The sequence below is a fragment of the Castor canadensis genome, chromosome 2, assembly GCF_047511655.1.
Source record: "Castor canadensis chromosome 2, mCasCan1.hap1v2, whole genome shotgun sequence".
NCBI lineage: Eukaryota > Metazoa > Chordata > Mammalia > Rodentia > Castoridae > Castor > Castor canadensis.
Window position 1 is genome coordinate 101,682,927 of NC_133387.1, and position 113,497 is coordinate 101,796,423.

Sequence of the window (113,497 nt, forward strand, 5' to 3'; positions counted from 1 at the left end):
GTTTTTTCATTTTAAAGGCAACATATTCACTGTACTAAATGCAAGCAACAGAAATATACATTAGGAAAATGAAAGTCCCTTGTTTTCTTTAATCCTCCTTCACCCGACCATGTCATTGCTCCTTGGTTGGCATGGTGTGGTCCAGGGCTTGCATGGTACTGCGCAATCTCATCAAACACAGAACTGCACTGGATATTTCAGGCCCCAGGATCAACTATACCTGTTGTCTGCGCTCTGCTTCCTTTCCAAGGAGCTGAGCTCCCCTGTCCAGTCACTAGACCAGGCGATCATCACGGACACCCACCATCCCTGGAAGTTATATTATAAACCCTCGTGCAGCTTCTTAAATCATTCTGGTGTGAGGACAGGATAGGAGACATCGCAGTCTTGCAGAAGAGGAACACTGAGGCCTGGAGACAGGGTGAGAATAAGACGTGACAATGTCCACAGAAGATGAGTCCAGCAAGGCTTTGAGGGAAGACTCTAGGCCAAGTTCATGACAGGAAATAAGAGCCCTTGAAAGACTTGCTGGGTGTCTTCACCCTAGCTTAGCAGGCCCAAGGCAATGCTTGTCCTTTTCCATACTTTGTGTACTCGACCTTAGTAGGGAAGCATTCAAGTGAGGTACTCTGGGGTCCAGAAACCCTGTTGGGTGTGAAGTCCTTACTTTAGAAGGCAGCAATGGAGGTAGGAAGCCCCAATTTTACTGTACATGAAAATAACCATTAAGTTGGGGGTGGGTAGTGGGGAGCTTCAGTGAGTGGAGATCACAATCAACAATTTGAAGAGTACAAATCTACCCAAGTACCCAAGTGATAGACATCTGGGGGGAGGTGAGAGGAAAAGGAAATCAGTGGACTTGAAGTCTATGTAGGGGTCTGGGAGTGTGGCCCAGGAGCATGCAGAAGAAAAGAGAGAGAGGGAGAAAGAAAGAAAGAAACAGAGAAAGAGAGAGAGAAAGAGTGAGATAGAGAATGAGAGAAGGAAAGAAAGGAAGAAAAAGAGAGACTGAGAGGAGGTGGGAGGGAAGGGTGGAGAGAAAAAGAAAAGAGAGTTAAAAGAGAGTGAAATGAAGAACAAGAGAGAATGGGAGAGAGAAAGAAAGAAAGGGGAGAAAAGAGGAGAGAAGAGAAAGGAAAAGAAAGGAGCATGTAGGAAATTGGTGAAGACAACCTCTTTTTGCTTTTCTAGCAGTCTCTAGATTAAAAGGCAGGTCATAAGAAGGTCTCACTAGATTTATGAAAATCTTCCAAGAGAGGAGACAACCATTTAAGATTGAGAAACAAGTCAGAGTTAGATGAGCAGGGGATTTTGTTTAAGAGCAGTGGCCACACATTGCCTTGTCTTCTGAGATCACTTGTCCTGAAGTTTAAGGGCAAAGGCCCCAGCACCAAAGCTGAAGGTCTTTGACCATCTGAACCATGAGAACTCCAAGTCCTTAATTCCTCAGCCTCTGGCATGAGAATCACATGTGCTAGCTCATGGAAAGTTCTTAGAAAATGAATGGCTCAAAGAATGCAACATCAACCAATTAACCCAATCCAACCCAACCCGACCCGACCCAACTCACTCCAATCCAATCCAACGCACACCAACCCAACCCAATGCAATTAACCCATGCTTTAAGCCCAGTCTTCCTTGTCATGATTTTCAGGTTCCTTTCCTCTGGCTTCTGCACTTGCCATGTTTGCGCAGTAGCAGGATTCTGAGGGAAAAACATCACACAGATTAGAGTGACTTGACACAAGAGGGAGCAGGGTCATGTGTGGCCCTTAATGTGGGAAGTCAGTGTAGGGTGCACAAAATGGGATTCCTCACACACTTACCTCACAGAGATAATGAAAAAAGTATAAAGTATGTATATGGATTTAGGATTGAAGGTGACAAAGATATCCCCAAACCCACAGGGTGTAGTTCAAACTTCTATGGAAAACATGCCCCCTTTCCCTGGGTGCCAGCCCAGCAACATTCAGGAGATCACATTCCCTATACTTCACACATCTCACCCTGGCCCTCCTAGAGTCTCAGCTGGCCGCTTGCAGGTTTCAAGGACAGCGAGAGACGAATTGGTGGCCCGGTCAAAGGTGGGTCAAAGGCACCAGCTTGCAGGATGCCACAAGAAGGAGAGGACCTGCAGCTGCTCTGGGTCAGCCTGCTGTCCTGCCTCTCCTGCAAAGCCAACACAGGAGCTTATTACCCATAATGGTGGCTTTTTGTTGGGACCCAGGAGAACAGACTCTCCAGAGACCTCTGTGTGTGGACAAGGGCAGCTTGGCAGAGCAATTGCAATGAGTGAAGCTAATAAAGAAATGAATCCCTGAGCACCCTGCCCCTGCCAGGTCTTCACCTCCCACCTAAGCATTCAGGAAAGCAAGACCTCAGGAATGATGGGGGAGGGAACACCCTGAGAGCCACACTTGCACAGGGACAATCAGGAGAAGGCTGCAGGCCTTGTTTCTGTTCTGCTTTTTTGTATGCTTATTTGTTTTTCTTCCTGCAGATTGAGTCCAGGGCCTGCCTGCGGGGCCAGCACTGTCCACTGAGCTACATCCTCAGTCCTGCTGAGCTTTATTTGAAGAAAAACCATCTTTCCCTTGATGTCTACACTGAACATGGCTCTGTCAAACCCATCTCCTGCTTACTTGTTACTAAAATTTAAATCTTTAGAAAGAAGTGGTTGAAAGTATAAACAAAACTTTTAAAAAGTGTTGTAAACTTAATGATATCTCTCTGGAGACCCAGTTTCAATCTTCTACTCAGAGACTTACTGTCAGGCTGCCTCAAGCTGCAGAATGCCTGCCCAGCAAGGGTAAAAACTGAGTTCAAATCCCAGGACTGCCAAAGCCAGAAGATACATGCTATCAAAAATCTAGAACCATAAGAAGAACCTACAGTAAAGCAGATTGAAGAGATCAGCTCAGCCATCTGCACAAAAGCGTGTGCTGAGTGAATAAAGTTTTCTAGGAAAATGATGCATGAAGAGGCCAAGACCAAATGAGGAAGAAACCCGCGAAAGAATAAAACTGAACTGAACCATCACTGCTTATTTCCAAATCACATTCCTGCGGAAAGTTTAACTGTTATCAAAGTTTCAATAATTTTGCCAAAAATACTGTATCATTTTATCTGTCTATTATTCCTGCATGCATTGTGAATGTTCAGAACAGGAAAGTGAGAGTGAAGAGGAAATAAAGAAGAACAAAGAAAGGAAAAGGTGAGGAGGAAAAGAAAGGTGAAACTATGATGGTTTCTGATTGTTTTCAATTATATGAACCATGGAAAATCACTCAAGTGACAGCAAGTTGAAAATAAGGTGGAGACGTCATCTTTAAAAACTTAACTCACAGCAGCATGTGGTGGGTCAACTTATAATCCAGACACTTGAATTGGAGTAGGAGGATTGCAGTCAAACAAGCCCAAACCAAGGCAAAAATGCTAGTCTGCAAGTGAAAAATAACTAAAGCAACAAAAGAGGAGGCGCGGCCAGGGCTACCAGGCATAAGGTTCTGAGTTCAAACCACAGTACCCCCTAAAACCCACTATCAATTCTTCTTTCAGTGACATGGGAAACTTCATTTGAAGAACATTGTTCCTTTTCTTAAGATAGAGTCTCACTATATTCCTAGGCTGGCCTTGAGTGCATGATCCTCCTACTCAGCCCCCAAGTGCTGGGATTACAGATGTGCACCACCAAGCCCATGCTCAGGCTGACAGAAGAACTCCATCATTTGAGTTTGAAGCCACTCTGTCTTTTGTTCCTACATTTTGAGTCCATCAGCCTTCAGGGAGGTCTCAGCTTGTCCTCCTACCCCACCTTGACCATGGTGATCATTTCTCTCCTAGAAATCAAAATTTAACTATAAAAATACAGAAGAGCACCACACATTGATCAAACTGATATGGACAAAGTAGAATCTCACAGTATTGAAATATATGACATATTTCATAGATAATAAAAAGTGACCTTATAAGAAAAACAAATTACATAAGAATGAAATTTAGGCCACCAATAAAAGAGAACAAGCTAAAGAAAGAGTTCAAATATATATAAAAATAGCCAGGTCTCTAAACAATCATTGGAAAATTAATTAAATCTCAAAAAACGACTGAACATGTGATCAACTTGCAAGGACAACCTCAGAGGCCAAGGAGCACACAGTACAATGATTGCAATCACTCAGACTGTGACTTCCTTCTGAAGACAGTCAGCAGACACACAAACAGGACATGGAGACCATGCGAGCTCCCTTGTGGCTCAGCCATGGTCTCAGAATTGTTTCTTTTTAAGTTAAACTTCTATTTATAAACACATTACTGTTCTGCTGGGGATACATTGTGACATTTACTTAAGTGTTTACACCGTATCACAGTTGGATTCACCCCTCCATCATTCTCCATTATCCCCCCCTCTCCCATTCCTGGAAGAGTTTCAACAGGTCTCATTTTTCCTCTTACACACATGAGCACATAATGTTCCCACCATATTCACTCTCCTCCACCCTTTTCTTATCCTCCACTCTCCCACTGCTGTCAGCCTCAAATGGACTGTTTTTGCCTTCCTGTCCTTCATTTCTGTAAAAAGATGTGTTTGTAGAAGATAGCTACAGAGTAGTTTCCTTGTGACAGTTCTCTGTTCATATGTATTACAGCTGGAATTCATTCATCCCCTCTATTTCTCTCCTTTCTACCTTAGTCCTCTTTGCATGGGGATTTCAACAGGTTTAAATATTCTAATTTGGGCTGAAGAAGGGTCTCCAGCAAGAAAGGTGACTGCCTAGCAAGCAGGAGGCCGTGAGCTCAAACCTCAGACCATAAAACAATAAATAAATGAATAAAATAAATATACACACAAAAGTCATTCTTGTATACAAAGTACATCAACCATACTCACCTTCTTAACTTCCTTCTCTTACACTCCCCCTTGGTTAGTGCCCTCCCCTTAGTGTTGTTAGGTCGACACTGATGGGAAGGTCAAATTGGAGCCAAATGACAAAGCAAGCAGGCTTTAAGCAGGCTTTATTGAGAGCGCGCTCTCGGGTGAGGTTCACCGTCCCCAAAGAGCAGGGCCAGTGAAGTCACACCGGAGAAATGGCAGCCCAGTTTTTATATCCTGGGTGAAGTTAAGAGCTTAAGGTATTATGGGGCATCGGAATAGGTCGAGGTTTGGTGGGGAGGAGCTCGGGATAATATGGATCTGTAGGATAGGTCAGGACCCATTGCCTGCCAGGAGGAGTTGCCATGGTAATCATGAAGGGAAGGAGGGGATGGAGTGGAAAGTGAGCAGAGAGTCCTTGATCGCCATGGGGTGCCTGCCCACCAGCCAAACATCCCAGACTCTTTGGTATAGGGGCACAGAATTGGTTCTGGCTACTTCCTGCTGAAAGGGGGTGAAGTTAGGGGCTAGGGATGTCTTGGGCCACTTGACCGGTACAGCCAGACCCCGTGGGGAGGAGCTGGTAGTCATGAATCTTGGAACATCATCTGGTTGAACATCACCCGAGTTAATTGGCATATGCGTGAAATCGATCTGCCAATCTTTACCGGGCTGGCTACTGCAGAGTTGGTGGAGGAATTGGCGGAGATGGAGTCCACTGTGGGGGTTTGCTTGACAGCAAACGGAGCAGGCCTCTTGGACCCAATGGATGGTGGATTGGAGGCCCCTGGGGTGAAACAAGGGTTCCAGGAAGGAGAGAAGGGCCTTGGCTGGGGAGACCCAGTATCCCTTAGAGGCTAGAAAGTTAAGGAGGTTGGCTGTTCCCATTTCAGAGTCCTGCTGGGAGGAGGAGCACAGAAGGAGGTCATCGACATATTGTAGAAATGTACTGGGTTTTGTATTACACATGACCAGGTCTCGAGCCAGAGCCTGACTAAAGAGGTGGGGGCTATCATGGAAGCCTTGGGGAAGAACTGTCCAAGTTAGCTGTTGGGTAAGGTGAGTATCCGGGTCTTCCCAGGTAAAAGCAAAGAGGAAGTAGGAGTCTGGATGGAGGGGGATAGTGAAAAAGGCATCCTTGAGATCGAGGACAGAAAAGTGAGTAGTATCAGGGGGGACATTGGAGAGGATTGTATATGGATTTGGAACCAATGGGTGAATGGGGATAACAGTCTCATTTATGATGCGTAGGTCTTGAACTAATTTGTAGGACCTGGAAAGCTTTTTTATTGAAAGGATAGGCGTGTTACATGGGGAATTTATAGGTATCAGGAGACCTTGATTTAGGAGTTTGGTAATTATTGTTTTTATGCATTTTTGATGAGTTTCTGAAATAGGGAATTGGGGTCTACAGGGATATTGGTTAGGGTCCTTAAGAGAAATGTGGATGGGCGGGTGGTGTGTAGCCACAACTGGGACTGAGATGTCCCAGACAATGGGGTTGACCAGAAGTGGAAAGGTGGGTGGAGCAGGTTCAGGAGGCAAAGGGGCTAGGTGGCTGGCTGAGGCCAGAAGGAGTGAGTGGGAAGTTAGAGATTCTGGTAAGTGGGGAGGGATGGTCATGGAGGCCCCAAACTTTGTTAGAATATTTCAACCTAAAAGTGGGGCAGGGCAGGATGGGATTATAAGAAAAGAGGGTACAAATAGTATACCTCCAGCAAAGCAAGGGAGTGGTAGAGTTTTGTATGGGCAGAAGGGAGAGCCATCAATTCCCATGATAGAGACCGATGAAGGAACTGTTAAACCTGAGTGGGCAGGCAGTACAGAACAGGTAGCCCCTGTTTCCAAGAGGAAGGAGATGGATTTACCCGCTACCTGGAGTGTGACCCTGGGCTTGGCGAGGGTGATTGGGATCCCGGAGTCATGGTGTCATCAATCTTCTGCCAGTCCAAGAAAGTCAGGGATCTGGATGTCTGGTGGGGCTGACCCTCCATGAGGAGCCGCAGGGGGTGAGCCCTGTCCAGGACAATCCGATCCCCAGTGACCCACGGGTTTGCATTTTGGGCAAGGTTTAGTTGGAGGTCTTGGGTTGGGGCACTGGCAAGCCCAGTGGCCTTCCTTGCCACATTTGAAGCAGGCCCCCAGAGGGGCTGATGGGAGGTTTCGGGTTCCTCCTTTGACTTGGGGCTGTGGTCCAGTCGGCCGCAGGGCTGCTACCAAGGCTTAGGTTTGGAGGGCCACCTTCTGTTGGAGGTATTTTTGGCGGGTTGACTCTGCTGCCTCTTCTCAGGCATTAAAAACTTTAAATGCCATTTTCATCAGATCCTGTATAGGGGTTTGAGGGCCATCTTCAGCCTTTTTTAGTTTAGCTCTAATATCTGGTGCGGACTGGGATATAAAATGTCTGGCCAAGACTGCCACCCCAGCAGGAGAGGTGGCGTCTAGTTGGGTATATTGGGTGAGGGCCTCCTGGAGGTGGTTAAGAAAAAGGGCCAGATTTTCATCAGCCCCTTGGGTTACCTCATGGAGTTTGTCAAAATTTACAATTTTGTTGGACACTGTGTCCATGCCCTGTAGGAGGCATCGGATCATTATGTCTCTCCTGCGATGACCTGGAGCTTCGGGTTGGTAGTCCCAGTGAGGGTTACAGTTGGGAATTGCATCTTCCCCAACTGGGACTGTGGGATCAGCCAAGTGGGTTTGGTCAGCATAATGCCGGGCAGCGGCTTTGATGCATTCCCATTCATCAGGGATAAGGGTGGAGGCCATAATGACAAATATGTCATGCCAAGTTAAGTCATAGGCCTGAGATAGATAGCAGAACTCTTTGGCATAGACAGAAGGGTTGGCGGAGAAGGACCCAGGCACTTTTCTATTTGTGATAGGTCCTGGAGGGAGAAAGGAACATGGACTTGGACTGGTCCTTTCACTCCAGCCACCTCTCAGAGAGGACAAAGGAGAGGGGGTGGAGAAGGGTGGTGTGAGCAAGTGTGAGAGGCTATTGAGGATGTAGGAAGGCAGGGAGTAAGAGGAGCAGAAGGTGTGGGAGGCAAGGCCAAAGGAGATGGCTGCTTGGGTGGGGAAAGTTCTGTGGGTGGGAGAAGGGGAGGGGAAGCCAGATGTGACGATGAGGGTGGCTGTGGTCAGTGGGTGGCTGTGGTCGGTGGGGGGAAGGGGTGAGGAATTCAGTGGACTCAGATAAAGGAGAAGGGTTGGGGTATGGGGGAGGGGACCCAGAAGGATTGGGTGTCTGAGCAAGAAGGATCTGGGAAGGGGAACATTGGAGTCAAAGAGAGGGACGAGACCGCAGCTCACAAAAGGCCTGTACATATGGGACTTCAGACCACTTGTGGGTTTGGCAACAAAAATTATCAAGATCAGTGAGGATATTTAAAAAAGTGCCCTGTGGAGGCCATTTTGAATTGTTGTTTAAAGTATATTGTGGCCATGCTGTGGTACAATAGAAAATGAGCCGTTTTGCAGCGGAGGTCTGGAGAGAGTCCCAAATTTTGGAAATTTGAGAGGAGACAGGACAAAGGAGTCCATAAGTCCAGCTTGGATTGGGAGGATCCCATTCCCGAATTGTTGGAGAGTCTCAACATTTAGAGAAGCATCCCTCACCGAAAGAAGAGACCTGGTTCAGAGGAGACAGCCTGGACAGGAGAGACGTCTCTCCAAATGCCCAGGTGTGAGGAGAAATGGAGGGGCTGATCCTGGCGCAGCCGTGATTAGGACAGGGGCCTGAGGAGGAACAAAATGGGGGAGGAGACTCATCCAAGCCAGAGCCGGAGCCGGAGCACCGATCCAGAGAGGAGGGGAAGGGCCTCAAACCAGGGCCTGGCCCAGGGCCCCAACTGCCTAGAGTTGGGTGAGGCTCACTTCCTCCCGGGTTTCGGCACCAAATGTTAGGTCAACGCGGATGGGAAGGCCAAATTGGAGCCAAATAATAAAGCAAATAGGCTTAAAGCAAGCTTTATTGAGAGCGCGCTATCAGGCGAGGTTCACGGTCCCCAAAGAGCAGGGCCGGAGAAGTTGCACCCGAGAAATGGCAGCCCAGTTTTTATATCCTGGGTGAAGTCAAGCGCTTAAGGTATTATGGGGCATCTGGATAGGTCGAGGTTTGGTGGGGAGGAGCTCAGGGTAATATGGATCTGTAGGATAGGTGAGGACCCATTGCCCACCAGCAGGAGTTGCCATGGTAACCATGAAAGGAAGGAGGGGTGGAGTGGAAAGTGAGCAGAGAGTCCCTGATCGCTATGGGGTGGCTGCCCACTGGCCAAACACTGAGTAGCTATGATCACAGATGTGAGCCACAGGTATCCAATTCTTTTCTTTATTTTTTGGGGGGCAGGATCTCCTTCCATAGTCCAGGCTGGCTTCAAATATATGATCCTTCTACCTCACTTTCCCAAGTGCTGGCATTGGAGGCATGCACCACCACGCTGTTGTTGTTTTTTTCTTTTTTCTTTTTTTAAAAATTGAAGTCTAACCCAAAGCAAATTGTATAAAACATAAAAGCTCAGTAAAGGTCAACAAAACACACACTCATGAAACCAGCACAGAGACCTAGAAATAGGACACTGCTGGTACAATAACAGGCCTTTCCCACTCCTTCCCAATTAACAACTCCTGCTCCTTGCAAGAGTAACTATTACCTTGACTTCCAACACTCAAGTTTAGTGGTGTCTGATTTCTGAGTCTGTTTATGTGGAATTAAATAGTATTCTTTTTTTTCCATTCTAACCATTTTTATTCAACAATATATTGCTTGACCGCATAGGTTTATTCATAGATAAATTAGCCATGCAGTACTTAGGAAATTACTTGGTATTTACAAAAATATTACATGGATCAATAACTGTGTTACAAAATACAAGGTTGATATCACAAAATTAACTAATTCTCTATTCTAGAAAATCATTTGGAAAGTTGAAATAACACTATCATAACATAGTAAAAATAAAATAGCTAGGGATTTTTTTAAAACATGGCACTATTCACAAAATAAATGAAAGGAGTTCCAAATATATGGAGGGATATATAATGCTTAAATTATTTTACTCATTTTGTTTCTGAGATTCATTCAGGTTGTGTGTGTAAGCTTTTTTGAGTGTGAACTGAGTTTGTTCATTATCATAGTAATCCAAGGTAAAAACATGTAATTTATTTACTTTCTATAGTTGATAGAAATTCACACATTCTCATTTGGAAATAGTGCAAATAATGCTGCTATAAGCAGTCTTACACATACCACTTGTTTGCACACATGCTCACCATTTCTGGGGGAGCAAAAATACAAAGTTATATAGTATGTACATATTTCAGCTTCTACACTGCCAACCAATTTACCAAAGCAGTATGAAAATTTTCTTGCTCTGTATTAACCAAGTATCTTAAAGAAACAATGTAAAGAAGGAAAGATTTATTTTGGCTCACAGTTTAAGAGGTTTCAGCCCAAGGCTGGTGGGTTCCATTGCTTTGGATCTGAAGAAAAGCAGAAGATCATAGCTGTGGTAGAACAAAATAGCTTACTTCATAGTGACCAGGAAGTAGAGAGAGGAGTAAAAAAGGGACTAGGGACAAAGCCACACCCGCACACAATCTAATCAAGCCCCACCTTCTAAAATTTTCACCACCTCCTCATAATGCCATCATATTATGAATTCATCAAGAAATCAATCCATTGATTAGGTCAGAGTCCTCAGGACCCAATCACTTCTCAAGAGCCCATTAGCTGGGGACCAATCCCGAACACACAAAACTACAGGGGACATTTCAGGTTCAAACCATCATACTCTACATTCTGGCAAATCCTCTACATTGTTAATCCTTTTAATTTTAGCATTCTGATAAGTGTGTAGTAGCTGTGTGCCACTATAGTTTTTTTTTTTTTTGCACTTTTTATTTATTTATTTTTTTTTTTCATTTTTCTTTTATTATTCATATGTGCATACAAGGCTTGGTTCATTTCTCCCCCCTGCCCCCACCCCCTCCCTTACCACCCAGTCCGCCCCCTCCCTCTCCACCCCTCAATACCCAGCAGAAACTATTTTGTCCTTATTTCTAATTTTTTGTTGTAGAGAGAGTATAAGCAATAATAGGAAGGAACAAGGGTTTTTGCTGGTTGAGATAAGGATAGCTATACAGGGCATTGACTCACATTGATTTCCTGTGCGTGGGTGTTACCTTCTGGGTTAATTCTTTTTGATCTAACCTTTTCTCTAGTACCTGTTCCCCTTTTCCTATTGGCCTCAGTTGCTTTAAGGTATCTGCTTTAGTTTCTCTGCGTTAATCCACTATAGTTTTGATTTGATTTTTCTAATGACTTGTGATCTTGAGCATCTTTCCTTATTTTAACTGGTCATTTGTAAATCCTTTTTGGTGAAGTCCCTGGTAAGCTGACCACTTTTCTACTGAGTTGCTTTTTTCTTCCTGATTGTAATCCTTCCCATATCTCATATATAGCCCTCTGTCACAATGTTGCAAATGTTACTCTTTGGTGAAAGCACCTTGCTTAAAGTAGTTTGATGTGGAGAAATTCCAATGTATCATTGTTCTTCCATATTTAATGTCTTTGCTTCTAGAGTTCAAGAAAAATTTTCATACTGTAAGGTCATATAAATATTTCTCAATATTATCTAAAATCTTTATTGTTTTCCCTTTAACTGATAGATTTACAATCCACTGGCAATTTAATTTGGATGTGGTATGAGACAGAAGTCATCATTCACCTTTTTATATGTGAATATATACGATGTTCCAGAACCACTTACTAAAACACTACATCTCCACTGTTCTGCATGCCACACATATCATTCATTGTCTATTTTGTATGCATATCTGATTCTACTGATCTTATTCTTATTCTATTGATCTACTAAACAAAGAATATGGTGTAGTCTTACATCAATGTAACACAATTATTATTAATCTAGACTTATTTTCTAAAATCTTGATAATCTGATTAATTGTTCAACTTGGTCGTTAAAAATTGCCTTGACTCTTCTTCACCGTTTGCACTTTCAATAAATCTTTTAATGATTGTGACAAGTCTGTAACTAAATTTTACCAGTTCACTTTTAAAATGTAGAAAACAAGCTTAGAAAAAGTTTTTCTTTCACCACTTGCCTGAGGTCATAAGACTTTAGGGCTTAGATCTGAACCCAGGAGGACCACTGTGCAAAGTGAACTTTTTTCACCACAATATCCTGCATGCTTAAACTCACACATGTGAAAATATTAAGTCTAAATACATATGAAAGTAAAATAATAGATGATACCATTTTTTTTTAATGCTGAAAATAGAAACCAAGGTCTCAGGATTATATGCAAATGCTCTACCACTGAGTGCCACACCCAGCCAATGGATAATTTTCAGATAATTAACATCACCAATTGTCTTAGTTCATTTTGTGCTGTTATGACAGAATACTTGAGACAAATTTATAAAGAACAATGATTAATTTCTTTCTTTAGTTCTGGGGGCAAAGAAGTTCAAGACTGAGGGGTCCATACCTGGCAATGATCTTGCTGCTACATCATCTTATGTCTAAGGGTATGCATGAGAATGAAAGCAAGAGAGGGCCAAGCTTGCTTCTGCAACAAGCCCTCTCACCACAAGGAATTCACTACCATGATGAAAGCAGAGCCCTCTAGATCTAATACCCTCTTAAGTCACATGGGAGCCTTTTGACATTACTTCCCAGAGCACAGTTACCTTTTAAAACAATATGCATTTGCTGGGTTGTTTTTAAACCTTTTAAAGAAAATCTGTAATAAATAACATAGAATACCCACCTTACACATCTTACAACATCAATATAGTGACAGCAGAAATCTTATGGTTTGGATTTTAATATATTCTAAGAGATACCATAGGCTCATGAAAAGGTAAGGGATAATTATGGTATACCTTGGTGTATCTGGGCAGAAAAAAATAATTTCCTTATATACAGAGAGCATAGTAACTAGATGTAGGGAAAAAAATGTCCCTACTTTATTATGTACTCATCAGACCATATCAGTAATACTGACAATGAGAACAACAGATCAGTCAGAGTACTCATTCTTACCTAAGAGTAAGATTTATAATGTGGATTTCTGGGCTTAAAAAGATTCTGATTCATTCAGTCTAAGGTGAGACCTAGGAATCTTTTTATAAAGTTTTATTTTTACATGCATCAAATGTATAAATATAAAATGTATACATGATTATGAAGAGAAACTAATATAAATTCCCATGTTTCCACCTTTGTTAAAAGACAGAGTTGGAGCTGGGAGTGTGTTTCAAGTGATAGAATGCTTGTTTAGCAAGTGTGAGGCCCTCAGCTCAATCCCTAGTACCACAAATCAAACAAGCAAAACAAATACAGATCTTTACCAGGAACTTAAAAGTCCCCAATTCCATCCCCTTCTTTCCACTGAGGCAACTAACATCCTAAATTCTGCATTAAATAATTTCTTGCTATTAGTTTTACTTCTAACACATAACAGTAGAGATCCCTAAATAATACATTGCTTTGAAAAAGTGAAATCACAAACCTAGATACTTAAGGACATTGGCTCCCTTATAAATGAAGGTAGGGTGGAGAACAGGGAAAGAACTGAATAAAGTCTGTGTGACTGTCTAGTTGTTACTTTCCAGAGAGTTAACAGAATTCTTCTCTTGAAAAGTTAGCAAAGACACAAATTCTCAAAAATATATGGCTCAACCACTGTCAGGACTTCTGGCAGAGTAGTACAGGAGGCTTGTATTGAATTTACAGAAGGACTATAGGCAGGAGAGCAAGTGGTACTATGCATTTTTTGTTTCTGAATTCACCATGACTCAACCCAAGAAAGTGCTTAGGAGAAGGTCAAAGCAGACTACATCTGAGAGATGGGACAAGTGTCCTCAGCTGAGTCAGGCAGCAGAGCATAAGAGTACAGCAGAAACTTCTACAGCACATAATCAAAATAAGCTAAGAACAGGTTAGAATATGGGTCAAGCACACCAGGGATTTCTATCCTTAGGCTAAAAAGACAGGAAAGTGACCACAAGCATCTTGGTGATTAAAGCCTTCAACATGCTGATGTCTTGGTTTATAGTCTTTCAATCTGGAGCATTTGCCCTCTACATGGGATACGAGGCTGGTGTCTTGGCATCTCTTTATCATTGTTTTGGGGATTCCTCTGGTCATCCTCCTAGATCTGATCCTCCAATTCTTGTATCCCATGTCTTCCTTCCTCTTTTGCTCTATTTGGTTTTCATACCCTCTAGATTTTAATAAAGGGGCAAAGGAAGTAAATGTATTGAGACTTTGCATGTCTGAAAATATCTTTATACTAACTGGCCATAAATTGGCTACATGCATAATTCTAAGTTAAAAATTATCTTTTAGAATTTTGAAGGCCTTGCTCAGTTTCTTTCTAACTTTCAAGTTACTGCAGAAAAATTCAAAGTCATTCTGATTCCTGATCATATTATATGGGACTTGTTTTTCTCACAGTAGAATCATCACTTTGTCTCCCTAGTGTCCTGAAATTTCCTAAGGAAGTGGCCTAATATGGGTATACTTATTAGGCTGAGCACTCAGTGAAAACATCCAGCTTGCAAACTTCAACTTTGAATTAAGGGTCATGCTCTTGAATTATTTATTATTTCTCCTTTTCATTCCTCCCTACTTTCTCTATCTGGAACTCAGTTGCACGAACCTCAGAACAGTCAGCTAAGTATTATCTCTCTCTTCTGTTTTCTGTCTTTTGCTCTACTTTCTGGTAGATTTCCTGAATTTTATCTTACAACCTTCCTAAGGTTTTCATTTTACTATCATGCTTTTAACTTCTTTTTTCCAACTAGCCTTTTATATAACATTCTGCTTTTATTTCATTCTCTTCTCTTACCTTACTCAATATATTAAAAATGGGAGTGGGAGATTGTTAGTTTTTCTCCCTGCAAAGTAGCGATTTCTTGTGTTGCTTATTTCCATTTGTTTTAGTTCCCATTTTCCACCTATAATGCTGGTTGCTTTCCTCAAATAAATAATAATCTTTGATATTTGTTTATGATTAAGAGTGGGGGACTAAAAAGTTTGTAACTCAACTTGTGGATGGGGCTTGGTTACTTGGAGTATCAAGGAATCTCCTCTCAGGTCTTTTCTCTAGAGCTACACAGAAATCCCTGAGAAAAACTACCAACATTCTGTGACCTAGAAAAATTTGGGTGTAGTGGTAGAAGATGACTCCACTCTCAGATTCAGTTTGCATTTGGTCATTTCCTCTCATTTCAGTTTGGTAACTCTATCTCTTCCCAGTTCTGAACAGATGTTAATTAATCTTTGGGATTTGGGAATAAGAAACTGAATTTTCCAAAATCACAAGCTATTCTGTATTTTCCATAAGACTTCACTTGTGTTTTAAAATAATGAGTGACAAAAATAATAAATAGTGACTTACTCCCATGATAGGGTTACACCAAAACTTTAAAAATTTCCTGTTAAAAATCAAAGATGTAATAATATGGCTTATTATTATTATTATAAACCAATCTAAGATTATATATTGAGAAAACAAGTAAAAATAATTTCTATCTCATACAGATGTGGGATAATAGAAGACATTAAAATAGAAACTTTAATACAAAATCAAAGCCAAATAAAATTATAGAAGTTGCTACTATGTTTAAGCCACATTCTTAAAATGAAAATTTAAAACACATCAAGTATAATTTCCCTTTTCCAATAGGCTTGATCTTTCATATCAAATATTCCAAATGTAGAAAAAAGTCATTTTATGCTGACACAAATAAAATTAAGAGTGCATCAAAAAACACCTTCAAGTTAATTGTTAAAGAATATTTGATGCTTCCTGTAAGTGCATTTACTTAACAATAAACTATTTTGTCTGCTTACTCTGATTTTGATTTTCCTTTGAAATCAATATTCCTTTTACTAATGCAAGTTTTAGATTTTCTCATTTCTTGTTGCAGTATTTCTCAAAAACATTTATATCTTTTTTCTCTTGCAATTCTCTATTAAAGTATTTATGAAGAGCTACAGTCTATAGTGACTAAACTCATAAACACTATCAAGGCTGAAGGCATAACTGAAGCAGTAGAGTGCTCTCAACTCTCCCCAATCAAATGTTACCAGGTAGTATTGTGTATTTATATACACATTTGGGATTTCATGCAAGAGTAGTGGTATTATACAGAATTAGATATTGTATTACCAATTTTAGGACTTACTTTACTTCAAAACTTGTTATGAGTTATTTCTTGAACACCACTAATAGAACTTAATAGGAAGCATAACTTCTCATACTTATTTGTACAATGTTAGCAGCAGAGACAGCATGAAAATATATTTGAAGGTGGCAATAGTGACAAGTCAGACTGACTGATTGGATCATAATGATTATCTCCCAGATGCTCCGGTCTCAGTTCCCACATTGTTGTCAACATGCCCTGACAACATTTCACAGGATGTCACCAGGGCTCTTGGAGTCATTTTTTTCCCTACACAGAATCTGCATTCTGATGTTCATTTATGCCCCTATTCAATTTGAGGAGTTGACAAGTAACAGAGCCATAGGTTCCCGACTGCTATGAAAATGTCCCTGTGAACCACAAACTTTTTTCATTACCTGAAATGCATGTTGACTTACAAATGGGTAATGATGCATCTTTGTCAAGTGACAAAGAGAACATCAGAGAGGCTGAAGCACAGTAAGTAAGGAGAAAGTGGTATGGGAAAAGGCTGTAGTAATAAGCAGAGAAGCCAGATCACAGGGTTGGGGAGGGAGGAATGGAGGGGTCAAGTTAAATAGTTGGCAATTATTCTAAATGTAATGGTAAGTAATAGAAACATTTTAAGTAAGAGATATATTTTATGTTTTTAATAATGGCTATTGTGTGGAAAAATAGAGGTAATAATACATCTTGGCACACCATTCTGAAGGAATGTCCAAGTGAAAAGCAATGGTATTTTGGAGTAGATGACAGGGGTAGAGATGACATGACCACGGTTGAGAATATTTAGGAGGCAGAACCAAAAAGATGCTGAAAAGTCTTAAAGATGGCCCCAAATAAATAACTCACATGTGTATTTAGATGAACTGAAATCCAGACACCAGAGAAGTTTATGCTATCCGACCTAAGTTGCTAAAAGTATAAAGAAAAAGGGAATCCTTTTTTTGGATGGGTTAGGTTTTAAAAACTATAAGTCATTTAAGTGTGAATATCTTGCAAGGTCCACTTCATCACTGCCCACTGAACATCTCCATTAAGGCTTTCCTTCAGGATAATGGCAACTGAAACGTGTATCTTTCTTACACATTTATTTGTTTCACTTGCTGATTAACGCCAACAGTTGCCAGGGATGTTATAGATGGGATTCTCACTTGTATAGAAAAGGCTAGAATATAAAACATCTGAAGTCTCATGGATCAGATTCCATGAAAGATTCATCCGTAACACCTGTTCTCCTTGCCACAAAGATAAACTTAAGGAAAGAGTTACAGAGACCCTCTGAACATTTAAGACTATGAAAATAAACACAAATGTATTAAGGAATACTTTATGCACAGAATGTTTTCCTAGTAACATTACAAGAATAAGATTTTTTAAGATCCAAAAAGTAGATTCCTGAGTTAAATGTAAGTTCTTAAGTAATTGTATTCTTTTCTGACATAAAAAAACAAAGCAATTATTTTCCAGTTCACAGGAAGCCACACAATCTTTGTCCTAATATAACACAGCACTGCCACCTGTTGGAAAACATCTCCAGCAAAATGCTTTCATTTCTAATTAAGTTTAGTTTCTGAAATGAAAAGGGGCTGTTGATTTTATCTTTTCTAAGTCATCACACTTAGATAAAACTCTAGTAAGGAAAAAAGATAGGGATACAACTTTGCTGTTTTCCACAATAAAAAGCACAAACTGATATTTACATTTGGTTTTCATTACTTGGATGAGGAAAAGGTGTGACTATGAAGAGATAATACTGGGGAGTTTTTAAGGTGAGGCAATTATATTGTATCTTGATTATAGTAGTGGTTATACAAATTTATATATGGGTTTAAATTCCTAATACCTTTCACCAGAAGGAGTTCATTTTATTGTTTAATCGTTTAAAAGACAGAGTTAAGAGGATAAAAATACTTAATGCCATGTATTTATAGGAAGGAGGAAAAACCCAAGAAAATATGAAAAATATTGTCATAAAATTCTACTTTTGCCATTTATAGCTCAAAAGGCTAAGCCCCAAATAAAATTAGAAAGATTCTAATATGATTCAGCATGTTGAAATATTTAAATACAGATGTAGCACGGTTTCCATAGATTACCAATGTACACTAAATTCAATCACTTTGGTCTAACACAGGAAGGTATGATGGAAGAAAATATTCTGTAATCAAAAGCTAGGAATCAATATTCCTCTTTTATTCTGGTAACCTCAAAAGAAGTCTTACAAAGGCCTTTTTTATTTGATTGTGTTTCGTCTCCCTAAAAAGGCTGGGGCAAGCCAGATGCCAGTGACTCATGCCTGTAACTACTTTGGAGGCTAAGATCTGGAATCCCGGTTCAAGGTCATTACAGGCAAAAAGCTAGTAAGACCCCCATCTCAACCAATAGCTTGGCAAAGTGGCACATACCTGTCATTACAAGGTATATGGGAGGCTGAGATCAGAAGGATCACAGTTCCAGACCAGTCAGGCAAAAAAGTTTGGAAGACCCCCATCTCAAGGAAAAAAGCCAAGCCTGGTGATCCCAGTGATAGCAGGAAGTATAAAATAGGATGATTGCTGTCTAGACTGGCCTGAGCAAATAAGATCCTATCTCCAAAATTAACCAAAGCAAAGAGGGCTCAGGTATGGCTTAACCAATAAAGCACTTGGCTAGCAAGCATGAAGCTGTGAGTTCAAACCCCAGTACCACCCCCCCACCAAACAAACAAAAAAAAAGGTTGGGACATAAACAGACAAAGCTGGGTACTCAGCATCTATAGTAGTCTTGCTATTCGCTGGATGTTAAGTCACATACAAATCAGTGTGATATCAAAGTTTCAACAGACACAGAGTATCCAAATCCATCTGGGGACATTTCCCAGTGCACTTGTAAATGCTGAACACCTTAAGTTGCCAAGAGCTCACCAGACTCCAATATACAGCATTTCCAGGTGAGAGTCCAGATGACAGACTCAAACTGTAAGCAGGAATCATATTAACACACTTATTCTTCCCACCTCTCCTGATAATACACTTGATGTTTATAAAGTGATATGGGTTTTAACAGTGATAGGAAATGCTAAACCAGGAGCTGATGAAAATGTGGAGGGAGAGGAGTACTAGTAGAGAAGATGAGCCCATATAAACACTCTGCTCTTCGTTCCTTAGAACTGCCCTTCAGCCATTCTATCCCCAGGATTTGTCGGGATGCTTGAGATGTTAGTTTTGTAAGTTCTGACTGAGCCATAGTGTTTCTCATTTTCTACATTTCCTCAGTGATTCCAAGAAGGCCACAGCAGTTGAGAATGATCCCAATACCTGCTACTTACAGTTCAAACAATGCGAGAAGAGTTGAAAATAGAATAACAGCAAAAAAAAATTTACTTCCATTCTTTGACTAATTAATGATACTAACATCTTCCCACTGTCTGTCAGAAGGAGCATACTAGAATAACTGCCAAAGTACCCAACTGGAGCAGCTGTATGATACCAAAGAAATTCACAGACTTTTGAAACTATACAACTTTGCAACATCACTATAAACACAGAAAGCATTATGGGGGGGGTGGGAGGGTGGAGAGAGCGCTTAGATCACAAAGATAAACATCTTTTAGGATTTGGGAAAATACGCAGGTAAATCTTTTAGTCTAATAATTTTAAATCTAATAATTTTAAAACTGATCTTTAAGACCTAAGGAAAAACATCTGGATCCCTTTAACTAGAAAATAGTTCTTTGAATTTGTTCTTGGGTAATTGTGATAATACATGTCTAAATTGCATGTCATTTAAATCTCATATTGTGCACAAATGTACAAAACACTGAAGCATATGGGTAGTTACTCAAAGAACTATAAGAGAATTTCCCTGTGATACAGTTACTCCACTTCTGGGTATACCTAAAGGAATTGAAAGCAGGAACTTAACCAAGTATTTGTATACCAGTGTTCATAGCGGCACTATTCACAAAAGCTAAAAAGTGGACACAATCCAAATGTCTATTGACTAATGAATGGATAAACAAAATGTATATACATACAATGGAACATTATTTAACCTTTAAAAGGAAGGAAATTTTGACACATGCTACAATATAGATGAACTTTGAAAACATTATACTAAATGAAATAGACCAGACACAAAAAGGACAAATATTGTATGACTGCATTTATTAGAGAAACCTAGAGTAGTCAATCTCATAGAGACAAAAAGTAGAATGATGGTTACCAAAAAATGGAAAAGGGGAGGAGGGCAGAAACTTATTTTCTAATGGGTACAGTTTCGGTTTGGAAAAATTAAAGTGTTCTGGAGATGGATGGTGATAATGGTTGCATGACAATGTGAATGTACTCAATGCCAGTCAATCATACATTTAAAATTGTTACAACAGTAAATTGTATTATGTATATTTTAAAACACACACACACACACACACACACACACACACATACACACACACACTAAAGCAGGAACATGGAATCCTAACTGGAATCAAGCCATGGGGAGGAAAAAAAATCCTTAAACATTACAGTTTTGTTCAGATTTTCAAAATGTTCAGTTTCTAAAAATACTCAAACTACTACCACCTTCCAACCAATGAAATAAAAACAAACATTACAAGAATAAAAATAGGATTTTATAAAACTACTTTCCCCAGCATGTCCCTATCAATACAAAACAGAATAATTATAATCCAGCTGGTGCGGTAGCTCACACCTGTAATTACAGCTATTTGGGAGGCGGAGATCAAGATGATCACAATTTGAGTTCAACCCAGGCACAATGTTAATCTCAATCAATAAGCCAGGCTGTGAGCCCACCTATGTGGGAAGTATAGATAGGAGGATCACAGACTAAGATCCACCCAGGCAAGAAATGCAAGAAAATCTACCTGAAAAATAACTAATACAAAAAAGGCTGGGGATGTGGTTCAAGTGGTAGAGCAAATGCAAGGTCCTGAGTTCAAACCCTTAAATTTTCCAATAAATGTTTTCTCAGTAATAATAATACTCCATATTTGATGACCAACTGTCCAATATGATTCTCACAAATCTAATGCGGTACATTAAATGTGAACAAGAGAATAGCCTGGAGCCTATCAAAAATAGAAAATCAAATGAACTAAAAAAATAAAATTAACTAATTATAGCCTTTTTTCATGGAAGAGATAAAGAAGGCACTAGTGTCTGAAACAATGAACAGTATTAGGTTAAATATAGTATCAGGGACTCATATGTCACACTAGCTAGGGAACTGATACGTCAGTTTCCACAATAATCTATAATTTAAAAAATATATCCCAAACCACTACCTAGAATTCTTTTAAAAGGGAAAGACTAACAGTGAGTGGGGTTGAGGAAGTCAGGAGGGACTGCTAAATGGGCATGGAGTTTCTTTTTTGGGGTGATGGAAAGGTTCTAAAATTTATTGTGTAGTTATATGACTTTTTGAATGCACTCAAAACAATGTACATTCGAAATGGGTGAATTCTATGGTACACAGACTGCCAGTAAAGCTTTGTTTTATTTTTAAAGAATGTAAATTGTGTTTTTTTTCCTCAACTCTTAAGTAGCTGGTAATATTAGGAATTCAATAGATTCTGTCTCAAGGTTTGTCATATACAATTAATTAAATTACTGCAGTCTGTTACAATGAAAATACAACGTATGAGAGTGTTCCATGAAAGGAGACAAAAATGAAAAATTTGCCCAAGCAAGGCCTTGAAGAGCCTTAGAGCCAAACTAAGAAATCTATATTATACCGAAGACAAGAAGGCCGGCTAAATTTTGAGCCCAATCCGATCTGTGTTAATGTGCAACGTTGTCAGCAAATTGCTACAACAATGCAAAGGTGAGCTAACGGCTCAGATGTGTAAGAATCAGCTTAGGTCAGGTCTTTTCTGTCAAAAAATGTAATCATTAACAACCGTCTTCCTAACTCGCTTCCCACACACTCACTTCACGGATTCAGCTTAATATGATAAAAGTTTCTCTTAAGAACAAGGATTGTTATCCTCAGCTGGGCTGGAACAAGAATTCCGCTAGATGCCCTAGTTCCAGAGCTGATAACCTGCATCTCTGCAGAGTTACTGCATCTCTGAACTTTTAAAACTTCTTTGTTCCCAAAGCCCCCTCCTAACCTGGCCCCTTTCTAATTAGCCAATTGCACAGACAGTGAGCCCCTTACCTGCCCAATCCAGGGACAGGAGAGGAACGGCCTGTGTCACCCCAGTGCCCTCCAGCCCATTGCGCATGGCCCCAGACTTCCTGGTGTGCATCCTTGTGCAGAAATAAATTTTGCCTTGCCTATTTGACTTCTAAGTACTGTCATTTTGTCTCGTGACACCCCAAGATCTTAAAGATATTTCTAAGGTGAGAATGGAGAGGAATTAGGGACGACAGAAGTGGAAGCAGGTTACAAAATCACAATCTCTGGCTTTTTAAAATTATATACAGAGGACTCCCTAACCCTGTCTGATTATCAATCACCGTCTCCACGGTGAAAACCAATTTTTCAATCAGCTCCCGTTGGGAAGGGCCCTATTACCTAAGTGTGATAGGGACAAAATATTATGATCAGAAAATTCGTTCCTAAAATCATCTGGGCGGCTTACTGGGCAGGGTGTTATAATTTACGACTACCCACAAAAACGCCCAGTTCCACCTCTGAGAGGTCCCAACTCCTCAGGAGTGCGCTGTCGGGGCAGCTCCGTAAAAGAGGCAGGCAGGGTACCCAACCGTGGAGGGGGCGCCGGCGGCCTCCCGAGCCCCGATCCCCGGGGCGGGGCGGGCGCCAAGCAGGAAGCGGAGCGAAACGCGGGCGGCGACCTCGGAAGGAGCTCCCCTGGCGCTGCCCACCCCACGGGCAAAGGCGACCTCCCCGCCTGCGGGAGGCGCCGAACTCCTAACCCGCGACCAGAAGCGACCCAGAGTCCCGGCAGCGTGCCGAGTCCTTCCGGTGTGCGAGGTCAGCGGAGAACGCTGCGCGCCCTAAGAGGAGCAGGCGGGACTTCCGGCGTGTGCTCTTCGAGCGAGAGCGTCCGCACGCTGAGCGGCGGGCTCGTGCTCCCCGCGGGTTCCAGGAGCCGGTGGCGTCTGGGTGGGCTGCCCCCGGTTGGGGTCGTTGTGCTTCGGGGTGGCGGCTTCTCCACTCCCGGCCCCCTTTGCGTCCAGTAATTCCCAGCACTCCCGTCCAGCTGCACTAGCCCGGGAAGATGAAGCCACGGGGTCCTGTTCCTTCCTCCTGGGGAGGATCGGGCCTCAGCTGGCCTCAAGAACGCGAAACCCCAGCCCATCTGTGCCTCACACTAGCTCAGAACCGTATTCAGCCCCGTTCCACTGAGCAGTTTGGCAACATTTTATTTTATTGCCCAATTAAATGCTTGCTGTGCACCAGGAGATATAGGGATGAGAAAAAAAAAACCTACGAAATGGTTCTTAGGGATTTAGTTTAAATAAGGAATAGCCTTTACCTCGTAGCCGTGGTATGGGGACGTAAACCCCTAGAATAGTGCCTGGTACTTTGTAGTTGTTCAGTAAACGTTAGCTATTGTTTTCATCCTGACCATTCCAGTGCCATCATCATTATCGCTTACTTTTCTTAATGCCAAGCTTGAAGTACCTTTCCTCCAGTGAGTCCGAGATTAATCAGAGTTAGTCCAAGGCAGTGGTCTTCAAACTTCATCACACATCCCTATTAGAAAAAAAATCGGTTATATACGTGGATTATTTTGGTACTGATAGATTGTGCATGTTATAAAGCTTTCATAGGACTTTTAAAAGGTGAGCTAAAAATACTAACATAAGCCAAGAGTGGTCGTGCACCACTGTAATCCCAGTGGCTGGGGAAGCAAGAGAATTCCAAGTTTGAGGCCAGCCTGGGCAAAGTTAGCTGGACCTTGTCTCAAAAAACAATAAAAACAAAAGGGCTGAGAGTATGGCTCAAGTGGTACAGTGCTTGCCTGGCAAGTTCTAGGCCCTGGGTTCAATCCCCAGTACTGCAGAAATAAGTTCTTTTCTTCCCATTCAAGAGTTAGACTGCCATACATAAATACCATTACTTTGAAATTCACTGGCTAAATGAGTACATTATCAAAGTAGCCTATCATTCTGAGTCTCCAGAATGGTGCTTTCACAAAGAATTAGTAAAAACATCAGATTTTGAGGTGCTTAAAATACATGAACTATACGAATGTTTCTTATATCAAAGGAAACAAAGTAGGTATTCAAAATAAAAATAATAAAAATAAAATAGGCTTCCATTGAACAATGTTCATTGATTCACCATTTGGCTATTAACTACTTAAATTCTTAAAGAACAATTAAGATTGCAATGCCTTACGTCAAGTTGATAATTGTTTTTTGTAGATAATATTTTATTAACTGATATCAATTGAAAGTCACAAATAAAAGACAAGAGTATTATGGCAGACACACACACATATCCAAAGACTGTTACCTCTTTACATTTTCAATAACCTTATTTATCTTTTACACATTTAGGCAGTCAGCTTTCCTTTCTTCTTAAACATGTTGGTCAATATTTCTAAATCATATTTTGATGATGTCTTACAGGATCACTGATTGAGAAAATTATATCAAATGCTATCTCATAGTTTTCTTAGTTTATTCCATGTATGGTGGAACATTTATGTTAGCATGCAAAATATGACAATTGAATATTTTCTTTAGCAAATCTAATTTTTAAAATAAGTTTAATAAATGTAAGCTTCAACTTCTGTGTCAAATGCCTAAATATCACATTTTCTACCCTTCTCTGAACTTTTCTAAATGTTTCAAATGCCTTTAGAATATGGTCACATGGTTGTATTTCAGATCTATAAATTTTGGGATTTTCAAAATCCAAATTTTCTTATTCATAATGGCAAGGTAAATACCAATTCTATATAGCACAGAAACCTTTCTATTGTATAGCTCCTTTTATAAAAATAGGCATCCACAAAAAAAGGAAAACGATATGCATCCACAAAAAAAGAAAAACGATAACAATTTTAGTCTATCTGAAAAAGCACTCTAGGTCCCTAATTCCATTTTTGAAGAAAAAGGTAGAGGAAAAATTATATTATTCAGAAAACTGAATAAATGGCTTTGGGGGGTATCTTTGAGAAGCTTCTTCTATAGGAAATGTAGGTGTTTCAGGAGAATCTTGAACTGTGAGTCCTGTAATTCTATTTCCACTGGTTATCTGGTAGCACAGGATTTGGGTCTGAGTTTTTGGTGGATGGTGGTAAACCCCTACTTCTATCTCTGGATGCTATTTCTCTAAAGGTCACTCTAGTTATATGTGTCAGTCTTGGGCTACTTTGGATTCTTTACAGAAATGTGCAAGTGTTTTGAGAGCCCCACCTACAAGGCTGCTTCTAACTCCATCCCCACCATTTCCAACACAAGGGAAATCAGTCTTTTTAGTCAACTAAATATTGAAAAAATTTGCCAGATCAGGCATGATGCCATACACCTGTAATCCTAACACTTAGCAGGCAGGAGAATCACAAGTTCAAGACCAGCCCAACTACATAGTGAGATGCAGTCTCATCAAAATCAAAACAACAACAAAAATAATTGCCAGGATGCCTTCAATTGTAGCTGTAGTTTTCATGTTTAGATCAATTTTTTTTTGACCCAGCAGGGACAGGTGACACGCAACATTGGATGACACAAATCTGTTTTGTGTTTTAGGAGTCTCCTTGGACTTTTGGTGAGGCATCCACAGTCCTTTCTGCTGCAGTTGTTGGCTGCTTTGCTAAAAGAACTGTAGCTTCATAAGAAATACTTGGTCATCTTCTGCCATTTAATTATGTCTTCAAGATTAGTTTCTTATTTTAATGTTTGAGATTTTTCATGTAGTATTCCTACTTCCTTATTATCCCACCTTATTTCCAAACAGTGGAAATCTAATAGGGAAATTCATACAGTTTTTGAATGATGTATTTACACACTGTCCATATTTTTGTTTTACTGAATTATAAAGAAGTGCTACATGATACTGTAAACAAAATTTGCAGATATGTGACTGAGTAAAATGAAAATGCTCATCTCTATAGTCATGTTCTTTCTCTAATACACTAATGGCAGCACATTTTGTGCAAAGTATTAGTACTGGAATACCCTAGCTATGTGTAGCATGCATCTGCACCCAGAAGTGAGACCACACTGTCATCTTTGACTCTCAGTGACACATATTTTTGCCCTGAGGAGAGGCAAGTCTCCTGGCTCTACATACTCTTGAAGTCTCCACTCCACTTTTGCTCCATTTATTTCATTTCTTCTGGAGGAATTTTCAAATTTTCAACATGTTCTCTAACAACATTTGCACATTTCTGTAAATAATCCAAAGTGGCCCATGAATTTGACACATATAACTAGAGTGACCTTCAGAGAAATAGCATCCAGCGAAAATTTAAGGAGGTTTCTGTGATACAATTCTCCATCTAAGATTCATACATCACATCTTATTTGATCATCCTGTCTTCATTGTGCACATTTAAGTATAAATATTCCAATCTCTTTTTTTTGTACCTATCTATTCCTTGAATTTTTCTCAGTAAGCTTATTTTTTCCAGGTCAGGCTTAAATCAGTCACAGCACATTCTTCACTGTGGAGAGTTTGGAGAATGAGCAAGTGGGGAATTTGCTGAGGATGCAAGACCAAAGGTCATGCTAATCCTTGTTTTCACAGGCTGCTGGTTGTAGCCCTACATTAACTTCTTGGTAAGGGAACTGAGGACCAATGGGCCCATAATTGCCATCTTAGTTGGGAACCACACCAAACTATGCTTTATATTTCAGAAAAATCAACCAATAAATCGCTTATGAAACTGAGTAAATAAAAAATGAATGAATATTAAATGTAGGACTGGGGCATGGCTCAAGTGGTAGAGCACCTGCCAAGCAAGCATAAGGCCCTGAGTTCAAACCCCAGACCCACCTAAATAAATATGTAGCTAGTTTATGATGTTTTATATATTACATTTCATACAATATTCATGAAAATGAACCCCAAATTAATTAGCCCCTGTTCTATACTAAAAAGATAGGCCAGTGGCTTAAAAATTCAGAATTTATATTTTTATCACTGGAGTTACATCTGCTAAAATTTTTTATTAAATTTTAAGTAAAATTAAACTAAACTTTATAGTGAATGTTATGTATATACTCAATATTCATCCCCATCTTGAGACAAAACTTTGTTCAAATAGCTTCTGTATTCTCAGCATAAGAAATTGATATTGATTAAATCTAAACAAATCACCAGACAGAATTCCCTGGGAATAATTATCAATCTAGAAATGAATAACAATTTTACCAGTCAGAGATGTATTGCTCAAGGCACTCAGGTTATAGGCTTACTGCTCTGGGCAGCTATTGAAATATTTAGCTTCCAGCAAGCAGTGGGGTGTGGCAGCAGAAAGCAGCAAGCAACAAGAAGTGGAACACTCTGGTGTTGCAGCTCTCATACAAGCTTCTGGTGCTGAGACCCTTAGCCCTACGGTGACAAGTGATGGCGCTTTTAAGTGAAGGATGACTGGATCCTCAGCCCTTAGCAGCACCATGTATTACACCCCTTGGTCTAGGGTATCTGAGATCTCGGCAACTCTCTGAAGCTCTTCCAGTGCCCAGGGCCCACAATTCCTCATCTTCAGCTCTTTATAGCCTTCATTGTTTCTGGTCCCTTTGTTCCCCATTGTTTCTGCCATGGCCACGCTGCAAGTCTTCAGCTGCTCTGTCATTGCTATTGTCACTGTTGTTGCTGCTGTTGTTGGGACAGTGGCTGCTGCCATCTCTGCCATTGCCACTGTCACTACATCACCTCTGCTGCTGCTGCCACCTTCACTACCACTACCACTATAGCTCTGCTGCCACTTCTACTATCCACTCTTCATGTTGCCAGCTCAGCCTGTTCTAGTAATGGTTTAAGATCAAATGTAGGTAAAAAACAAGCAACAACAAAACACTCGAGAAAGCCTTTTATTGGGCCTAATGTTGCCAGAGAACAGCACAAGGGGGTGTCTCTCAACTGGCTTGAAAAGTGAGCTAAATAGCCTTCTTATATAACCAGGGAAGGGTGTCTATACCAATCACTGTAGAATTTCATTCAAATGATGAACTGTGTTTGTACAAATCATAGGCCTTCTGCTGGGCAACAAGGAGAAGTGGTCCCCTGTGACCTGGGTGGAAATGGCTGCAGGGTCATCTAGAGTTCATCAAGATGTATGATGTTAAAAAGTCTGCCAAAAGGTGCGCATGAAATAGTCATGTCTAGTACAGTGCTTTAGGAACCAGAGTTTTGCTTCAGCAGCAAGCAGCTGTGATTTTCATGTAGCTTCCTCAAGGTAACCATGGAGTTGACCAAGTAATTAATGTTGGAATGAGAGCAACTGGGCTGGCTATTGGCTGATAGTCCTATGATAAAGGCAGCCAAGGCACCAGGGAAGAGTCTAACAGCTATCAATTAGGGATTACCCTCACTCCCTCCCCCCACCAACATCTTAGCTTGCTCAAAGGAAAAGTAAATGTTAAAAATGGGGTTTATAATAGAGACTTACCATTAACATTAATGGTGCTTTAGCAGTATTTAACAGTGTTCTAACATTGCTCAAATCTTCTCCTAGTTCCCAAGGGAATTATCTATGGTAACTGTGAAGTATTTCTTATTAGACCAACTCCCCATAAGTAAAAACTACAAACAATGAACCAAGCACAAAAAAATAACTACCAGAAAGCACAGTAGAATACCAAAAGAAAGCAGATATTGGAAAGATGCTGATACCTGGAAGAAAGAAATGAGTTAATGAGTTTTCAATTTTTGTATATTTTGTTTTGTTTGAATTGAGGACAGTCCCCAGTTGTTACTTTCAACGAAAAACAGAAGACAGAATTAAGACAACTAAAGAATCTAGAAAGTGAAGAAAGGAAGTCCCACAAAGGAAAGCAATCAGAGTGAAGGAATTTAGGAAAATTTCATGAACCACATAGTTTTATTATAAGAAACTGTATCTGCTCTAGTAATAAGCTGCTTTCTAATTTAATTCCATTGTTGTTAGAGAATGTATTCTGCATGATTTTGCTTTTTTGAAGTTTAATAAGACTTGTTTTGTAGCTTGTCATAATCTTTTTTTTTGTGAAAAAATCGTGCATTTGAAAAGAATATGTATTCTACAGTTGTTGAGTGTAGTACTGTATAAAATATAAAATTTCAAGCTCACATGATTGTATTGGAAAAAGAAGAAAGGTTTAAATAATGACCCATGTTTCTGCCTTAGGGCATTAGGAAAAAAAAGAGCAAGAAAAGCAAAGAAAGTAGAAGGAAGGAAATAATAAAGATAAAGGCAAAAATCAATGAGATAGAAAACATATTTATAAAGCCAAAGGTTGGATTTTTGAAGTGTTAACAAAATCCATGAAGTGCTAATTATTGATCAAGAATGATAGAAAATACAGATACGAGGGTGATGTGGCTATGACCTGGATCACTCTAGTGATCACCAGGGTTCATTTGGCTAATCTGGTTGACTAGGAAGGTATTTCTTCCTCCCTCACTGCTCCATGTCAAAGGGGACTAGTCAAAGAGGACTATTCTTTAGCCAAGGGTATATGAGTAGCTGCACTTCCCTGCTAAGAACTTCTAAATAAGCTCTCAAGAATTAGAGAATGTACAAACTAACAATGTCAGAAATGAAAAAGGCATAATCATTGCTGACCCTACAATCCAAAAGTTCTAAAGATGTCCTGAGATAAAGCAAGAGGCTGGACTTTTGTGCCTCTACATTAATCATTCATTAGATGTTGGCTACTCCAGGAAGGGGATATGGCGTGGATGGTTTCATTACCCTATTATAGATATCAATTACTATCTTTCCTAATGCCCGCAACCCAATCTCTAATGCCTGGAAACTACTAATCTGTTCTTCATCTCTATAATTTTGTGACAAGTATACTACTGTCTTTTCAGTTAAAATATAGCTTTTATCACAGACAATATTACTTTGTAAGAAACTTACTAGCATCTTTTTAAAGTATCTCATAAATCTTTTCACTTGGTAGTCAGATTGTCCAATATACTTAATACTGAGGTTATTATAAACCTTCTGTCTTTAAATTTCCATTCTTCATTTCTTTTCTCTCTGACTACAGAAAATGATTGAGTCAAACCCACTGTGACATCAGGCAGCAGTTTTATCTACTTTTAAAATCTCTGCTTAAAAAAAGTGTCTTCATATCTTCATCAATCCTTTCCTCCACCCTTAAAGTTCAGATATTCATACACAACTGCATTATTTTTTTGTGGACACTTTCTCTGCAAGCACTCCTTCCTTCTCCAAGACTGTTATCCCCTCTCTACTTTAATGAATTTTTTCATGAGTGTGTGTGCCCTTAATCCTTTTGCAAACGAACATCAACTGAGATCCTAAATCAGATTAAGTTCTCAGTCACAAAGAAGTATTAGCCTCTTGAGGGAGACACAACTAATACTAAAAATTTGAATTCTATAGTGTGGCCCTGCCAAATATCCAACTACTTCTGTACCCACTGATAAATACTCAATGCTATAAAACCCTGAGTGCTCCAGCTGGGCCAAAATGATGGGGCAGAGTACACATATCTAGTAAGAACAAAAGGATTAGTGTGGTTTGAGCCCTGTGAACTCTCAATTCTTGTGACCAAAATTATCTTAGAAGACTAAGCTCTGAAAGGAGAAACTGCTGAAGGTAGACTCCTAACTGAGCAAGTTAGGAACATGAACAGCAAAGGAAACAGAAGACATAATTCGAAAGGGCAGGGAGAACTTTTATGAAAATAACAGAAGGGGAGCTCAGAACTGTGAGGTTAGGAAAACTGTCCTTGCCCTACCCTCTCCACTAGTACAGGGCGGCTGAGGGAATAGTTCAGTGTGTGGGGGAGGTATACGACAGTGTGTGCTTCAGCATGTGCCCCGCTAAAATTTGGGGGACCAAAGGCAGGAGAATGGATATTGGAGCTGATCAGCAGTTTCCATTACTAATTCTATTCTATTTGATAGTTAACTATGGACTATTGGATGGGAATCTATTCCAAACGCTAAGGAAAAAGAGATGGACAAAGTCTAGTTCTCCAATTCAAGTGATTGGAAATTGTTGCTTCTACAGATGGCTTAAATAAAAATTAACATTTAAATTTAAAAAGACAAAGATTAAGTATAGGAATTAAATGTGTAAGTCAGGCATGGTGGCTCATGCCTATAATCCTAGCACTCAGGAGGCTGAGGAAGGAGGATCAAGAGTTTAAGGCCAGCCTGAGTTATGTAGCGAACCCCTCTCCCTCAAAGAGTTAAACGCATTAAGTCATGAAGAAGTTAATTCTTTACCACATTTTGATGTACTAGAACTGGGGGGCCCAAGTTGAAATTTGAAACTTGTAGGAGGCACTAGCCTGAACTGGGGTAGTGGGTGGGTGGGAATGATTGGCGGGTAATTCCCCTAATGACTAAGCACATTGCCAGTCAGATGGAAGAGCAGAACTAGACCATTGGACATTTGCCATTTTCTGGTAAGGCAGATTGGTTGGGTTTACAGCTGAGTATTTGAAATCAGAGGGAAAAGTAGAGTTGAAGGGATGCCAGGAGCATCTGCCCTAATGAAGTAAGTCAGCACTCTCACTAGAGCTAAAAGGGAAAGCCTGAGTAAAGGTTCAGAGATACAAGATACTGAAGGCAGGCAGCATACAGATGTCTTACAAGGCATTATCTGCAGAGCTACTGTATGAACATCTAGTGTTTTTAGTTATCCCAAATCCATTGCTCTGCGCTTTATTCTATACCAGTTTCTCTCAAGAGAACTCCTTCTTCCTGCTCAGTTCATCTGCTTTGTCTGAAGCAGTAGACCTGTTCCCTCCAAATCAAACCACTATGGACAGTGATTATCCCAGAGATAGTTACATAACTTAATTGGAACCAAGGAGGTGCACTGAGAATAAAGCAAGAACTCCTTGGCACTGGTCTTGAACTTGGGAGAATACAAAAATATTTACTCTCCCCATCACGCCAGAGATATTTTGCTCAAGGACTGAGCCAACAAGACACAGACAAGAGAAACTAGTCTCTGGGACATTACTTGCACAAGTGAGTCCAGCTCTGCCTGGAACAGTTGCTTTTAGAGTTTTGTTAATGTCACAAAATATTTTCTTTTTGTTTTACCCATGGTACATTGAGTTTTCTCTCATTTTCAAAAGAAAAAGATCTAATACTAGTAGACCCTTTAAGTACACCATATCATTTAACTTCACAACACTGTGCAACATAGGTATTATTCTTATTTTATACAAATAAGATAATTCAAGTTTGGAAACATTTAGCACCTTTTTTTCTGAATAAGCAAGTGATATGGATAGACATTTCTCAAAAGAAAACATACAAATTGTCCACAGGTTTATGGAAAAAAAGTCCATTATCACTAATTATCAAGGAAATGAAAATCAACATGACAATGAGGCATTATCTCCACCCAAAGACAAAAATAATAAATGTTGAAAAAGTTGCAGAGAAAGGGGAATTCTTATATTCTGGGAATAAGAATTATTGTACATGTACATTAGTACAGTTATTGTAAAAGATAGTATGAAAGTTTCTTAAAAAACTAAAAATAGAGTTACCATATGATCCAGCAATCCCTTTACTGGGTATACTTCCAAAGGAAATGGAATTATCATGCTAAAAAGATATCTTCATTCACATATTGATTATAGCACTGCTCATAATAGCCAAGATATGGAACTGACATGGGCGTTCATCAATGAGTGAGTGAATTAAAAATGTGGTATATGAAAAAATTAGAACATCATTTAGCTTAAAAGCACAATGAAATTCTGTCATTTATTGCAATATGACTGGGACTGGAGGACTTTATATTAATGAAATAAGCCAGGCACAGAAAGATAAATACCACATGTTCTCACTCATATATAGAGTGAGAAGCTAAAATGTTGATCTCATAGAAGTAGAAAGTAGAATAGTGGTTACCAGAGACAGGTAAATGAAGGGGGAAAGAAGATAATAGTGAAGGGCTGGTTTATGGGTTCAAAAATAAAGAGTTAGATAAGTTGCTAAGTTGTAGTGTTCTTTGGCACAGTAGGGTCACTAGAGTTTACAATAATTTACTGCATAGAATTTACTATTAGAATAGAGAAGTTTGAGTATTCCCAACAAAAAAGAAATGATAGATGTTTGAGGTGGTAGATATGTTAATTCCTCTTATCTGATAACATACATGATGTACAGTATACATATGTTGAAGGTATCATACAATGTACTGCATGAATATACACAATTATATTTCAATTGAAAAATATTTAAAGAGCTGGGCTCAGTGGCATGTGCCTGCAATTCCAGGTACTCAGTAGACTGAGGCAGGAGAATAGCAAGTTCAACACTATCTTAGGCCACATGGCAAGACTTTGTCTCAAAAAATTTTAAGGACAAAAACATTTAGTACTTTAACTCTGTAAAGACCCTATCTTTAAACACCACATTCTGAGGTACTAAAGGTTAGGTTCTCAGCATATCTTTTGGGAGGATGCAATTTAACCCATAACAGTCCACCTGTACTGATTTGCACTCAGGGCCTCATGCTTGTTAGGCTGGCACTCCACCACCCGAGGCATTTTCCCAGCCAGTGAGGCATTTCGCCAGCCAGTGAGAGTATTCTGTGACTTGTGACCTAAGGCAGCCTGTCATTGTACCTTCAACCTACCACAAAGTCCTTCAGGTTGAACAGGGTTATTACTGTGTACAATGGGATGTTTCTACTCAAAAAGGAGTCAAAACCGAACATAAAACACACTAATACATTCCTAACAGAACAGAACAGGAAAGTTCCGGTGTTGGAGGTCACACGCTTAAACTCTGCTCTCAAGGAAGTAAGGGTTCCTCTCACAGACTTCCCCAAAGTCCTTCTGAGGGTACTGGTCTGACTCAGCAAGTGATCACGTATGGATTCTGCCTAGAAAGCATCCCTTCTCCCAGCACAAGAGATCAGCATTTTATTATTTATTTATTTATTTTTTTAGCTCCCCACTTACTAGCCAAGTGACCTTATCCAGGCCAACTGAAGCTCTTTGAGCATTGATTTCCTCACCTACAAAATGGGAATAAATGATACAACTCCACCATCCTAGGCTTCTATGAGGGTTAGTTGTGTTTCTTTTTTATTTATTTATCTATTTATTTATTTTTTCCATTATTCATATGTGCATACAAGGCTCAGTTCACCTCTCCCCCCGCCCCCACCCCCTCCCCCACCACCCACTCCGCCCCCTCCCTCTCCCCCCCCCAATACCTGGCAGAAACCATTCCGCCCCCATTTCTAATCTTGTTGTAGAGAGAGTATAAGCAACAACAGGAAGGAACAAGGGTTTTTGCTGGTTGAGACAAGGATAGCTATACAGGGCACCGACTCACACTGATTTCCTGTGCGTGGGCGCTACCCTCTGGGTTAATTCCCCTTGATTCAACCTCTTCTCTAGTACCTGCTCCCCCTTTCCTATTGGCCTCAGCCGCTTCAAGGTATCTGCCCTAGTCTCTCTGCATCAAGGGCAACAAATGCCAGCTAGCTTCCTAGGTGTCCCACCTATCCTCACCCCTCCCTTGTGTGCTCTCACTTTTATCATGTGCACATAGTCCAATCCCATTGTTGTGTTTGCCCTTGATCTAATGTCCACATATGAGGGAGAACATATGATTTTTGGTTTTTTGAGCCAGGCTAACCTCACTCAGAATGATGTTCTCCAATTCCATCCATTTACCAGCGAATGATAACATTTCGTTCTTCTTCATGGCTGCATAAAATTCCATTGTGTATAGATACCACATTTTCTTAATCCATTCATCAGTGCTGGGGCATCTTGGCTGTTTCCATAACTTGGCTATTGTGAATAGTGCTGCAATAAACATGGATGTGCAGGTGCCTCTGGAGTAACAGTCTTTTGTGTATATCCCCAAGAGTGGTATTGCTGGATCAAATGGTAGATCGATGTCCAGCTTTTTAAGTAGCCTCCAAATTTTTTTCCAGAGTGGTTGTACTAGTCTACATTCCCACCAACAGTGTAAGAGGGTTCCTTTTTCCCCGCATCCTCGCCAACACCTGTTGTTGGTGGTGTTGATGATGATGGCTATTCTAACAGGGGTGAGGTGGAATCTTAGAGTGGTTTTAATTTGCATTTCCTTTATTGCTAGAGATGGTGAGCATTTTTTCATGTGTTTTCTGGCCATTTGAATTTCTTCTTTTGAGAAAGTTCTGTTTAGTTCACGTGCCCATTTCTTCATTGGTTCATTAGTTTTGGGAGAATTTAGTTTTTTAAGTTCCCTGTATATTCTGGTTATCAGTCCTTTGTCTGATGTATAGTTGGCAAATATTTTCTCCCACTCTGTGGGTGTTCTCTTCAGTTTAGAGACCATTTCTTTTGATGAACAGAAGCTTTTTAGTTTTATGAGGTCCCATTTATCTATGCTATCTCTTAGTTGCTGTGCTGCTCGGGTTTCATTGAGAAAGTTCTTGCCTATACCTACTAACTCCAGAGTATTTCCTACTCTTTCTTGTATCAACTTAAGAGTTTGGGGTCTGATCTTAAGATCCTTGATCCATTTTGAGTTAATCTTGGTATAGGGTGATATACATGGATCTAGTTTCAGTTTTTTGCAGACTGCTAACCAGTTTTCCCAGCAGTTTTTGTTGAAGAGGCTGCTATTTCTCCACCATATATTTTTAGCTCCTTTGTCAAAGATAAGTTGCTTATAGTTGTGTGGCTTCATATCTGAATCCTCTATTCTATTCCACTGGTCTTCATGTCTGTTTTTGTGCCAGTACCATGCTGTTTTTATTGTTATTGCTTTGTAATATAGTTTGAAGTCAGGTATTGTGATACCTCCTGCATTGTTCTTTTGACTGAGTATTGCCTTGGCTATTCGTGGCCTCTTGTGTTTCCATATAAATTTCACAGTAGATTTTTCAATCTCTTTAATGAATGTCATTGGAATTTTGATGGGAATTGCATTAAACATGTAGATTATTTTTGGGAGTATCGACATTTTTACTATGTTGATTCTACCAATCCATGAGCATGGGAGATCTCTCCATTTTCTATAGTCTTCCTCAACCTCTTTCTTCAGAAGTGTATAGTTTTCCTTGTAGAGGTCTTTCACATCTTTTGTTAGGTTTACACCTAGGTATTTGATTTTGTTTGAGGCTATTGTAAATGGAATTGTTTTCATACATTCTTTTTCCGTTTGCTCATTGTTAGTGTATAGAAATGCTAATAATTTTTCTATGTTGATTTTATATCCTGCTACCTTGCTATAGCTATTGATGATGTCTAGGAGCTTCTGAGTAGAGTTTTTTGGGTCTTTAAGGTATAGGATCATGTCATCTGCAAATAGGGATATTTTGACAGTTTCTTTGCCTATTTGTATTCCTTTTATTCCTTCTTCTTGCCTAATTGCTCTGGCTAGGAATTCCAGTACTATGTTGAATAGGAGTGGAGATAGTGGGCATCCTTGTCTGGTTCCTGATTTTAGAGGGAATGGTTTTAATTTTTCTCTGTTAAGTATAATGGATCACATTTTATTTTGAGGAATCATCCTTTCCCCTTGTGGTTTATTTAAAGTGTTTGCACATTCAGAATTTGGTTTATGACCTAGGCCTTGTCAGTTGAAGATGACTTCCCTTCGGCAGTGCTTATTTTTTTGGTTTGACAGGCAGCAGTAGGGATGGATGGATGGAAGAAACAGATCATAAACAGTAAGCTAGCCATGTAAGATGTCTCAAGCCTGTAATTCTAGCTGTTTGGGCAGCAGAGTTCTACAGGATCCTGGCTCAAGGAAGGCCAGCCCAAGCAAAAAGTTTGAGAGATCTCATCTCAACCAATGGCTGGGTGCAATGGCATGTGCCTGTCATTGCACCTATACAGGAAGGCATAAACGAATAGAAGGGTGACAGTCCAGGCTGGCCTGGGTGTAAAGCAAGACCATATCTCAAAATTAACCAAGGCAAAAAGAGCTGTCAGTGTGGTTCAAGTGGTAGAGTGTCTGCCTAGAAAACTTGAGTCTGAGTTCAAGTACCACCAACACCTTCCCCCTGCCAAACAAAACAAAATAACCCCTCCTCCAGTAATCTAAGTAAATAAATAAATGAGTATGTTAGAAGCTGACAAGTGCTGTGGAAAGAAATAGCTTAAACTAAGGAAGTCAGGAACAGGACAAGTGACAATTTTGAATGGGGTGGTCAGGTCAGAGAGGTAAAGCATTTGAGCAAAGATGAGAAAGAGTAAGAATTAATCATGAACTCCAAAGAGGGACAAGCCAGTGCAAAGCCCTGGCACAGAAGCCTGCTTGTCTTGTTGATGGAGGCCAGAGTGACTGGAGGAGAAGGAGCCAAAGGGAAGTGTGGGGTTGCAGGGGTAATGCAGGAGTTAATCATGTAGGGCTGTGACTTTTACTATGAGTTAAATGAGAAACCCTGGGAATGTTTTGAGCAGAGAGGTTTGATCTGACTTTGATTTTTACGGTCACTCTGCTGCTGCATGGGGACAGACTGCAGTGAACCAGGGAGAAGACCACTGTAATGACCCAGGTGCAAGATGATAGAGGCAAGGTAAGAAATGGTCAGACTCTGGGTATGTGAAGATGGTCCAGCCAACAGAATTCCCTGAGTTCCCCAGGTGGGATGTGAGAGAAACACCAGTCAGCAAGGAATTGGGCCTGAACAACTAGAAGATCAGCGTTGCCACTGAGATGGTGAAAGTATGGGAAAAGGAGATAAGGGGCACAAATATGAATTGAAGATTGAAATATATTTTAGATATAGAAAAGTAAGGACTTGAGGAGACAAGCTGGGCCTGACGATAAAAATTTAGTCAAGATACAAAGACATGCTTTTTCTCTTTGCAATCAACAAAACCTCATTTGGTCAAATGAGGCCTGGTCAGCTCATGGGGTAAAGGAGAGGAACACGTTGTTAGGGGGAATACGAGTCAACTTCATCAGTCAGACTCCTACCTTTGAAATCAAACAGTTCAGACTAACCGCCCCCACCCCCACCCTGTTCTCTCCTTTGTCTCACTGAGTCCCAGTAGACTAGACCCCAACCCCAGGTAGATAAAATGGCCATAATGGCTTATGTCTGTAATAGCAGCTAAGCAGGGGGCAGTAATAGAGAAAACCTATTGAAAAAAATAAAGGAAAAAGGACTAGGGGCGTGGCTTAGGTGGTAGAGCTGGTGCCTAGCAAGCCTGAAGCTGGAGTTTAAACTCATCTACCTCCAAAACAAACAAAGAAACAAACAAAAAACAAAAACCCGAATAGGCTGTTGCCTAAGAAAGTGTTGTTGTTGTTGTTGTTTTTCCTGGCCAAGCAAGAGCAGGGAATCACAGTCACATTTACAGAGAGGACAAAAATAAGTTCAACAGGGGTCCCAGCTGTGTCCACGTGGTGGGAGGGGCGCACAGATGAAGCAGGGGCCTAGAGACCTCTCCCCTTCAGGTGAGCACCCACTGCGTATCCCCGCCACCCACCTGGATACAGGCGGACTGCAGGGATGCTCATGCCGGGGGTGAGGGTGCTGGGCGTGGATCCCTTCCCTTCGCTCCTCCCCTGGAGTCCCCGCCCCCTGACAAGGCAGCCAATCGGAACCCGGCCGCCGCCAGTCGGCGACCTGGCTGCGGTGGCCGCAGCGTCCGGAGGCTGCGCCGGGAACTGGAGCATCAAGGCTACCTGCGTCAGGTAAGGTGCTTGGTGGAGGACCTCGGGCAGGCGCGGGGGATAGAGCGAGTGTGGGAGAGGGGACAGGGACGGGGTTGGGGTTGGGGTGCGGCATTCACGAAGGGCTAGGGTAACAGCGCGAGGGAGGCCTGGCTCCGATCCCCCCCAGGACCATCGTCCCCGAGTCGCACGCAGACGCGGCCCTGCCCGTCCCGCCCGGCCCAGCGGGAGGACAGTCGCTGGCCCGAGCCTGTGTGCTCCCTGCCCGGGCCTCTCTCAAGGAAACAAAGGAAAATTCGTCTGCATTTAGGTCTTAAATGTCCATGTTTCCATTTCTGAATAGACCGACTGGGCTGGCGCAGCTTCCCTGCACCCTGCGGTCTAGGCCGCCGACGAGCGGGTGGTTGCACCAGTGCTCGGGCCCCGGAACTCGGCCCTGGGGTCGGAAATGCCCTGTGGGCTGTGCCCCACCAGGGCCCCACCAGTGCTCGGTGCCCTCTCCTAGCCGCACTTTCCTCTTTGGAAACTGAAAATGTGCTGTGGGGATTACACGAGTTCATGTTCTGTAGCGTACACTTTTCACATGAGTCGCTCAGAAATATGGCTGACCGATGACTTTCTCTCCTGCGCACGCCTGTAATCCTAGCTACTCAGGAGGCAGAGATCAGGAGGATCACTGTGCGAAGCCAGCCCCAGCAAATACTTCGGGAGACCCTATCTTGAAAAAAACCAGCACAAAAAAGGGCTGGTGGACTGGCTCAAGGTGTAGGCCCTGAGCTCAAACCCCAATACTGCAAAAAAAAAAAAAAAAAAAAAAAAAAAATTTGAGATATCGTGCTTATATGCGGTTTTGGATCCTGAGTTTTAACTTTACATACGAAGTTTCCATCCTACACTGCTATGCGATCTTGGGCACATTAGCTAACCTCGTGGTGCCTCAGGCCTCAGTTTTCCTTGTCTGAGAAGTGGAAATAATCTTAATGCTTACTTGGTAGGATGGTTGTGTAGAATAAATGAGTTACCAAACTAAGTAGCTCGTAACATGGTAAGGAATCAGATGTTCGTTCTCGTTATCATCATGTGTAAGCAAGACTGTGCTGAAAGGCTTTTCATAATTAATGTAATTTCCATGATATTTTAAGAGGATTTTGAAATTGCTGAAACACAGAATATTGATATATTAATCATTCTTGTTCCAAAGATTTTTTTTCTACCACTTGAGCCATGCCCCCGGCCCTATAATTATTTTTCAGATGGGGATTCAAGTTTTTGGCAAGGGCCAGCTTCAGGCCAAATCCTCCTAACTTATGTCTCCTGAATAGCTGAGATTACAGAAGTCACCATCACACCCAGCATTTTTGTTGTTGAGATGGGGTCTTGCTAACTTTTTGTCTATAGACTTGGCCTCAAACCACAGTCCTCCTGATCACTGCCCCGGAGTAGCTGGTGTTACAGGCATGAGCCCAGCCCTTCCATTACTTTATGCGTTCTAGAAAATACATACTGAAGTCAAGTGGTGGATAAAATGTTATAAGGGAAGTTCTGTAGCCAGAGATCTAACTGTACATGAACTTTCAGGAATAAGAAATTGAATTGCTGCTTTAGTTCTCGGGTATGGTTGCATGAAGGAATGCTAAGTCATTCTGGGGTTGTTTGTAGATACTATAGAGTCATTTAAAAAAAATCCTCCTAGTTCAACTTACTTTTGCTCTTTGGTGCACTAAAGCAAATGTTTGTGGTGCCTGAGAAAACAGTTGGATATTTTATATACCTTGCACTTTTGTGCAGTGATTTCTTTCTTGGAGCTGAAGTCCCTTTTCCTACCACAGAAACCAACCGTGTCAGAATACCTGAGAGTTTGCAAGTCCTTAAAGTTTCCCATCTGAATCTGAGCATTTATTTGCTGCCCCTTAAACAACTGCATAGGAAAACAAAACAATGAAAGAATATGGCATGCTCCATGTAGAGAATGAAGTAATTTATGCAGTTAATATTAAGGATGTAAATGAACCATTGTGAAATCTTGCTTGGTTGACCTGTAAAGAAAGAAAACGTGCTTTCTTTAGAGGTCTTTAAAAGTGTATTATTGAGCTTTTAAAATGTTAGTACCAAAAGTCCAATCCAGCTGTATTTTGCTTGTGGAGAAGATTTGCATTCCTCCTGCCCACACTTGTGTGCCGGCATTCATGGTTTCATGTAACACTAGGTCAGGGAGAAGTAATGTTGCCGTAATAGGGAACCAAGGCTATGACCAAGACCTTCTGTGGGGGAAGGGTGGTTGCATGCCTAAGTTATGGCCTCTTCTCAATCCAGTTTTCCAATGAATTGCACATTGTTTTACAGTTATTTCAGATAATAAGCAGCTCTTTTAAAAATATGGATATACCCTTTCAAGTTTAAATATATTAGACATTTATTCCTTAGTTAAAAATAGTCACAGATTATCTCACTTACTTCCTGTTATGTCAAGATGACTTTAAATAAAAGGCAGAAGCTTTTGAAATGAGGATAAGAAGGAAATGGAAGACTAGGGGCTAGGAAGGAGGGTTGGGGAAGGACTGGCTTTTGCTGGAGGGGAAGGCAAAGCCAAGGGCAAGTTCTACCTGTTAGCACTTTTGCATCTGGGGCCTGGAGGCAGCAGCTTCGTATCTCTGACAACTTGAGCCTTTCCCCTCAGGAACCAGAAGAGAACTAAGAACTTTCAGTTAACCAAGTCAAACACCCAAAAAAATTATGCCCAAAGAGAACAACAACAACAGCATCTCAGCGCCAAAAGAGAGTGTAGGATCTAAAATCATCTATTTTCCTCTGCTCCCTTTTCCCTACTTTTTCTAAGTGCAGAAAGTAAGGGACCAGGCGACCACATGCCCAAGCCTTAATCACATAGCTAGGAGGTATCCAAGCCAGGCCTAGGATTCTGGTCTCTTGAGTCACAGGCAGGTACTTATCCCTAGAGAGACAGCTTGAGGGTATGTACCTGAACTTATGTTTTGCGGTCAAGCCAAATAAAAGCTCAAACTCCAAGACTGCTTATCAGACCTGGTGTAATAGAAATAAGAGGTGAAAAAACCTGCCTTGAATTGCTTTAAATAGGCAATTCAAAGCAAATTTACGCAAAAGAGCTGACCTTTCACTTTTTGTACTGAACAGCTGCAGCCTCAGCTGTCCTTATGCAATAATGCAGAAGCAAAGTCAATGTTCTTCAGAAACCAACTCAAGATTTCTTCTGCTTCTCCCTTCCCCCGTCTTCTTCTGGAAAAGCATACCATGTTTCTGATTGGGAAGTTTCATTAATTTGCCCTCATTTAATTGATCAATTTAATGCAATCATAGTCACAGTTTATAACTGATGCAATCATGATCATGTAAGAGTGGATTTTTTTTTTTACTTGATAGAGATGTGCTAAAGTTAATCTAGAGATTTGAGCAAATGAGAATAGATAAGAATACTGACAAGATGAATGAGCAAACTTGAAGGACAAAGTATCAAAATATAGAACTGCGTTCATGTAAACAGGATATGAATTATAGATGTCGGTATATAGATCAATGGCATGGCTGAGTCAGTGAAATAAAAAAGCAACTGTATTAATAAATATCTCTGAGGGAAAGGATAAATTTTGGTGAATAATGTGGAAACAATTTGATGCTTTGGAGAAAAGTAAAGTGAGAATCTTTCCACATGCCATATGGGAAAATACTTTCTTTTTTTTTTTTTTTTGAGGTACTAGGGATCAAATCCAGTCCTTGTGAATGCTAGGCAGATGGTCTACCACTAGGTTATATGTCCAGAACATCTCTTGGAAAAATCTTTGTAAACATCATACCAAAGTCAGAAAACTTAGTGCTTCCATGTTTACCCACTTAGATAATAAATCATTGAAATAAAAAAAGCCTAAACAAACCTAAATCTCTTGTTATAGGATTAATTCTTAGATGTTTTAGGATCTATTAAAATATAGAAAAAAATTTTCCCTGGTTTCTGTTTAAACATAAACAAGTAGGACAGGATGGTGGAAAAGGAGAAGAAAGATGTGTGATGGGCAGGTAGGGTGTTGTTTTCAGTTGGCTTTTATCACTGTGACAAAATACCTGATATGGTGAACTTGTATGGAGGAAAGGTTTGTTTTGACTATGGTGTCAGGTTTCAGACCATGGTTGGTTATCTCCTTGTTTGGGGACCTGTTGTCAGGTAGTATACCATGGTGGGAGCTCATGGTGGAGGAAACCGCTCAGCTCACGGGAGCCAAGAAGCAAAGGGAAAGAGGAGGACTCCTACATTTCCCAATAGCACCATCAGCTGGAATGAAGCCTTCCACATATGGGTCTTTGGGGACATGTAAGATCTAAACTATAGTATGTGTTGAAAGGTGGAGCCAGATCTCAACTGGTCTGATGTTGCTGGGAGTTGAAAGTTAGAGACAAAAGGATATGGGAAGAATCTGGCTAACCTTTGCAATGATGCATCCCTGACAGGTCTCCCAGATGCTCAAAGCTCTATGAGCACCCCAGCAATGTAGTTCATCGCAGATGATACACACTGATACCTAAATGCGGTATGGTTTCTAGGTAGGACTGTGTCTCATGCACATGCATCTCTCTAAAGATGCTTTATGTTTTCTTTTGTTTTGCTTTCCCCACATTCTGCAGCAAGGTTTGTAAGTAATTTTTTATGTTTCATAGACTTTTATTAAAGGAAAGCTTTCCTATAAGTTCTAATTAGAAAGGGAAAGCAAGTAGTAGTTATGTTTCTACAAGGACAGAGCATTCAGGGTAATTGATTTCTTCTGAATGTTTGGGTCTGGAGACAGAAATAGGAAGCAGTGGGATTGCCTGGTCAGAGGCTGTGTTGTTTGCATTTTAATATGTATTTCTGATCTGCCTTCCTTAGAGCTAGTACCCAACTGTAGTCCCTCAAGAATGTCAGAGGGTGTATGTTCTCCACCACACTTTGACCAATACACTCTAGCAAATATTTTGATCATTCTGCTTGATAGGACATCTTGGTGATGTCATAATTGACATCCTGTGAGCCTGTAAACATTTTTGAGTTGGAACTGACTTTAGAGTTGAAGTCTAACCATTTACTTCACAGATGTAGAGCCTGTTCATCCATGATTGCTTGGCAGTCCATAATGACCCAGAACTAAACAGCAGGTCTCCTTTATCCTAAAAACTCTCTGGGTGCATGTAAGACAGCTCCTGTAAGAACTCTGGAGTTTAGCTCAAGAACCAGATATTCTGGAAATGGCAGGGTAGTATCATAAGGCCTTAGGATGAGGCCAAAGGCTGAGACCCTGAATGCTAAGTCTATAGTAGTCTGTTTAGTTGCTCTTTTAAAAAACAAAGTCCTCTGGGAACTAGGTCAGGAGTACTTTTACCTTTCATGAACTTTAGGTACCTCCTCTATAAAATGGAATTAATATTAGCTGTTTTGATGAAGGTTGTGCAGATTGGAGTTATTATCTACAAAGTAGCTTGCACAAATAGGCTCATGACTGTTTTTATCCTCACATTTGTGAGTTTTATTATCTGTTTTCCTCACTCATAAGCTCCAAGGGAGACTTAAACTGAAGTTCTTCCAGTATGTCAAGTACAGTAGAGTGTTGGGGAGGCAACCAGAGTGTGCTGTTCCAGGCCCTCTGATGTCCAGGACACTGCTCCATGCCACATATACTGCACTTAGTCCTGTACCCTTCAACTCCCCACCCATGGTCTAGCTGTCAGCGTTTTAGTCATCCTTCTGAGATAGTTTATGCACAAAAGACATCACACTTACACTGACTCTATAGGATCTGAGAAGAAGGTCATCTGATTTTGTCAAACTCTGCCTTTTAAGGTTTTCCTCTTAGCAAAATCTCTTTTTCATATTTGTCCAGAGATAGGAAAAGACTTCAGATAGGAATAACTTTCTGTATAGCATGTGCTGACCAGGACTTGAGACCTACTCTGAAAACAGAAAAGAGCAGTGGGGAGAGAAAAGGGAGGGAATGACTGGAAACACGTTCTTCTCAACAGAAAGCCCAGATGATTACCATGTGGTATTCTTCAAGTGGTCCTGGAGTTGCCAGAGTCGAGGGTTTTTTAATAAATGGAGATTATTATTGCATTGTTATTGCTGATTACCATCCCTACATGTAGCAAAAAGGAATCAGATCATGTGCAAGGTTGGGGGTCCCTCAGTGTTCACCTTCTCCCTTGACCTCCTGGACATTGCATACAGGGAGAGGGGCTAGGGATGTGTCTTTAGTCTTTCTTTTAACATAATAAATTCAAATCCTCTAAAAATTCAGCTTGGGGGGGGAGGGAAGGTACATGTTTCTTATTGCATTGCTTGTCTCCAAAAATAAAATCTAGTTAAAAAGATATCCTTTCCATATACTCTTCTACTTAAGAGCTGGATCTTGGGGTTTGGAAATGCCCTTTGATAGGAAGCTCTGCTGGCATGACATTTCAAGGAAGTTTTCCTCCGTTAGCCTGTTGGAGGGCACAGGTTGATGAAGGCATTTGGAAAGACGAGACTTATGGGAGAGGAAGTAATGGAGGAGAATGTGGGAATATAATTAGGAGAGCATTTGTATGAAGTTTGGGGAGGTGTCACTAGAATCCTGAATCTCTGCTTTTGTCTTCACAGGCACTGAAGGAAAAAACCAAGATGAACACAGAAGTAAGTCCTTTACAAAGACCTTTGTTGGGATGCCTTTTTTTGCAACACCCCTAATTTCTTCTTCCCAGAATATCCTTACCCCCTACAGAGCTTTCAGTAACATCAGCAAAAACTTAAAAACACCCCCTGCACTCTATTGATATGTTCATGGCTCTGGGTGATAGAGAAGAATGAGGCCCCTTTGGGTTCTTATCTGTGCTCATCCAGTTTGAGTTAGAGTCATACTTACTCAAGATAGCTAATCCTAAAACAACATTTAAGAGCTAGGGATGGTAGTGGGCTGGGAAGAGTGCTGGACCTACAACCCTGAGGTGTATTAATTATCCTGAGAACCCTTGACTCAGTTTATTGGGACCTGTCTTTGTCTTGTCTCCTTGGTGCTCTTATTTCCTGTCCTTTGATCCAAGGAGTTTCTGAGGTCCCCCCCACCTCGCTATTTTTTTCTCTGTTTGGTTTTACTCATCTGTCCTTTCTGCTTTCACATCCTCCAGTTTGGCCTAGAGCTTTTAGTTCATCACTTCAAAGTACTATTCTGCTGTGTTTTCAACTCTTTTCCCCTTCCTGTCTTCATCCACCATGGCAAACCCAGGCTATCCCCACAGGATGGTGATCTTGGAAGAGTGGCACAGCTTTGTGCTGTTTGTAGCTGACAGATACCTCTAAACCCTTATCTAGGGGGTCTGCATTGTATGTAGCCCTATGCAGCTCTATTTCCTATTGCCATTAACAATCTAGTCTATTCATCATTCTTGCTAAGCTCTGTACTTGTCAAAACTCCCTCCTCCCTCTTAGCATCTATCACTTTTTTACTTTGCAAGGGGAAAATGTAAAAATTTCATCTGATGTCATCTCTCTCTGTTCCTGTCTCTCCATGTGTCTTGTTCCTTTTGTCACAGAGAAAGTTATTTTGATCATGAGATAGCTGTGAGTATCAGAACTCCCAACCGAATGTGGCTTTTTTTCCTACTAGTGCAGATGAAAGGCTGGCTTCATGGTGAATTGACTCAGTGGCTCAGTGATGCTCTCCAGAAGCTAGGATCTTTTAATTTCTCTGCTCTCCTCCATCTCTGCTCTCTACCTTAGTGACATTCCCCTGTAGTATTGAGAAAGAAGTGGCCTCCAACACCTCTTTCAGGAATGTGGGAACCTCTCTTTTCTTGAAGCCCCATCAAATGCCTCCTTAGGTATTTTTGGCCAGAATCAGGTTACTTCACCATTCCTGGAGCAGCAACTATGTCCAAGAGAAGGGCTTTTGCTGATTGGCTTAGACTAGTCAGACTCAAATTGTAATGGCTTGCCCTGTACCTTTGAGCCAGGTATTGGAAGAAGAAGGAAATGGATGTTGAATAGGATCTATCTATATGCCGCCAAAGCTACCCTTTTCCATACTCTGAAATTTCAAACTCTCCTTCCTGTACAGACCTTGTTCTGCCTCCTTACTTGTTTCGTTTATCAGCTGCATCGTTCACCTCATTTCTACTAGCTGTTTCTCATAAGTATTTCAGAGAGGTTTCATTTTTGCTTTCTTAGAAGAAAACAATGCCTCATATCTTGTTGAGCTGCTGTTGCTCTATTTTTCTCTTCCCCTTCAAAATAAGCTTTTGGAATGAGTTGTCTGCAGTTAATTTCTCCATTTTTCTTTTCTCTCACCCATTCTCAACCTGCTAAAATTTGGCTTCCTTTCCTACCTACCGTTGTGCTAAAATTATTCTGTCAGCATCATCAATGACTTTTTTAAATTATATAAAAATCATTTTTGTAATAATTTATATGTACATCATACAGAATTCAAAAGATTCAAAATATAATATTTCAAAATATTTTAAATATAAATAGAGTCTCCTACTCCGAATCCTGCCAGTCTTCCTCAACCTGGGGCTGAATTCTGTGGGCAGCATTCTTGTGCCTCTGACCTCCTATTCTGTAGACACTCCCTAATAATGCTTAAGGGCTTTTAAGTTCCAGTGAAACAATAGGAAATCTGCATTGATACTGCCTGGCCCAGTGACAGTTCTGTCAGTCCTGAATTGCCTCTCTGTCTTATATCTCATCCTCTTCTACTTCGATGTTTTCTTCGTCTCAATCTTTTGAAAACATTCCTAGACTTGGGGTGCGTTTCCCCTTTTCTTCTGTCTTAAAGATGTGTCGCCTGGTGTCTGCGACTGCATCCTTACTTCCATTTTATACCCGATCCCTTTGCAGTCTGACTTTTTTCTCACTGCTCTACATCTCAGGGGAAGTTTGCCAGTGAGCTCCATGTCGATAGAGGAAGATTTTCCTAGAAACATTTGACATTATTGCTATATTTTGGATTTTTTTTTTTGTGGTACTTAGAATTGAACTAACGATACTGCCCTTGCTAGTCAAGTGCTCTTCCACTTGAGCCATGGCCCTAGTCTTTTTGCTCTTAGTTTGTTTTTCAGAAAGAGTCTAACACTTTTGCCCCCCGCCAGCCATGAACTGTGATCTTCCTATCTCCACCTTCTGATTGTTGGAATACAGACATTAAATTAGTACTACCACGCCCAGTCTATATTTTGAATCTTAAATGTTCTAGGCTGATTCCCTAGTTTGGCTATTGTGAATAGTGCCACTATTAACATGGGTGTGCAGGTGTCTTGATTTTATGTTGACTTGCATTCCCTTCAGATATATGCTCAGAAGACCACATTCATCTTGAAGTATGTATGCCCTTTGACACCTTAGGGGTTCAGTCTGTCTCTCTGCTCAACTCTTACTTTGGCTCCTTGTCTCTTTTCCTTAAAAGTCTGTTTGTCCAGGTACTTCTTGCTCTATCCATGGTCTTGAGGGCTTATTTCTTTCCACAGCTTTCATTAACAGTGTGTGTTTAGGGAAGTCCCAAGTAGAAATGTCAGGCAGCTCTTTCTCAACTGCAGATTCACACAGTCAGCAGTCTATTGTTTATCTTCATTGAACAGTTCCATAGTGACCCCAAACTCATGATTGTCCAAAATGTACTTGCTGCTTGTATCTGCCCCAGTTCTGTTTTCCTTATGGAGTCCCTCAGAGACTAAACTCCAATAGTCATTTATCAAATGCTGGAAATCCTGTTATTTCCTTGATTTAGCCAATCATCAGAACTTCTCTTACTCCACCCTCTGAGTTGCTCTAGATTTGGCTTGATGTTCATGATGGTAAAAACATCAAGGAACTTACTGGTAAGTGAGCCATAAGTTCTCTAAAATATGCCCATTTATTTACTTTTTGCTTCCTCATTGCTTCCTCACTTACTTAGTTTTTACTTACTTTCCTATACTTTCCTATAGGCCATTGTCTCTCCTCTTTCACGCATACAGGACATTTTTCCTTCACATGCACATGGTTTTGTTGGCTTGTGGATGGTCCCTCATTGGGTTTATTGTTCATTGTCTTTTCATCCTCATTCTCACTCTACCAAAGACATCTATTCTAAGGTATTAAAAACTTTCCATAGTGTTTGTGTATTTCTGTGAAAATGTGTTTTTGTGTAAATCCTTTTAAAATTACATAGAATAAAATTTACTCTTGGGGAGGGCTGAGCAGGTCTGTCAGTTACAACACATGTGTGGAATTGTGTAACCATCACCACAATAAGGATGCAGAGCCTCACCTAGAACGTTTCCTTCTATTGCTTCTCTGTAGCCTATGCATCTCTCCCTTGGCAACCACTGTGTAATGGTCTAATTTACATAATTGTGTTTTGTTACAATTTTCACTTTGGTGTCTTTCATATTTTTTTCCACTTAGTACTATATTTGCAGATATAACATATAGTTAATCTGGTACATAGCCCTTAGGTTGTGCATTCATTTAATCCTATCAAAAAGCCTCTGAACAAGATGCTGTTGTTGCCTATGTTTTGTGAATGAGAAAAATGACTGTTAATATAGATTGCTGTAAGAAACAGGGCACTAAGATGCAGACCAAGGACTAAGTCTTGATGTGGTTCCATGAATTCCTTTGATCATATTCAGATCCAATTAATCCTGTCATCCACTTCTCCTGTCATTTCTTCTGCATTGAGAGTTTGCTCAGAGCCCTGTATTATCTCCCTCACATCAATTTCTATTGCTCTGTCTTTATTTCCTCACATTACCTTCTTTCCTCTCACTTCATACATAGTTGTCTGCTTACTTTGTTCATCTTATTTTCCTCATGGCATCTGACCTGATGCCTCAGATATAGTTTATTTTCACTAAATGTCAGCTGACCTAACAATAGGCTGACTTAGAAACTGTTGAGTAATCTTATATGCAGTCCAGAGCTTGGGTGGTTAGTGAAAATATAGAAGAAATTCACATGGCAGAAATTGTCAAGAAAACTTGGCTGTTGACTCATCTGTAGCTTGAGGGGAAGGGGCAGAAGAATCCTCAGTCACAATCAGCCCTTTTCTCTCAGAGGATGTTTGTCTAAGTAATGACTCCCATGGCTACAAGCATTTCAGGCTTAGTGCCTGATAAGATTCTTGGGGCCACAGACCTTTGCCCGGAAGTTCAAAGAATAACCAGTCCAGGTGAGGTGGAAGATTGGAGTTCTGCAGAACATGAAGATCTAGGTCAGGATGTGACAGCCAAGAAGAAATTCCCAGTTTGCGTTTTTTTCTTCTAACTGGAGCTGCAAGATATTAGAGTTTTTCAGCACAGAGGTGGTCACGGAAGCCTTTAGGATGAGGATACCCCTGTGTGGGAACATGGGTGAGAAAGAAGAACAGAAGACAACTATTGAGCATTGGGAACTATGCTCATGTGGGGGGCAAGGTGAAGAAGGAAAGTGGTCAGGTGTGGAAAGAAAACCTCTGTGGCACGAGATGAAAGAGGATGGATGAAGAAGAACTTTTAAAGAAGGTCCAATGAAGTGTCCAAGAGAACTTGGCTAAGGAGAAGCCCTTGAATGTGGCAATGGGAAGATCTTGGATGACCTGTGGACCACATTCCTTGGTGAAGCAGAAAGGCATGGGAGTGAAAACCACATTACAGTGGAGCCAGGAGGAGTGAGAGGAGGCAAGTGAGGATTCAGGGAGATTTGGAGGTATTGGATAGTACATGGTCAGGGGTGCTCCTAGAAATGGGTCAGTATAGGACATCAGGCACTGTAGAGGAAACTCAAGGAAGCAGGTGAGTAAACGAAAGGCACTACCAGCTGCAGAGTTATCACCTGAGAGCATCCCTTATGTATTCATATCTACTTTAAGTGGTTGCTTATGTGCTGAGCAAATGTCAAAATTTTAATGGGTGGAAAAAGACTAAGAAGTCCTCTTCCCTCCACCCCTGTTTCCTAGGGATCCTATATCTCATGCTCCCAGTGAAAGCTGGTCACCTGTGTTACTAGTTTCTCAGCCATCTATTCAGAGAGATGCTAATTATGTACAACAGATACTTTTTCCTTTAGTCATTTCCTTCTTTTTTTTAATACTAAGTATAGCCCACAACTCACAGTGGTGTTTACTTTTTTTTCTCTCATTCTTGAAGAACAATTCTTTTTTTTTTTAAAGTGGCTCAAAAGTTGATTTTTTTGGAGCTTTTTTCTTTTTTTAAAATTGAAGTAAAATGCACATTTCAAAATCTACCTTCATAACCATTTTTAAGTGTTAAATAAATTTATATTGTGAAATCAATGTACAGATCTCTTTTTACGCTGAGAACTGAAATTCTATGCCCATTAAACAGCATCTTTCCATTCCCCTTCTTTCAGCTCCTGGCAGTCACCATTCTGCTTTCCATGTCTTTAATTTTGAAAGCTCTAGGTACTTCATGTAAGTGAACTTCTACAGTATGTCTTTTTGCGATTGTCTTACTTCTTTTAGCATAATATCCTTAGGACTTGTCCTTGTAGCATATATTCAGTGTTTTTCTTTTTAAGAGTGAGTATATTTCATGTTATGCACGTACTTTAGCACATTTTCTCATTCATTCATTCATTGATGAACACTTGGGTAACTGCCATCTTTTGGCTGTTGTGGATAATACAGCTACAAACCTGGTTATACCAATGTCTCTTCTAGATGCTGCTTGTAATAATTTGGGGAACATACCCAGCAATATAATTGATGAATCCTATGGTAGTACTATTTTTTATTTTGAGGAACTTTCATACTGTTTTCCATAATAAGTGTACCAATTTATATTCTTATAACTACCAAAGCATTTCCTTTTCTCTACATCTTTGCCAACACTTATCTTATTTTTTTTTTTGTCATTGATAATAGTCATTCTAACTAGGTTGAGGTGATAGCTAATTGTGGCTTTGATTTGCATTTCCTCAATTATTAGTAATATTGACCATCTTTTTAGTTTATTTTTAAATTTTTGATTAATTAATGATATGAGGGGATTTCAGTGTGATATTTCCATAGATGTGTGTGTACAGTGTACCTTGAACAAGTTCACCCCCTCCATTATGTTTCAGTTCTCCCTCTTTCTCCTTCCACCCTTTTAAACAGTGTTCAGTGGATTTCATTATACTCTCTTCATAGATATATATGTAGCATACTTCGATCATATTCACCCCTCAGTATCCATCCATTCCTTTCCCTCCTCCCTGCCACTGATCTTCCCCAGAGAGTCCCCCATATACATTCAGGTCTCATAATCATCACCATTTTAAGTCTGAGTTCCATAAATGAGCAAAGCATGCCTTTTGAACTTGGTTTATCTCATTCAGCATGATGATTTCCAATTCCAATTCCATCCATTTTCCTGCAAATGACAAAATTACATTTTTCTTTATAGTTGAGTAGTATTACATGGTGTGTGTGTGTGTGTGTGTGTGTGTGTGTGTGTGATATTTTCTTTAACCATTCAATGATTGTTGGGCACCTCAGCTGTTTCCAAATTTTGGGTATTGTGAAGAGAGCTGCAATAAACATGGGTATGCAGGTGTCTCTTGTATATTGATTTATACTCCTTTGGATATATGCTTAAGAGTGTATGATGGTTCGTGAGGTAAGTGTATTTTAGTTTTTTGAGGAAGCTACATACTGAATGGAAATCAGAGTTTACATTCCCACCAACAGTGCATGAGGCAGAGCCACTCATTCTCTGAGTAGGGCACAGGTATCTTAGAGGGTGGTACCAAGGACCTGTTTTCAGATTGTCCCAGTCAGATTGTCTACATCTGCCTCTGGTGGCAATCTCCCAAGCAGACACTGTGGTTCTGAGATCTGTAACTCCCCACGTTGCAATCTTTTAAACACCCAGATTTGCTGAGTTTGAAGGTTACTGCTTGTTGATATTTACAAGCATGCAGCTGCTCTAATTTGAGTTCTCAGTCAGTGGAAGCTGGGTGGGTTTTTCTTTTTTTTTTTTTAAATTGACTTATTTAATGGAGCTATGTGCCAGAAATGGGTTGAGCTGCTGACCTCTGCAGTTTTGCTATTTTCCTACCAGGGATGCTCAGATTGTCCCATCCGGCCCCCTGCCTGACTAAGCTTGCTTCTGGTGGCAGATTCCCATGCTGGGAGCACCAGAACTCTCTTGGCTGTGATTTTTCAAATCTTCTGAATTACTCAGTCTCAAAGCTTGCCTGCCTACAAGGAGTTTCATGTATCTGAACTCTCTGCCAGGGAAGGCTAGGTGCTTCGTTTTGGAGATTTTCCTCAGGTTGCTAGGCAGGTTTGCCAATTGCCTACCCCAGGTCCTTTTAACTACTCAGCTCACTGCAAGTCGAAGCCTCTCTGTGGCCAGTTCTCTGAGTACTTCAGGCTCACTCAGCAGATCCTCCCTCAGCATGGTTCCTTGCCACAGCTCTTTGAGGTACAGGGAATGAAGAATTGTCTTGTTGGCTCCTGGTCTGAGAAATTGCTGACTTGCAATATCCCCTCACTGGGCTTAGGATTTGCAGGAGACATGGATATTGTCTCAGAGCTAGTTCTGCCAGTCTGTCATGGCAGCTGCCTGGCTCACCTTGAGATGGAGACTTCAGCTTCCCCTCCCCCCAGGAGTAGCTGGGGTGGGGCCTGCAAACTGTTTTTCTGTCATCCTTTTGATTCGTTGTATTTTTCAGATATCCTTTCACTCTTTCTCCATGCTCTTCTCTCTATAGCTCTTCTGTATGTAGTCTCTTCTTTGTTATCCATACTCTTATTCACTGGGCCTGATGGAGAAAGCTTCTAGTCTTCCACCATCTGCTCCCCTGTCCCCCTCCCAGATCATTGGCAGTTTGATGGACAATGGATTGAATCTGTAGATTCCTTTCCATATCACCACTTTCACCATATTAACTGTGCTGATGCATGAACATGGGAGGTCTTTCTGTCTTCTGGTGTGTTCTTCAATTCCTTTCAAGGTTTATGATGATCATTACGGAGATCTTTCACTACCTCGGTAAAGTTCATACCTAGATATTTTATTTTGATTTTTTTTCTCAGCCTGTCCATCGTTGGTATATAGAAAAGCTACTGATTTTTTTGTTTGTTGATTTTATATCCTGCTACATTGCTCAAAGTGTTTATAACATGTAGGAGTTTTGGTTGTATCTTTGGGATATTTTAAGTATAAATCATATTACCTGCAAATGGGAATAATTTGACTTCTTCCTTCCCTATTTGAATCCCTGTTATTTCTTTCTTCTGCTTTATTGCTCTGGCTAGGAAATCCAGTAATATATTGAGGGAAGTGGACACCCTTGTCTCCTTCCTGACTTTAGAGAAGATGGTTTCAATTCTTCCACATTTAGTATGATGTTGGCTGTAGGTTTGTCACACATCTTTATTATGTTGAAGTACATTCTTTCTATTCCTAGTTTCCTCAGAGCTTTTATCATGAAAGGACATTGAATTTTGTCAAAAGCCTTTTCCTCATCAATTGAGACGATCATGTGATTTTTGTCCTTGATCATGTTAATGTGCTATATTACAATTCCACCCTTTATTCCTGGAATGAAAGTAACTTGTCATGGTGTATAATTTTTTTTAAGTGTGCTGTTTGTTGAATTTGGTTGACAAGTATTTTCATGAGAATTTTTCTGTCTATGTTCATTAAGGAGATTGGCCCATAATTCTCTTTTTTTGTAGTGTTGGTGTCTGGTTTTAGAATAACTGTAATACTAGCTTCATAGAATGAGTTTAGTAGTGTTTCTTTCCTTTCTATTTCCTGAACAAATTTGAAGAGTATTGGTGTTACTTCTTTTTTAAGTATCTGGTAGAATTTGGCAGTGAATCTGTTGGGTCCTAGACTTTTTCTTTTTTAGAGACTCATTATTATTGCTTCAATCTCATTACTTCTTCTTACAGTTCTGTTTAAGTGGGTATATTCTCGGTTCGATTTTGGTAGGTCAGATGCATCTAGAAATTAACACATTTTTTTCCTAGATTTTCCAGTTTGTTTGGATGTAGGTTTTAGTATTCCCTAATGATTCTCTGAATTTCTTTAGTATTTGTTGTAATATCTCCTCTTTCATCTCTGATTTTATTAAATTAAGTCTTTTCTCTCTTCCTTTTAGTCAGTTTGGCTAAGGGTTTATCAGCCTTTCTTTTTCAAAGGATCATCTTTTTGTATCATTGATTCTTTGTATAGATTTTTGGTCTTAATTTCATTAATTTTGATCCTCATTTGTATTATTTCTTTTCACCCGCTAATTTTGGGTTTAGCTAATTCCTGTCTCACTGGGAGTTTGAGGTGTTTAATGAGGCTATTTGTTTTGAGATATCTCTGTTTTTTGATGTAGGCTGTCATAGCTATCAACTTTCCTCTTATAGCACTGCCTGTCCTATATACCAAAGATTCTGGAAGATTTGTTTTTAATTTTCATTAGATTCGAGGAGCTTTTGGATTTCCTCCTTTATTTCTTGAATTATCCACGGGTTGTTTAACAACATGTTGTTAGTGTTGTTGTGTTTGAATATTTTCTGTAGTTTTTTTTTTTGATGTTAAGTTCTAGTTTTATTCTACTGTGGTTTGATAGGATAGAGAAATTTATTTTAGTTTTCTTCCTTTCTTTTATTGTTTTTACATTTACTTACATGTATATACATTGTTTGGGCCCCCCCACTTCCAGGCAGAACCTGTTCTACCCTTTTGTTTTCCAATTTTGTTGAAGAGAAACTATAAGAGATAATAAGAAAGTCATAACATTTTTGTTAGCTTGAGATAAAGATAGCTATACAGAGAGATTCCTAGCATTGCTTTCATGCACTTGTGTATTGCAACCATCACTGGTTCATCTCTGCCTGATCTTTTGCTACTTCCTGGTCCCCATCTCATGATGGCCTCTACCAGTTTAAAATTACTATATTCGCTCCTCTACAGTAAGCACATCAATCACATTCAAGTTTTAGGTTTCCATCCTTTCCCTACCCTTCCCTACACGTTCTCCCCTTAGTGTGTGACTCATGTCCAATAATATTACTGCATTTGTTTTAGGTCTATAATCTGCATATGAAGGAGAACATGTGATTTTTGACCTTCTGAGCCTGAATAACTTTGCTTAAGATAATGTTCTCCAGTTCCATCCACTTGCTTGCGAATGACAAAATTTCATTCTTTGTGGCTGAGTGAAATTCCATTGTGTATAAATACCACATTTTCTTAATCCATTTGTTGGTAGTGGGACATCTTGGCTGTTTCCATCGCTTGGCTATTGTGAGTAGTGCTGCAATAAACATGGGTGCACAGGTGCCTTTGTAATAACCTGAGTCACATTCCTTCAGGTATATCCCTAGGAGTGGTATTGCTAGATCATATGACAGATCTACGTTTAGTTTTTTAAGAAGCCTCCATATTGTTTTCCAAAGTGGTTGTACTAGTTTACATTCTCACCAGCAGTGTATGAGGGTTCCTTTTTCCTGAATCCTCACCAACATTTGTTGTTGGTGGTGTTTTTGATGATAGCTATTTTAACAAGGGTGAGGTGGAATCTTAGTGTGGTTTTGATTTGCATTTCCTTTATGGCCATGAATTGTAGAATTTTTTCATGTATTTTTTGGCCAGAATTTCTTCTTTTGAAAAAGTTCTGTTTAGTTCAGTTGCCCACTTCTTTATTGGTTCATTGATTTTTGGGGAGTTTAGTTTTTGAGCCCCTGTATATTCTGATTATCACTCCTTTGTGTAAAGTATAGCTAGCAAAGATTTTCTCCCATTCTGGGGGTGGTTTCTTCAATTTAGAGACCATTTCTTTTGTTGTGCAGAAGGTTTTTAATTTCATGTACTCCTATTTGTCCATCCTTTCTTTCTCTTTTTTTTTTTTGCGGTACTAGGGTTTGAACTCAGGGCCTCACACTTGCTAGGCAGGTGATCTACCACTTGAGCCACTCCATCAGCCCTCCATCCTTTCTTTTAGTCGATGGGCTGCTTGAATTCTACTGAGGAAGTCCTTACCTATACCTGTTACTTCCAGAGTATTCCCTGCTCTTTTGTGTATTAACCTCAAGGTTTTGGGTTCAATATTAAGGTTCTAATCCACTTTGAGTTGACACTAGTACAGGGTGATAGGCATGGATCTAGTTTCAGTTTTCTGCAGGCAGATAACCACTTTCCCCAGCAACATTTGTTGAAGAGGCTGTCTTTTCTCCTTTATATGTTTTTGGTGCCTTTGTCAAAAATAAGGTGGGCGTGGCTGTGTGGATTCATATCCGGGTCCTCTATTCTGTTCCACTGGTCTTTATATGTTTTTGTGCCAGTACCATGCTGTTTTTATTGCTATGGCTCTATAATATGGTTTGAAGCTGGGTGTTTTGATACCTCCAGTGTTGCTCTTTTTGATCAGAATTGCCTTGCCTATTCGCGGTCTTTTGTGTTTCTAAGTGAACTTTAGGGTAGAATTTTCGATCTCTGTGATGAATGTCATTGGGGTTTTGATGGGAATTGGATTGAACATGTAGATTGCTTTTAGTAGTATAGCCATTTTTTACTATGTTGATTCTGCCAATTCATGAGCATAGGATATCTTTTTATCTTCTGTAGTCTTCTTTAATCTCTTCAGTGGTTTGTAGTTCTCCTTGTAGTGGTCATTTACATCCTTTGTTAAGTATATTCTTAGGTATGTGATGTTTTTTGAGGCTATTGTAAATGGATTTGTTTTCCCATATTCTTTCTCAATTTGTTCATTGTTGGTGTATAGAAAAGCTACTGATTTTTGTAAGTTGATTTTGTATTCTGCTACATTTCTGAAGCTATTTATGGTATCTAGGAGTTTTTGGGATCTTTGATGTATAGGATCATGTTGTCTGCAAATATGGATTCTTTTACTATTTCTTTACCTATTTGTATTTCTTTTATTTCTTCTTGCTTAATTGCTCTGGCTAGGAATTCCAGGACTATGTTGAAAAGGAGTGGGGATAGTGGGCATCCTTGTCTCGTTCCTGATTTTAGGGGAAATTGTTTCAGTTTTTCTCCATTAAGTTTGATATTGGCTATAGGTTTGTCATCTATAGCTTTTACAATGTTGAGGTATGTTCCTTCTATTTCTAGTTTTCTTAGAGCTTTTATCATGAATTGGTGTTGAATCTTATCAAAGGCTTTTTCTGTGTCTGTTGAGATGATCAAGTGGTTTTTGTCTTTTCTTCTATTACTATGCTGTATTACATTTACTGATTTGTGTATGTTGAACTGCCTCTGGATCCCTGGGATGAAGCCAACTTGGTTGTGGTGAATGATCTTTCTGATGTGTTGTTGGATTCAGTTTGTCATTATTTTATTGAGGATTTTTGCATCGATGTTCATTAAGAAGATTGGCCTATAGTTGTCCTTTTTGGATGTGTCCTCATCCATTTTTGGGATGAGTGTAATGCTGGCTTCATAGAATGAGTTAGGCAGTGTTCCTTCCCTTTCTATTTTGTGGGAAAGTTTCAGAAGTATTGGTATTAGTTCTTTAAAGGTCTGGTATAATTCAGCAGAGAATCCATCAGGTCCTGGCAACATATGGTGAGGTCTTCCTTTCTGATCCATTTGGTTTTTCTATGTCTTTTGATTAAAGAATTGATACCATTAACATTCAGTGTTAATATTCAAATGTATTTAGTAATTCCTGCCATTTTGTTGTTTTTGTAGTGCTTGATTCTTTTCTATTCTGTGTTTGCTTATTAACTTGTCTGTTGAGATTTATTTTTCCTCGTATTTTCAGAATTTCTTTGAGTATCTTCTGCAATACTGATTTATTGTTCATAAATTGCTTTTGTTTTTCTTTATCATGGAAGGTTTTTATTTCTACTTCAGTTATGAAAGATATCCTTGCTGGGTCAAGCAACCTAAGTTTGCAATTGTTTTCTATCAGCACTTGGAATATGACATTACATGACCAACTTGCTTATAAGCTTTCTGTTGAGAAATCTGTTATTTTGTTGGGTTTCCCTATATGTGAGTTGGTGCTTCTCTCTTACATCTTTCAATATTCTTTCCTTGTCTGCTTGCTTAATATTTTAAGTATGATCTGTGTTGGAGTGGTTCTTTTCTGGTCTTGCTTATTGGGTATCTTAAAAACCTTCTGTTACTGTCTCTTTCTCAAGATTTGGGAAATTTTCTCATTATTTTATTGACTATGTTTTCTGTCCCTTTACCTTGCACTTCTTCTGTGCCCATGAGTCATAGGTTTGGTCTTTTAATAGTGTCCTAGAGTTGTTACATTTTTCAATCATACTTCTTTTTTTTTCCATTTCCTTTTTCATCTAGCTGTTTAATACATCTGTGTTATCTTCAAGGCCTGATCTTCTCTCTTCAATTTGATCTGCTCTACTGAAGAGATTTTCTGTTAATTATTATTGGACTCAAGCAAGCCTTTTCAATGCATAAAGAACACTGTATTCTTTTCTATAGATGTGAAATGTTGCATTTTATAGATATACCATAACTTATCCAACTATGCTGCTCTCTGTTAACAACATATAGATTATTTTGACCTTTGGCTTCTTAAAAGTAAGGCTGAAGTAAGTAAACCCATGTCATTTTACCTGTGTAGCTCTGTGTATATTTTTATTGATGGATTTACCAGAGAAAGGGTATTTACACTTTGTGTTATGATCAGTATTTCCAGGTTGCTGTCCATAAATTAGGTTGTCTGGTTTTTTTCTATACTTTCATCATCTTTCTGTTGCTTTGCCAAAATTCTTGAGAAAATCAAATTTATATAGGAAAACATTTAATTTGGCTCATGGTTTCTGAGGTTTCAGTCCAGGGTCACTTGTTGCTTTGGGTTTCTCCTGTCATAGTACATCATGGCCAAAGTATATAGTGGGAAAGGGTTGTTTGTATCATGGCAACCAGGAAGGAAAGAAAGAGAGAAGAAGGAGCCAGTGTTCCAATATCTGTTCCATGATCACTTCCAGTTACCCAGCTTTCCTTAACTATGCCCATCTTAACATTCTTGTACAGTGATTTTGTGTTTTCTTCTACACTTTTCATCTCAAAAATACCCTTTTCTGTAAGTTGGCAGAATGCCTTCTCTTAATCTTAGCTTCTCATGAACTACATTTTCAGGTCTGGAGGGAGACACCAGTGTTTCTGAGTTCAAGGATAAGGGAGAAAGTTTACTTTGTGATTATGATTTGATCTTGAATTAGTTTTGAGTCACTTTATGCTCTGTTAGATGTGTACCTTTTTTGCTGTCTCAAAACTCCTGTCCCTTTATTTCTCATAGTTCCTCTTCTATAGTGGTATTAGTTTAATGAAGGTCAAGATAGTTGAGCCCAGCAGATGAGTGCAAATGGAATTTTAGACATTCTGGTTCTTAGAAGTCCATTGCCTACTCCTCTTTGGACATTTCTTCCTGGCTCATTTCTTTTCAGACGTCAGCATTCTCACAACCCATTTGCAGTTTCCCTTTCACACTTACCTTTTCTCCCCTTTCCTCTGCCTCTGGTTCTTATTCCTGTAATTTTAGCTTCTTGCTGTAGAATGGTATAAGTATCTCTTTTTGTTTTGTTGTATATTTTTTTCTTTTTAAGTTTATGGGTCAAAACCAGGACCTCATACACTGTAGGCAAGCTGTCTACCACTGAGCTATACCCCCAGCCTTAACCAAATTTGAGATGTAGTTTCTTTTCAGAACATACCTTGAAGAGGCCTCACCTAAGATGAAGAAGAACTCCAACAAGTCGTTATCCTCAAAAATAAAGTTCTTTTCAGGGGCTAGGGGCATGGCTCAAGTGGTAGAGTGCCTGCTTAGCAAGCCTGAGGCCCTGAGTTTAAATGCCTGTATTGTAAAAATAAAAAAGGAAAAATAAAATTATCTTCTAATAGGAATTTAACTGTTAAGATACCAGTGTTTTCACCCATATCTTGCCCCATGTGCAGATTTTGCAAAGGAACATATCTAAATCCTAAAGTAGTTCATAATGCTGTATGACACATTATACAAGCCAGGTTTTTGTGCACAGGTTTGCATTAACTAATGAAATAAAAACAGAAGTTTGGCTATTTATAGGTAACAGAGACATTCTTAACCTTGTGGCATTTTTGAAGCTATCAGAGCTTATTGGAATGGATGTTATGTGGAATATAGTAAGTCAGTAGTTAATCTTAGGAGTGACATAAATATTTAACCTAATAAGGGGATTACTTGTCTCTTTGGTTAAAAGAGAAACAAAGGTTTGACCAGGATTATATGTTTTGTCTGCACAGATTCTTTTAGGGTCTATATCACTGGTTTTTGGTAATCAGACTTTTAAAAAGCCAAAGCAAAAACAAAAACTGTACTTGTAACAGTTTTTTTCTGTAACTCAAAGGGAATACTTGGGGGTTAAATTTTGTATTGTCAGTTAAGCGTGATGGCCTTTCTTTCCTGTAGTCTTCCCTGCCTCACAGAACTGAAACCTGGAACTATAGTTCCCAGAGTCCCATTTTATGTGTGCAATTAACCAGGTAGAAACATTCCCTGGAGGCTTGGAATGTTGCATAGAGGCCATTACTCATAGGGTAGGTTTCAGTCGGTTTTGTGAGAGAAGGCCAGTATTTGCTTAGCAGAAGCTTCAGATGAGCTCCAGGTATCCCATCCTCCCAAGCTGCAGGTGAGAAGCTGCATGTGTTTTCTAGACTTTGTAGCGTCCTGGTAGACTCTAGAGAATCACAGGCCTCATTGTTGCAGGGGAGATGGTCAATGATGACTTTTGTAGCCTTAACTCCCAGTGAATGTAATGGTATGCAAGCCTTTAATTCCCTGTGCTCAGATTATTCATACTTAAGGTATAGATATGTGTCACATAGCAACATTTCGTCAGTGATTGACCATGTAATATAATGGTGGCTATACTGTGTAGCTTACATGTATACTAGGTCCTGTCATCTAGGTTTGTCTAAGTATAAGATATGATATTCACACAAGGACAGAATCACCAAACAATACATTTCGCAGAATGTATCCCTGTTGTTACATGATATGTCCATACAATAGTATACATACAGAATAGTTGAGGTTAAGCCATGTGTATATAGAATAGTTTCTCTTTTCCAGATTGAACCCTGATTGTTATCTTTTGAGTTTATAAGAAATGTAGAAGTCAGTTGTCTAACAACAATGGTACAAGGTTCATAAGAGAGGAAATGGAAGTAGGCTGTTGTAATGTTCTTCATGAGAATTGATATAATATTTCTTTAAGGTAGACTGTGGTAAGTAAAATGTATACAATAAAAACAGCATAAATGACCTCTAAAATTATATTAGTAGCCAACAAATGATATGTTATCATAAGAGATGTTCTTATTAATCGAAAAGACTTCAGAAAAAGAGGAGAAAAATAGAACAGATTGTGCAAGTAGAAAGATTTGTATTGGATTTGTGTTTAAACCCAACCATATCAATAATCACAATGTAAATTAAGCACTACAAGGCAGAGATTGTTACATTGAATAAGACCTAACTATATGTTGCCTACAAGAAACTTTAGATAAAAAACATACATAGATTAAAAGAAAAAGAATGAGAAAAATGTGCTATGTTAAGACTAATCAGTGGAAATTGGGAGTGGATTGTTAATATCAGACAAAGTTAATTTCAGGGCAAAGAGTATTACCAGGAATAAAAATACCCCATTTCAGAATGATGGAATCAATACTAAGGAAGACATTAGCATCCTAAATAAGTATGTACCTAATAACAGTTTCCAAAAACATAGGTTAAAAACTGATTGAACTAAGGAAGAAATATACATTATATTCATAGATTTCACTACCCCTCAATAATTAAAGAACAAGTAGATGGAAAAATCATTAAGAATATAGAAGATTGTAACAATACCTTAGCAAACAGACATGTAAAAAACCCCACCCAATATTAGCAAAATGCAGGTTCTTTTTAAGTGTGCCAGAACATTACTAAGTGTGTTTGTCAGATTTCAATTACTGTAACAAAATACCTGAGATAATCAACTCATAAAGAGAAAAGGTTTATTTTGGCTCACTTGGAATGTTTCAGTCATTGGTCTGTTGACCCTATGGCAAGGTAGAATATCATGGCAGAAAGCGTGTGGTAGAAATAAAACCCTTCACTTCATGGCAGAATGTGAAAATGTGAGAAGGGAGGAGACCAGGATCCTACAGTTCCACCTGAGGGCATGTCCTAATTGACCAGAAGTCCTACACTAGGTGCCACCTCTTAAACATTCTATTTTCTGTCTGTAGTGCTAAGCCGGTGACCAAGCCTTTAACACAGGGGCCTCTGGGAGATACTCCTCCAGGTCCAAGATAATCCATATTATGAATCAAAAAACATGTCTATAGAAATTTAAATCATTTAAAGAATGCTGTCTGACAACAATGGAATTAAATAAGAAATCAGTAGTAAGCATCTAGAAAATCCACAAATATTTGGAAGAAACCAAGACTTGAGCAGTGGACAAAGGAGGAAGGGCAGAATTAGAAGGTTGTGGTGACCACCAGATCTCAAAGGTGAAGGAAAGGGGCAAGTCTGAGGTGATATTCATGTTCTTATGTTCAGAGACATTCAAGAAGAGCTGGGTTTAAGGAAAACATAGAGAAATTTATTATCAATTTGAATTATATTGACTATATGTTATATAACTTTAAAAAGTGGGCATAAGTTTTCACTATAGTATATTCACATGCAGCCTCCAGCAGTACCCTTAATTGATATGTAAAGTACCATAGTAGAGCAGGCATCAAGATGACTGAAACTCAGAATGCTGTGGTCTGCGTAACATGCAGGTCATGGCGTCCCATGTGTTCTGTCTAGTCTGCCATTATCTTACCAACAGCTGTGGGTGGCCTCCAATGACTCACAGCTCACCAAATTCTCATTTTCCTGCAGGGTTAACTCAGGGAAGATAGAGGCACCAACCCAGGCTGTGAATGGTGCAAATTCAACTGAAAATTCTCTTACCACTAGTAGACAGGGAAAGCCCAATGGAGGGCAGTTTTTGATGGATGGCCAACATATTTTCAACACAAAACATAGGCAAAGGCCTTCAAAATATGTTAGGACCGACATGACTTATCTTTAAACCCTAGTTTCTAGGAGAGTCTTATCCAGCTTCAATGTGTGGTTTCTTCTGTGTTCTGGGTTGGCAGCTCTTCCTGCTTATAAGAACCCTGACTGATTCTTTGTTTTGCTGGATGCCTGGACTGTTTTCAAACCCCACCTTGGTCCCTTGTGTTTCAGCCTGGGAGGAAGTTTGGCGTGGTGGTGGTTGGTGTTGGCCGAGCCGGCTCCGTGAGGATAAGGGATTTGCGGAATCCACATGCTTCCTCAGCGTTCCTGAACCTGATTGGCTTCGTGTCCAGGTGGCTTGGACTTGCTTTGTGCCTCATGATTCACAGAAAGCACAATGAGAGATAAGGCTACAGGACTGGGACATCTTTTAGAGCCAGGGGAGGGAGAGCCAGCACCTCCAAAGAACCACACACAGGGCTATCCCCAGAGGTCTCAGTTTTATGTGGGTCTGGGAACTGAAGAGGGGGAGGCCTATAGCTGGGATGTGTAGCAAGTGGGACACCTAGTGGTGGCTCCAAAGACAGCAGGGAAGATGAGCACAGGGTCTTTCTGCTACAGGTGAGATAGCAAACACATGGTAGGGTTGACCTGAAAGAAGGCTTTAGGTGTGTGCCACCTCTTGGTACCCGTAGACTTTCATGCATTATATTATTCTGAATACCATTATTAATCACAGTTTAAAGATAAGAAAGCTGAGCTACAGGAAATTCAGGTTATTTTCCAGAGGTCAGACAGCTGAAAACATAAGAAATAGATTTGAATGCAAATTAATTTGATTCCAAATCCCATCTTTTAAACACGATGTTCATTTCTTATTGGTATTTCTAAGCCCTGTTTTTCTGTAGGGATTCATTTGTTTCCTAAAACTCAATGATATTCAAACTTATAACTCTGTTTCTTCCTCTTTGTCCCATGTTCAAATCTTTCCCCCACCTCTGCACACACACCCTCAAAATACACATCATTCATCAAGCTAATTCTGTGCAACATCATTTACTAGTATTAATTATCAACTAGATCCAGACACTAAGGCTGAGCATGGAGATAGCACAATGAAAAATTTAGTTACGTCTCTATTTCTAGTGCTTTAATGATAGCAGATAAATATTGTTAGAAAGCACAAGTACTATTGTGATGATTCAGTAGTAGTCTTTTTGTATTTTGATTCATTGAGCCACTTTCCTCAGTCTGCTTGTCTCAAAGCCAGCCCAATTTTAAGGATTGAAAATGGGGTTTAAGGCCCCAGAGAGACCCAGAAGTACTGGAGGTGCTCTTCAGCAAGCTTCTCCTGTGCAATTCCAAGGGAGCTTCACACAACAGGTAGATTCAAGGTTATTATTCGCTCACACTCCCAGTGTATCCCCATCTGAAGCTGAGGTCGACACTTTTGCTCAAAGCTAAAGTGGGATTCTCCTTTGCCCTTAAGTCCCAGTCTTCTACCAGTTGGATGTTAAGGTAGACACAGTGGGAATTCCTCAGCTAGCAAGGTCCTGTGGGAAGTTGTTGAGCTCACACCCATGCTTTATAACATCCTGCTGTTACCCTCCGTTGCTCCTCATTTCCTACCTGTTAGTTTCTGTTGACTCTCCAGGAAACCTGTTCTGAAATCCTAGTCTAGTCGTGTTCCTTGCCTTTCCTGAATCTCCTACTCCTCTTCTCAGCCCAGTACTCATGTTAGTTTTGTGTTGTTGGTGGTGGTGGCATTGGTGGTGGTGGTGGTAGGGTGTTGTGTGTATGTTCCTCTCTGTACCAGAATGTGAGCTCATTGAAGGTGAGAATCTTACTTCGTTTCCATGATTTCTCCTGCAGTTCCTAGCACACAGTAGGCAAACCCCAAGTATTAGTCAAACCCAGCAGAGTGGATGGTATGATTACATAGATGGAAACCTAGTGTACTATCTTTTAAAGGGAGCTGAACTTCCCTAAATTCCCTCTGCCTGCTGCAACTGCTATTAGCGGGAGCCTCTGCTTGCTATCCCACATTGCTCTGTTGCCCTCTGAGGACTTTTGCCTTCCTTCAGCCTCACGGTTGACATACACTGCCATGGTGTGGTTTCATTCACTACTGGAGCCCCTCCCTATTTTGTGAGAATCAGGGGTGCTGGGTTCCCATCCTGGTTCTATTCCCATTCAGCTATGGCAGTCAAACCTCTTTGGGCTTGATAGCTAAGTTTTAAGAGAGGCAGGGACCATTACCTTCTACTTGACAGTCACTAGGCCTTGAAGTGTATGAAGGAGCTTGAAGACACATGGTGGTTTGCACCCAAGGCATGTTGCTGTGTTGGATCTGGATTGGGTTTGGTAGTCATAATTTATGGTTAAGTGCTTAGAACTGGAAGTGACCACAGAGACCACTTATTATGACTTAAAACTATATTGTTCTTTTTATTTTAGTGAAGAAGTAACTCAGAGACTCTCCCATGTCCTACATGCTGTGCTGGTAGTACAGGCTATCATGCCAAGTCCCCTGACTTTAACCACAAGGCTGTTTTCTTTACTCTACAATGAAAAATACTGTGGAATGGGGAGGAGGAGATTAACATCTTCTTTTCCAAAAGCCGATAACAGGACCTTGTTGGGAAGAGGGGAGAAAGGTGGTGCTCATTTATTTATTGCAGCTCAACACTGCCTACATTTTGAGTTCCTTTCTCTGCTATTCTGAAATAGACGAGAGCTTGGAAGTGTTGATGAAGTCCAGCAGATTTCTTTGGAAAATGCTCTTTCCAGCCAAGAGATTGATGTTGCCTACATCTGCAGTGAGAGTTCCAGCCATGAGGACTATATCAGGTGGGTTTCTTTTTTACTGTTTGTTTAAGACAGTCTTATTATGTATCCCAGACTGGTCTGGAACTCATGATTCTACTGCCTCTAAGTCCCAGTGTTGAAATTACCATGCAGTACCACACTGTTCCAGGTGGATTTTTTACCACAGGCAGTCTTTGCCTTGCACATAGAATGATGACTGAACAAGCTACAACCCTGCATATGGGTGTTGTCAATGGAGATAATTAATGTTCTGTTCTTTAAGAATTACTGTCAGGTCTTTAGTGGGGGTATGGACAGCAGGATGGTATGTGCTGTTTTGGTGGTCTTCTCTTTGTCTTGGAGCCTTTCCAGCCTGGTTGGGGCTAGAAGCCTGCTGTAAGAACCTGGGGACACAGTGGGGACTACAACCAGGTCTATTTTCTGGAACCTTACAAGGCCTATGGCGAAGGGAACATGGAGGACCATCCAGGGCCTGAGGAGTGTCCAGAAAGATGCCATGGGGTGGGAGCAGACCTGATGTCCTGTGCTTTTAAAGCCATTGAGTTATTTCTGGGTTTGGACCTTCCCAGTTATAATGCTTGGAATTATTTTTGCTAAACTGGAAAGTAACAGACGGCCAAGTGGGAGGGGAGTCTGGATAAGGGCTTTGAGACCTTATTTTGAAGAGTCTTGGTGCCGTTCTGAAGGGCTCTGAGTTTCCACAAGCTACAGGTGATAGATTTATTCACTGAGTAGACAGAGTTGGTATTGTGTTCTTATTTGGTTCTGTAAAAAAAAAAAAAATCTGTCAGGGTTTGGGGTGTTTCTCACTGTTAGTGTGCTTGCCTAGCATGCTTGAGGCCCTGAATCTGATCCCTAGCACCACTAAAAAAAATTGTGTGAACATCTAAAATAACTCTTATTGTTAGTTGTAAATGTGTAAGAAAATGAAAACAATAGTAAAACTGATAATTACTCAGTATGCTATAATCTAAACATTGTAGTATAAGACAATTTAAAATTATAGAATTTTCTTTATAAAAAACAAAACAAAAAAACCAGTTGAGCTGGCCATGGTGGCACATGCCTGTAATTCCAAGTACCCAGAAAGTAAAGATTGGGAAGATTATAGTTCGAGATAGCCTGGGCAAAAAGTTAGTGAGAGTTCATCTCAACAAAAAAACTAGGTGTGCTTGTGCATGCCAGTTTGTAGAGCCAGTATAGTTCAGTGGCCCAGTTCCCACCACGTGAGAGCACAGCCTCAAGCCCTTTAAGTATTTGGTTAGACCCAGTGCAGAATGAAGAGTCCCAGGCATGACTTGGCAGCTAATGGAGGTGCCACCACTTTCCTAAGGCACAGCATCCCTTCTAGATTCTAACACTAGTATCCCATTGCCACCAACATATTGTTCCTTAGGAACAACAGAGTGGAGAAAAACTCTATCCTTTGTTCCTCTTAAACTTCTCTGGAACCAGGGTAGATTTCCTTTAAAAAAGTGAAAATGTAACTCCTGTGCTTATAAATGTCTGTACTGTGATCTCAAGGTAATTGCATTCACACACCTGAGAATAACATTTTAGATCCTTCACAGTCAGGTCCTTGCTACTTCTACAAGGTTGTGTATCTCTGTTTTCCCTCATTCTGTCCTCTCCCACACCAAAATTTATAAATAGATAAAGTCCACAAAATGTGTAAACATCTGTACCTACTGTTCAGAGTTGCACCTGGAAAATACCTCCTCCTATTTCAGGACCCAGTTCAGATTCATTAGTGAAACCTTGTTAGACTGCTTCAGGGACAGCTAACTGCCATGGGTTCTGTCTTCACTAAGTCATGTGTTAAAAAGTAATTTACCTTTTTTTTTTTAAATTGTTGTGCTGGGAGGGAGTATATTGTGGCATTTACAAAGGTTCTTTACATCAAATATATGGTACTTGAATTCACCCCCTCAACTATTCTCCTTTGTCTTTCCCTCACCCCATTCAGGAATAGTTTAAACGGATAACATTTTTCCATTGGCAAACATATATGTACACAGTATTTGCGCCATGTTTACCCTTCTGTACTCTTTCCTCACATCCTTCCCCCTCCCATTGGTACCAACCTCCCAAGGCAGGACCTCTTCCACAGTCCTGTTCTCTGATTTTGTATAAGCAAAAAAGAAAAAGAAAAAGAAAGAAATGACATTTTCGCTTGTTTAAGAGTTACACATGGAGTTTCCTTGTGACACTTCCATGTATATATGTATTATAGCCCAATTTGGTTCTTCCTGTTTTTTTCTTCATTCTGTCTTAGTCCTTTTCTTATAGTGGTTTCAACTGGTTTGCAAATTCTATATTCATTCTTTTTTTTTTTTCTTTTTTGCAGTACTGAGGCTTGAACTCAGGGCCTTCACCTTGAGCCACTCCACCAACCTTATTGTTTTGTGAGGGATTTTTTCAAGATAGGGTCTCACGAACTATTTGCCTGGGCTGGCTTTGAACCTCCATCCTCCTGATCTCTGCCTCCTGAGTAGCTAGGATTGCAGTCATGAGTCACCAGCACCTGGCTTATATTCATTCTTGTAAAGAGAGTACATCAACCATATTCACTTTCTTAACTTCCTTCTTTTACCCTCCCCCTCTTGTATGTGACCTCCCTGGAGCATTAATATTGCTGTATTTGTATTAGGTCTATATTCCACATATGAGAGAAAACGTGGCTTTTGACCTTCTGAACCTGGCTTACTTCCCTTAAGTTGATGTTCTCTAATTCTATCCATTTACCTGCAAATGGCAAAATTTCATTCTTTTTTGTGGCTGAATAAAATTCTGTTTTATAGAAATACCACATTTTTTAACCAGTTCATCAGTAGTGGGGCATCTTGGCTATTTCCATAGCTTAGCTAATGTGAATAATGCTGGGTGTGCAGGTGCCTTTGCTGTATATCCCTAGGAGTATTGCAGGACCTTATGGCAGTTCTCTTTTCAGTTTTTTTGAGGAGCCTTCATACTGTTTTCCATAGTGGTTGTACTAATTTGCATGGCCTTCAGTGGTGTATGAGGGTTCCTTTTTCCCCTGCATCCTCACCAACCTTTGTTGTTTGTGTTCTTGATGATAGCCATTCTAACAGGAGAGAGGTAGAATCTTGGACATGGTCTTTGATTTGCATTTCCTTTATGGTTAGGGATATTGAGCATTTCTTCATGTATTTTTTTTAACCATTTGGACTTCTTCCTTTGAAAAAGCTCTGTTCAGTCTTTTTGCCCATTTCTTCATTGGGTCATTGAAGTCTTGGAAGTTTAATTTTTTGATCTCCCTGTATATTCTGGTTATCAATCCCTTGTCAGATGTATAGCTGGGAAAGATTTTCTCCTTCTCCTTGGGTGGTCTCTTCAATTTACAGACCATTTCTTTTGTTGTGCAGAAGCCTTTTAATTTCATGTAGTCCCATTTGTCAATTTTTTCTCTTAGTTGCTGAGTCATTTGGGTTCTATTGAGAAAGTCATTGCCTACGCCTATTAATTCCCCTGTATTCCCTGCTCTTTCCTGCACTAGCATCAAGGTTTCAGGTCATATATTAAGGTCCTTAATCCACTTTAAATTGATACTTGTAAAGGGTGACAGCCATGGATGGATCTAGTTTTAGTTTTTAGCAAGCAGATATCTAGTTTTCCCAGTAACATTCATTGAAGAGGTTTTGTCTTTTCTCCATCATATGTTTTTGGTGCCTTTGTTGAAAATCAGGTGAGCATAGCTGTGTGAATTCATATCTGGGTCTTACAACTTTGCTTCACTGGTCTTCATATCTGTTTTTGTGCCAGTACCATGCTGTTTCTATTGCTATGGCTCTGTAGTATAGTTTGAAGTTGAGTATTGTGATACCTCCAGCATTGATCTTTTGCTCATATTGCCTTGGCTATTCACAGTTTTTTGTGCTTCCAAATGAACTTGGGGGTTGAGTTTTCAATCTCTGTGATGAATTTCATTGAGATTTTGATGGGAATTCCATTGAAAAAATAGAATGCTTTTGGTAATCATTTTCACTCTGTTGATTCTTCTATTCTATGAACATGGGAGATATTTCCATCTTCTATAGTCTTTGTTTTCTTTCTTCAGTGGTTTATAGTTTTCCTTGTAGAGGTCTTTCACACCTTTTTTAAAGTTTATTCCTAGATATTTTATTTTTTTTGAGGCTATTGTAAATGGAATTGTTTTCTTGTATTCTTTCTTGGTCTGTTCATTGTTTGTGTATAGAAAGGGTACTGATTTTTTTGTAAATTGATTTTGTATCCTGCTACTTTGCTGAAGCTGTTTATGGTGTCTAGGAGTTTTTGGTAGAGTTTTTCAGATCTTTTTGGTATAAGATCATATCATCTGCAAATAGGGACCGTTTGACTACTTCCTTTCCAATTTGTATTCCTTTCATTCTTTTCTTGTTTTATTGCTCTGGCTAGTAATTCCAAGACTATGTTGAATAAGAGTGGAGAGAGTGGACATCCTTGTCTCATTTTGACTTTAGAGGAATGATTCAATTTTTCCCATTTAGTATGATTTTGGCTATTGGCTTTTCATATATATTGTTGAGATACATTCTATTCCTAGTTTCATCAGAGGTTTGATCATGAAAGGATGTTCAATTTTATCAAAGGCTTTTTCTGCATCTATTGCGATGGTGATGTGGTTTTTATCTTTGCTTCTGTTAATATGCTGTATTACATTTAATGATTTGCATATGTTGAAACACCCCTCCATCCCTGGGATAAAACTGACTTGATCATGGTGTATGATCTTTTTGATATGCTGTGGAATTTGGTTTACCAATATTTTACTGAGAATTTTTGCATCTATGTTCATTACAGAGATTGGTCTGTAATTCTCTTTTTTTGTTGTATCCTTAACTGGTTTTGGGATGAGTGTTATACCAGTTTCATAGAATGAGTTTGCCAGTGTTCCTTCCCTTTCTGTTTCATGCAAAAGTTTGAGGAGTGTTGATATTAATTTTTCTTTTATTGTCTGGTAGAATTCAGCAGTGAATCCATCAGGTCCTTGACTTTTCTTTTTTGGGAGGTTCTTTATTGCTGTTTCAATTTCATTGTGTGTTTTAGATCTGTTTAGGTAATATCACCTTGGTTTAATTTTGGATGATCATTTGCATCTAGAAATTTGTTCATTTCTTCTAGATTTACTTGAATGTTTTCATTGTAGTTCCTGATGATTCCCTGGTGTTTGTTGTGATCTCCCATTTTAAATGTTATTAATTTGGGTCTTTTCCCTACTCATTTTAGTCAGATTTGCGAGGGGTTTGTTGATCTTGTTTCTCTTTTCAAAGAGCAGCTTTTTGTCTCATTGATTCTTTGTATGTTTTTTGGTCTCTGTTTTGCTGATTTTGGCCCTTCTTTTTATTATTTCTCTCCTGCTAGTTTTGGGTTTAGCTTGTTCTTTTTTTTCTAGGAGTTTGAGATACAGCATTAGGTCATTTATTTGAGATCATTCTGTGTTTTTAATATATGCACTTATGGCTATAAACTTTCCTCTCAGGACTGCCTTTGCTCTGTTCTTTAGGATCTGACAGGTTGTGCTTTCATTCTCACTAAATTCCCAGAATGTTTTGCTTTTCTCCCATGTTGTTCAGCCTCCAGGTGTTTGAGTATTTTCTGCTGTTTCTATTATTGCTGAATTCTAGTTTTATTGCATTGTGGTCAGACAGTATGCAGTGGGTTATTTCAGTTTTCTTAAATTTGTTAAGACTTGCTTTGTGACCAACAATATGGTCTATTTTGGAGAAAGTTCTATGGGATGCTGAGAAGAATGTATATTGTGCTGTTGTAGGATGGAATACTCTGTAGACGTCTGTCAGCTCCTTTAGATCTATGGTATCTTTGAATTCTAGAGTTTCTCTGTAGAATTTTTGTCTGGATGACTTGTCTGTTGGTGATAAAGGAGTATTGAAGTCTCCTACCACTACGTTTTTTGGGGTATATCTGTGTTTTTAAGTCTACTAGTGTATGTTTAATGAAGTTGGGTGCACTGACATTGGGCACATATAAGTTAACAATTGTTATTTCCTCTTGATGTATTGCTCCTTTTATTAGTATGAAGTGACTATCTCTTCTGACTAATTTAGGCTTGAAGTCTATTTTATCTGATATTATAAAGTCTGCTTTATCTGATTTACCTGATATTGCTACTCTGCCTGTTTTCAGGGACCATTAGCTTGGTAAATCTTCTTCTACCCTTTCACCTTAAGGCAATGTTTATTTCTGTCCTTAAGGTGTATTTCTTATAAACAACAGATTATTGGGTCTTCCTTTTTAATCTAGTTTGCCAATTGGTGTCTTTTGATGGGGGAGTTGAGGCCATTAACATTCAGTCTTAATAATAAGAGGTATGTGGTGATTCCTGCCATTTAGTTGTGTAAGGGTTTGTGTGTGTGTACAATTAATTCTGTGCTACTCTCTGGTTCCTTTTGAGGTTTAATAATTGCCATCCTTTCGTGGCTATGTTTGTTTTTGTGTTCTGTGTATAAGATTCCTTTCAGGATCTTCTATAGTGGTAGTTATATATTTTAATTTCTGTTTATCATAGAAGATTTTTATTCCTACTTCAATTTTGAATGATAGCTTTGCTGGGTAGAGTATTTTAGGACTGTAGTTGTTTACTTTCAGTGCTCAAACTCTCCCTTCATGCCCTTGTTGCTTTTAAGGTCTCTGTTGAGAAATCTGCTGTTATTTTGATGGGTTTACCTTTATATGTACTTTGACTTTTCTCTCTAACAGCTTTCAATATTCTTTCCTTGTTCTCTGTGCTAATTATTTTAAGTATAATATGCCTTGGAGAGGTTCTATTTTAGTCATGTCCATTTGGTCTTCTGGAGGCTTCCTGTACCTGAATGGGCATCTCTTTCTCAAGATTTGGGAAATTTTCTGCTATTATTTTTTTGCGTATCCCATTGGCTTGCACCTCTTCTCCTTCTTTGATACCCATGAGTCACAGGTTTGATCTTTTGATGGAGTCACAGAGTTCTTGTGTTTCATTTCATAGCTCTTGAGTCCTTTGTCTAAGGATTCTGTTTTTTTCTTTAATATCTATTTTGTCTTAAAGCCCTGAAATTCTGTCTTTTACTTATTCCAGTCTGCTGGAGTGGCTTGTCTAAGGATTCTTCTGTTTTTTTCTTTAATATCTATTTTGTCTTAAAGCCCTGAAATTCTGTCTTTTACTTATTCCAGTCTGCTGGAGTGGCTTTCAGCTATATTTTTTATTTGATTTATGGGGCCTTTTATTTCCAGGATTTCTGTTTAATTTTTTTTCTGAGGTTTTCCATATCTTTGTTATACTCCTCTTTCATATCTTGTGCTGTCTCCTTTATTTCATCTCTCTCTCACTCTCTTTTTTACAATCTACTTAGTTTCATTTAAGAGTTTGTTGAAATTCTCTTTTAATTTGTTTAGTTGTTTCTGTGTTTTTTTGAGGTTTTCTTTATCTGTGTTCTCTTGATATTCGTTGAGTTGTTTTTGCATGTTCTCTTTAAGCTCATTGAACATTCTTGTCATCATTCTTCTGAGGTCAGCAACTGAGGATTCATCCCCTTTACTTTCCACCAAATCCACTATTATGTTATTGTTAGAGTTTTGAGGAATCATATTCCCCTGCCTTCTTTTTCTTCTCATGTTTCTATTTTGTGTTTTGCTCGTGTGTTAGTGGGGTGTTAATCACCTGTTATCTTTCCCTTGACTTAATTTCTGTGTTCTGACTAGCTTAGATGTTAGCTAGGTTGTTGTAATATTTCTGTTCCCTGACCTAGCAGTATAACTTAGCAATAACAAATTCACAAATTCAACGCCAAACCAGTTATTTACATAATATAAGAAACCCCTTGGTAATATTGCCTATCAGCTGCGGATATTGGGGAGATAACAGTTGTTTGGATAGATACATATCTTAGGTAAGTAAGAAGATGGTGCTAGAAGAGGGGGCAGGGAAGGGAGATGGGGCAAGGAGGAGAAGAGGTGTGAGGTATGGGGACTATAAGGTAATGGGCCTTAATGTGTGTAAAGGTACAGTTCAGTCATTGGGGGTTGGAGAGGGTGCTATTGTCAGGGATTGCAGAGGGATAGGAAGGATAGGGGTAATGTGTAAAGTTGGTATAATAGACTGTTCGGTGAGTGGTGAGTGAGTGGAGGAGGTAGGGACAGTGAGGGCAAAGGTAGGGGGAGGAGAGGAAGGAATGGAGAAGAAAGGAGGAGAAAAAAGACAAGAAAAAATTGGGGGAAAGAAAGAAAACTGGAGCAAGAGAGGGCTAAGCAAATTGATATTTGGACAGAATGGAAGAGGGAGATAGGTAACGATAAATTGAAAAAAATGCAAAAAGTAAAAATAAATTAAAAAAATACTAAATAAAAAAAAAGTCAGTTCAGTGAAGGTTCTAGACTTATTCCTCTGATTTCAAATGCAGGTGCTGACACTTTGACAGGGACCTTTTCAGTGCCTCTGTCCCTTCTTAAGGTTGGTATGCTGGGCTCTGTGGCAATGGATGTTGCCTCTCCCTATTGGACAGCTTTGGGGGAAACCAGCTCAGGGTTTTGAGCCTAGACTTTCCTTAGTGGGATGGGCCATCTGGCGCAGGTGGGTTCTCCGAAGTGGTCCTGCCAGGTGCTGGTTTGTGAGTTGTCATCAGTCCCTTGTGCTCATAGAGCAAGCTTGGGAGCTAGAACTGAGTTTTTTGGTGGATCATTTTTCAAACTCACTACCAGTTTCTCCAAGGTGGTTGAATGTGGTGTTGTTTTCACCAGACTGCGGCTGGGTCAGCTCAGTGTTCTGCCCCTCCCCGACCAGGTGGAGGTGAAATTTTCCCTCTGTTTATTTGGACAACAGTTTTGTCCAGTGGGGGTATAATCTGGACTATGTGGTTCCCTCAAGAGCAGAGGATGCATTGTCCAACGTGGTTGGGTTCAAATTAACTCTGGTGGATCTGGGTCAGCATATTTTGGCAGGTCCAGGATGTCCCAGATGCTTGCATGACTTGTTCTGCAGTTCTCTGGGTTACATTTTTGATTTTCCAAAATAAGAGAAAGAAGGCAAGAAACAAAAAGGGATAAACAGCTTTCTAGTGGGCGAACTGGCAGCTGTGCCAGTTCCTACGCACGCCAGTACTTCCCAGCTGTTAGGTGCTATAAAAAGCTATTTTAGGAGTCGGTCATTGAACATTACGAGCACCCTATGTATTGGTGGTATCTTTGTTCGCAAAATAATTAGGATTACCCAATTCTTGCTACTACGAATCTGAAGTATTTTTCTGAAATCATGGAGTACCTCCATTCATGACATATTTATACAAATACTCTTGTGTGTTTACAGAACTTTGTTCTGTGTCATGAGACTATTTTAGTGATGCTTATTTGAAGTGTTTTTTTCCCTGTATTTCTTCTTTTTTTCCAAAGGCAATTTCTTCATGCTGGCAAGCATGTCCTGGTTGAATACCCCATGACGCTATCTTTGGCAGCAGCTGAGGAACTGTGGGAGCTGGCTGAAGAGAAAGGTGATGTATGCTATCTTTGTCTGGAACACAGATGCTGTTACTAAGGGTTTCTGCCTTTAGGATTTCTATGCTACTATCTGTATGTCTTTCAAATTAGCCCCATTTCAGATATGTTATCCTTTCCCTCCCCTGCATTGTAGGCACACATGAGAAAGTACATAGAGGACAGAAGAAAGAGTGAGAATGTGCAAATTTGTGTATGAGGCTTATTAGCTTCTTTTGGTTTAATGAAATAATAAGACTTAGTTTCCACCTGTGCTAATATCACATTATTTTGATTTGACATGTGATACTTGTTGTATCAATGGAAAAATGCCCAAATCAGAGTAATTGATTATTTTGTTTGCATACTATTGTTTCACTAAGGTAAAAGCCATTTACTAAATGTTCACCTTATGCCAGGAATTTGAAAACTGTTTTAAGAACTTAAAATGCTTACTTCTCAGATAAACTCTTCAGTGTAGGTGTATCATTTGTTTGCTGCTGCTGTAAAAGAACACCTGACACTGGGTAATTTATAAGGAAAAGAGATTTACTTAGTGCACAGTACTAAGGTACTGTGGGTGAATTCCAAGATGAATCAGTCACATCTATTTGGCATTTGGTGAGGGCCTCCTTTTGTCCCATGTGTGGTGGGCAAGTAGACAGGCACGTGGGCACGTGCCCAGAGAGAAAGAGGCTTAAGTCCCTCAGTATCCAATTCAGATTCATGAGAGCAAAAGCTCGCTTATGTGAGAAAGACATTAATTAATTCATTCATGGGGGCCCAGACACTTCCCAGTAGGCTGTGCCTCCCAACACTGCCACGTTTGGGAACAAGTATTGAGATGAATATTAGAAAGGAAAACCACATGAAAAAATTATATAGCAGCATGTATTTTCTATAGCTTTTGTACAGAAAACCACAGCTCAGAGAAGTTAAATAATTTGTGCCAGGGCACAAAGCTGATACCATGATGGCTAAATGAATTGTGGAGATTTGAATCCAATCCTGTCAGGCTTTAAAGTACACATTTTTTTTCCCTATTAGCTTCACTGCCATCCAGAGGATTTTGTGTTGATATAGTAACTTGATAAGGCTCTCTATGGCGGCAATTACAATTAACTAGAATATTCAGGGACTAAATGAAGTTTAAACCACAAAGTCTTCTGTTTCAATATTTGAAATTAGAAATTTAACAATAGGTTGTACTTCTGAAAGTCTCATATTCCACTTTTGCAGCCCCTGCTGCTAAACTTTGCATAGAACTTAGTATGCCTTCTATAGCTGTTTGTGGAATGAACAGATGACTGAGTGAATACAGAAGTGGATGAAGGAATGGGGAGTTTTGTTCATGACTTTTTATGTTGTTTGTCATGGCAAGATGTTCATGGAGAAAGCACAAGATGCCAAACTAGAAAAGACTTATAATACTTCCTCTTCCTGTGGGAGCAAGTGTTAAATAAATCTTTCTCTGCCCTTCACCACTCATCTTTTTAATTGGCATATTGGGGTGAGTAGCTGGACCATACATTTTGTAACCCCCAGAGTCAGGCTTCTGACCTAGGCAGCCAGTTACAAATTTTGTGTGCCAGTCAGGAGAAAATATGCCCTGTGGGCATTAGCCATTTATAATAGTCTCATCCCAGGGTGAAGAGGGTCCCATGTAGCTATCCAAATCACATTCATTTTTGGCTGGCATTGGCCACTTTTTACTATCACTTGGTGAGGCAGTTAAATATTTGGACTCTAAGGGCCCTAAAGTCTGATTCTTGAAGTACAACTTCTAACAAAACAGCCTGAGCACTATTTTGTGATGCTAGTATATCACCTATAGAACAGAAAGAAATAAACTTAAGATGGATTTCAGATAAGCTTAACCTAAGAGCTACTCTTCCTAAACCACTTAGTTGCTTGAATTTGGCAAAAAGGGTCTTAAGGGCACTGACTCCTTGTTACCTGTCACTTCCCCTCAGACATGGGAACAGATCAGATCATCCTAGCAATGAAGGACATTGAAACCAAATCACAGAGATGTCAGTGCAAGGCCCCGAGTTCAGTCCCCGGAAATGAATAAAAGAAAAATTTAAGCAAGCCTGGAATAAATAGTGAAACCCTGTCTCAAAAACAAACAAAACAACAACAAACCCTCTGGCATTCTGCATCTGTTTCTTTTGCTCTGAGCCATTCTCTCCTGCAGTCACCCTGAATTCTAGGGTAATCAATAGATATCTTGTCACAAGAATCAAGTCTATCCCCAGGCAACAGTGACTTTGTTTTTGTGACAAGGTTCTGTCTAAACAGTCCTGGGGAAAAGATCAACCTGACCACATCTTTGATGGAATGCTTAATTATGCATACCTCTCTCCCTCTGCTACCATTCTTCCTCTATTTAAACCTACCCCAGAAATGGGCTGAAATGCTACTCTCCCTTTTCCCATGGGCATGCTAAATAAATCTCCTTTCTCTCTACTACAGAAAAAAAAAAAAGATACCAAACTGTGTCCTACAGATTTCTTGTTAGTTGCAAAGAGCAGCAAATTTATTTTTAATAGGAAGAGCTCTGATATAATGTTTTAACCAAATGATTACAAATTCTAGTCAATCTGATGTCACCAGCCATCTGGTATTCTTACCTGGATATGATGTAATGAGATTGAAACCAAACTTTCAGTTGACAAAAAATAAAGGGGTAGAGGAATAAGTTAAGTGACATCATAATAAAAAGTCAAGCAAATTAGGATGTGGAACACTATGGTAGTAAGCTTTCTGTTACTGTGATAAGATACCTTAGATAATCAACTTAAAAAGAAGCAAGGTTTGTTTTGGCTCACAGTTACAGACCATGGTCACTTGGCTCTACTGCTTTCAGCTTATGGCAGCACAGTGTATCATGGCAGGAGCAGATGGCTGAGATGCCTCTCAATTCGTGGTAACCAGGAAGCAAAGACAAAGGGGAAGGCACCAATGTCTCCATATCCCCTTCAAGGGTACACCTCCAATGACTTAATTTCCTTCCTCTTGGTCCCACCTCTTAAAGGTTCTACCACCTCCCAGTAGTGCCATGAGCAGCCATCTAAGTCTTTAAACCATGGACCTTTGAGAGATACTCCAGATCTAAAACGATAGGGAACAGAAAACAAAATAATAGACTAACTTTCTTCACGAAGATAATGCCTTGTATATAGTGGCTTTTTTTTTTTTTCTCAAGAGTACAATATGGAAAGGGAAGAAGTAACTTTTCACTTGAGAACCCAAACTACCTCTGCCAAATGACCAAGGTCAACATCAAGTGATAAGTCATGTGAAATAGTATGTACCCTTGTTAGGATGGGATGAGAATGATCCTTTTCCTCTGTAGTCTTCCTTCCCAAAACACATTCTCCCAGTGTAATTATGAGAAAAAAAAAAGACAAATCCCAATTGAGGGAACATTGTAAAATAACTGTCAAGGTCATTAAGAACAAAGGAAGTCTTAGAAAATTTCTAACCTAAGAGAAGGCTAAATAGACATAACAACTAAATGTAATGTGGTATCCTGGATGGAACCCTGAAACAGAAAAGGCACATTAAGTTAAAACATAAAATATCTAAATAAAACATTGACTTTATTTAACTTTGGGTAGGGATTTTATTTTTTTGTGGCATATCATTGTTTAAATTTATGGGATACAGTATTCTGTTTTGATACATGTACACTTTGTGCAGTGATCCAGTCTGGTAGTTAGCATATCCATTATGTTAAACATTGATTCTTTGTGGTAAAATATTTAAAATCCTCTGCAGCTATTTTGAAATGTACATTCATATTCACTATAACCACCTTACTGTGCAATGAAGTAACAAACTTAGTCCTCCTATCTTGATGTAGCTTTGTACCCATTGGCCTTCCTTTCCCAATCTCTTCCTGCTATACTCTCCAGCTTCTGGTAGCCATTATTCTATTCTCTTCTAAGAGATTGACTTTTGTATTCCACCTAATGAGTAAAATCATTCACTATTTGTCTTTCTGCATCTGGCTTATTTAATTCGACATGTAATGCCTTCCAGACTCATTCACATTGATGGAATTGACAGGTTATCAACTTTTTAATGGCTGAATAGTATTCCATTGTGTATATATACACACACATTTTCTTTGTTCTTCTGTTGATGGACAGAAAGCAGAATGGTGGATACTAGGGCTTGGCAGTGAAGACGTGGGAAATGGTGGAATGGGTATAGAGTTTCAGTTTAGCAAGGTGGGAAAAGTTCTAGAGATCTGTTGCCCAGTAATATGAGTATTATTGATACCATTAACCTAAAAATGGTTAATATGATACATTTTGGGATTGCTCATTGCCACATTAAAAAAATAAATAAATTTTGAAGAGTGAGAGCAATCAAAGTGGAAGAAATGGCATTTGACCTAAACTGGAATGTGCAGTAATTAGAAGGCTCTAAATGCAATTTGGGGACTTGAAGTTTATGTCGAAGAACCTTAAAAAATTTAGGTCCTTTGTAAGCCTTATTTCACAGAAATACGTGAAAGCTTTTAAAAAATGTTTTTATTAATATATTATAATTATCCAGAGGTTTCGTTGCGACATTTCCATAGACACATATATTGTGCTCTAATTTGGTTCATCCCCTCCATTTTTCCCCTTCTTCCGCCACTCCCCATCTTAAAATAATTTGACAGGTTTCACCGTTCCTTTTTCATACATGTATAGAAAGTACCTCATCTGTATTCACCCTCCTTTTGCCTCTTCATTCACCTTCCCCCTCTCGCTGTTACCCTCCCCTTGACATGACCTGTTCAACATTCCTGTCCTTCACTGTTTGTCTGTTTATTGCTCAGTGGGGTTTTGCCTTGGTATTTTACCTGTAAATATATTGTACTTTAATCAGTCTAACCTACTCTATTACTCTTCCTCACCCTTTTCTTCCTTCCCTGTATTGTTCAACAGTTTTCAATGTGTTTTCTTGTGTCTTGTTCCTACACAGATGAAATGTATTTCATATTATTCATTCTTTATCATTCTCCATTCTTTTCTTCTTTTCATCCTCCCTTAGTCTCCTAAATATCCCACTTTTGAAAACATGGTCTGCACATTTTTATATGAATATATAATAATGTTTGCCTTTGTATTACGTGTCTTCCTCATATGAGCAAAAACACAACCTTTGTCTTTCTGAACCTCTGAACCTGGCTTACTTCCCTAAATATGTTAATCTAGTTCTATCCATTTACCTGCAAATGACAAAAGTGAAAGCTTTTTGTACATACATATTCATACCAATGTTGTAAGAGCAAAAAATGATAAACAAATTTGGTATCAATTAGGAAGAGAAGGCTTAATATTATTATGATGTATTTGACAGACAGAATATTACGCTGACTAACCAAAAATCGTATGTTCTCCCTCATATGCGGACATTAGATCAAGGGCACACAAAACAAGGGGATTGGACTTTGATCACATGATAAAAGCGAGAGCACACAAGGGAGATATGAGGACAGGTAAGATACCTAAAAAATTAGTTAGCATTTGTTGCCCTCAACGCAGAGAAACTAAAGCAGATACCTTAAAAGCAACTGAGGCCAATAGGAGAAGGGGACCAGGAACTAGAGAAAAGGTTAGATCAAAAAGAATTAACCTAGAAGGTAACACCCATGCACAGGAAATTAATGTGAGTCAACTCCCTATATAGCTATCCTTATCTCAACCATCAAAAACCCTTGTTCCTTCCTATTATTGCTTATACTCTCTCTTCAACAAAATTAGAGATAAGGGCAAAATAGTTTCTGCCGGGTATCGAGGGGGTGGAGGGGAGAGCGAGCGGGCGGGGTGGGTGGTAAGGGAGGGGTTGGGGGCAGGGGGGAGAAATGACCCAAGCATTGTATGCACATATGAATAAAAAAACAATTAAAAATAAAAATCTTAAGAATAAAAATTCTTGACATAAGAAAAGCCATGTTATACAAGGCTAAGTACCAAATGAAGTTTACAGAACTATGTGTAATTTTATTTTCAGACAGATACAGTTATGCAATGTGTTTATAGTGTTCTTTTACTGGGACTGGACTTCTAGATAATGTTCTTTTGTATTTTTCTGCATTTTCACCCAGAATCACTGTTAACATTTTGTTTTGCTTTTCTCCATTGCCTGTATGTGATCATAATGTTTATATTGATACTTAACCAATATAAAAATGGTCTCATACTGTTGACAGAAAATCTGTAGATAGATATGTTAACGGGTAATTTTTTTCCCTGTAAGGGCAGAGAGACAGACAGGAAAGGGATACTACTAAGGAAACTTCTGGGGTAATTAAAATGTCCTATAAATTCTAGGTGATTTAATTTTCTTTTCATACTCTTCCACAGTTTCTACATTTTCTTTGATACCCGTGTTTTTTACTTGTTCTTTAGACAATAAAATAAATATAATTTTATATCTACCATATGATCACAGTCATGACACAGAATAGCTGCAAAGAAATGTACTAATGTGTTAGCAGTGGTTCTTTCTGGTAAGTGGGATCATGGATGATTTTATTTTTTTGTATTGCCCTCCAAGTTAAAAATGCTCATTTATTATTATCATGATTAAAAATACTTTTATTTTGAAATATGAACCAAATTCAGTTCCTTAAGAATTTCATAATATATACTGTTTATTTCAAATCCTGGATCTTGCTAAAATATATTTTGAAGAAATAAGCTGAGAATTTAAGTCCATTCATTTTAGGCTGCCATTTTATTTCTTCCTAAGAAGTTATCTGTTGTTTCATAATGTATGACTATGCTTCTGACTTGCCATCCTATTTTTGTCACTGTAATTATTTAATTTTTGGAACTTTATTTTTATATAACATGAATTTTCTCAAATCTTTGGAAATTATATTTCCAACCTGATGCCCCAATATTTTGCATGTACTTCCTATGAATAAAAATGTTCTACTCTGAAACCACATATAGCTATCAAAATGAGGAATTTAACATTGATACATTACTATGATCTAATCTTCAGTCCTGGTATTAGTCAGCTTTCTATCACTATAATGCAATACCTCAAATAATTAACTTGTAACAGAAAAAGTTTATTTAGCTCTCAGTTCTAGAGGTTCAATCTGGACCAAAATTGGGGTACCATAGCTTTGGGCATCTGGGGTGCTAGATTGGAGTACATGGTGAATATAACTACTCACCTCATGGCTGGAAAACAAAAGAGAGAGAAAGAGAAAGATGCCAGCCCCTTTAGTCCCTTTAAGGACACACTCCAGTGGCCTAAGACCTTCCACTAGGCCTCACCTACCAAAGGCTCCACCATCTCCCAATAGTGCCACTGTGGGGACCAAGCCGTTAACACATGAACTCTTGTGTGGGAGAGGGAACTTATCCAAGCCATATCAGACACCATTCATAGTTCAACAGTTATCTCCTAACCCTCTTTATAGCAAAATGATTAGTTTAGAATCATGTATGATCTTCAGTTGAATTGTCATTATTAATTTCTTTTACTCTGGATAGTTTCTGTCTTTCCTTGGCAATTATGGAGATTACAGGTCAGTTTTAGAATTCTGCTAAGCTTGAATTTCCTGGTGTTTCTTCATAATGAGATGTGAGTATGTACCTTTCAAAAGAATATCAGAAGTGATGCTTGGCTGTTCACATTGCATTCTATCAGTACCCAATTTCAGTTTGTACTATTACTAATGGTATCACATCATGAAGATGGTGTCTACCAGGCTTTTCCACTAGAAGTTACTTTTTTCCTTATGTAAATAAATGACTGTTTTGTGGGGAGGCAGTTTGCAAGTAGGTAAATATCCATTATTGTCCATATTTAGTCTCATCACGCTCACTTTTCCTTTGGAAGTCTTGACTTCCTGTTTTAATCCAGTGGGTGTAATTTGTTTGTGATGATCATTACTTATTTTGGTTTTCGAGTTGTTCTAGATTTGGTGAGTGGGGGACCTGATCATGCTGCACCCACTTAGTTATACTTCCACTATTTTTTCAGCACTTACTTATTTTCTGGCACAAAATGGATTAGTCATGTACTTTGTCTGCTCAGCACTAGAATTAGTTCATGGCTAATGGTACTTTGATGCTAAGATTTGAATCCCAGGTATGCTTATTGCTTTTGTGTACTTCTGCTTTTTTAGGCCCTTTCTGTTTAAACATCTAGGAATATTGTGTATATGAATATGTGTGGCTGTACAAGTGTATTTTATTGCAGTACAGCATTGAGTGAATGACAGAAATACAGCTACATGGATGCAGTTGGAAGACATAAAGATTCTCTGAGAGCCACAGATATGGAAACACAAGAGATTGTTTAATGGTGCTAGAGATAAAAACAACATGCTTACAAACAATCCCATTTCCCAGATGAGCAGGAGTGCCTCAGAGGCATGGACAAACCTACCCACAAGTACAGACGTGTTCTGTCACAACCATGTTGTTTCATTTAGCCTGTTCTAAACCATTTTGAGCCAGAAAGCTTCTGCTTATCCCCCAAAGCTTCCTTTTCTACATTCATATGCTAAAAAGTGGTGGGAGGGATTCATACCTACTTATTGATGGGATTCAGGAAAGCCCAAGACATTGGCAGCATTTCACATAAAGCTGGGTTAGGCAACGACTGAGGTTTCCAGGTGCCAAGATTTTATCTGTTCAGTGAAGCTGCACATCATAACTGTATTTGCACTTAATTACAAAATATTTTTAGTATTTTACAAAACTTCTGGCCTAGATAAGAAAATGACACCAAGGAAAAAAGTTCTAGAATCTTTAACAAGAGTTTAGCTATGAATATTAAAGCTTTCCCTTTCCCAAAGGAGTGATCATTTTATAAATCATTTGTCTGTTCTCATTTGAATAGAGTGACATCTCCCTTCCTCCAGTCTTTATAGTTCCTTTCTTCTCTATGGGTCTTAGATTTTTTTCGGTGCAGTACTACCTTCTCTATAGAACACAAACTAATACCCTGTCAGCTCTCAGGCACTCTCGAGTTTCATCTTGCTTTTGGGGACAGGCAGATTCTATCCCACTTTCTTAGAGTTTCATTTCTTTGTAACCTAGACCTGGAGCCACTTTCAGCTAAATGTATAAGTGTGTAGTGGTCATCGTGGTCATGTGCATAGGGCCTGTGTGTCCTGTATCTAGAGGAAGACAGATGCAGTCCACACAGTTTGTGGTGACTAAATTTTGCCTTCCATTTTTGTCATGACAGGAAAAGTCTTACATGAGGAGCATGTGGAACTCTTGATGGAGGAATTTACATTCCTGAAAAAAGAAGTGGTGGGAAAAGAACTGCTGAAAGGGTCTCTTCTCTTTACAGGTCAGTTTTAGGGGGAATCATAGGTCACAGTAGAGGTCAGGAGGCCTCTTACATATCTTTTTTTCTTCTAAAGACTTTCTGACTTGGAGCCAATTTAATTTAATTTTCTGAAGCTTTCATGAACAATAAAAATATCTATTTTTTCCTTAAGTGAGATTTAATCACTTGGTGTAATCTTGGGTAAAAAATGTGTTAGAAATCTCCAATATATTTATGCTTCTGTCCTAATCTCTTAGGCAGAATTTTCTCCCTCATGAATTCTTAACTAGGGCTGTGGATGAAACACTAAGTTTCATGCAGAGTGCTTGCCTGTCATGCCCAGGGTACTAGGATTGATACCTAGCATCTCAAAAAAAAAATCAACAAAAACAACTTCATGTGTGAAACCTTAACTAATTGGAGATTATTTTTCTACAGAGGGTTGTATGTACTTGAACATTCTCTTGAAAAATGACTGAAAGATGGATACTTGGAAAGGAGAACATTTTTTTATACTTACCTTGCAAACCAAATAGAGATGCATAGTCCCTTTGCTTCTTTAGCAAGTTACAAGGACATTGGGTGCATCATCAGTATTTGATCTAATTTACATTTGGCTTTTTAATTTATGTTGGTCATTCTTTGAGCATGTCCATTAGTAATAGGAACTGACCCTACTAGAGCTTCCTGTTCTTGTGTCACCTTGGATGGATTCCTTATCTGGCTAGATCCTTGGATATCAGGGACACCCTTTCCAAGGGTTTTCATTGAAAAAAAACCCAAAAAACCTATATGGGTAGGCTAGGTTGAGTGGTAAAACTTTATCTCTTCATGAGTTTATAAATAATACAGTCAAACCTCATTGGAATGTCTTCAGTTTTTGAAATGACATGAGTTGTGCCAAGGGTGATAACCATTACCTTGTACAAGGAACTGTGATAAGGTGTGACATGTGATAAGGTGTCATGTGATAATTCATGTGACAGTCGTGTAATATTAGTAATTATTACCCTTATGGTGCAGGTAAAGAAACAGAAGCACAAAGAGGTGAGTGTCTTCACCAAGTTCACATACAAGTGTGACAAGGGCAGATTGGACTTTCACTGTGTGAGTCAAGCTTTGGGTAATCTTCAGTCATCTGTTCAGAGATGATGGTGACCAGCCTAGAGGAAGCATGTTTTCTTTCTGAGTTTGACACTTAGTGATTTCACTAATTTTTGTTTGCTTTTTTTTTTTATAACTTGTTATTTTTTGGAGAACATGTTCATTGTTTTAAGTGTCAATTTTAAGTCTTAAAAAATGTTTGCTTTGTAATGTAATGTACTTAGCATGAAGTCTTTTAAATTTAGGTTTTGTTTAAGATTCGGCTGGGACAGAGGTGAGCAGTCAGTATCATGAACAAGCAGATTTCTAACACACACTCTTTTGAGCATACATTTTATGAAGACTTAAGAAAACATTTAACACTAAATCAACTTTTTGTATATTTAACTAGCTTAAAGGTATCACTGTTTTCTTCACCTTTAAGCTATCATGATATTATGCTATTGCAATTGCATATACACTATTTATAAGAAGCTGGGTTTCAGTGGATAAAATATCATGGTTCTTATGCTTTTGCAATGTCACTTTATTTATTTATCTGTGGTTCTGGGGATGGAATTCAGGACCTGTGCTTGCTAGATAAGCACTATACTATTTGAGCCATCCTCCCAGTTCTTTTATTTTTAGTTTGTCAAATAGTGTTTCACTATTTTGCCCAGGTTGGCCTTGGACCCCAGTCTTTCTGTTTTCCACACCTGAGTAACTGGAGCTGCAGGTGTGCCCCACCATGCCTAGTTTAGTTTTGAAATAGGGTCTCTCTAACTTTTGCCTGAGTTGGCCTCAAACCATGATCCTCCTGTTTCCATCACCTAAGTAGCTGAGATTATAGGCATGAACCACCATGCCCAGCTGCCAGATAATTTTAAATCACTAATTGAAGAGGATATATATGTATGTATATGTGTATGTGCACATGTATCTACATATGTGTATGTGAATAAACTGAATATATTAGAAGTCTAAAAGTCTTTTTAATTGTAGTCTTTGACTGGATTTACTGCTACTGACTGTAGAATATCTTATTTTACTAGCAAAATTGAATGATGAAAAAAGGGAAACACTTTTATGAAAGAGTTTTTATTTAACCAACCAAATTTTCATCCCATCGATCATGCATATCCACCCTGTAAGGCAGCATCTCTTTGTTCTAATCACTCAACTGGGTCCATTCTCTCCCCTATCCCTATCTGGATCCTGCCTTCATCAGGCAGCCTCTTCTTCCAAGTTTCCACAGCATTTGTGATTCCCTACAGCGGGCCCTTTGGAAGAAGAGCACTTTGGCTTCCCTGCATTTAGTGGCATCTCTCGTCTGACCTGGCTGGTTTCCCTCTTTGGTGAGCTTTCTCTGGTGTCTGCCACTCTGGAAGAGAAAAAGGAAGATCAATATATGAAAATGACTGTGCATCTGGAGACCAAGAACAAATGGTAAGTTGTTAGAAATCATGAGGAGAAGGAGACTTCAGGACTGCAGGTGTTTCACAAGGATGACTACAGAGAGAGCCCTAAGGGGTATAACCAGACTTCCAACTCTAGAAGAGCTGTCTGCTTCTGCAGACAAAGAACTGTGATTTCACTTATGTGGTCTCATTTCATCTTTGCAACACCTCTGTGAGGTGAAAATGACCAGCAGAAACCCATTTGCCAGTGTGCAAATAGTGGCTTACAGAATGTAAGCAGGCTGCCTACATCACACAGAGGTTAATTTTTTATTAATATTTATTTTATTTATTTATGTACTTATTTTAGAGATGGGGCCTCACTATTTTGCTCAGGCTGGTCAGGAGCTCTTTGTTTCAGCCTCCTGAGTAGCTGGGACTATGTACGTATACCACTGCTCGTGACTTGCCATAACATGTTTTTATTGATAAGGAGATTGAGGTGAAAGAAACATGATGACATTTTATGTTACCTCAAACCCCATGATACTATGTTATTTAGAAAGACATGAGAAATTTTCTTTGGTACATCAGACTACTTGGAATACCTCAAATTAATTTTAATCCAGTGTCAAAATAAAGCTTTGAACAAGTTGCATGAAAATTAATCTTTGCCATTATACTCTGGAACATTTGCAAGGCTGTACTGTAAGCTTTTTTCTTTCCTTCTTTTTTTTTCTTTTGGGGGGGGTGCAGTACTAGGGTCTTATGCTTGCTAGGCAGGCAGCCACCCCACTAGCTCATACTATAAGCTTTTAAACTTTTCAGGAGAATTAAATTTTTAGATGAAGTTAGGTCAATTTTTTTGCTAGTGTTTGTTGTAATTATTAATGTTTTAAAAATGTGAGTTGGAACCAAAAATTTCTGGTTGATGGATTGATCACCTTAGGTTTACTTGCTTTATGAATTGTAACTGCTCTTCTTGGATTCGTCTGGCTCTAATTGACTTGGAGTAATGCTTCGGGATTTATATGCTTATTACCTGTCTTTCTCAAAACTTACCTCATTCTAAAGGCTGATTCCATTTCAACTACAAGGAGGCATCTTTCTAGGGCTTGCCACTACACATTAGGAGCCACTACCAGTTGTCTCAGGACAAAATTCCTTAAGTTATCTTCAGACAACGTAGTGAAGCAGAGTGGAACACAGGTTAAAGAGGTAATAGAAGGGAGCAAAACATGTGGTCTTGAAGGGCTACTAATAAATGGACTAGCAAATCAGAAGTAATCACTCAAATCCCTGTTTTACAAATACCAGTATTAGTATTTATTGACTAGTATTAGTATTTATTGACCTCTAATTATGTGCAACACTTGGCCCAGCCCTTTTACAAGCATTCTTATTTTGTCTTTATAACAACTCTTGGATGTTAATATTGTTATCATTTAGGAAAACAAGATTCAGAAGTTAAGAAACTTGTCTAAGAAAACTTATGTTAACAAGACTTTTGTTCTGTAAAAATACCTAAGAGGAACAGTTTAAAAGAAGAAAGATTTATTTTCTGAAGTTCAGTCCATGGTTTATTCCATTGTGATGGGCTTGTGGTGAGGCAGAAGATCATCACAGCAGGAGTGTGTAGTGGAGGAGGCTGTTTGGTTCCTGGCAGCCAAGAAGCATACAAAATAACACAGGAAGGGCCAGGGCAAGATACACCCCTGAAAGACCCACTCCCAGTGATCTACTTCTCCCAACGCAACCCATCTCCTAAAGTTTCCGGCACCTACCAAAATATTACCACCAGAAGAGAACAAAGGCTCAAACTCAGGGGACTCTGGGACATTTTATAGTCAAACCATAATAGACATAGAGCTAATAAGTAGTTATGTGGGATTCACTCTCTGTCAGCTTTTCTCCAGATCCCAAGCTGAGTGTCTTATCCCCTGCAATACTGGAAGCACTAAAAGGAGTTTCATGAAAACACTAGATGCTGTCTGTACCTTCTCAGAGTCTTCATTTATCAGTGAGGCAGGTGTCATTAGCTCCAGATCCCAGAGGTACCCAGAAAACTCAGTGCCACTTATAAACCCATGTTCCTTCCAACTTACTAACAGTTTTCAAACTAAAAGTAGGTAGAAAACCTTTTGTAGCTCAAACATATGTAGCTATTGAGCATATAAAGAAGTACCAAAAAAAAAAAAAATAGTCCCAGCTACGTAGGAGGTGAGGCAAGAGGAACACCTGGGCCCAGAAGTTTGGAGGCCAGCCTGGCAATGCAGTGAGACATTGCTCAATAAGAGAAAAAGTAGCTGGGTGCTGGTGGCTCTTGTCTGTAATCCTAGCTATGTAAAAGGCTGAGATCAGAAGTACTGGGTTCCAGGCCAACCTGGGCAAAACAGTTTGCAAGACCCAATGTCAGTAGAAAAAAGCCAGGTGTGGTAGCATGTACCTGTCATACCAGCTATGGTGTGAAGTATAAAATAAGAGTCCAGGCCAGCCTGGGCAAAAACTGAGACCCTAACTCCAAAATGACCACAGCAGAAAGGGCTGGAGTCATGCGACAAGCAGTAGAGCACCTGCCTAGCAAGTGCAAAGTCCAAAGTTCAAATTCCATACATGTATACAAATGTGAAAATGTTGAATGCAGGATACCATAAAAATTTAAAAATGGGAAAACCTTAAATATTTGGCAACAATAAAATGTTAAGTTTACTTTATAATCAATATACATTATTCATAGAAGCAGTAATTATGATAGCAGAATTTATAGGATCATACAAATATTTTAAAATAAGCAAAAGAAACCAAATTATGGCTTTTTGGCTTATATGCCATATACTGACAAATATTTGAAAGGATTATGTTAAACTGAATATATTATTATTTAGGTAGAAGAGTCTATAGATTTATTTTCATTATGAAGTCCTTAAATAAATACTGTGTAATATTTAGAATAAAATTTAAAGAATAGGGCTAGAGTTGTAGGTCAGTGGTAGAGTGTTTTCCCTAGTTTGTGTGAGGTCTTGGGTTCAATCCCCACCTTTGCAAATAAATAAATTATTCTTAAAAGAGAAGGTTATGTTTTTGTTATGTCATAATATTCAGTGAAGTATTTACTTTAGGTCAGAATCTACTTAGGAAAAGATTTCTTTTCCCTATGTTGATTATATATCTCTTATCTGCTACAGAGAGAAATAACCCCAAGAAAGGAGAGATTTTGGAGAAGTGAGGTTTATACTATGCGGATTTAAAGTTTTTATGAGCTCAGATGTGGCCTCACCCCAAAGGGAAATGTGATTTGAAAACAATGGTGCTTTTTTTAAACTAGTACTGGTTATTTTGTGGCATGTATTTGGGTTCAGAGTTTCATGAGAATCTGATGAAAGAACTCAAAGAATTCTTCCTCTTCAAATGTACACACAGAGAAACGGCAATGTACACAAAATCACAGGTCCTTCATGGATTGCCTGTTGTCCATATGTGGATCACCTAAAAGGAATCCCTAAGACTCAAAGTAAAAACTACCAAATAACCAGCTATTGCTTACACAAAAGTCATTGAATGACTTTTGCCCCATGACAAAAATAAATGAAGAACAGTTTGGTACTAAAATTGGAAATAGTTACTGCCCTTTGGGAGCTGGTGGAGATCAGGGTACCACTGAACCACCACATTGAGCCACGGGTGCAGGAACTGTGGGCGCAAAATGACCACAAGGACAGCAAGTACCCATTTGTCCTCCTACATGATGTCTAACATTTGAATTTGTCTTTGCAGTCCACTGTCCTGGATTGAGGAGAAAGGGCCTGGATTGAAACGAAACAGATATTTAAGCTTCCATTTCAAATCTGGGTCCCTGGAGAATGTGCCAAATGTAGGAGTCAATAAGAACATTTTCCTGAAAGATCAAAATATATTTGTCCAGAAGCTCTTGGGCCAGGTTCCTGAGAAGGAACTTGCTGCTGAAAGGAAACGCATTCTGCACTGCTTGGCACTTGCAGAAGAGATCCAGAAGCACTGCCGCCCAACAAAATAGGAGGGAGCAGTGGGTGCCTCCAGCATTGAACCAAAGTTTGGTTTTATCAGCAGTTCACCTTTAACTCTATTCTTACAATTAAACATGTTGGAGAAACAGGATAAGCGTATTGTTACCACTGTGTTGGGGGTAGTATTTGGGAATGAGGGCCTTGCAGTGAAGACAAAGAACGGACTTGCCTTGATGGAACTGAACTAAATGTGCCTTATTCCACTTGTTCTTTCCAACAGCCCTGTGAGATGAGTATGGGTAGTCTGTTTTCATTTGTATAGTGGGAAAGCTTGTTTGAAGTTATCCTGGTAATAAATGACACAGTGGGCTTAAAGAACTGCTACTAAATCCTGCCTTGAATTCTCTTGCCTATTTTAGGGAACTTTCTTGGTGCTCACCAACATTCACTGGCTCACTCTACTGGGTTCTGGGAATTCTAAAAATAAATAAAAAGTAGCCACTGTTCTCAGTTACCAACAGTGTCAAACCCCACACAAACTGGTCATTACCATAGTAGAATCCATAAATAGACTTACACTGATCATTAAGTGTTTCAAGACTTGCAAAACAGAACTTGCTGAGGAATGTGTCAGGTGGGGAGGTTGGTGGAGCGGGGGGTGTCCTGGCAAGAACTGTGAAGAGCAAAGGGACACAAAGAAAAGCAGACTGGAGAGTGCTGAGAGAACAGTGATGCTGTAGTATTGATGTTTGCAGGAGGGAATTCTGCAGAACAAATCTGGATGGGGGGAGGCTACTATAAACCATTGTAAGAGGCAGGATGTGATATATTAAGCTGAGTGGTGGCACCAAAGGTTGTTATATACACACATCAGGAGGGATTGGTCAAGTTTTTCACTTAGATAAAACACTTTGTAGGCCTGGAGTAGATGAGCCTTGAGATCAGGAGGAGACATTCAGGTGAGAACACTGTGTGTCTGCAGTCATGGCTGCTCATATCCATCAGGTTCTTATGCCCTGAGTCAGAGCTGAGTGTAACAAACTGCTCTTCCATTTAATTGTTGGTTCTGTTACATTGTCTCCAAAGTGTGAATTACTTTTTAAAAATTTTCACCAAAGAGAGTTTTAGTTCACTGGTAATATCTAAGCAAGAATCAGAGGTTTAATTCTTTTTCTTTTCAAGTTTCAAACTCTTTATTAGTAAATAATAGTTGTAGAGAGGAGGATACATTGTGAAATCTACATATATGCTTATAATATACCTTAATTTTATTCACCAACTACAACTACCTCCCCTTCCCCCTACCCTGTTAAAAGCACATTAGACCACCAGCGTCATGGAATGTCACAATATGTTTTTGAGTCACCTATCCTAAGGTAGGTCAATGTCAGTTCCTCAAACAATAGATCTTTTTTTTTTTTTTTAACAAAACAAAGACTACATTTATATCCTAGGGATCAGGTGGACCCAATAATCATTGCAACATCATAAATCTGTTCACCTACCCTAGCTTCAGGACTTTGACTCCAGCATCCTGGACTGGTCTTAGGTAGGGATTTAATGCCTCAAGCCCCTTACACTTCATTATTAACTGGTACCAGGGTAAAAATAATTACAATTTCCATCCTCACTCTAGAAATGACCCAATTTCAGTCTACAAAAAGTATACACATTTCTTTTTTTGTTGTTTATTTATTTACATGTGCATACATTGTTTGGGTCATTTCTCCACCCTGCCCCTCTCTCCCACCCTTCCCTCCTCCCCTCCTCAGTTTCAGGCAGGTCCTGTTCTGCCCTTATCACTGATTTTGTTGAAGAAAGGACAGATGCATAATAAGAAAGACAAAGGATTTTTGCTAGTTGAGTTAAGGATACCTATACAGAAAGATTCCTACTATTGCTTTCATGTACCCATGTGTTACAACCCATGATGATTTAACTAACTGATCTTTACCTTGGTTCCTGATTCAGAGGTTTAATTCAATGGAAAAAAGCATCAAGGTGTGAAATTTTGAGCTTCCCTAATAGTCCCCTCGTGGTGGTTTTATCCACTCCCCACGTGCCATTTTGATGTAAATCAACTCAGAGAAGTGAGGTTTGTGATGGAACCAATACTACTTGCTGTACCATTATGACAGTACCTCAAGGTAAAGCAAAAAATAAAAATAAATAAATTAAAAAATTTAATTTAAAATCTGAAAACATGAATTGAGTATTTTCTTATTTGCCAAGCAAAACAGTTTGTAATAAATATTAATCAGTTCTCTTGTTTCATTGCCCACATCCAATGTCCCTTGAGGGGAGGAAATATGGAATATGTTTTAGTACTCTGTGCAACACATAGCATGAGGTAAATAAACATATTTGATTGGCAAAATGCTGTGAATCACCCCTCACATTTTGGTCTGGGAATGCTGCTATTTCAAAACTACTGTGACCCTATTTGATATTGGGTGTGGTAATGGTAGTTAAAGAAAATCAGAATTGAACTAAGGTGATAAAAGATTTGGTTCAGACATTATTGGAAAGGGTAAATGAAACCTCACATTAGAATTGGGCTCAGGTCCTAATACAGAGTGGAGCAGGGGAAGATCATAACCCACAAGTAGGATAGGGGTCAGTAGATGGAAATTAGTAAGAGGAAGCATGAAGTATAAGGGGGATTCAGGCTGAACCTAAACCTAATATTACTACTGAAGGTAGAATGGAGTATCAGTTTGATCAGACATAGAGGGTGATCAGGTGTGGGGATCATTACTAAGAAGACTTAATAATATTATTGCTAAACATGGGCCATGCCAAGGTGATGGAAGTCCCACTGAGGCCTAAATGAGAAGAAGGTTCCAAAGGAATGGACTAAAGTTTAGCAAGAAGAATTTGTCATAGGTCATGCAATTACTATTAACTGGCATTGATAACTACTGATCTTAGGTTTGTGTTTTGTCAAGAAATTAAAAATATGTGGCCTTTGTCTTAGCCTGGTTTACTTACTTAATATGATGTCCTCTAATTGCATTCATTTACCTTCAAACTACATGGATTCATTTTTCCTTATAACTGAATAAAACTCCATATTTTCTTAATCCATTCATCAGTTGTAGGGTATCTGGGTTGTTTCTATAGCTTGGCTATTGTGAACAGTGCTTCAATAAACAGCAGTATGCAAGTTTCTCTATTGTATCCTCACTTACATTTCTTCTGGTATATCCCTAGAAGTGATATTGCTGGATCATATAGCAGTTCTATTTTTAATTTTTTTCAGGAACCTCCATACTATTTTCCACAGTGATTGTACTAATTTACATTCCTCAATAGTGTATGAGGATTTGTTTTTCCCCATATCCTTGCCAACATTTGTTGTTGTTTGTGTTCTTGATGATAGCCATTCCAACAGAAGTGAGAATCTTAACATGGTTTTGATTTGCATTTCTTTTATGGCCTGGGATGCTGAGCATTTCTTCATGTGTTTTTTGGCCATTTGGACTTCTTGCTTTGAAAAAGTGCTGTTTAGTTCATGTGCTCATCATCTTAAGTCAAGCTAGATTCAGAAAGACAAAGACTGCATATTTTCTCTCACATATGGAAGATAGGCACAATACAAATGCAAGCAATTTATGAAAAACAGGTTACTTTAAGGGAAGGTCACTAACAGGAGAGGAAGAGTAAAAGAAGGAAGTTCAGGTGAATATGGTTGATGTACTTTCTATACAAGAATAAATACAGAATTTTTAAACCTGTTGAAAGCACCAGAAGAATGGGTCTGAAGTAGAAAAACAGAGGAGATGGAGCAGTTTGGTTTATAATACATATATACATGGAAATGTCACAATGGCACCTTGTATACCTATCTTAAACAAGTGCAAATATGTTTTTTCAAAAGCAGAGAACAGGAAGGTAAACGGCCTATCTGGGAGTTGGTAACAGTGGGAGGGGGGAGCATATAGGGAACAGGTGTAGGAGAGTGAGTATAATAAAAATACTATGTTCTCTCATTTGAAAGTGGAAAAATGAGACCTGTTGAAGCTATTCCAGGACTGGATTGGAGAGGGATAAGGGAGAAAGAAAGATGGAGGGTGGTTTTGTTGCTGGAAACAGTGAGGGGAAACAAAGTCAATGAGCCCATTTTGCAGGAAGCAGGGATTTTATTATGCTAGCAGACTCAGGGGAGACAACTTCTCAAAGCCCTGAGACCCAGTCAGTGTCAGGAGATGGGTTATATACTCTTCGGGGAGGGGGGTTATGCAACCAGAGTTTTTTGCATTATATGGGTCAGTTACACGAACACAAGTTGATTATAAAATTTGCTCCCCATCCCCCTATAGAATGTGGCTGCAGTTACAGGAAACTGCAGGGCTAGCAGAAAGTTGCCTGTAGATTCAGAGTGGGGAAACCAAGGTAAATTCTAGACATACAATAAATCCCCCAAGCTGACTCCAACATTCTCCCCTTTGATGCTTTGACATTTTATTTGTCAAAATCATCATCTTTTTCATCCTCAGAGATGGGATCTACTCTTTGGTAGCCTTGTAATAGATATAATTGTGCATCTGTTTTTTGTTCTACTATGACTTCTATCAGGGTCGATACAGACTGCATGACCAGTGGCAGCAAGCATGGGAGTATAAGATAGCCTAACACCATAATTACTACAGCCCCAAACATTGTTTTAAGTTCTCCTATTGTAGAGAACCATCCTCCAAGTAAATCATCAGGATTCCACTCTTTCCAAATCTGAACTGGAATATGAGCAATCTTTCTCATTCTATCTGTGATCTGTTACCTTTTCTGTATCATCAATCTGAAGATGAAAGTTGTTTAAACTGACTTTGCCACAAATTTCTCCTCCTGAGACTAAGAGATAGTTTAGAGCCAAGCGGTTTTGATAAATTGCATTGTGCATCTTGGTGCCTTGCTTAGCTAGAATATTGAGGGTTTTTGCAGTTTCATTGGTTATGATTTCTACTACTGCCTGAGCCATATGATATGATTGAGCATATATATTGGAGTCCGGTAGCCCCAAAAGCCATCCTCAGCCCAGGTGGCTGGCTTATAATACTGAATTATGCTCTCTGGGGGCCATTAATCATCTTTCCATTTTCCAATTTGTATACTCCTTGGTATAGCCTTCTGACTCCTTGGGTGTCTGTTTTCCTCATAGACTGGAATTCCCAGCTGTGCACTTTGAGGTAAGGGGAGGAGGAAAAAGGAAGGATGTATTGTCCCTAGCACACAGGCCCTGGCCCTGGCCCAGAACCGGGGCACGCTGGTATAGGCAGTACTTCCACATATCCAGTATAATCCTCCTGGGGCCCACCATTCTATGTCTGTGTCAACCTTGTTCTATGCCTGTTGGAGGTGGTGGAAACTGGACAAGGGTGAGGGTTTGGCTCAGAATACTTTGAAAACCCCCATACCACTGGGTTTCTTGGGCAGTAGCATCATAAAATCTCTGACTCAGACATGTCAGGGTCCCGATGGGGGTGTTGAAATTCCCTCCATATTGGGCAAGGCAGTTTTTACCAGTAATGGAAGTTTTTAGGAGCCAGGTTCCTGCCTTGAGGTGAGGATGTCCCATCCCATTGGGGGATTTTTGGTAATCTAGTTCTTTGGCTTCCTAGGGCCCTTGATCTCCTATATTTGCTTCCCCGCATACATAGCAAGAAGAAACAGGAGACTGAGCTATCATCTCTGCTAGAGTCAGGAACATATTTCTGGTAATGGGGGAAGTGAGAGGAGTGACTTTTTCCATCTCATAGAAGGAATGAAAAACCTGGTAGGATGTGTTCTTGCATGAGATTACAACCCTTTTAAAAATTAGTTTTGCTCTTGGGTCATTCCATAGGCCATCTGTGAGGATGCCTATCATGTGGCCTTTTTCCCAATTCCACCTGGGGTCTGTGAAGTTAAGGATAGTGAAATTGACAGGATTGCAGACTCCCCAGGAACAGTTAGGTGGGGCAACTCCCTTTTGGAGAATGGCAGACATATTGTTTTCATGGGCTTAGCCCATGTGGCCCAAGTTACACATTCCCCAAAATGGCACATGATGTGTTCCTATAACAACCATATTTATGTCCAGTTGGCTGTTCTTCACACGTGTATTTGTTTCTTTAGTATAGCTCCTTATCCATGAAAGGATTATGCACCTGGAGACATCGGCATCATGTTTATAACTAGCTGCTACACAGGCATCAAAATAGACCAATATTGGCCGGTGGGGGTTAGTGATCCAGGTCTGGGTAATTAGGGGCCCTCTCGTGTGTTGGACCTCTAGCCATTCTTCCAAGAGAGCTACACAGGGTCAAAGCAGGTGTGCTAATTGTCATGAGAGCACACTGAGTAAGTAGTACTATTGTGAAAACATGAATCAATAACAGTATCTGCACAGGAATAGTAGTTATGGAACAGCAAGGTTCTGGTAATGACATCCCTACTCTGAGTAGTACGTAAGCACAACTGATAGGATGAGGGGTTTAGGTTTTCAAAAGGAACCCAGGATAGAAACAACCAAAAATAATACCACATTCTGTCAGCAGGAGGAAAAAGATGGCCAGAAAGAGCCTTTTGATTCAGCTCCATCCTGCTGGGCCAGTTACTGTTATTCCTACTGACCAATGCAAAGTTACAAAACCAAAAAAAGCTAGGTAAGGGAGGGCAGAACTCAAGCATCACCACAGAGCACTGACTATGAGAAACAATAATGTAATAACTGTGTCCAGTTGATTCCTCAAGTTTCCACTTTGCATTGACTAGTCAGCGTCCGGTTTGTGACTAGGGCAAGGCTGAAGATCCCCTCCTCATGGTCAGTTTGAGTGGGTTGTTGGAGTCCAATTGACTCTTCCACTTGGGAGCTTCTTTCTTTACTTGGGTGTGGTGGATCCATGGTGTGATCTCTGCCACCTTGATTGCTGTGGGGGTAGTCAGGATCTCTGAATAGGGCCCTCTCTACTGAGGCTAGAGAGGCTGAAGATTCCACTCCTTTATCCAAACCTGGTTACCTGGCTTAAAGGGATGTGCATCAGTGGTTAAGCTGATAGGGAGTCTCTCTTGAACATGGTGGTGTAGGTCACTGAGCACTTCTCCCAAACCGCACATCTGTTGGAGCAAGGTTAGATTTCCTATTTCTTTTAAATCTCCCGTAATGTCCTTTATTGGGGGCGGGTGGCCTTCTGTAAAGAATCTCATAGGGTGAGAACCCAGTCTGTTTGGTGGGGCTACACCTGACCCTAAGAAAACTAATGGCAAGACCTGTTCCCAAGTCAGGTGTGTCCCCTGACAAAGTTTCCTCATCTGAGTTTTTAGTGTCTGATTCATTCTTTCAACTTGGCCTGAACTCTGAGGCTGGTGTACTGTGTGAAGGGTCCAGGTTATTTTTAGCCCCTGTGTCAGTTGTTTAACAACTTCTGCCACAAAAACTGGCCCATTGTCTGATCCAATGGAGATGGGGATCCTATACCTGGGAATTATTTCTTTTAGTAAGGAATGGACCACTTCTTGGGCCTTTTCTGTTCACGTGTGGAAAGCTTCTACCCACCCAGAAAAGGTGCACACAATCACCAGAAGGTATTTGTAGCCCCTGCTTCAAGGCAGCTCAGTGAAGTCTTATTTCCAAGAATTCAAAAGGGGAACGACCCATATACTGGACTCCTGGTTTATGGAGTTGCCCCTTTCTGGGTTTATTTTTGGCACGTTTCACATTGCTTACAAATATTGCTGGCTAGGCTGGTGAGGTGGGGTGGGGGTGGGGGGTGGCAGAGAGAGAGAGAGACATAGAAATGCTGACTCAGCAGCTGCTCAAGGGCCAACTTCCTCATATAAGAGTCCCAATGAGCATTCTTTATGAAGGTGGGGGGTAGTGTCTCTGGAATCAATAATTGCCCATCTGTAAGCTGATATCATCCCCCTTTGCAATATTTTCCTTCCTCTTGGGAGTAATGTGGAATACATTCTGTCAGTGGGGTCAGAAGGAGTGCAGCAGTTACAGCCACAGGCTGGGAGGGTAGAGTCTGGAAAGCTGCTGCTGATCTCCAGTGCCACTGGAGTCTTGCCCTTTTGGTGCCCTGGACAATGTATAACAGCAACATTTTGGGGGGCTTGAGAATCTCTGACCCATATTTTATATCTTTTCCTCCTGAAGTAATCAGTGCTCTTTCTTTGTATATAGCCCCATGTACTTGAAGAGTGGTAAAAGCATATTTAGACTCTGCATATATGTTAGCAGTCCTTTTAGCTGGCAGATGGCACACATCAGTGCAATGAGCTCTGCCTTCTGTGCTGACATGCCTGGAGCCAGTGCCTGAGCCTTAAGACTGAATCTAGAGTCACCACTGCATAACTAGCATATCTTGTTCCTTCTTTAAAGAAACTGCTGTCATCCGTGAACAGCTTGAGGTCAGGCTGAGCTAGGGGCCGATCACAGATCCCACGGTGGCTTGAAAAGACCTCATTAATCACTCCAACACAGTCGTGGTCTATGGGCCCTGCAGTTGACAGGAGGAGGGTCACCGGGTTCAAAGTCCAGACAACCTTTAGCTTTACTTGTGGATTTTCACAGAGCATTCTCTGGTATCTGACCATCCTGGCATTTGTTAGCCAATACTGTCCCTTGTATTCCATTAGAATCACAGCAGAATGTGGGATCTGGACCGTTTTCTTCCCTCCCAGTGTTAGTTTATCTGCCTCTGATACCAGCAAGGCTGTGGCTGTGAGAGCTTGCAGGCAGGGAGGCAATCCCTTTGCCACTGAATCCAATTGCTTGGAGAGATAAGCCACTGGCTGATGCCATGAGCCCAGGTATTGGGTCAGGACTCCAATTGCCATGCTGCTTTTCTCATGCACATAAAGAAAGGCTTTCTCACATCTGAAAGTCCCAAGGCAGGGGCTCTGACTAGTGCCTCTTGATGGCATGGAAAGCCTGTTGTACAGACTCCCAGATTAGGGGCTCCCATTTGTCCCACTTTGTGGCTTCATACAAAGGCTTTGCTAGCAATGAGAAATTAGGTATCTAAGGACTCATGGGTCTGTCTTTCTCAGGACTATGTTCCATCATCCCATTTTCAAGCTGGAAAAAACATTCATTGTGCCTTGTAATGCTCTATATAATGCTCAATTTCATGAAACTCCAGCTCCCACTCTAAAGCCAATCTATTAAATGGTTGGGTGTCCTGCACAATGTTCTATTCTGTGAATTGAACCTGCAATTCATAGGATTACCCCTTTCCAATTTAGAGAAACATTTTTTGCTCATTATGCTCTGTTTTGCTGAGTGTCACAAAACCATTTAACTCCCATTCCAAACCATCATAGAAGGTTGAATGTCTGCATCATGTTCCACACTGTGAAGTAAGACTGCATTTCTTGGGATTACTCTCCATCTATTACTTTTTTTCAATATGGAGAAACATTCATTTTGTCTCATATTGCCCTATTATTAATGATTTTCATAGAAACATGTAACTCCCATTCTAAACAGTGAAGTAGACTGTTAAATGTCCTGGACATTGTTCCAGCCTCTTAATTAAGAGTTTATTTCATGGGATTACTCCCCATGTATCACCATTTTCAATTTGGAGAAACATTCATTTTGACTTGTAATGATTTATAATGCTGAGTTTCATTGAAACATATTACTCCCATTCTAAAACCAACTTATTTAATAGGTTGAATGCCTGCACAATGTTCCACTTTGGGAAATGAGCTTGCGTTTCATAGGACTACATGACATCTATCACCATTTTCAACTTGGAGATAAATTCTTTTTGCCTCATAATGCTTGATTTGCTCAATTTCCTAGAAATATATGACTACCATTCTAAGACCAAAGTATTAGATGGCTGAATGTCCTGCACAATGTTTCACTCTGTAGATTAAGTTTGTGTTTCAAAGGTTTATTCCCTATCTATCACCATTTTCAACTTAGAGAAACTCTCATTTTGGCTCTTAATGCTGTATTATGCTGAATTTCACAGAACCATGTAACTACCATTCCAAAAACATCTTAGTTGGAGGGTTGGGTACTCTCAACCATGTTTCACCTGTGTCTTGAGAGTGCAATCATAGGGTTATTACCTACATCACTGTTTTCATTTGGAGAAACATTCATTTTGTCTCATGATGTTCAATTATGCTGAATCTAGAAACATGTAACTCCCATTCCCAATCCAATATAGAGGGTTGAGTTTCCTTCACAATGTTCCACTCTGTGAATTGAGACTGTGATTCATAGAATTAGTCCTCATCTATGATCATTGTCAATTTGGAGAAACATTCATTTTGGGTATAATGCTCTGTTATGCTGAATTCCATAAAACATATTAGTCTAATTTTAAAACCAACTTACTTAGAAGGTGGAATTTCCTGCACAATATTCCACTCTGTGAATTAAGTCTGCAATTTATGTGATTACTCTTAGTTGCTGAGCCGCTTGAGTTCCACTGAGGAATTCATTGCCTATGCCTATTGCTTCCACTGTATTCCCTGCTCTTTCCTGTAGTAGCTTTAAGGATTCAGATCTACTATTAAGGTCCTTAATCCACTTTGAGTTGATACTAGTACAGGGTGACAAGCATGGATCTAGTTTCAGTTTTCTGCAGGTAGATATCCAGTTTTCCCAGCAACATTTGTTGAAGAGGCTGTCTTTTATCCATTGCATGTTTTTGGTACCTTTGTCAAAAATTAGGTGGGCATAGCTACATGGATTTATATTCAGGTCACCTATTCTGTTCCACTGGTCTTCATATTGTTTTTGTGCCAGTACCATGCTGTTTTTATATCTATGACTCTGTAGTATAGTTTGAAGCATGGTATTGTGAAATCTCTAGTGTTGTTCTGTTTGCTCAGTATTGCCTTGGGTATTCACAATCTTTTGTGTTTCCAAATGAACTTTAGGGTTGATTTTCAATCTCTGTGATTAATATCACGGGGATTTTCATGGCAACAATTCCCATCTATCACCATTTTCAATTTGGAGAAAGATTCATTTTGGTTCATAATGCTCTACTGTGCTGGATTTCATTGAAACATGTAACTCCCATTCTAAATCCACTTAGTTAAAAAGGTTCAATGTCCTCCAAAATGTTCCAGCTTCGGAATTGAGTCTGTATTTCATACAATTACTCCCCATCACTCACTGTTTTCAATTTGGAGGAACATTCATTGTGGTTAATATTTCTGTATTATGCTGTTTGTCATAGAAACATATAACTCCCATTCTAAAAACCAATTTAGTTAGAAGGTTGTTTGTCCAGAACAATTTTCCAGTCTGTGAAATGAATTTGTATTTTAAAGGACTATGCCCCATCTAGCAACATGTTCAACCTGGGGTACCATTCATTTTGCCTCATAATGCTCTATTATGCTTTATTTCATAGAACTATGTAACACCCATTTTGAAGTCAACATATTATATGGTTTAATTTCTGCATAATGTTCCATACTATGAATGAAGTCTGTATTTCATATGATTACTCCCCATCTATCACTGCTTTTAATTTGGGGAAGCATACATTTTGGATCATTACGCTGACTTTCACAGAACCATATAACTCCCATTCCAAGACCATCTTAGTTAGAAGGTTGAATGTCCTGCACAATGTTCCATTCTATGAAGTAAGTCTGCATTTCATAGGATTACTCCCAATCTATCACCTTTTCTGATATAGAGAAACACTCATTTGAGCTCATAATGCTGTATTATGCTTATTATTGAAACATGTAACTCCCATCCTAATGCCAACATAGATATAAGGTTGTATGTCTTGCACAATTTTCTACTTTCAAAATTGAGTTTCTTTTTCACAGGATTAGTCCCCATCTATCACAGATTTCAATTTGGAGCAACATTCATTTTGACTCATAATGCTCTGCTATGCTGAATTTCAAAAAAACATGTAACTCTAGTTCCAAAACCAACTTTGTTAGAGGCTATTGTGTCCTGAACAATATTCCACTCTGTCAAAGAGTTGGCAGTTCACAGGATTACTCCGCATGTATCACCATTTTTATTTTGGAGAATCATTCAGTTGGTTCATAATGTTCTATTAGGCTGAATTGCAGAGAAACATTCTAAAATCCATTCTAAAATCAACACCATTTTAAAATCAACTTAGTTAGAAGGTTGAATGTCTTGCACAATACTTCAGTGTGTTACTGAGTCTGTAATTCATAGTATTATTCCCCACACATAACCATTTTCAGTTTGGGGATGCATTCAGTTTAGCTCATAATGGTCTATTCTGCTGAATTTCATAGAAACATGTAACTCCCATTCTCAAACCAACATAGTTAGAAAATGAATGTTTCTCTAAATTGAAAACTGTGATGGATGGGGACTAATCCTACGAAATAAAGTCCCAGATCCAAGGCTTGTACATTGTGCAGGAAATTCAACATCCTACCTAAGTTGATTTTAGAATGGGAGTTACATGTTTCTATGAAAATCACGACAATCAAACATTATGAGCAAAATGCATGTTTCTCCAAATTGAAAACACTGGTAAAGGAGGAGTAGTCCTAGGAAATGCAGAACCAATTGAAACAGTGGATCATTGTGCAAGAGATCCAACCTTCTAACTAAGTTGGTTTGAGAAGGGGAGTTACATGTTTCTATGAATTTCAATCTGAAGAAATATGCATTTTGCCACATAATGCTTGAAATTGAGTCTGTATTGCATAGGATTACTCCCCATTTCTAATCACTTTCAATTGGGAGGAACATTCATTTTGACTAATAATGGGCTAGTATGCTGAATTTGATAGAAACACATAATTCCCATGCTAATACCAACACTGAGGGGGAACATTGTGCTGGATATTCAACTGTTTATGTTGGTTTTAGAATAGGAGTTACATGTCTCTGTGAAATTCAGCATAAAAAAGCATTATGAGAGCAAATGAATGTTTCCACAAATTGTAAATGGTGATAGATGGGGAGTAATTCTATGAAATACAGATTCAATTCTGAAAGTGAAACATTGTGTAGGACAGTCAACCTTCTGACTAAGTTGGTATTAGCATGGGAGTTACATGATTCTATCAAATTCAGCATAATAGAGACTTATGAGCCTAACTGAATGCTCCTCCGAACTGAAAATAGTAATAGATGGGGAGTGATACTAGCAATTCTGAGAAAAAGTATTTCTGACTCCTAATACAATATTATGCTGAGTTTCATAGAAATATATAGCTTCCATTATACAAACAACATGTGAAGATTGTTGAATGTCCTTCACAGTGTTCCAACTAAAGATATGAGACTTTATTTCAGATGATTACTCCCCATCTATCACAGTTTTCAATATGGAGAGACATTCATTTTCACTCATAATGCTCCTTGTTCTGAATTTCATAGAGACATGAAACTCTTTCTGAAAATAACTTAGTTAGAAGGCTAATAACCTAGCGCAATGTTTCTCTCACTGAAACTAGTCTGCATTTCATAAGATCACTCCTTATTATCACCATTTTCAATTTGTAGAACCATTCCTATTCATACATAATGCCGTATAGTACTGAATTTGATAGAAACATGTAACTCCCACGCCATTGCCAACTTAGAAGGTTGACTGTCCTGGACAATGTTCCACTTTCAGAATTGAATCTGCATTTCATAGGATTACTTCCCATCTATCACCATTTTCATTTGGAGAAACATTCATTTTGGCTCATAATGCTCTATTATGCTGAATTTCCTAAAAACATGTAACTTCCATTCTAAAACCAACTTAGGTAGAATGTTGAATTTCCAGCAGTGTTTAACTCTGTGAAGTGATTCTGCATTTCATAGAATTATTTCCTGTCCCTCACCATTTTAACTTGGAGAAACATCATTTTGCTGATAATGCTTTATTATGTTGAGTTTCATGGGTACATGTAACTCCCATTCTAAAACCAAGTTAGTTAGAAGGTTGACTGTCCTGAAAAATGTTCCACTTTGTGAATTTGGTCTGCCTTTCATAGGAATACTCTCCATCTATCACCATTTTCAATATGAGAAATACTCATTTTGACTCATAGTGCTCTATTATGCTGAATTTCAAAACTCCCAGTCTAAAGCCAACTTAGGTAGAATGTTGTGTGTCCTCACAATATACAAGCCTCAGATATGGACCTTATTTGACAGGAAGACTCCCTATCTATTACTATTTTGAATTTGGAGATACATTAATATTCCCTCCTAATGCTCTTTTATGCTGAATTTCATAGAAACATGTAACTCCCATAACTCCCATGCTAATACCATCATAGTTAGAAGGTTGATTGTCCTACAAAATGTTCCATATTTGGAATTCAGTCCTTATTTTATAGGATTATTCCCAGTCTATCGCCATTTTCAACTTGAAGAAATATTGATTTTGGCTCATAATGCAATTTTATGCTGAATTTTTAGGAATATGTAACTATGTAACTCCTATTATGCATCCATTGTAGGTAGAATAATGAATGTCCTACACAATGTCCCTACCTCAGATATGGGACTTTATTCATAGAGTTACTCCCTATGTATCACCATTCTCCTTTTGGAGAAATATTCATTTTTATTCATAATGCTGTTTTATGATGAATTTCATGGAGACATGTAACTCTCATTCTAAAACTAAATTAGTTAGGTTGAATATCCAGCACAGTGTTTCAATCAGTGAATTGAGTCTGCATTTCGTAGGAATACTCCCGATCTAAAACCATTTTCAATTTGGAAGAACATTCATTTTGACTCATAATGCAAGATTATACTAAATTTCATAGAAACACTTAACTCTCATTCTAAAACCAACACAGGAAGAATGTTTAATGTCCTGATTAATGTTCCAACCTCAGAACTTTGTCTTTATTTTTAGGATTACTGTATATCAATCACTGTTTTCAATTTGGAGAAACATTCATTTTTACATATAATGCAATATTATGCTGAATTTCATAGAAACATGTAGCTCCCATTATACAACCAACTTAGTTAGAATTTTTAATGTTCTGCAAACGTTCTAGTCTCAGATATAAGACTTTATTACATACTATTACTCCCCATCTATCACTATTTTCTTTTTTTTTTTACTTTGCAGGTCTTTCTTTTTTTCCCCATTTATTCATTTATTCATATGTGCATACATTGTTTGGGCCATTTCTCCTTGTCCCCCCAACCTCTCCATCTCCACCCAACCACCCTTGCTTCCAGACAGAACCTGTTCTGCCCTTTTCTCCAATTTTGTTGAAGAGTAGACATAAGAAATAATAAGAAAGACAAAGCATTTTTGCTAGTCAAGATAAGGATAGCTATACAGAGAGATTCCTAGCATTGCTTCCATGCACAAGTGTATTACAACCCAAATTGATTCATCTCTACCTGACCTTTTCACTAGTTCCTGATCACCTTCCCATATTGACCTCTGCTGCTTTTTTTAAATTGTTTTATTATTCGTATGTGCATACAAGGCTTGGGTCATTTCTCCCCCCTGCCCCCACCCCCTCCCTTACCATCCACCCCACCCTCTCCCTCTCCCCCTCCACCCCCTCAATACCCAGCATAAACTATTTTGCCCTTATCTCTAATTTTGTTGAAGAGAGAGTATAGGCAATAATAGGAAGGATAGCTATACAGGGAGTTGAGTCACATTAATTTCCTATACGTGTGCGTTGCCTTCTAGGTTAATTCTTTTTGATCTAACCTTTTCTCTAGTTCCTGGTCCCCTTTTCCTATTGGCCTCAGTTGCTTTTAAGGTATCTGCTTTAGTTTCTCTACATTAAGGGCAACAAATGCTAGCTAGTTTTTTAGGTGTCTTACCTATCCTCACCCCTCCCTTGTGTGCTCTCGCTTTTATCATGTGCTCAAAGTCCAATCCCCTTGTTGTGTTTGCCTTTGATCTAATGTCTGCATATGAGGGAGAACATACGATTTTTGGTCTTTTGGGCCAGGCTAACCTCACTCAGAAGGATGTTCTCCAATTCCATCCATTTACCAGCGAATGATAACATTTCGTTCTTCTTCATGGCTGCATAAAATTCCATTGTGTTAGATACCACATTTTCATAATCCATTCATCAGTGGTGGGGCATCTTGGCTGTTTCCATAACTTGGCTATTGTGAATAGTGCCACAATAAACATGGGTGTGCAGGTGCCTCTGGAGTAACCTGTGTCACAGTCATTTGGATATATCCCCAAGAGTGGTACTGCTGGATCAAATGGTAGATCAATGTTTAGTGTTTTAAGTAGCCTCCAAATTTTTTTCCAGAGTGGTTGTACTAGTTTACATTCCCACCAACAGTGTATGAGGGTTCCTTTTCCCCTGCATCCTCGCCAACACCTGTTGTTGGTGGTGTTGCTAATGATGGCTATTCTAACAGGGGTGAGGTGGAATCTTAGTGTGGTTTTAATTTGCATTTCCTTTATTGCTAGGGGTGGTGAACATTTTTTCATGTGTTTTTTTTACCATTTGAATTTCTTCTTTTGAGAAAGTTCTGTTTAGTTCACTTGCCCATTTCTTTATTGGTTCATTAGTTTTGGGAGAATTTAGTTTTTTAAGTTCCCTATATATTCTGGTTATCAGTCCTTTGATGTGTAGCTGGCAAATATTTTTTCCCACTCTGTGGGTGTTCTCTTCAGTTTAGAGACCATTTCTTTTGATGAACAGAAGCTTTTTAGTTTTATGAGTTCCCATTTATCTATGCTATCTCTTAGTTGCTGTGCTGCTGGGGTTTCGTTGAGAAAGTTCTTGCCTATACCTACTAACTCCAGAGTATTTCGTACTCTTTCCTGTATCAACTTTAGAGTTTGTGGTCTGATATTAAGATCCTTGATCCATTTTGAGTTAATCTTGGTATAGGGTGATATACATGGATCTAGTTTCAGTTTTTTGCAGACTGCTAACCAGTTTTCCCAGCAGTTTTTGTTGAAGAGGCTGCTATTTCTCCATCGTATATTTTTAGCTCTCTTGTCAAAAAGACAAGTTGGTTATAGTTGTGTGGCTTCATATCTGGGTCCTCTATTCTGTTCCACTGGTCTTCATGTCTGTTTTTGTGCCAGTACCATGCTGTTTTTATCATTATTGCTTTGTAATATAGTTTGAAGTCAGGTATCGTGATACCTCCAGCATTGTTCTTTTGACCTAGTATTGCCTTGGCTATTCGTGGCCTCTTGTGTTTCCATATAAATTTCATGGTAGATTTTTTAATCTCTTTAATGAATGTCATTGGAATTTTGATGGGAATTGCATTAAACATGTAGATTACTTTTGGGAGTATAGACATTTTTACTATGTTGATTCTACCAATCCATGAGCATGGGAGATCTCTCCACTTTCAATAGTCTTCCTCAATCTCTTCCTTCAGAAGTTTATAGTTTTCCTTGTAGAGGACATTCACATCTTTTGTTAGGTTTACACCTAGGTATTTGATTTTTTTTGAGGCTATTGTAAATGGAATTGTTTTCATACATTCTTTTTCAGTTTGCTCATTGTTAGTATATAGAAGTGCTAATGATTTTCCTATGTTGATTTTATATCCTGCTACCTTGCTGTAGCTATTGATGATGTCTAGGAGCTTCTGAGTAGAGTTTTTTGGGTCTTTAAGGTATAGGATCATGTTATCTGCAAATAGGAATGTTTTGACAGTTTCTTTACCTATTTGTATTCCTTTTATTCCTTCTTCTTGCCTAATTGCTCTGGCTAGGAATTCCAGTACTATGTTGAATAGGAGTGGAGATAGTGGGCATCCTTGTCTGGTTTCTGATTTTAGAGGGAATGGTTTCAGTTTTTCTCCGTTAATTATATGACCTCTGCTGTTTTAAGGTTACTTTATTAGCTCCTCTTCAGTGGGGACATCAAACACTTTCAAGTTTTGGGTTTCCTATCTATTCCCATTTCTCCCACATGTGCTCTCTCCTTAGTGTGTGACTCACGTCCAACAACACTACTGCATTTGCCATAGATCTAAAGTCTGAATATGAGTGAGAACATATGGTTTTTGGTCTTCTAAGCCTGGCTAACCTGGCTTAAGATGATGTTCTCCAGTTCCATCCATTTACTTGTGAATGATAAGATTTCATTCTTCTTCATGGCTGAGTAAAATTCCATTGTGTATAAATACCACATTTTCTTAATCCATTCCTCAGTAGTGGGGCATCTTGGCTGTTTCCATAACTTGGTCAGAATTGATTCTGTATTTCATGCAGTTACACCCCATGTATCACCATTGTCAATTTTGAGACTTATTCATTTTGGCTCAGAATATTCTATTATGCTGAATTTCATAAAAACATGTAAGTCAAATTCTAAATCCAACACAGTTGTAAGTTTAAATGTCCTGCCCAATGGTCCTCTCTGTGAATTGAGTCTGAAGTTTTTTAAGATTCCACCTATCACTGTTTTCAATGTAGAGAAGCATGCGTTTTGGTTCATAATGCTAAATTATATTGAATTTCATAAAATCATGTGTCTTCCATGCTAATACCAACTTAGTTGAAGGTTGAGGACCCTGAATAGTGTTTCACTTTCAGAGCTGAGTCTGGATTTCAAATGATTACTTGTCAATAATCAGAAATTTCAATTTGGAGAGACATTCATTTTGTACAGAATGCTCTACTATGCTGAGTATCATAGAAACATGTAATTCCTATTCTAAAACTAACTTAACTAGAAGGTTTAATGCCCTTCACAATGGTCCAACCTCTGAATTGAGTCTTCATTTCATAGGATTACTCCCAATTATCACTGTTTTCTATTGGGGTAAATTTTCATTTTGGCTACAAATGCTCCATTATGTTCAATTTCATGGAAACATGGAAATCCCCCTCCAAAACCAACTTGGTTGAAAGGTCGAATGTTCTACACAATATTCTACTCTCTGAAATGAGTCTGCATTTCATAGGACTGTTCCCATCTATTACCATTGTTACTCTGGTGAAACATTGATTTTGACTCACAATGATCTCTTATGCTGAATTTCGTAGACACATGTAAATCCCATGTTAATACCAACTCACTTAAAGCTTGAGTCTCCTGCACAATATTCTACTTTCAGAAGTGAGTATGTATTTCACAGGATTATTCCCCATCTATCACTGCTTTCAACTTGTAATAACATTCATTTTGACTCTTAATGCTCTATTACGATGAAATTCATAGAAAAGTGTAGTTCCCTTTGTAAAACCAACTTATTTAGAAGGTTGAATGTCTGGCCCAATGGTCTTTATTTCATAGGATAACTTCCCATCTATCACTGTTTTCAACTGGGAGAAACATTCATTTCAGCTCATAATGCTCTACTATGCTGAATTTCTTAGAAACATGTAAGACCCTCTCCAATGCTATCTTAGTGAGTGGTTTAAGTGTCTTGCACAATGTTTCACTCTGTGTCTTGAGTCTGCAATTCATAAGATTACTCCCAATGTATCACCATTTTCAATTGGGAGAAACCTTCATTTTAGCTTATAATACTCTCTTAGGCCGAATTTCATATCAATATGATACTTCCATTTGAAAACCAATTTACTTAGAAGGCTGAATGTCCTGCACAATATCCCACTATGTGATTTGAGTCTGTATTTCATAGGATGACTCCTCATCTATCACTGTTTTCAATGTGGAGAAAATTCATTTTAGCTTATAATGCACTACTACAGTGGATTTCATAGAAACCTATAATTCCCATTCTAAAATTGCATTTCTGATTTTACTGATTTGGGTTTTTTCATTCCTCACTTTAGTCAGGTTTGCTGGGGTTCTGTCAATCTTATTTTTCAAAGAACCAGCTTTTTGTGTCATTGATTCTTTGTATGTTTTTTTTTCTATTTCATTGATTTCAGCCCTTATTTTAATTATTACTTTCCTTCTGCTTGTTTTGGTATTTGCTTGTTCTTGTTTTTCTAGGATTTGAGCTGTAGTATTAGGTCATTGATTTGACATCTTTCTCTCCTTTTAATATATGTACTTATGGCTATAAACTTTTCTCTTAGGACTGCCTTTGCTGTGTCCCATAGGTTCTGGTAGGTCATGTTTTCATTTTCATTAACTTCCAGGAACCTTTTAATTTCCTCTTTTGTTTCCTCAATGACCCATTGATCATTGAGCAATGTGTTGTTCAGTTTCCAATTGTTTGCATACTTTTTACTGATGTTTCTGTTGTTGATTTCTAGTTTTAATGCATTGTGGTCAGATATGATGCATGGGATTATTTCTATTTTCTTATATTTGCTAAGGCTTGCTTTGTGTCCTAAGATATGATCAATTTTAGAAAAGGTTTCATAGGCTGCTGAGAAGAATGTATATTGTGCAGAAGTGGATGAAATATTCTGTAGACATCAGCTAGGTCCATTTGATACATCTATTGGTGATAGTGGGTATTAAGTTCTCCCACTACCACTGTGTTGGAGTTTATATGTTCTTAGGGCCTTCAGAGTATGATTGATAAAATTGGGTGCATATAGTTTGATAATTGTTATTTCCTTTCAGTGTATTTCCCCTTTTATTAGTATGGAGTGTCTTTTTTAAATCTCATTTGATCAATGTAAGTTTGAAGGCTACTTTTTCTGAAATAAGTATTGCTATCCCTGCCTGTTTTTGGGGACCATTGGCTGGTAAATCTTCTTCCAGCCTTTCACTCTCAGCCAGTGCTTATTTCTGTCGATAAGGTGGGTCTCCTGTAGGCAGCAGATTTTTGGATAATCCTCTTTAATCCAGTTTGCCAATTTGTGTCTTTTGATGGGAGAATTTAGTCCATTAACATTCAGTGTTAGTATTGATAAGTATGTGGTGATCCCTGTCATGTAGCTCTCTTTGTTGATTAAGGGTTTGATTATGTGTAGCTGAATCAATGTTACTCTTTACTTTCTTGCTTTTTCTTCTCCTGTGATTTGGTATTGCCTGCCCTTTCATGGTTTTGTTTGCCTTCATTTTCCTTGGAGAATCTTTTGTAGTGGTGGCTAGGTGGTCATGTATTGTTTTAGTTTCTGCTGTCATGGAAGATTTTTATTGTTCCATTTATTTTGAATGATAGTTTTTCTGGGTAGAGTATCCTAGGATTGAAGTTATTTTCATTCAGTGCTTGGAAAGCCTCACTCCATGCTCTTTTTGTTTTTAATGTTTCTGTTGAGAAGTCTGCTGGATTTTGATGGGTTTACCTTTGTATGTTGTTTGTTTTTTCTCTCTTACAACCTTCAGTATTCTTTCTCTAGTCTCTGTACTTGCTGTCTTAATGATAATATGTCATGGGGGTTGTTCTATTTTGTTCAGGTCTGTTTGGTGTGCTGGAGGCTTCCTATACATGAATGGGCATAGTTTTCTTTAGATTTGAGAAATTTTCTGTTATTATTTTGTTGAATATATTACTCATTTTTTTTGCTTGCACCTCTTCCCCTTCTTCAATGCCCATGATTCTCAGGTTTAGACTTTTGTTGGAGTCAGTGAGTTCTTGCATTTTCTTTTCACAGGTTTTGAGTTGTTTAACTAATAGTTCTTCAGTTGTTCCTTTAATTGCCATTTCATCTTCAAGTTCTAAGAGTCTGTCTTCTGTTTGTTCTATTCTGCTGGAATGGGCTTCCATTTTGTTTTGTATTTCTGTTTCATTCTTTTTTCTGAGGTTTTCCATATTGTGGGTTACTTTCTCTTTAATATTGTCAATTTGGCCCCTTAATT

At 39.2% G+C, this 113,497-nt stretch overlaps 1 protein-coding gene and 1 pseudogene across 2 annotated transcripts; one reads left to right on the forward strand and one right to left on the reverse strand.

Moving 5' to 3' along the window:
• Positions 1 to 25,382: 25,382 nt before the first annotated feature.
• LOC109682459 (cytoplasmic dynein 1 light intermediate chain 1-like) lies at positions 25,383 to 27,648 on the reverse strand (annotated as a pseudogene).
• Positions 27,649 to 38,740: 11,092 nt separating this feature from the next.
• Blvra (biliverdin reductase A) lies at positions 38,741 to 92,265 on the forward strand. Of its 2 annotated transcripts, XM_020157695.2 has the most exons (9): positions 38,741 to 38,840; positions 45,454 to 45,486; positions 64,027 to 64,148; positions 66,526 to 66,645; positions 76,024 to 76,121; positions 85,327 to 85,434; positions 86,437 to 86,460; positions 87,771 to 87,942; positions 91,668 to 92,265. In XM_020157695.2, the coding sequence occupies exons 2-9, from the start codon at positions 45,475 to 45,477 to the stop codon at positions 91,924 to 91,926; spliced, it is 915 nt and encodes a 304-aa protein (XP_020013284.1). In that variant the 5' UTR covers positions 38,741 to 38,840; positions 45,454 to 45,474; the 3' UTR covers positions 91,927 to 92,265. The 2 variants fall into 2 exon arrangements, with proteins under 2 accessions (XP_020013284.1, XP_020013286.1); XM_020157697.2 differs by lacking the exon at positions 86,437 to 86,460.
• Positions 92,266 to 113,497: the final 21,232 nt, after the last annotated feature.

What these genes read in the sequence shown, in the direction of transcription:
- Blvra (XM_020157695.2), top strand. An exon ending in AGCCATGAGGACTATATCAG is followed by an intron (nt 66,646 to 76,023) that starts GTGGGTTTCTTT and finishes TTTTTTCCAAAG; the next exon opens with GCAATTTCTTCATGCTGGCA. An exon ending in AGAAACAGAAGCACAAAGAG is followed by an intron (nt 86,461 to 87,770) that starts GTGAGTGTCTTC and finishes GATTCCCTACAG; the next exon opens with CGGGCCCTTTGGAAGAAGAG.